Raw genomic sequence first — 144179 nt, 5'->3', positions numbered from 1 at the left:
CCAGGTGAATCTATCCCACGAGAGAATATGAAGGCTACCTCCAATAACAAAAGATAGATTCAAGTGACCAGGTGATCCTGTGCCACACAGAGCATACTAATGATGAGTGAATGTTTTTGTCGGAATGAGTTGTGAATCAATTCCATAACTCTTAAGATGTTCCAAGAAGACTTGGTTTAAAAACTCATTTTCTTTATCACAACAAAAAGTTAATGATGATCTCATTAATGTATATTTCAATCTTCAGTATGAAAAATTTGATCAAATCAAAAGGCTTCATCAACAATTAATAAACGTCGTCAGTGAAATTGATTAAGTATCTATCACCAAATCTATTCATGGATTGAAAAGGATTACATACATCACTTATGTATAACTCTTTGTCAAGCCTTTTATTCTTTAACTACTAATAGTTAAAGAAACTTGTGAATCATCTTCCCATATACATATGATTCACATATATCAAATGAATCAAGCTCATTTGCCTTTAAAAATTCTATCCTTTTGAAGTTGGTATGTGTATTTCTTATTTATATTGTCATGATGATTATGACATAGATAAGTTCCAATCAAATATCATTTGATTATATATGTGTTATGATCAGAACTATTAATTTAATGAAAGATTATAGATTTACTTCATAAATAACATTATGATAATGTATTCTTTAACACAGAATACATCGTTTCAGAACATGAATGTGAACATCCGTTAAACGATAAGTAAATATGGATTTATTCATAAATTAGAATTGTTACATGTCCCTTTAAGGATATGTACAATACATCTATTGTTTAAATAAAAGACTATAACACCACTTATTATATCTTCAACACGAAATATCATTTGTTTGTAATCAGTTGATTATTTCTTCCAATCATCAAGACATAATATCAATTATTAGTGTCACTTAAAGTATAACATACTCAAGTGAATGATGGAAAAATAAATAGCTCTATCATATAGATATCTGAAGTCTTGTCCAAGTCAGACTTCTTTAGCTTGATGAGATGAGAGGAGCAATTCCGCCTTTATTGTACTGTTTCTTCCACAATAGAAACAACACTAATCATTTTGTCCTTTCTTGATTTATGGGTTTATGATGTATTTCCCTTAACTGAACTATAAGTCTATATGAGTGCACAAGCTATTGGACTTCCTTTATTCAATTCTTGAACAAACTTGAAGTTCTTTCTAGTGTTCTGATTGAATATATGCTTTACTTGATGAGACATCTGATATGTTTCATAATTATCCAAGACTTTCTGCAAGTCATGGCTAATTTCTTCAGTATGATGTGAGACACATCAATATCAACACAATAATACTTCTGTCAAAGTATCATGATCAGACTGACTGGCTTGCAGAGGTTATTCAGGTATGGGATCTTTCAGTATATATATAATTTCAATTTATCTTAAAGGTAGAACCTCAAGATATTATACCGGTCATAGAAATTATAACCATCAAATGTTACTGTCTCTTGAAAGTCAACAAGAGAGAGGTTTTGCAGGGCGTAAAAATTATTAACAATTATCAACAGAATTTAACAAAGTTTCATTTAGTATTTTCAGGTATGAGATCCTAAACAACTATTGCTTAGATTGGCATGTTCATCCCATCTATGCCTCTGACCTCTCATGCTTAGGTGACCTTTATCACATAAGATTCCGATCAAGTTATCCAATTTGAAACAACTTGTAGCATTGTAACTAAACAGTAACAAGGTGACCCTTTAGAAACCAGAACTACAAAACTACCCCGAACATCAAAATCCAATCCTAGGCCCAGGTGACCCTGTGGCACTAAAACCCTCAAATGATAACGAGTGTTATTCAAAAGGACGACAATGACTTGCATTTTTAGAAAAGGTTTTATATGTTTTACAATTATAGTTTATAAAACCATGGTCTCATGAATATTACATGCCTCCAACAATTCATGTACCCTTTTGTAAAGTTCATATCATTTGTAATGAGGTTCTTTTGGTGCCAAATAAAATTTCATTTTATTTGCCATTAACCGCGATCAATTATAAACTAAAATCTGGTATTTTAAAGTTTAGTCGTAGATCGGTTTTAAGAAACTGTAGTAGTCTTAATGAAACTTTATTTTATACTTAAGACTTGGAGTTTTGGATGAGTTATAAAATCACTATTTTAAACTTCCTTTTAACAATCAAAAAATTTATGACTTCATGAATTTCTAGAATAAACTCATTTTATTTTATAAATTCAATTTTATGCATCTTATGATAAAAGTCATATTTTGATAAACCAAAACTTGGGTGATGATACTTATGTTTTAAATCTCATTTAGCATGCATAAAACATAATATCAACATGTTGCGTTATGTTTAAAACACCAATATCATATATTAAGTTTCGACGCAAAAAATAATCACTAGTTTTATTATTTGTCGTTATAACGCTATAAACCGATTTTAGTTTTTTAAATAAAAACTCCTTATTTATTATAAAGACATGGAGTTTATATAAAGTTTAAACATCTTTTAAACCATTTTAAATTTTTTAAAGTTGGGTATTTATAAGTTTTAAAATAAAACTATTTTCAATAAAAAAATTAAGTTTTAACCGGTAAACCGGTAACTGGTAAAAACGTTTTTATAAATATCCATTTATAAACATCTTATGTTGTCTTTTAAATATTTTTTTACTCAAACTCCAAGTGATATTATCTTATGTTAAAATGTTGTTTGACATGGAAAACTCATTTTCATACACAAAACATAACATACAATAACATAAAATAAACATCACATGCATGCATTATAATGTGTAAAAACCAAGTCATGTCTAGTAATAATTTTTGTGATCCATCACAAGAATTATTAAGTCTTTCCTATAGGACATAAGGGACACTTCAAAAGGTCTTCAAGCTCCCACTTGCCAAGTCAACTCTTGCTTGCAAAAGGACTTCAAATCTTCATGTCGTGAAAGTTGCAACACTTAAACCATTAAGACTATAATTAAGCCCAAAACCAAAAGTAGAAGTTTATGGTTGGGATTATGGTCTTAAATGGTTAAGTCATCTTCAAGGAGGTCATTTCTTCATCTTGTTACATTTAAAAGGAATCCAACTAGTCTAACTAATTTATTGCAACAAATCAACAAATGAAAAATTACCTATTTATCTATTACATCTTATGAATAAATAAATATCAACCAAACACAACATAAAGGTCCAAATGGCTTGTTTATAAACAAAAACATATCAAATATAATAACAAACAACTCTTTGTTTTTTCTAACGCAACTTTTATATAACCAAAATGCATGAAAAATGGTTATATATAAAAATAAACAATTTTAACTAAGAAGTTGCCAAAGAAGACAAATATGAAATGGATTTTTCTTAACTAAAAGAAATTCATGCTTGTTTTCCTAAAAACCAAAGATTATTAAACATAAAAAATCATTCTACCATATAAAAGATGACTCTGATACCACTGTTGGGTTTTGATACGAAATATAAGTCTGTTTTTCACAAAAACCGGCAACGAAAGACTTTAAAATAACAAGTTTATTTTTAGTTCATAACAAAACCAAACCATCATGGATCCATTTATAGATGTTAGAATGAAATAAAAAAAAACAATCATAGGATATTTAGAGATAAGTTTTGAAGCCTTTGAACCCACTTGGCTTTGGGGTGTTGATGAAGATGTAAAGATCAAAGAATATGATCTTCTCTACAAGTATCCACCATCAAGATTAAGGCACTTGGAATGCTAGTTATTTCTTGTATTGTTGAGTCTCTTAAGCCTTTAAGCACTTAACTAAATTAAGCACTAAAGGAGACAACTCAAGGAAGCTTTAAACACCAAAACTAACTTCAAAAGAGAGCATGTATGTGTAGAGAGAGTTTCGGCCATGGGAAGAAAATGGAGAGACTCACAAGAAAACTACTCTCAAACTCATGCAAGACACCTCTTTAAATACCCATGCAAAAGCAAAAGGAACCCCATATTATAATCTAAACTAATGACCTTATTTTAGAGGCATGGAGGACAAGGGAGGAAGGTTGACAAGCAGCCTCCCACACCATCATCAACTTTCGGCCATACCAAATTAAATAAGAAAGACTCTTTGATTTTTATAAATTCTAAGTTTTTAAAATATAAACATTGTCTTTAGGTAAAAGACAAAAGAATCCAACTAGTCCAAAAGTTTGTACATGACTTATTAATTCATACCATATGAAATGATAACTAGTTATATACTTTCTTATAATTATTATTTTCATAAATCAATAATTATTCCCTAATTATAATACAAGAATTGATATTATTTATTAATAATCATATTAATAACAAATATACAAAATGTGAAAACTTGATAAAGGTGTGACCGTATAGGTTCATATATTATTAGCAATATCACTGCATAATGATTCTTGGGAATATAGATTCAACACTAGATGTCTGTGTGACTCTTACATGTGTATGTGTAATTAGTTGGCGGGGCCCAATGGGTAATTTGTATGTCATCACTTGTTTTACTTGTATGTTTATATGCTGGGCGGGGCTCGTTGTGAGATTTAAGGCGGGGCCCGTTATACTAAGTGGGTGGGGCCCGTTATGCAAGTTAGGGCGGGACCCGTTATACTCAATGGGCGGGGCCCGTTATGCGAGTTAGGACGGGGCCCGTTACACTCTTCGAGTGGGGCCCATTATATGTTTCATATGTGTGGTATGTGGTATTTGGGGGAAACTCACTAAGCTTCGTGCTTACGGTTTTATGTTTATGTTTCAGGTACTTCTGTTGCAAAAGGGAAGATATCGGGGTGATTGTATTGCAACACGATATAGTTATGCATTTTCATAATAACTCTGATAATTTGTGATGTTTTGATATATTTGTTCTTTTTGAGAATTATGTTTATGTTTTGGGATAATGTTTTATTAAATGAAAAATGAAAATTTTTGGTCATATTTTTGGTACGTTTCAAGTTGGTATTAGAGCCATAGTTTGAGGGATTCGGACATACTCTCAAGAGTGTTTGAACTCAAACTGATGATTTGGTAAAAAATTTCAAAAATAAAGGTTTTAAAGAAAAGGGTTTTCTAATACAAGAAAGGTTGTGGTGCATGCAATCGACTGAGCTCAAGTAAGTTTTCCCAAAATACCCATACATATTAGGGCTAAGGATCTGCTCAATATTTGCATGATAGAATGCAAGGAGAGATGATTTTGTATGCCTATTGTATTAGCTTGTAGACTTACATGCTAGTACTGATGAGTCAGTGATAGGTGGCCTGATTATGTTATGTTTGGTTCTAGTTACTCGATACTCGAATGTTGCCTGCTTTGTGCTATTTGATGAATCGTAGAATCAAGTATTAATCAAAATCAGAGTTAAACGAATGCAGATTGAACAAACGATGTAAATAAGATCTGGTTTCTGCTCATTTATGCTTTCAACTTTTACAGATAAAATAGACAGGTTCTGTCAATGTGACAACCCGAAATTTCTATTCTGTAAAACCATATACTTCAATAGAAGTCAAAACTGTTTCTGCTAACTTTGAAGTTTTTAGGAATAAGTTTGAGTGTTTATAGATTAGTACTTCAGGAGATAACAGGAGAGAGGATGCATTAGGGTTTATTGTGCAACAATAAAGTCCCAAAACTTCAAAAGTTTGGAGTTTACAGCCTAAACTTGGTGTTTACGGCCGTAAACCCCAAGGGTATATATATGGCACTTAGCCATTTTATTCATTTTTTCACTTTTCAAGAACAAAACTCAAATCCTCTCAAGTAGCATCCGAGTTTTCCTTCTAGATCTTCAACTTGTAAGTGTTTCTAGCCCTTTTAAGTTGATATATTACTTCATATAGTGATCTAACACACTTCCATCCGTGAAATCATTCCAAAAGGTTAGATCTTCAAGTTTCACCAAGAACACCAAGAACACACACTAGTGTTCTTGGACTTTTAGCACCTTTTCAAGCTTCTAACTAGTAAGTACTTCTATCCTAGAGTAGTGTAAGGCTTGTTACACTTCTAAACATCAAGAAATCACCAAGGAAACACAAGATCAAGGTGTTTACGGTCCAAGGTGTTCTTGGACCGTAAACCCTATAAAGGGTGCCAAAGTGTGCCCTAGCCCCTTCTAAGCCTTGGAAACTTGCATAGATCCTTACCTCATTGTGCTTGGGACTCAAAACAATCAAAATACCATAAACCATTTGGGTTTACGGCCGTAAACCCAAAGGCAATTGGTTCAAGAATCGTAAACTCCATTTAGGAGTGAAATGGTGCCCTAATCACTTCCCTAGGCTTATACTTCAAGTGTAAATGCTTCTAATGGCTTGTAGAGCTTCAAAACAACAAATGGTCAAAGAAACATGAGTTTACGGCCGTAAACTCATGGGTTTACGACTGTAAACTCAAGGAGTTATGGTCACAAAACTGTAAACTCCAAGGGAGTTTACCCTTGAACCCCAAACTCAATAGCAAGGTCCTACAACACTTAGATGCAATCCTTATGACTTATAACACCTAAATAAGGTGTTTTACATGTCCTAAGAGGTCTTAACTTTGTTAATTAGTTGTTTAAAGACTAATTGGATACATATATGTGTTATTATATGTTAACTAGGATGATTGTGTTTGTACAAGTCTTCACTTGACACCTAGCAATCCTATATCATCAATTCATCCAAACCACTCACTACAGGTGAGTTCATACCCCTTAATAAATCTTTTAAATGATTTTAAATGCTTTAATGGGGGGGGGGAATACAAGTAGAAAACAGCATGTTGTAGAATCAATCACATGTGATTTATAACTGTGTTTTCAACCAACTAATTTCACATACTTCAAAATGTGATAAACACAATGGTTTTCAGTCCTGTTATACTTTGTTATCAAATGAATTACTTTTGAAATGTTTTATATAATGACATCAAGTCATCATTATTATTGCTCAAAACCTCTTTCAACTTATTGTTAAAACCATATCTATACACTTATGTTTCATGTATATATGTATTGATATGAGAGCTTTCATTCTTCATTCAGTTCCAACACTCTTGGGTAGCAAGGGTGTATAAACCTACTTGGACACTCAACTTACATTCCAGTAAACTATTATAGGTATAGTTTAGGGGATAAAAAACATAATTCCTATTACAAGGAATTACACCAGAGTCAGTTCATTCATGAGTCTATACTAATACATCAATATGAAGAGATACTAATACATCAATATGAAGAGATACTAATACATCAATATGAAGAGATACTAATACATCAATATGAAGAAATACTAATACATCAATATGAAGAGATACTAATACATCAATATGAAGAGATACTAATACATCAATATGAAGAGATACTATTACATGAATACTGTTACATAGATACTATATGATGAGATACATTTACATATTATATGTGTAGATGCTATTATATATGTAAGGGACTAACCATTCTACACCCAGATGTTAGCTACAGAGGGAAAATGCACATCGACGGATGTCTACGGTTAATACTATTCGGCATCTTCCATGTCGTGTTTATCCTAGTACCAAACGATAATACTTAAATGATTATATAATTTCCCTTTTACTTTTATTTTGTGACACATTCACATAAACGATGAGGTAGACTATATATTTATAATAATAGTCACATGGGAAAAACTTTCATTACACAGAAATGCAAATTTCAAAGCATTCGGGTCTTGGTAGAAGACTACCTTTTATACTAGTAGGAAATATGGGATTTTCTAGGGTTTTCACACTTATATCAAATGTTTCATCAACAATTGCATGTCTTTCATATCAACTTTCCAAATTAATGACACCATAATAATTATGAATTCACCAGCTTTATGCTGATCTACACTTTGAAAATAACTTGTATTCTCAGGTCACCAGTAGACAGGTACGATGACCAGGTTTTAAGAAGACGGAGCACAGACAAGACTCGTCTTTTATTTTGATTACATATTTTGGTGTCTTATTACAATGAAAGAACACGCATGTATTAAAACTTTACTTTTAATGCAATGGATGATGTTGTTGCTTGTTTACTACTTTGCACTGTTATGATACTTTACATGACGTCCTCCACCCCCGAACGTTTCCGCCGTTCTTGGTTTTGGGGTGTGACAGATTGGTATCAGAGCTTTGTTTATAGTGAATTGAGTACATCAACCCATAAAAGATATACTAACTATAAATACATTGGGATTAAAATACTCTGACCAAGAGTTTATACTTTTAAATAATAAAATATTTAACTAAGTATACATGCCTGTATTCATACTAAAATCAGTGTCACAATGACAAAAACAAAAGTATTACGATTGTTGAATATCACAAGTAAGCTCGGGGATGTATGGTCAGTCCTGGGAGTGGCATAGCCTGATCAACTATGCTGGTCCGAGGAGTGATTAGCATATGCCCAAGAATGGTTGTGATGTGGCAACAAGTCTAAAAACTTACCAACATTACCACAATAAAATACCATAGGGGTATTTGGTGTTACTGTAATAACTTATCTGAGAACTAAATAGATCCTTATCAATAGGTCAATAGTTGCTTAGTGGATACACTAAGGTTATATGTACTAGGATGTCGTAGACTTAGAATCTGTGAATCTTTGCTTTACTTCCTGTCCTCGTTTGGTTGTGGGCTTAAAGTTAGGGTCACTTATTCGAAGGTCTATCCTGTCCTAAATACATATAACTAGTATGCACTAAACAAGTATTGGAAGAACTGATAAAGATCATCTTATAATTATCTTAGTTAGTTCGACTATTTAGTTATTTCTTATATCCCTTTTCTCGCGTAGATATCATGGCTGGATTCCATCCCCACGGCGACCCGTACTTCCCAAACCAAGGCAATGCTGGATGGCTAGAGGAAGAACTAGAAGATGATCACCCAATCCCTTTGGATGATCACCATGCTGAAGGCTTTTCTGATAGTTCTGACTCAGAGCCTGAAGTCAACAACCTACCCCAAGCTGCTCAAAACCCAAACCTGAACCCTCGTCCAGCATTTCAAGGACCCACACCCCTGTGGGCCACAAACTTGAATAGATGGAGTCAGGAACAGGGTCAACCCATCCCCTACAATGGAGACAGAAGCTTCTACAACCTCACTGAGGGAGGTTCAGCTGACAGGGTCCTACCCATCATGGTTCGTAGGATTTCCCGGAACACCGAACAGGGTCGAGCTGCTATCGACCGAGTCGTAGAGATTGACGCCAACTCTGGCGTTAACACAGTCCGCATTCGCCAACTAGAGTCTGCTCATGAAAGGACTCTGGTCCACAATGCAGCTCTGCAGAGAGAACTTACTGGAACCCAAGCTGAAGTCAGAGAACTTCGAGCTCAACAAGTAAGATTTGACAGGCGTGTGAGGGACATAGAACGCCTTCTGTCGGAATCAAGAACTCATGCTAGTAGTTCTCGTCGCCGATAGAATCTCATCGACTTCTCTTTTGGATATAACCTAGTTATGTAAAACTCTAGTCTAATTTCCTATCTTAGTAAATCTCAAACCTGTTAGGTCTGGATTAAGACGTAGTCCTGTCAAAATTTTCTCATCTTGGTTGATGTAAGGCCTTCTACTAGGCTATTTTTCCCGAACTTGTTACATCTGTAATTCCAGTAATATTAACAGGTACCTAATCTAATGGGAATTATTATCCAATTACGCATCTGTTGTTGAACTATGGCGATTTAGTTCATGAGACACGTTCATTTTCTATACTATTGAATTCTTATCATTGCCTTTATCTTTTCAACTTATAGTTGAAAAATGCCGCCTCGCAGAAGTACAAGGCATAACAATAATAACGAAACACCGATACCACCACCACCTCCACCACCTGCTCAGTTTGACGCTGCTATGTTCCAAGCGGCTATCACGGCGGCCGTAGCGGCTGCCATGTCACACATCCATACTCCTGTCCCTAGTGGATCGGGAACAGGTGCACCTCCTTCCAACCATGGCGAGAGCCATGGGCATCCCCGGGAATGCACCTACAAGGATTTTACGAATGCCAAACCCCGGAATTTAAATGGAACTGGTGGGGTTATGACCTTAAGGCAGTGGATAGAAAAGACAGAAGCGGTCTTTGAAATCTGCGCCTGCCCAGAGGGCAACAAGGTCAAGTTTGCTACTTGTACCTTTTCTGACAGGGCTTTAACTTGGTGGAATGGCCACGTTAAGTCTCTGACTCTAATAGTAGCAAATTCGATCAGCTGGGAAAACTTGAAAGCCATGCTGATGAGAGAGTACTGTCCTCGAGGGGAAATTCAAAAACTCGAGCAGGAACTCTGGGGTCTAGAAATGGTTGGTTCCGACATATCAACATATATAAATAGATTCTGTGATCTGGCAATTCTTTGCCCTGATATGGTTGCTCTTGAGAGCAAGAGAATAGAGAGATATATCTGGGGACTGTCGCCCCAGATACAGTCAAGTGTGTTAGCATCCAGGCCTGTTACTTTTGACAGCGCCAAAGAGCTGGCATAATCTCTTATAGATCATGGAAACCACCAAAACCCAACAATTCCTACACCCGAGCAACAAAAGGGAAACAACAACAATAAGAAAAAGGGGTGGAACAAGAGGAAAAGCGGGGCTTCGCAAGAATCCTCGAAGAAACAACAGTTAGTTACAGTAAATGCTGCTGTGGTACCTGCTGCTGTCCCTACTTACCCCTACCCAGCGAAGCCGTATGCCGGTAATCTTCCGAGGTGCAACAAATGCACCTTCCATCACAACGGACCTTGCCGGGAAATGCAGTGCAATAACTGCAACAGAAAGGGGCACACTGCCCGTTTCTGCAAGACTCCAGCAAGGCCGACCGCCCAAGTTCCTAACGCCGGTATGGGCCAAGCTTGCTACGGTTGTGGCGAGGTAGGCTACTACAAGAGGAACTACCCTAAGGAGGGGATATCTGGCGGAGTAGGAAGAGTTCTGGCTATAGGCCATGAGGAAGCCGTAGCTGATCCTACAATAGTTACTGGTACGTTTCTCCTCAATAACTCATATGCTTGCATACTTTTCGACAGCGGAGCGGAGAAAAGTTTCGTAAACCAGAAATTTGCACAACTGCTTAAACAAAAACCACGTGCATTAGATAAATCATTCATGTAGAAATGGCAAACGGGAAAACGGAAAGTACTAACTGCACATACGTAGGTTGTACTCTAACTTTAGATGACCATACTTTCGAGATAGACCTCATGCCGGTCCCAATTAAAATTTTCGACGTCATTATCGGCATGGATTGGTTGAGTCTTCATCGCGCCGACATTTTGTGCTTTGAAAAAGCAGTTCGTCTTAACCTTCCTAACAGCGAAACTCTAATTATCTACGGCGACAAACCTAGTTCGAGTTTTCGCATCATTTCGTGCATCCAGGCTCAGAAATGCTTACGAAAAGAATGTCATGCATTTCTCGCTCACATCGTTGATACGAGCCAAGAAGTGAAAGATATTCAGAACATCCCAGAAGTACGCGACTTTCCCGACATTTTTCCAGAAGAACTACCGGGATTACCACCGCAACGCCAAGTCGAGTTCAGAATCGACTTAGTGCCAGGGGCTACTCCAGTAGCCAAATCTCCATATCGTCTGGCACCAGCGGAGATGCAGGAACTTTCCAGTCAGCTTAACGAACTTCTCAAGAAGGGATTCATTAGACCAAGCTTCTCACCATGGGGAGCACCGGTCCTGTTCGTCAAGAAGAAAGACGGATCGTTTCGTATGTGCATCGACTACAGAGAACTCAACAAGCTTACGATTAAAAATCGTTATCCCTTACCCCGAATTGACGATTTATTTGATCAACTTCAAGAAGCCAACTACTTCTCGAAGATAGATCTACGATCCACATACCACCAACTACGACTGTTAGAGGAGGATGTTCCCAAGACAGCCTTCTGAACTCGTTATGGACACTACGAGTTTGTAGTGATGCCGTTCGGATTAACTAACGTGCCCGCAGTATTCATGGATTTAATGAATAGGGTGTGTCGTCCTTACTTGGATCAGTTCGTCATCGTCTTCATCGATGACATACCCATCTACTCTCAAAGTAAGGAGGAGCATAGTCAACAACTCCGAAGAGTCTTAGAAACGTTACGATCGGAGAAGCTCTATGCGAAGTTCTCTAAGTGCGAATTTTGGATTCGAAGAGTCGAATTCTTGGGCCACGTAATTAGTGAAGTGGGAATACACGTGGACCCTTCCAAAATCAAGGCCATTGAGAACTGGTCAGCACCGAAGACACCTACGAAAATTCGTCAATTTCTAGGTCTCGCTGGCTACTATCGCAGGTTCATTCAAAACTTCTCCCGCATTGCGAAACCTCTTACAACACTGACCCAGAAAGGCGTGGCCTTTGACTGGGAAGAGAAACAGGAGAGAGCGTTCCAAATGCTCAAACGAGCCTTGTGCACCGCACCAATACTATCCCTCCCTGAAGGGATAGAAGACTTCGTTGTCTATTGCGATGCTTCAAATCAGGGGCTCGACTGTGTTCTGATGCAATGAGGCAAGGTCATCGCTTATGCCTCGAGACAGCTGAAGACACACGAGGTTAACTACACCACACACGATCTTGAGCTAGGAGCAGTCGTGTTTGCTCTGAAGATCTGGAGACACTACCTGTATGGTACAAAAAGCACGATCTTTACAGACCACAAGAGCCTACAACATATATTCGACCAGAAGGAGCTCAACATGAGATAACGACGGTGGGTCGAGCTACTCAGTGATTACGAATGCGAAATTCGTTATCACCCGGGTAAAGCCAACGTAGTAGCTGACGCCCTAAGTCGGAAAGAATACTCTAGTCGTAGAGTCAAATCTTTGACTCTAACTATCCATTCACACTTGTCCACGCTAATTAAGGAGGCTCAGCTCGACGCTTTGAAACCTGAAAATGTGGCGAGTGAAACCCTAAGAGGGATGGATAAGAACTTAAAAGTCAAGGGTGGCGGAGCCTTATACCTCATTGATCGGATCTGGACACCAAAACGCGGTGGCTTCAGAGACTTGATCATGACCAAGGCACACAACACTCGTTATTCTGTCCACCCAGGTTCAGATAAGATGTATCTGGATCTTAAAAAGCTATACTGGTGGCCTAACATGAAAGCAGATATTGCTACCTTCGTAAGTAAATGCCTAACTTGTGCCAAGGTCAAGGTCGAATACCAGAAACCCTCCGGCCTTCTACAACAACCAGAGATACCGGAATGGAAGTGGGAGCGGATCACTATGGACTTCATAACCAAGTTGCCCAAGACAACGGGTGGACTTGATACCATATGGGTCATCGTCGACAGACTGATCAAGTCCGCACACTTCCTGCCTATCAAGGAAACATACAAGATGGAGAAACTTACAAGAACTTACATTAGGGATATTGTACGACTGCACGGTGTTCCCATATCCATTATCTCGGACAGAGATAGTCGATTCACTTCGAGGTTCTGGCAGTCGCTACAAAGTTCCCTATGAACTAGGCTGGACATGAGTACAGCCTACCATCCACAGACCGACGGACAAAGTGAGAGAACTATCCAAACCTTGGAAGATATGCTGAGAGCCTGTGTGATCGACTTAGGGAAGGCATGGGATACTCATTTACCCCTTATCGAATTCTCATACAACAACAATTATCATACGAGCATAAAGGCTACTCCATTTGAAGCCCTCTATGGCCGAAAGTGCAGATCCCCTCTGTGCTGGGCTGAGGTGGGTGATACCCAGTTAGCTAAAGGACGAGTTCCTGATAGCACTCTCACAGGTCCAGAGATCATTCGGGAAACGACAGAGAAGATCGTTCGGATCCGTGAACGATTGAAAGCCTCTAGAGACCGACAGAAAAGCTACACAGACAAGCGAAGGAAACCTTTGGAATTCCAGGTGGGAGACCGCGTTCTTTTGAAAGTCTCACCCTGGAAGGGCTTGATACGCTTCGGAAAGCGTGGGAAGCTCAATCCAAGATACATAGGGCCTTTCGAGATTCTTTCCAGAATAGGCCCTATAGCTTACAAACTCAATCTACCGCTCGAACTCAGTAACGTACATTCTACTTTCCACGTCTCGAACTTGAAAAAGTGTCTGTCCGACGAGACTCTTGTAATCCCACTCGACGAGATCGAGATCAACGAGAGCCTCAACTTCGTGGAAGAACTAGTAGAGATCATGGACCGAGAGGTCAAGAAAACGAAACAAAACCGTATCCCGATAGTGAATGTTCGCTGGAACGCCAAGCGAGGACCTGAATTCACTTGGGAACGAGACGATCAGATGAAACTGAAATATCCTCGTCTTTTACTTAGTTATTTGTAACTACTTATTTGCTTAAACTCTAATTTCGGGACAAAATTCATTCTAATAGGGGGATGATGTGACAACCCGAAATTTCTATTCTGTAAAACCATACACTTCAATAGAAGTCAAAACTGTTTCTGCTAACTTTCAATTTTTTAGGAATAAGTTTGAGTGTTTATAGATTAGTACTTCAGGAGATAACAGGAGAGAGGATGCATTAGGGTTTATTGTGCAACAATAAAGTCCCAAAACTTCAAAAGTTTGGAGTTTACAGCCTAAACTTGGTGTTTACTGCCGTAAACCCCAAGGGTATATATATGGCACTTAGCCATTTTATTCACTTTTTCACTTTTCAAGAACAAAACTCAAATCCTCTCAAGTAGCATCCGAGTTTTCCTTCTAGATCTTCAACTTGTAAGTGTTTCTAGCCCTTTTAAGTTGATATATTACTTAATATAGTGATCTAACACACTTCCATCCGTGAAATCATTCCAAAAGGTTAGATCTTCAAGTTTCACCAAGAACACCAAGAACACACACTAGTGTTCTTGGACTTTTAGCACCTTTTCAAGCTTCTAACTAGTAAGTACTTCTATCCTAGAGTAGTATAAGGCTTGTTACACTTCTAAACATCAAGAAATCACCAAGGAAACACAAGATCAAGGTGTTTATGGTCCAAGGTGTTCTTGGACCGTAAACCCTATAAAGGGTGCCAAAGTGTGCCCTAGCCCCTTCTAAGCCTTGGAAACTTGCATAGATCCTTACCTCATTGTGCTTGCGACTCAAAACAATCAAAATACCATAAACCATTTGGGGTTACGGCCGTAAACCCAAAGGCAATTGGTTCAAGAACCGTAAACTCCATTTAGGAGTGAAATGGTGCCCTAATCACTTCCCTAGGCTTATACTTCAAGTGGAAATACTTCTAACGGCTTGTAGAGCTTCAAAACAACAAATGGTCAAAGAAACATGAGTTTACGGCCGTAAACTCATGGGTTTACGACCGTAAACTCAAGGAGTTATGGTCACAAAACCGTAAACTCCAAGGGAGTTTACCCTTGAACCCCAAACTCAATAGCAAGGTCCTACAACACTTAGATGCAATCCTTATGACTTATAACACCTAAATAAGGTGTTTTACATGTCCTAAGAGGTCTTAACTTTGTTAATTAGTTGTTTAAAGACTAATTGGATACATATATGTGTTATTATATGTTAACTAGGATCATTGTGTGTGTACAAGTCTTCACTTGACACCTAGCAATCCTATAGGATCATTGTGTGTGTACAAGTCTTCACTTGAGACCTAGCAATCCTATATCATCAATTCATCCAAACCACTCACTACAGGTGAGTTCATACCCCTTAATAAATCTTTTAAATGATTTTAAACGCTTTAATGGGGGGGGGGGAATACTAGTAGAAAACAACATGTTGTAGAATCAATCACGTGTGATTTATAACTGTGTTTTCAACCAACTGATTTCACATACTTCAAAATGTGATAAACACAATGGTTTTCAGTCCTGTTATACTTTGTTATCAAATGAATTACTTTTGAAATGTTTTATAAAATGACATCAAGTCATCATTATTATTGCTCAAAACCTCTTTCAACTTATTGTTAAAACCATATCCATACACTTATGTTTCATGTATATATGTATTGATATGAGAGCTTTCATTCTTCATTCAGTTCCAACAGTCTTGGGTAGCAAGGGTGTATAAACCTACTTGGACACTCAACTTACATTCCAGTAAACTATTATAGGTATAGTTTAGGGGATACAAAACATTATTCCTACTACAAGGAATTACACCAGAGTCAGTTCATTCATGAGTCTATACTAATACATCAATATGAAGAGATACTAATACATCAATATGAAGAGATACTAATACATCAATATGAAGAGATACTAATACATCAATATGAAGAAATACAAATACATCGATAAGAAGAGATACTAATACATCAATATGAAGAGATACTAATACATCAATATGAAGAGATACTATTACATGAATACTGTTACATAGATACTATATGATGAGATACATTTACATATTATATGTGTAGATGCTATTATATATGTAAGGGACTAACCATTCTACACCCAGCTGTTAGCTACAGAGGGAAAATGCACATCGACGGATGTCTACGGTTAATACTATTCGGCATCTTCCATGTCGTGTTTGTCCTAGTACCAAAGGATAATACTTAAATGATTATATAATTTCCCTTTTACTTTTATTTTGTGACACATTCACATAAACGATGAGGTAGACTATATATTTATAATAATAGTCACATGGGAAAAACTTTCATTACACAGAAATGCAAATTTCAAAGCATTCGGGTCTTGGTAGAAGACTACCTTTTATACTAGTAGGAAATATGGGATTTTCTAGGGTTTTCACACTTATATCAAATGTTTCATCAACAATTGCATGTCTTTCATATCAGCTTTCCAAATTAATGACACCATAATAATTATGAATTCACCAGCTTTATGCTGATCTACACATTCAAAATAACTTGTATTCTCAGGTCACCAGTACACAGGTATGATGACCAGGTTTTGAGAAGACGGAGCACAGACAAGACTCGTCTTTTATTTTGATTACATATTTTGGTGTCTTATTACAATGAAAGAACACACATGTATTAAAACTTTACTTTTAATGCAATGGATGATGTTGTTGCTTGTTTACTACTTTACACTGTTATGATACTTTACATGACGTCCTCCACCCCCGAACGTTTCCGCCGTTCTTGGTTTTGGGGTGTGACAGATTGGTATCAGAGCTTTGTTTATAGTGAATTGAGTATATCAACCCATAAAAGATATACTAACTATAAATACATTGGGATTAAAATACTCTGACCAAGAGTTTATACTTTTAAATAATAAAATATTTAACTAAGTATACATGCCTGTATTCATACTAAAATCAGTGTCACAATGACAAGAACAAAAGTATTACGATTGTTGAATATCACAAGTAAGCTCGGGGATGTATGGTCAGTCCTGGGAGTGGCATAGCCTGATCAACTATGCTGGTCCGAGGAGTGATTAGCATATGCCCAAGAATGGTTGTGATGTGGCAACAAGTCTAAAAACTTAACATCATTACCACAATAAAATACCATAGGGGTATTTGGTGTTACTGTAATTACTTATCTGAGAACTAAATAAATCCTTATCAATAGGTCAATAGTTGCTTAGTGGATACACTAAGGTTATATGTGCTAGGATGTCATAGACTTAGAATCTGTGAATCTTTGCTTTACTTCCTGTCCTCGTTTGGTTGTGGGCTTAAAATTAGGGTCACTTATTCGAAGGTCTATCCTGTCCTAAATACATATAACTAGTATGCACTAAACAAGTATTGGAGTAACTGATAAAGATCATCTTATAATTATCTTAGTTAGTTCGACTATTTAGTTATTTCTTATATCCCTTTTCTCGCGTAGATATCATGGCTGGATTCCATCCCCACGGCGACCTGTACTTCCCAAACCAAGGCAATGTTGGATGGCTAGAGGAAGAACCAGAAGATGATCACCCAATCCCTTTGAATGATCACCATGCTGAAGGCTTTTCTGATAGTTCTGACTCGGAGCCTGAAGTCAACAACCTACCCCAAGCTACTCAAAACCCAAACCTGAACCCTCGTCCAGCATTTCAAGGACCCACACCCCTGTGGGCCACAAACTTGAATAGATGGAGTCAGGAACAAGGTCAAGCCATCCCCTACAATGGAGACAGAAGCTTCTACAACCTCACTGAGGGAGGTTCAGCTGACAGGGTCCTACCCATCATGGTTCGTAGGATTTCCCGGAACACCGAACAGGGTCGAGCTGCTATCGACCGAGTCGTGGAGATTGACGCCAACTCTGGCGTTAACACAGTCCGCATTCGCCAACTAGAGTCTGCTCATGAAAGGACTATGGTCCACAATCCAGCTCTGCAGAGAGAACTTACTGGAACCCAAGCTGAAGTCAGAGAACTTCGAGCTCAACAAGTAAGATCTGACAGGCGTGTGAGGGACATAGAACGCCTTCTGTCGGAATCAAGAACTCATGCTAGTAGTTCTCGTCGTCGATAGAATCTCATCGACTTCTCTTTTGGATATAACCTAGTTATGTAAAACTCTAGTCTAATTTCCTATCTTAGTAAATCTCAGACCTGTTAGGTCTGGATTAAGACGTAGTCCTGTCAAAATTTTCCCATCTTGGTTGATATAAGGCCTCCTACTAGGCCATTTTTCCCGAAATTGTTACATCTGTAATTCCAGTAATATTGACAGGTACCTAATCTAATGGGAATTATTATCCAATTACTCATCTGTTGTTGAACTATGGCGATTTAGTTCATGAGACACGTTCATTTTCTATACTATTGAATTCTTATCATTGCCTTTATCTTTTCAACTTATAGTTGAAAAATGCCGCCTCGCAGAAGTACAAGGCGTAACAATAATAACGAAACACCGATACCACCACCACCTCCACCACCTGCTCAGTTTGACGCTGCTATGTTCCAAGCGGCTATCACGGCGGTCGTAGCGGCTGCCATGTCACACATCCATACTCCTGTCCCTAGTGGATCGGGAACAGGTGCACCTCCTTCCAACCATGGCGAGAGCCATGGGCATCCCCGGGAATGCACCTACAAGGATTTTATGAATGCCAAACCCCGGAATTTCAATGGAACTGGTGGGGTTATGACCTTAAGGCAGTGGATAGAAAAGACATAAGCGGTCTTTGAAATCTGCGCCTGCCCAGAGGGCAACAAGGTCAAGTTTGCTACTTGTACCTTTTCTGACAGGGCTTTAACTTGGTAGAATGGCCACGTTAAGTCTCTGACTCTAATAGTAGCAAATTCGATCAGCTGGGAAAACTTGAAAGCCATGCTAATGAGAGAGTACTGTCCTCGAGGGGAAATTCAAAAACTCGAGCAGGAACTCTGGGGTCTAGAAATGGTTGGTTCCGACATATCAACCTATATAAATAGATTCTGTGATCTGGCAATTCTTTGCCCTGATATGGTTGCTCTTGAGAGCAAGAGAATAGAGAGATATATCTGGGGACTGTCGCCCCAGATCCAGTCAAGTGTGTTAGCATCCAGGCCTGTTACTTTTGACAGCGCCAAAGAGCTGGCACAATCTCTTATAGATCACGGAAACCACCAAAACCCAACAATTCCTACGCCCGAGCAACAAAAGGGAAACAACAACAACAAGAAAAAGGGGTGGAACAAGAGGAAAAGCGGGGCTTCGCAAGAATCCTCAAAGAAACAACAGTTAGTTACAGTAAATGCTGCTGTGGTACCTGCTGCTGTCCCTACTAACCCCTACCCAGCGAAGCCGTATGCCGGTAATCTTCCGAGGTGCAAAAAATGCACCTTCCATCACAACGGACCTTTCCGGGAAATGCAGTGCAATAACTGCAACAGAAAGGGGCACACTGCCCGTTTCTGCAAGACTCCAGCAAGGCCGACCGCCCAAGTTCCTAACGCCGGTGTGGGCCAAGCTTGCTACGGTTGTGGCGAGGTAGGCCACTACAAGAGGAACTGCCCTAAGGCGGGGATAGCTGGCGGAGTAGGAAGAGTTCTGGCTATAGGCCACGAGGAAGCCGTAGCTGATCCTACAATAGTTACTGGTACGTTTCTCCTCGATAACTCATATGCTTGCATACTTTTCGACAGCGGAGCGGAGAAAAGTTTCGTAAACCAGAAATTTGCACAACTGCTTAAACAAAAACCACGTGCATTAGATAAATCATTCACTGTAGAAATGGCAAACGGGAAAACGGAAAGTACTAACTGCACATACGTAGGTTGTACTCTAACTTTAGATGACCATACTTTCGAGATAGACCTCATGCCGGTCCCAATTAAAAGTTTCGACGTCATTATCGGCATGGATTGGTTGAGTCTTCATCGCGCCGACATCTTGCGCTTTGAAAAAGTAGTTCGTCTTAACCTTCCTAACAGCGAAACTCTAATTATCTACGTCGACAAACCTAGTTCGAGTTTTCGCATCATTTCGTGCATCCAGGCTCAGAAATGCTTACGAAAGGAATGTCATGCATTTCTCGCTCACATCGTTGATACGAGCCAAGAAGTGAAAGATATTCAGAACATCCTAGAAGTACGCGACTTTCCCGACATCTTTTTAGAAGAACTACCGGGATTACCACCGCAACGCCAAGTCGAGTTCAGAATCGACTTAGTGCCAGGGGCTACTCCAATAGCCAAATCTCCATATCGTCTGGCACCAGCGGAGATGCAGGAACTTTCGAGTCAGCTTAACGAACTTCTCAAGAAGGGATTCATTAGACCAAGCTTCTCACCATGGGGAGCACCGGTCCTGTTCGTCAAGAAGAAAGACGGATCGTTTCGTATGTGCATCGACTACAGAGAACTCAACAAGCTTACCATTAAAAATCGTTATCCCTTACCCCGCATTGACGATTTATTTGATCAACTTCAAGGAGCCAACTACTTCTCGAAGATAGATCTACGATCCGGATACCACCAACTACGACTGTTAGAGGAGGATGTTCCCAAGACAGCCTTCTGAACTCGTTATGGACACTACGAGTTTGTAGTGATGCCGTTCGAATTAACTAACGCGCCCGCAGTATTCATGGATTTAATGAATAGGGTGTGTCGTCCTTACTTGGATCAGTTCGTCATCGTCTTCATCGATGACATACCCATCTACTCTCGAAGTAAGGAGGAGCATAGTCAACACCTCCGAAGAGTCTTAGAAACGTTACGATCGGAGAAGCTCTATGCGAAGTTCTCTAAGTGCGAGTTTTGGATTCGATGAGTCGAATTCTTGGGCCACGTAGTTAGTGAAGAGGGAATACACGTGGACCCTTCCAAAATCAAGGCCATTGAGAACTGGTCAACACCGAAGACACCTACGGAAATTCGTCAATTTCTAGGTCTCGCTGGCTACTATCGCAGGTTCATTCAAAACTTCTCCCGCATTGCGAAACCTCTTACAAATCTGACCCAGAAAGGCGTGGCCTTTGACTGGGAAGAGAAACAGGAGAGAGAGTTCCAAACGCTCAAACGAGCCTTGTGCACCGCACCAATACTATCCCTCCCCGAAGGGATAGAAGACTTCGTTGTCTATTGCGATGCTTCAAATCAGGGGCTCGGCTGTGTTCTGATGCAACGAGGTAAGGTCATCGCTTATGCCTCGAGACAGCTGAAGACACACGAGGTTAACTACACCACACACGATCTTGAGCTAGGAGCAGTCGTGTTTGCTCTGAAGATCTGGAGACACTACCTGTATGGTACAAAAAGCACGATCTTTACAGACCACAAGAGCCTACAACATATATTCGACCAGAAGGAGCTCAACATGAGACAACGACGGTGGGTCGAGCTACTCAGTGATTACGAATTCGAAATTCGTTATCACCCGGGTAAAGCCAACGTAGTAGCTGATGCCCGAAGTCGGAAAGAATACTCTGGTCGTAGAGTCAAATCTTTGACTCTAACTATCCATTCACACTTGTCCACGCTAATTAAGGAGGCTCAGCTCGACGCTTTGAAACCTGAAAATGTGGCGAGTGAAACCCTAAGAGGGATGGATAAGAACTTAGAAGTCAAGGGTGGCGGAGCCTTATACCTCATGGATCGGATCTGGACACCAAAACGCGGTGGCTTCAGAGACTTGGTCATGACCGAGGCACATAACACTCGTTATTCCGTCCACCCAGGTTCAGATAAGATGTATCTGGATCTTAAAAAGCTATACTGGTGGCCTAACATGAAAGCATATATTGCTACCTTCGTAAGTAAATGCCTAACTTGCGCCAAGGTCAAGGTCGAATACCAGAAACCCTCCGGCCTTCTACAACAACCAGAGATACCAGAATGGAAGTGGGAGCGGATCACTATGGACTTCATAACCAAGTTGCCCAAGACAACGGGTGGACTTGATACCATATGGGTCATCGTCGACAGACTGACCAAGTCCGCACACTTCCTGCCTATCAAGGAAACAAACAAGATGGAGAAGATTACAAGAACTTACATTAGGGAGATTGTACGACTGCACGGTGTTCCCATATCCATTATCTCAGACAGAGATAGTCGATTCACTTCGAGGTTCTGGCAGTCGCTACAAAGTTCCCTAGGAACTAGGCTGGACATGAGTACAACCTACCATCCACAGACCGACGGACAAAGTGAGGGAACTATCCAAACCTTGGAAGATATGCTGAGAGCCTATGTGATCGACTTTGGGAAGGCATGGGATACTCATTTACTCCTTGTCGAATTCTCATACAACAACATTTATCATACGAGCATAAAGGCTGCTCCATTTGAAGCCCTCTATGGCCGAAAGTGCAGATCCCCTCTGTGCTGGGCTGAGGTGGGTGATACCCAGTTAGCTAAAGGACGAGTTCCTGACTGCACTCTCACAGGTCCGGAGATCATTCGGGAAACGACAGAGAAGATCGTTCAGATCCGTGAACGATTGAAAGCCTCTAGAGACCGACAGAAAAGCTACGCAGACAAGCGAAGGAAACCTTTGGAATTCCAGGTGGGAGACCGCGTTCTTTTGAAAGTCTCACCCTGGAAGGGTTTGATACGGTTCGGAAAGCGTGGGAAGCTCAATCCAAGATACATAGGGCCTTTCGAGATTCTTGCCAGAATCGGCCCTGTAGCTTACAAACTCAATCTACCGCGCGAATTCAGTAACGTACATTCTACTTTCCTCGTCTCGAACTTGAAAAAGTGTCTGTCCGACAAGACTCTTGTAATCCCACTCGACGAGATCGAGATCAACGAGAGCCTCAACTTCGTGGAAGAACCAGTAGAGATCATGGATCGAGAGGTCAAGCAAACGAAACAAAGTCGTATCCCGATAGTGAAGGTTCGCTGGAACGCCAAGCGAGGACCTGAATTCACTTGGGAACGAGAGGATCAGATGAAACTGAAATATCCTCGTCTTTTTACTTAGTTATTTGTAACTACTTATTTGCTTAAACTCTAATTTCGGGACGAAATTCCTTCTAATGGGGGGATGATGTGACAACCCGAAATTTCTATTCTGTAAAACCATACACTTCAATAGAAGTCAAAACTGTTTCTGCTAACTTTCAAGTTTTTAGGAATAAGTTTGAGTGTTTATAGATTAGTACTTCAGGAGATAACAGGAGAGAGGATGCATTAGGGTTTATTGTGCAACAATAAAGTCCCAAAACTTCAAAAGTTTGGAGTTTACGGCCTAAACTTAGTGTTTACGGCCGTAAACCCCAAGGGTATATATATGGCACTTAGCCATTTTATTCACTTTTTCACTTTTCAAGAACAAAACTCAAATCCTCTCAAGTAGCATCCGAGTTTTCCTTCTAGATCTTCAACTTGTAAGTGTTTCTAGCCCTTTTAAGTTGATATATTAATTAATCTAGTGATCTAACACACTTCCATCCGTGAAATCATTCCAAAAGGTTAGATCTTCAAGTTTCACCAAGAACACCAAGAACACACACTAGTGTTCTTGGACTTTTAGCACCTTTTCAAGCTTCTAACTAGTAAGTACTTCTATCCTAGAGTAGTATAAGGCTTGTTACACTTCTAAACATCAAGAAATCACCAAGGAAACACAAGATCAAGGTGTTTACGGTCCAAGGTGTTCTTGGACCGTAAACCCTATAAAGGGTGCCAAAGTGTGCCCTAGCCCCTTCTAAGCCTTGGAAACTTGCATAGATCCTTACCTCATTGTGCTTGCGACTCAAAACAATCAAAATACCATAAACCATTTGGGTTTACGGCCGTAAACCCAAAGGCAATTGGTTCAAGAACCGTAAACTCCATTTAGGAGTGAAATGGTGCCCTAATCACTTCCCTAGGCTTATACTTCAAGTGGAAATGCTTCTAATGGCTTGTAGAGCTTCAAAACAACAAATGGTCAAAGAAACATGAGTTTACGGCCGTAAACTCATGGGTTTACGACCGTAAACTCAAGGAGTTATGGTCACAAAACCGTAAACTCCAAGGGAGTTTACCCTTGAACCCCAAACTCAATAGCAAGGTCCTACAACACTTAGATGCAATCCTTATGACTTATAACACCTAAATAAGGTGTTTTACATGTCCTAAGAGGTCTTAACTTTGTTAATTAGTTGTTTAAAGACTAATTGGATACATATATGTGTTATTATATGTTAACTAGGATCATTGTGTGTGTACAAGTCTTCACTTGACACCTAGCAATCCTATAGGATCATTGTGTGTGTACAAGTCTTCACTTGAGACCTAGCAATCCTATATCATCAATTCATCCAAACCACTCACTACAGGTGAGTTCATACCCCTTAATAAATCTTTTAAATGATTATAAATGCTTTAATGGGGGGGAATACTAGTAGAAAACAGCATGTTGTAGAATCAATCACGTGTGATTTATAACTGTGTTTTCAACCAACTGATTTCACATACTTCAAAATGTGATAAACACAATGGTTTTCAGTCCTGCTATACTTTGTTATCAAATGAATTACTTTTGAAATGTTTTATAAAATGACATCAAGTCATCATTATTATTGCTCAAAACCTCTTTCAACTTATTGTTAAAACCATATCTATACACTTATGTTTCATGTATATATGTATTGATATGAGAGCATTCATTCTTCATTCAGTTCCAACACTCTTGGGTAGCAAGGGTGTATAAACCTACTTGGACACTCAACTTACATTCCAGTAAACTATTATAGGTATAGTTTAGGGGATACAAAACATTATTCCTATTACAAGGAATTACACCAGAGTCAGTTCATTCATGAGTCTATACTAATACATCAATATGAAGAGATACTAATACATCAATATGAAGAGATACTAATACATCAATATGAAGAGATACTAATACATCAATATGAAGAAATACTAATACATCAATATGAAGAGATACTAATACATCAATATGAAGAGATACTAATACATCAATATGAAGCGATACTATTACATGAATACTGTTACATAGATACTATATGATGAGATACATTTACATATTATATGTGTAGATGCTATTATATATGTAAGGGACTAACCATTCTACACCCAGCTGTTAGCTACAGAGGGAAAATGCACATCGACGGATGTCTACGGTTAATACTATTCGGCATCTTCCATGTCGTGTTTATCCTAGTACCAAAGGATAATACTTAAATGATTATATAATTTCCCTTTTACTTTTATTTTGTGACACATTCACATAAACGATGAGGTAGACTATATATTTATAATAATAGTCACATGGGAAAAACTTTCATTACACAGAAATGCAAATTTCAAAGCATTCGGGTCTTGGTAGAAGACTACCTTTTATACTAGTAGGAAATATGGGATTTTCTAGGGTTTTCACACTTATATCAAATGTTTCATCAACAATTGCATGTCTTTCATATCAGCTTTCCAAATTAATGACACCATAATAATTATGAATTCACCAGCTTTATGCTGATCTACACTTTCAAAATAACTTGTATTCTCAGGTCACCAGTAGACAGTTACGATGACCAGGTTTTGAGAAGACGGAGCATAGACAAGACTCGTCTTTTATTTTGATTACATATTTTGGTGTCTTATTACAATGAAAGAACACACATGTATTAAAACTTTACTTTTAATGCAATGGATGATGTTGTTGCTTGTTTACTACTTTGCACTGTTATGATACTTTACATGACGTCCTCCACCCCCGAACGTGTCCGCCGTTCTTGGTTTTGGGGTTTGACAGTCAAGGACTCTAATCTAACTCTAGTAAAGTTCCATATTTATAGGAACAGTGAAAGCATACAAAAAATACTAAGGCATTGACAATTAAGCTTCGTACGAAATACACCTCAGTAAATAAACTTAAAAAAAACATACGAAGGGTAAAACAGACTTCGACATATTACAACAAAATTCGACCCTAACAATCTCCCCCTTTGTAATAATGTCGACCTTCGGCAGTTCAAGAGTATCTGTATAGCATACAACATAACTCTTTGAATCTCAGTGTACCAGGAGATTATCTTCTTCAGTTCCTTCTTATCTCCTTCATTATTCTTCTTGCAGCTATTCATACGAACAATGAAATTCGTATATTGGGATGTTGTATATCTTTCCACTTCGGAAGCTTGAAACAAGAATCTTTTCGCCTTCCCATTTTTATCTTTCCCAACAAATACCATACCAAATGGTTTCAAACATATTTCTCCGTCAGCATACTTCTTCAACTCAAGTTGAGTTAAAGGAAGTGTTATTGACACTTTACAGTCAATCCCTTTGTTGTAGCTAACTCAACATTAGTAAGTGCTAAACACTCATAATAGTTGTCAATGAAAATCTTGATGTGAGCCAACCCAAGTCGAAAAACTTCAGGATCAGTTTCACGAAGATATGAAGCGTCTTTATCCTTTAGTAACAATGCAACTTGTATCAGATCATACAAGTTCATTAAGGGAAAATCAGCTACTGAAAAATCACATACTTGCCTATTCGCCCTCGAAACAATAAAGTGAAGATTATGCATCATATTTTCAAACAACACATCTCGCTTTATGCTTATCACCTTCTTTATCTTCACCAGAGACCAAATCTCATCTGGAAGTTTTCCAAGTACAGCATGAAATCTGATCTTCATATATGTGTACTCATCATCATTGTCAAATTTCTCAGCAATTTTGTACTGAGCCATGATGAACATCATTTCATTGATGGGAAAATCTAATTCACTCATATCAGTATTGAGAACAACATAGCTTCTCTTTGGCTTTTTTTCGAAAGCATACATATGATTATATGCAACTTTCGACTCTATTGTCTCATAATTGTAATGCTTTGAAGGATCACCCTTGTTCATCCCAGGTGGATCATTTGCACGAAGTCTCATAATGCTTTGTACAATTCGGAGCTTTTCAACCTCAGCCTCCGCTTCAGCTTTCTTTTCTTCCTTTGACTTTTCGACCATAACAGTTTTGCCTTTGTCTTTTATAGAGGAATTATCAACACTTTCTTTAGGCTTCGAACTGCTGCCTCCTTCTCCAATCACAATTCCTTTGGAAATTGATTTTGAATTTGACTTCGTTGTCACTGACATTGTTGTTACAGCAGTCGAAATTATTGTCACTATTTAGGAGTTCTCACAAGTTTCTGCTAACTAGTAAGTGTATATGTTAGGTTACATATTACTGAGACTAGAAAAATTTAGAAGGTTAGGTTTTAACTCTATTGCGCAGCTCTTTTCTGATTCCAAACGTTCTAGTGTGAGACCTTTCATTCGAAGAATTAGCTGGTTTTGGTGATATGTAATTGTAATCATTAGCTAGTTAGAGGAAGTTAGCGGGAGTTCTTTCTACATCTGATGGCAGAGAGTGGTGCAGAGTTTTACCTAGGAAAAACCTAGGAATAGATTTAGTGTTGGGAGCCTTAAGTTGATGAGGGTTAATTGTATGGATATAAAGTGACTTAGCATATTCAAGGCAATCCTTGAGGAAAGTAGGGTGAGATGTGGAAGGTGGGCCCGCACTACTAGAAGCAGAGGATCCATACTCGAGTCAAGGAGAGTTTCGATAAAACCAGGAAGCTTATAGAGTTTTATGATCCCTCGCTATATTTTTTATGTATATTCTAATGGTTTATATGGTCTATTTTTAGTATAGTGACTTTGCAAGGCTGTAACATCCATAAAAATCATGCCAATTTAAAACATTTAAAAAACAATAATTATTACGAATTGTTTCCAAAATGGTTTCATGTCAGAGTATCCAATAATCAAGTCATAAAAACATAAGGAGGTGCACGATCACGCCTTCGCCTTCCCGCGATCGTCTGAAGTACCTGAAACAAAATCAACAATTGTATCCCAAATCTTAGTGAGTTCCCCCAAAATCCCCGTACAACATATAAAACATAAACAATAATAGCATACTATGGGCCCAATCAACCATCGAGTTGGAATGCCCCAGGCCCTCAACCATCGGGTTGGAATGCCAACATACTATGGGTCCAATCATCCTTGGGATGGTATACCCTCAGACCACAACCATCGGGTTGGAATGCCCACATACTAAGAGTCGAATCATCCTCAGGATGAAATACTCTCGGCCTACAACCATCGGGTTGGAATGCCCAGGTCTGTTGGCCCATGCACCAGCAGATGCCTCAACCACCAATCAAACATGTGCACACATATCAAATAACCACATAACAGTCTACAGACAGTCAAGCTGATGTACAGATCACTAAGCATAACAACATCCTATCTACTAGGATACGGATCTAACAGATCATAATCACATAGAAACATCCTATCTACTAGGATACCGATCTAACAGATCATAACAGTAACAAAACAGGATAACAATCCAAAGGGCCGACCTTGGTGCTTTAGACCCTTGAGTATAGTGAGGAAAACTCACCTCACGAGTAGCACTGGATAATGATGTTAAATTCCCCAAATACAGCTCCAAACTCAAACACCTACAATCATCATAGGACCAATTCTATCAAGACTCAAATTACCATAATACCCTTGAAGTCAAACTTGGTCAACACTGGTCATAGTCAACAGTCAACAGTCAAGGTCAAACGTCCTTGTTGATCCAACTCGTCGAGTGCATCTAGCAACTTGTCGAGTTCCTTCAGAACTCAGAGACCAAAAACTCAAGTTGACTTGCCGAGTCTCCAAACAACTCGTCGATTTCATGCAGTGTCCAAAGACGGGAAAACCCTAACCAACTCGTCGGGTTATAACACTAACTCGCCGAGTTCATACAGAATCCAGAAAGGGGGAAACCCTCATTCAGCTCGTTGAGTTGACTATGTAACTCGTCCAGTTCCTTCATTCCATTTCTCATTCAGATGCTTTTAAGTGAAACCAAAGCTCCAAACTGTAGATCTAGCCTCCAAGGGTGTAGTTATCACGTAAAGTTGTTAACTTTACGTGCATGCAAGGCTTTAAGAAGCTAAAACACACAAAACTAGCCTTAGGTAAAGGTTTTAGACATGAAGGAGGGCCCAAGCTTCATAAAGCTTGAGGATTTATGTCCAAAAGGGCCTAGAGGAGTCCAGATCTGAAAACATGCTCTTGTGACAAGCTAAAATCCAAAAGTGACTCCATTTTGCACTAAAATGTCCATATACTAACATAAGAAGAGATCTAAGAAATGGAAGGCCAAGGTAAAGACTTTTTACCTTCAACTGGATGCCAACACGATGTAGATACTAGATCTACAAGCTTCTTCTCGTTCTAAGCCTCTAAATCTTCAAGCCTCTTCAAGGAATGCACCAAATACACACTTTAGTCTCACACATACTCAAAATAGGGTTAGATCTATTAGGGTTTGCTTCTGGACGTCAAAACACTACTACAAAAACAACCTTTTATCACACGCAATGCGTGTCATAAAACGCTCAGATGACACGCAAATGTGTGCCAAGGAAGGCCCTATCATAAAGAAAGATGACACGCTTTTGCGCATCGTCTATTTATGACACGCACTTACGACGCGCATTTACGACACGCATTTACGACACTCATTACGACACACAATGCGTATCAAGGAAGGCCCTGTTATAAAGGAAGACGACACGCATGTGCATGTCATAACCTTACGACGCGCGTTTATGACACGCAATGCATATCAAGGAAGCCCCTGTCATAAATGAAGATGACACGCATTTGCGTGTCATACACTTCAGCTGCCAGTGACGATACACATTTACAATGTGCATTTACGATACACATTTACAATATGAATACACATAATAAAAAGACAAATATATACCAAAACATTCAATTTCATCTAAATGTAAACAAGTTACCTAATATTACATGTCAAACAAGTTACCAAAACATTCAATTTCATCTTCTAAAATACAGAACAAAACTTCATAAAACAACAGTTATACACCCACCCACCCACCAACCATAACAACTCTTATTTTCCTCTCATGTAAGGAAACACTTTAACGAATATTAAGAAAATGGAAAAAAGTTACCCAACAAAAAGATTCTAACAAGCAGCCTGATCATGCTCCAGAAACATGTTGATAGGAAGGATGCCACTGCTTTGATAAGAAAGAACCTACAATAAAGATCAAGACAAGGGTATTTTACGTCTTTTGCACCAACAAGAGAACAAGATCAAGCCATTAAATGGGGCCCACATATATAATTATAACCTGGTTGCCAAACACTGACATTTGAAGCTTTTCTCTTCCGAATGACCTTACCTACATGCTCCAAAAAATAATGTTAATTTGAGATTCAGATTGAAGTTTACCTTTTTGGGTCTTAATGATATATGACAATTAGTAAACTTTATGTCATAGAGGGGTAAAATGTAAAAAGAAATGAGTTGAGAACTCATAGTACGGATGGCAGAAAAAGTTTCAGTGATACAATCGACTATTGAAGCTTGAGTCAACCCATAGGCTTTAAATACTTTCATATTTGATCATTTGTATACAGTTTATCGTTTGTATACAGCTGGATACATACATATATACGTGTATATATTAGTCAACAAGTAAAAATATGAAGAAAGGTTAAAAACATTAGAAGTTCTAGAAATTAAGGGTGGATTAGGGTTCTTACAACCTAAAATGATATCTTCATGACAATTCCATCAAGAACAAAAAACAATAAATTTCTTATTGATAGTTTAGGTAAAATTCTCATTGAAAGTTGAGGTAAAGCATCTATAACCCTATCTTTTCTTTTTCCAACTTCCGCCTCACTAGCCCCTCCAACCTGGATTATATTTTATTTTTAATCAATAAAATTAAAAAAATAACCAAATGGTTTAAAATATACCTTACAGACTATAACACCTCCTAACAACTTTGATAATCTCTGTTGTGCTTTCTCTTTGTCAAACATGGCAGAACTGTTCTCAATGGTTGACCTTAATTCCTCACATCTTTCTTCAATTTTCTTCTTATCACCACCACCATGTAGAATGATTGTATCATCAAGAGAAACAATAACCTAGTACACACAAAAAAATTAAATCCTAAATACAAGGTTTAGTAAAAAAATCACAATAATTAGTTTGGATTTTTTTTGAGGTAGTTATTTGGGAAATTTTCATTTATATCCTTGTCACTCTGAATATTACGTCGATATCTTTATAACCTTTAATATTAGGTCTATATCCCTCTAAAACTATAAAAATTACATCAATATCCAAAATCATATTTTAATTAGGATTATATAAATTTTTTATTAATTTTTTTATCTAGTATTAAAAGTTATATGTTATTTTACCAAATTTACCCTTTCCTAATTTAATTCTAAAATAAATCACTAGGAAGATTACGTATCATATCTCTTAAAAATTAGATTTATTTTTTTCAACAAACTTTACTTTAGAAACATCTTTATAAGTTATAGCAATATGTTCACAACAGAAACCATTTCATAAAAGCCTGCCCAACCTCACTTTTCATCAAGAATGATAACATTAGGGCTCCAACGGTAACAGAAAGATCAACCTTCCTTGTTTTGATGAGAAGCTCCACAAACTACCACCACCAGATCAGGAGGAGGATTTATCAGCACCACTAATAGCCATCACATTGCTCATCTACACCAGAACTACCAATAGGATCCTTGAATCAGACATGTATTTAACCTTTGAATTCTTATTTCGATTTATTTCTTCACTCACACACCCATCACCACCAGCTGCCAACCACAAGGCAATCCCAATATTAAGATCCTATAACACCAAAAATAACATGAACCCTTACAATAATATTAAACTTTAAAAAAAATGTGCAATTAACAGATCTATGTACCATTCACAAACAGACTGAATTTTCATGTAGAAAAAAAAAACATTTTCAAACTATGAGAGATACCCATGTAGATCTGAATACCTTCTAAACTCTGTGATCATTTAAGAAAGCTATCTCTATCTCATTGCACATTGATTCATAAAGAAATTGGAAGGGTGCTAATATAAAGGAATTTACCTAGAGTGGAGAAAGAAAATAATGCACAGCAATGGAAGCCCTTGACTGAGGTGAAAGAGAGACAATAACAGTTTTGCCAGTGTTTATATTAGATAGAAACTCATCCAAGCTTTGCTTCTCTAACATAACAGTCTCTGCAGAAGTAATGCACCCACTGCATGATTACATCAATGTTATTGTTACCAATTCAATTCAACAACACTTGATGTATAATGGCTTCTAGGAGTTAGTGATCAGGATGTGTTATCTGTATGCTAAGCAATCCCTGAGTGATATTTTTACTGGATCTGTTTGAATAATTTCTTTAGAAGGTGTTGTTTTACCAGCTTCTATTCAAGAAAAAGCACTTGGTGAATAACAATAGTCATATGTGTATGTATTTAAAGGATAAATAAGTGACACGTCACGTTTTGTCTCCATGGTCAATTTCGACAATTCTGCATCTATCTCTACTAGATTCCATCTGCATTCAAAAGTTGTTTGTATTATGAAAGAACTAAGAAAGTCAAAGTCAGAGGGTGATAGAAAAAATTCAAAACGCCAATTTCCTTCTCAAAGGGGCGATTTTTCTCAGCTCTTTCACACCCATCATAGCAGAGATTCTATCAAGAGCTAATTCACCATCAAAACTTACATTCAACAGATCAATTTCAACTGCCAAAACAGGTATGATAAGATATTAAGAATGGTGCATAAAAAATAAAACTAAAATCCCTAAACCAGTTTTTATTATACTGAACATAAAGCTAATCACACCTACATTTTGAATCTAGGCACTCATCTAATAAAGCTGCAAGTATCATAAAATCTAATCCACCAGAAAAAAGCACAGCAACTGGTGTCATACCTTAGTGTTAAAAGTTGAACTGTTATTGGATTTATTGTTATAATCTTTGAGTGTTGAACTGTTATTGGATTTAATGTTTTGAAGACGCATCAAGCCTTATTTTCCCTCGACACATGTAGCTTCCATTATTGGAATTAGCCAGGTTAACTACTTGAAGCTCCATCATATGCATACACTTTGTTGTTGAATCATTTAAAATATTGAATGACAAATACATTCAAAATCAAAAACATCTTCTTCACCATAAAAATGTCAAACCAGCTTTAAGATCTTTACAACTTCTATCTCCAAACTTCAACACTTCATATTGTACACGAATTCCCGCTACTTTAACACTAACTTCAACCTCTAATCATCAAGTTACAGATTACAATGCTGATATTTTCAGATTCTGTGAAATGGGTAATCTTAAAAAGGCCATGGATTTGGTTTGTAAGTCTGAAGAAATTGATTCCAAGACGTACTGTCACATCCTACAGCTTTGCACGGAGTCAAAGGCTCCGCACCATGGAAAGACAGTTCATTATTTGATATGTTCGAGGGGTATTGAACTAGATTCGGTTTTGGGTTCAAAGCTCGTGTTTATGCATGTGAGTTGTGGGGTTATGAGAGAAGGGAGGCGGATTTTCGATAAAATTGAGAAACATAATGTTTTTCTTTGGAACTTTATGATGAACGTGTATGCAAAGATGGGTGATTATGAGGAGACTGTATCTTTGTTCAGAATAATGCAGGAAGTGGGTGTCAAACCTGATTCTTACACATTTTCTTGTTTATTTAAATGCTTCACAGCTCCTGGGAATGAAAATTTCAGGGAAAATATCCATGGTTATGTTCTAAAGCTTGGGTTTGGACTTAATTGTACTGTCGTGAACTCCATGATTGCTTTTTACTTCAAGCTTGGAAACATTGATAATGCACACAAGCTGTTTGATCATTTTGTTGAACGAGATGTGATTACTTGGGACATGATATCATAGAGTTGATTCTTTGACATTCCGGGGATATTCACCGATAGACCATCACCAATGACCTGATTTACGATGAACTTATGTCAATGTTGATGGGTTTTGAGCACCATAACATCCCTATGGTGCACATACAATCCTAATGCTTTAGATCTAACTTTCTCTAGTTATACATGCAATTTTTCATTTTCCAAAGCATGAAGCCTAACTAGCATACAACATTGATATTTGAAACATAAAAACGAGTTAGATGATTACCTCTTGGTTGTAGCTTGTAGAAGTTGGCCTTACAAGAGCTTAGCACCTCAAATGTGATGCCTCAAATAAGTCACAAAACACCAAGAAAAAATGGAGGATTATGAGAGAGTTTTAGGAGGCACCAAAATCGTCTATACTCTTCTTATAATACTTGTGTTCCGATTTTAGGGGCTTAGGGGTTACATATATAGTGTAGAATTCCAAGGGTCACTTGTAAACCCTAATCCATTCACTTAGGATTTTGATCCAATAATTCATTTGGGCTAACACTTCATGGACTCTCACATAAGCTTAGTCCATCACTAATCAATCATGGATCATTAACCCAAACTATATGTATCACTGATTTACATAATCAGCCCCTGTTAATTTAATCGATCTCTTTTGATCACTAAATTAACTCCAAATTAATTCTTGATCAATACCAATTCAATAATATGATTTCTCAATTAATATATTATTCTTATAATATATTAATAAACCAAAAATAACCTCTTTCTCAAATATCCTTCCTATCAAATTTCTCTGGTGAATGCAACCCAAATGGACCATGCTACTATCAGGTCAAGTACATACCAATTATAGTTATGGGCTTAGACACCTAATCCAACAGTCTCCCACTTGGATGAGTGTAGTAACTATAACTGCAAGTACGACTTCAAAAACCGACTAGCAATCATAGCTCTCAAAGTCGCTGTCAACTCTGATCAATAACGCATCCTTTAGATAAGGGATCATATAATCCTCTGTTCTTCAAGATATCGTGTGGACAAATACATGGAATAAAGTCATACTCATTGTCCAACAGTTTGTTTCCCGATTTCTGATTTGTTTGACATAGAACTTAATTGAACACATCAATTGAGCCCTGACCGGGCCCGACACATAAGTCAAAACAAAATCATCGAGGGGCCCAAGATATCGCTTTTATTCCTCTTAGGATAAAAGGAACAGATAAACTTCGACTTATATGTTTGTACAAATTACTTGTTAAATTATGCACAACAGCACGTTTATAACATCAAGTTATTGTTGCGTTTACGCACTATCAATATACAACCAACTTGTAATCAACAACTCATATATCTTGGTTTCAAGATTATATGATATTATCGTCTCACAAGCACTCGTGATAAAATTCCATGAAGTGATTCGTGTGAGCGTGGGTTTAATCCAATACTCAAATCTTATTTCAGGAGCACTCATGAACGTTGTAGCAAACTTTTGCTATGTCTAAACACTTTAGACAATCTACAATCTAATTCATGACAGTTTAACCTCATAGCCTACTTCCAAAGTATGATCGACTGTGGATGGTTTGAATAATCTTATTATTCTGGAAGTCAAAACATGCAAATTGAAACAATAGTAAACAATTGACACAAGAGTAACTTTACTCATAAATAAAACTCCTTTTATTCAATCATCAAATGTCAATTACATTTTATCTATTACAAGTTTCTAAACAACTATCTAATCACTAAAACTAATATCGTCCTTCAACCCAATACTCCTAGCATGCTGCAAATGCTTAACACTACTCAGTCACTTCGAAAGGGGATCTATTGGGTTCTCCTCTGACGATACCCTATTTACTACGAGGAGTCCTTCTTCTATCTGATGTCTTATGAAGTGATATTTTCTGTCGATGCGTCTGGATCTGCCATTATCCTTTGGTTCCTTGGTTAAGGCGACCGCACTCTCACTATCACAGAAAATCTCCATAGGATCCTTTATAGCTGGTACAACTCCAAGGTCTCCGATGAAGTTCTTTAGCCATATCAACTCCTTCGACGCTTCACTTGCTGCTATGTACTCTGTTTTGCACGTTGAATCCGCTACAGTCTCTTGTTTGGAACTTTTCCAAGATACTGCTCCTCCAATTAGGGTAAATACCCAGCCCGACTGAGAGCGGAAATTATCTTTGTCGGTCTGAAAGTTTGCGTCACTATACCCTGTCACTCTCAAGTCATTACTCCCACCGAGGGTAAGGACCCAGTCCTTTGTCCTTCGGAGGTACTTGAGAATGTTCTTTACCACAGTGCAGTGAGATCTACCAGGATTCCCTTGATATCTACTGACCATGCTTAAAGAAAAGGCCACATCAGGGCGAGTACATGTCATAGCATACATGATCGAGCCAACTGCAGAAGCATATGGTAACTATACTCCCACTAGCATTGACATGGAGAATTACCTATTCTTTCTTGGAATTCTCCATGTTGAAACGTTTCAACACCTTGTCCAAGTAGATACTTTGACTAAGTCCTATTAGTCTTTTACTCATATTTCTCAATATCCTTATCCCTAGAATGTAAGCAGCTTCTCCAAGGTTCTTCATAGCAAAACACTTTCCAAGCCAGGACTTAACCTCCTGCAAGGTTGGAACGTCGTTTCCTATTAGAAGTATGTCCTCTACATACAATACCAGAAAACTAACTATACTCCCACTAGCATTGACATATACGCAGAACTCATCCTCGCTTCTTGAAAAGCCAAATTCTTTGACTTTCTCATCGAAACAAAGATTCCATCTACGAGATGCTTGTTTCAATCCATAAATGGATTTCTCAAGCTTACACACTCTATTTAGGTACTTCGCATCGACAAAACCCTCCGGCTGACTCATGTAAACATCTTCAGCCAACTTCCCATTTAGGAAAGCGGTTTTGACATCCATTTGCCATATTTCATAATCATGAAATGCAGCTATGGCTAGCATAACCCTTATAGACTTGATTTTGGCCACTGGCGAGAATGTCTCGTCATAGTCAACTCCAGGAGTTTGAGTAAATCCCTTTGCAACCAATCGCGCCTTATATGTGTGTACTTTCCCATCCATGTCAGTCTTTTTATTGAAGATCAATTTGCACTCGACCGTGTTACGACCAGGTACATTGTCAACCAAGTTCCAAACTTGATTGTCATACATGGACTGAATCTCACTGCCCACAACCTCTTTCTATTTTGCAGACTCGGGGCCCGCCATTGCTTCCTTGTACTTATTAGGCTCGTCTAATTTTACTACTGTACTATCACTGATAAACGTATCACCATCTGTAGTGATATGGAAACCATAAACTTAGGCACCATTCTAACTCTACTGGAACGTCTCAGAGGTAAGGACTCGTCAACTGGTTCAACAAGAGTTTCCTCCTCGGGTTGAGTGCTAGTGTTTGAGGTTCTTTCATCACTTAACTCTTGAAGGTATTCAAGGTCATTTTGCCTCCCACTGTCCTCTTAGGATATGAGTTCTCTTTCGCGGAAAACCCCTCTCCTCACAATGAAGATAACATTGTCACTCGGTCTATAGAAGAGATATCCAAAGGACTTTTGTGGGTAGCCGATGAAAATACAACGCTCACTACGAGGTTCGAGCATGTCGTGAGTCTCTCGTCAAACGAAAGCCTCTCAACCCTAAACCTTGTTATGTGCCAACGATGGAACCTTCCCTGTCCACATTTCGTGAGGTGTTTTGGCAACCTTCTTAGTTGGGACTAGATTAAGAATATGGGCGGTAGTCTCTAAGGCATACCCCAAGAATGAGACAGGTAACGAAGCTCTACTCATCCTGGAACGAACCATATCCAACAAGGTTCGATTGCGCCTCTCAGCCACACCATTTAGCTGTGGTGTCCTAGGTGGCGTCAATTGTGAAACAATTCCACATTCCTTAAGATAGTCGTGGAACTCGATACTAAGATACTCACCACCTCGATCGGATCGAAGGATCTTTATCTTCTTGCCCAATTGATTCTCCACTTCTTGCTTAAACTCTTTGAACTTTTCAAAGATTTCTGACTTATGTTTGATTAAGTAGATATACCCATATCTGTTATAATCATCGGTAAGAGTCACATAGAAGCGGTTAGAATCCCTTGTGGCGAATCTGAAGGGCCTACATACATCGGTGTGTATAAGATCCAACAAACCCTCACGTCTTTCACAAGTACCAGTGAAAGGTGACTTGGTCATATTTCCAAGCAAACAAGATTCGCATGTATCATCCGACCTTAAGTCAAATGACTCCAACACTCCATCCTTTTGGAGTTTTGCTATGTGCTTCTTGATGACAAGTCCAAGACGACAATGCCACAAGTATGCCTTGTCCAAACCACTGGACAAATCAATATGCAATACATTATTTCCTAAGTTGTCTACAACCATCACAATTTCATATATACCATTACAAGGCAATGCTTCAAAATAAAATTTACCATCATAAAAAGCATTAATAGAACCAATTTCATTATTAAATGAAAATCTAAAACCTTGTTTATACAAACCATGAAAAGAAATAATGTTTCTCGCCATATCTGACGAGTAGCAACAATTATTCAATTCAAATTCTAACCCACTACTAAGCAATAAAGAATAAACTCCAATCTTGGTGACAGGCGACGCTTTCCTATTCCCCATGATCAGGTTCATCTTCCTGTGCTCTACATCCCTACTTCCTTTTAGACCATGCAAATCAGAACAAATGTGAAAGCTACATCCTGTATCAAGGACCCAAGAATTATCATGTGATGAGTTATTAGATAGAATAGTGTAAATACCTATGAAGTTGGGCTTTATCTTCCCATCCTTGATGTCCTGCAAGTATTTGGGGCAACTTTGTTTCCAGTCCCCTTTTTCATGACAATGGAAGCACTCTGATTCCTTTGGATTGGATGAGGGAGCAGCAGAACCACCTTTGGACCCACTATAAAAGGATCCATCACAAGAAGTTCCCTTGTGATTCTTTGAAGAGGCTTTCCTTTTCTTTCCCTTCCCATGTCCAATTGCCAGGACTGGGGCAGCAATAGGAGTGGGTACAACAGACTTGGCTTTTAAACTACTTTTAGCAGTTCTCAATAGGCCTTAAAGCTTGCTTAGAGTTACTTCCTCCTTGTTCATATGATAAGTCATTCTGAACTGATCATAACATGGAGGCAAAGAGTGTAGGATAATGTCAATGGCCAACTCCTCATCGAAGTTGACATTGAACTTCAGCAAGCGGTCAACAAACCTTTGCATCTTTTGTAAGTGGGTCGTGATGGAATCTCCATCCTTCATTTTTGTTGTTATCATGGAGGCAATGATTTCATACATTTCTTGTCGAGCACTTTGATGGTACATTTCCATCAAGTCTTGGTGCATCTCGAAAGGCCAGAAGTCCTCATATGACTTCTGAAGCTCAGGAGTCATAGTGGCTATAATAATGCACGACACCTTTGTCGCGTCCTTCTTATGAGCCCTATACTCAACTATCTGTTCAGGAGTGGAAGTAGATTCATCAATCTCCTTAAGCTCTTTGTCGAGGACATACTCTTTTTCCTCGGATCGAATGGCCATGCGGATGTTTTGAATCCAATCATTGAAATTCGATCCATCAAAAATGACCCTCCCACATAAGTTGATAAGGGAGAAAGAGTCGGAAGAATTTGAGTTTGAAGCAGTGTTTGAAGTAGACATATGAAAAGAAAGACAAAGTTTAGATTAGATAAGGATCCTTAATATAACACCCAAATGAAATATTAAGGCTATGACCCAACACAATATTCTACAATTCGGAAGAGGGATGTCGTAATCCAATTACAAAATATTTGAAGGTCGGTAAATGACGATTTACCAGTTTCCACCATGAAAAACGAAAATGAAGATTAGGTTTTAAATGAATTGAAATTCCTAGATTCTTTGAGATTCAATGAACTTTTCAATGGCATGTTTAAATCTCGATTATGCCCTTCAAGTTTGTGACTGGGATACCGAGGATCACAAACAAGGTGTGAATAACCATGCAAATTTGCTTGGTACTGTCGATGTCATTTATCACCTAATCAATGTGTCGGTTAACCACACAAGCTCTATTGATCTATGACAAACATCAAGCTACCCTTTGCCACCCTTGCTAGTCCAAGTTCGTGTTCCGGTTAACCACACACGCTCCACTAACGACTTGGCAAGGTGCAAAGTGCAATTTCATGGAATAGCACCAATTTCACATTTTTCCTAAAGTAACTAAGATTGAGAATTTATAAAAATATTTAGTTACTTTTATAATCATCATTATACTTTTAACGAGAATTAATGTCCTATCATACTCGTTCGGCTAACGACCCTCCACTAGTCAATGAAGTAGTGGGTGAGAGTGGACACCCTCTTTAATCGTCATTTTATAGGCAATTTCCTTATACCCCCCTTATAGACTAGCTTCGTGAATGAGGCCTACTAACGGTAAGACTGACTTGTCTTGTACATATATAGAAGTATTAATCCTTTAATATTATAATAGTATAAGGGTTGAATTTTAAACTTTTAAAATTCTAGGGTTTAGAATTTAATGTTTCATAAGTGAGACTTTTCAAATCCCAAAACTTGAGGGCAAGTTTTGAAACTCTTCAAAACCTTTGGATTCTAAAACTTGATGGCAAGTTTTGTAACTCTTCAAGACCTTTTGAATTCCAAAACTTGATGGAAAGTTTTGTAACTCTTCAAAGCCATTTAGATCAAACTTTAAACAAGTAAAATAATCACATATTTTTATCATTTACCAATTTGATCTAATTCAACTCATATAGCAAGATAATTTCAAATCAAATAATACAAATAATTAGCTTATCATATAATCTAGTAATTATCTTAAAATTTGACAAATTATCTTTTAATTGGATGAGGATAGTCACTACCATATCAGAAACAACAGGTTTTATGATATAAAACAGTTTATGGTAATGAACCTAATCCAATTCTGGCCAAAAAAACCCGAAAATCTGCCAACAGACTATCCAACTCGTCGAGTCTGGCTATGGACTCGTCGAGTTCATCATGAACTCATCAAGTTCTTCATAGGACTTGTCGAGTCCAGTAGTCAGAGTGCAGTTTTCAATTTGCTTCAACTTTGAACAATTAACAAATGCATCAATATAACAGAAAACAGCCTAGGCTCTGATACCACTCATGGGTTTTGAGTACTATAACATCCCTACAGTGCACATACAACCCTAATGCTTTGGATCAAAGTTTTCTCTAGTTATACATGCAAATTTTCATTTTCCAAAGCATGAAGCCTAACTAGCATACAACATTGATATTTGAAACATAAAAACGAGTTAGATGATTACCTCTTGGTTGTAGCTTGTAGAAGTTGGCCTTACAAGAGCTTAACACCTCAAATGTGATGCCTCAAATAAGTCACAAAAAACCAAAAACAAATGGAGGATTATGAGAGAGGTTTAGGAGGCACCAAAATCGTCTATACTCTTCTTAGAATACTTGTGTTCCGATTTTAGGGGCTTAGGGGTTACATATATAGTGTAGAATTCCAAGGGTCACTTGTAAACCCTAATCCATTCACTTAGGCTTTTGATCCAATAGTTCATTTGGGCTAACACTTCATGGACTCTCATATAAGCTTAGTCCATCACTAATCAATCATGGATCATTAGTCCAAACTATATGTATCACTGATTTACATAATCAGCCCCTGTTAATTTAATCAGTCTCTTTTGATCACTAAATTAACTCCAAATTAATTCTTGATCAATACCAATTAAATAATATGATTTCTCAATTAATATATTATTCTTATAATATATTAATAAATCACAAATAACCTCTTTCTCAAATATCATTCATATCAAATTGCATCGGTGAATGCAACCCAAATGGACCATGCTACTATCGGGTCAAGTACATACCAATTATAGTTATGGGCTTAGACACCTAATCCAACAAATGTTTGTATCTTGAAGTAGAGATGGGATATCTTGAAGTGGAGATGTACAGCACCCCGATACGGCGGGGATACTTTACTCATTCGGCACAACCGGACGAATCAAGGGTGTCGAGCTAACCCACAGGAGTTTCATCGCCATATCATCAGCCCCACACAATAACAGATTCATGAAAGACGAGATTGAACCTCATGAACACCTCGTCTCGTTGTTTCCATTGCCTCAGTTTCACATTTTCTGATTCTTTATGCTGATCAGGGCGGCATCGGTTGGAAAGACGCTGGTTCTCATGGAGAGATTTGATTTTGAGAAAATGTTAAAGGCGGTGGAGAAATATAAGGTCATGTACATGCCTTGAAGCAGATATGGTATCGTGATTAAGGTTTGTTAATAGAAGGGAAGAAGAGAATGAAGGGATATCTTGAACCCGGGTATTTCAAAATTAGAATTTCAGAGGATTTCATTTTCCCCCTATAAGAACGCGCGTTTTGAGTAAAAAATTATAAAGAAACATTCACATAGGACACACATTTAAAATAAGCACCCTCCGTGTTTGTAATTTTTTTGTGGGACAATAATTTTAGGGCACGCACAAATGCATGTCCTTTATCCTTCAAAATTTGGAAGGATGACATTATTTTTAAGGACACACAAAAATGTGTATCGTAAATCATCGCATGTCATTGTTCGCGTATCATTAAAGGGTATTTTTCTTGTAGTGAAAGTGGCAAGGGTGATTGGGGAAAAGGACTTAAGGTCCTTTAAATAGGGTGCAAACCCTAAAAATTAGGGTTTTCATGCACAGCCTCTACTCTTCGAGTTGGGGTCCACCAACTCGTCGTGTAAGTTCCATAAACCACGCGGCCATAACCGATTCTACACGACGAGTCGGGGCAGCCAACTCGTCGAGTAGGTCTCTAATAATGAATATAAAACTTTAAAAATTTATACCTGGGAGTCGAGACGTTACAATTCTCCCTCACTTGAACTAGACTTCGTACTTGAAGTCTGTCGTGGTGAACAACTCCGGATAATGCTCCTGCATCTCTGCCTCCGGCTCCTAAGTCCACTCGGATCCCCTCCGATGCTCCCATTGTAACTTTACCAAAGACACTTCCTTGTTCCGTAGAACCTTCACTTTCCTCTCCATAACGGTCATTGGCCTCTCCACGTAATTCAGGCACTCATCGACTTGTGTATCATCCAATGACACCACTGCCTCCTCATCTGATATGCTCTTCCGCAACTGCGAAGCATGGAAAGTTATGTAGATTTGACTAAGCTCCTCCGGGATATCTAGTCGATATGCCACCTTCCCAACCCTGGCGATGATCCTGAATTGCCTAATGTATCGGGGACCGAACTTCCCATCTTCCTGAAGCGAATCACACCCTTCCAGGGTGATACCTTCAGGGGTACCATGTCACCAACCTGAAACTCTAACTCAGATCGGCGCCGGTCGGCGTAACTCTTCTGCCGACTCTGTGCGGTCTGCAAATGCTGTCTGATCTGATGTATCATCCCGGTAGTCTGCAGGACTACCTCGGTCCGACCCATCACCCTGTGACTAACCTCGCCCTAGCAGACTGGGGTACGACATCTCTGTCTATACAACAGCTCATAAGGTGGAGCAACAATGCTGGAGTGATAGCTGTTGTTGTAGGAAAACTCTACAAGGGGTAGGTAGGAGTCCCAGCTCCCACCGAAGTCAATGACGCAGACCCTCAACATATCCTCGAGAGTCTGAATGGTCCGCTCGCTCTGGCCGTCTGTCTACGGATGGTATGCGGTACTAAAATGCAACCGCGTGCCCAATTCCTCGTCGAACTTCTGCCAGAAACGGGAGGTGAACCGAACATCACGGACTGAAACGATAGAGACCGGAACCCCATGGCGAGCGACAAACTCGCGTATATACACATCGGCCAGCTTCTCGGCCGATGAGCTCTCTCGAATGGGCACAAAGTGGGCACTCTTGGTCAATCGATCCACGGTGACCCATATAGCGTCGAAACCATTTTTCGTTCTCGTAAATTTGGTGATGAAGTCCATCGTGATGTGATCCCAATTCCACATGGGATCTCTAGAGGCTGCAGCTTGCCATGCGGCCTCTAGTGCTCGGCCTTGACCATCCTGCAGGTCAAGCACCTCTCGACATACCAAGCGATCTCTCGCTTCATGCACGACCACCAGTAAATCAAACTCAGATCCCAGACTGTCCTGCACAAATTGGGTGATGTCGCCTCGAATCCTCTCAAGCTTCCAGATCTCCTGTCGTACACCCTCAGCCTGAGCTTCCCTGATCAAGCTCACAAGTGGATAATCCACTGATATCCTCATACATGTTGCTTGAGTAGAAGATTCCGCCGACTTACAGCTCAGGGCGTCCACCACAACGTTTTTACCCAGATGGTAAAGGATCTTGCAGTCATAATCCTTGACTACGTCCAGCCACCTGTGCTGCCTCATGTTCAGGTTCGGTTGATCCATGATGTGTCTCAAACTCTTGTGGTCAGTGTATATGGTACAGCGGACCCCGTAGAGATAATGTCTCCAAATCTTGAGAGCAAATTCCACCGCTCCCAACTCCAAATCGTGCGTGGGGTATCTCGTCTCATGCGGCTTCAACTGCCACGATGCGTAAGCTATCACTGGTCCTCTCTGCATGAGGAAAGCTCCCAGTCTCATGATGGATGCATCACAAAACACGACAAAATCCTCAACTCCGTCCGGGAGAGTCAAGACTGGAGCCTCGCAAATTTGCTGTCTGAGGGTCTCAAATGCCCTCTGCTCCTCGGGCCCCCACCGGAAATCCACCCCTTTCCTTGTCAGATGAGTGAGGGGTACTGCAATCTTGGATAAATCTTGTACGAATATCTGGAGAACTGCTCGGACGAATGAACTGTTTGCCTATCAGCTCCTACAGCTGAGATGATAGCTCCTGCATCTCCGATGGTGCCAATCGGTACGACACTTTGGCGATAGGGGACACACCTAGAACAAGGTCGATCCTGAACTCGACCTTCCTCTCCGGAGGCACTCCGGGTAACTCCTCCGGAAACACGTCGGTGAACTCCCTGACGACTGGAACCTTTGAAACCGAGACCTGATCTCTGACCCACGTATCTACCACATATGCTAAATAACCCGCACACCCGTGCTGAATATACTGTCGTGCCCTGGCGGCTGAACAAAATCCTGAACCCACCCTGGTGCCCTCGCCAAAGATAAGCAGTTCTCCCCCACTTGGGGTTCGAACCACTACATGCTGACCCTCGCAGTCGATCATGGCACTGAATCGACTCATCCAGTCCATACCCACTATCACACATACTTCCCCCATGGGAATCATAATCAAATCAATCGGGAAGGATACCCCAAAGATCTCCAAAACACAGCCTTGATAGACTGAAGAAGCAGAAATCCCGTGTTCGTTGGCGATGAGACTCGCAACGGACACTCTAGCTCCCCTACAGACAAACCAAACTCCCTATTGAACGATTGAGAACAAACGACCGACTCACGCCGGAGTCAAATAATACCAAAGCAGGCAAGGGGTTCACTAAAAATGTACCTAATCATAGATACAAACGTGTAAGCATAAAACAAATATAATCAACAAGATAAGGGATAGAAACATACCAACAACCACATCCAGTGCTGTCCTGACCTCCTCGGCCGTAAGCTGAAAATCACGTCCCCGAGCCTTCGAGGGCTCTGCTCTACCCTGACCCCCGCCAGTAATCCTCAGTGTAGCCGGCGCTGGAGCCTGCGCCGGCCTGGCTGCTAGTAGGGGACACTGGTCCTTCATATGGCCCACTTGCTCACAATGATAACAAAGTCTGACCCCAGAAGCTAGATTATGCTACCTATAATCCCTAGCAATGTGGCCCTGCTTGCCACACTTGTGGCACCCACTACCAGATCGGCAAACCCCCGAATGAGCCTTCCCGCACTTCCCACAAGTACGGCCATGCTGACCTGCAGACCTAGAATCAACGGTCTTGGACCGCTTTGGCGCCGACTGTGACTGTGTCGGGGCCTGCCGCTGCTCTCTCTACTGCAGCTCAATCTCAAGCTCAAGCCGCCTAGCGGCCTCCTGTAACTCCAAAAGTGTGTCACAATGTTGGTTAGCCACAAACTATTGCATGTCAGTCTTGATCATGCTCAGATAACGTGTCATCTGAGCCTGCTCGGAAGCAAACTTCGTGCAAAACATCGCCCTCTCAGTGAACATACGGGTGATCTCCGTCACCGATTCTGAATCCTGTATCAAATCCAAAAACTCCTGAGCTAGCCGCTCACGCTCAACCCGTGGAATGTAGCGAGCGTGGAACATATCCCTGAACTGCTCCCAAGTAACCGCAACTCTCTGCTCATCAGTATATGACCCTGTCATCAATCTCCACAAGTCCTTTTCTCCGCACCTCAGCAGGTTCAGAGCACACCTGACCCTCTGGTCAGTAGGACATGAGCATGTAAAGAAGCATCCCTCCACGTCAAATAGCCACATCATGGCTACAATCGTGTCCTGAGTCCCATCAAAAGTCGGGGGCTTCGTGTTATCGAAGTCCCGGTATTGAAAAGCCCAACCTGCCCCCACACCTGCAGCCGCCATGGCTACAGAGGCTGCAACAACCGCATTCTCAGCAATGGTTGCGTATCTGTCATCAAAATACTCCATCATGGCGGTCTTGATAGACCCAAACATCTCCGGAATCTAACCCCGGACAATCTCGACCACCTCCTCGCAGATGATCTTCCTGACACGATCCTCTGTCAACACTGGCCTATCCTGGATGATAGTCTCGGGCACTGCTGGGGCACCCTGACTACCCTGTCCTGATCCCGATCCGGATCAAGTCACAAATTGTCTCGTAACCACCATACTAAAAATATACCAGGAAGATATCAGATACTCCATATAATAACGGGGAACCATCTCCCAACAAAGCCCTAGGGTTTGTGACTTCCTTGCTACACATATGGGTCATGTGCTTTCAGTAGTACGGGCCCATACTACCTTCCACACCTACCCATATTTTTCTCAAGTATCACCACAACATTCTAACAATATACATAAGCATATGCGAACGCTCGATCCTCACTCCTAGAGGAAGGCTAAATGTATCATATCTGGCCAACTGACCCCGTACAACTCACCCATGAAACTTCCACCAACCCTGCAGCACTCGTGTATGCTAGCTATACATAACGTTGGACCCTATAGACTTTCGAATACCTGATCCTACCCTAATCCCTTCATCAAACAAGAACAAGAAATAAGGCTAAACCAAACATTCTCAGGCTATAAGATCTTAATTATATACAGTCGTGATGCATACACTAAGCAACTACAGTAATGATGTCAATTTCATATAAGGAAACATCCTATGCTATCAGGCATCATATAGTCAGGCAATTTTTTCATGCAATTCCTGAAGATCCCTAGCCTATCACTAGCATGCTGTTCTAACAAATCACAATATCAAACAACAGTATGATATTTTGGGGTCTACTTACTGGCTCTGACTGATCGTACACATCGCATCTTCCATTCGTATTTTGAAAACCATTTGAAAAATCATTTTGGGAATCTTTTCCTTGGTTTGAGACTGGATTCACACGAGTGTTCCTCCAATTTACTCAAACCAAGGCTCTGATACCAACTTGTAACATCCATAAAAATCATGCCAATTAAGAACTTTTTAAAACATTTAAAAACCAATAATTATTACAAATTGTTTCCAAAATGTTTTCATGTCAGGGTATCCCAAAAATCAAATCATAAAAACATAAGGAGGTGCACAATCATGCCTTCGCCTTCCCGCGACCGTCTGAAGTACATGAAACAAAATCAACAACTGTAAGCCCAAATCTTAGTGAGTTCCCCCAAAATACCCGCACAACATATAACACATATATAATAACAGCATACTATGGGTCCAATCAACCATCGGGTTGGAATGCCCCAGGCCCTCAACCAGTGGGTTGGAATGCCAACATACAATGGGTCCACTCATCCTCGAGATGGTATACCCTCGGCCTACAACCATCAGGTTGGAATGCCCACATACTAAGAGTCCAATCATCCTCAGGATGGTATACTCTCAGCCCACAACCATCGGGTTGGAATGCCCAAGTCTGTTGGCCCGTGCACCAGCAGATGCCTCAACCATCAATCAAACATGTGCACACATATCAAATAACCACATAACAGTCTACAGACAGTCAAGATGATCTATAGATCACTAAGCATAGCAACATCCTATCTACCAGGATACCGATCTAACAAATCATAATCACATAGAAACATCCAATCTACTAGGATACCGATCTAACAGATCATAATAGTAACGAAACAGGATAACAATCCAAAGGGTCGGCCTTGGTGCCTTAGACCCTTGTGTATAGTGAGGAAAACTCACTTCACGAGTAGCACTGGATGACGATGTTAAATTCCCCAAACACAGCTCCAAACTCAAACACCTACAATCATCGTAGGACCAATTCTATCAAGACTCAAATTACCATAATACCCTTGAAGTCAAACTTGGTCAACCCTGGTCAAAGTACACAGTCAACAGTCAAGGTCATGAGTCCTTGTTGATCCAACTCGTCGAGTGCATCTAGCAACTTGTCGAGTTCCTTCAGAACTCAGAGACCAAAAACTCGAGTCGACTCGCCGAGTTTCCAAACAACTCATCTAGTTCATGCAGTGTCCAAAGACGGGAAAACCCTAACCAACTCGTCGAATTATAACACTAACTCGCCGAGCTCATACAGAATCCAGAAAGCGGGAAACCCTCATCCAACTCGTCGAGTTGACTATGCTACTCGTCGAGTTCCTTCAGTCCATTTCTCATTCAGACACGTTTAAGCGAAACCAAAGCTCCAAACTGTAGATCTAGCCTCCTAGTGTGTAGTTATCACGTAAAGTTGCTAACTTAACGTGCATGCAAGGCTTCAAGAAGCTAAAACACTCAAAACTAGCCTTAGGAAAAGGTTTTGGACATGAAGGAGGGCCAAAGCTTCATAAAGCTTGAGGATTTATGTCCAAATTGGCCTAGAGGAGTCCAGATCTGAAACCATGCCCTTATGACAAGCTCAAATCCAAAAGTGACTCCATTTTGCACCAAAATCCCCATATACTAACATAATAAGAGATCTAAGAACTGGAAGGCCAAGGTAAAGACTTTTTACCTTCAACTGGATGCCAACACGATGTAGATACTGAATCTACAAGCTTTTTCTCGTTCCAAGCCTCTTCAAGGAATGCACCAAATACACGCTTTAGTCTCAAACATACTCAAAATAGGGTTAGATCTATTAGGGTTTGCTTCTGGACGTTAAAAGTGGGAAGGGTGGCTGGGGGAAAGGAGTTAAGGTCCTTTAAATAGGGTGCAACCCCTAAAAATTAGGGTTTTCGTGAACAACATCTACTCGTCAGGTTTGGGTCCACCAACTCGTCGAGTAGGTTCCATAAAACATGTGACCATAACCGATTCTACACGACGAGTTGGGGCAGCCAAATCGTCGAGTAGGTCTCTAATAATGAATATAAAACTTTTAAAATTTATACCTGGGAGTCGGGATGTTACAGAGGCAGGTCGGATGGCAGTTCTGGTGTTGGGGAGGTCTCAGGCCCAGTTTCCAGAGCCGGGCAGTTGAGCTTTTGGATGACCGTTTGAGCTCCTTTCATTCTGAGATTGTGGCCTTGGTGGGGGCGCGTTCTTTGACCTTCAAGGAATTTCGGGCATGTGGAGCTCCAGACTATCGCGGGGCGAAGCACCCGATAGTGAGCAGGAGGTGGTTAGCGGATGTTGCTAACGCCTTCCGCACCAGTAGTTGTCCCTAGGGGGCAAACGTCAGACTTGTTTCCTTTCTTCTGAAGGACAGGGCACAAGATTGGTGGTAGGAGGTTGGGCATGCAGTTTGTGAGCAATAGTTAGCACGAGAGTTTCCGGATCTTCGCCAGACTACTGAGACGGTGGTTGAGATCACCGCGATGTTCCATGAGAGGGCATTGTTGGTTCCAAATTATGTGGCAAATGAGGAGATGAATAAGGAGAGGTATCATGAGATGTTGAGGAGTAATATTCGGCAGTTTGTGAGCCGATCCAGTTGCAAGACGCTGGAGGATATGATAGCGAGGGATAGATAGAGAGATAGATAATGATCTGGAGCTGGAAAAGAAGAGGAAGCCAGATTATGTGCCAAGTGTAGAGGGTTCAGTAAAGATGCCCAAGGTTATTGATACAAGAGAGAAGGGCGAGCAGGGCAGGGGCCGTTGTGGCAAGTATGGCAGGTCGCACGATGGGGCGTGCGGGGTGGGTTGTTCTGGTTGCTTCAAGTTCGGCTAGACAGGTCATATCAACAGGGATTGTACTACTACAACCACCACCACCCCAGTATTTGATATGATTTGCTTTCATTGCAATTAGAGGGGCTACAAAAGGCCCATTGTCCTAGTTTGACTGCAGCAGGACCGGTGTCAGCACCTACTCCTACAACTCTGCAGATTATTGACTACTTCCTGGGCAAGTCAGATGCGCCTGTGACGAAGAGCAGGGCTTTATAGTTGATAGCCGAGGAGGCTCGTGCAGCTCCTGACGTGGTGACGGGTATGTATCTTCTTCTTATCTCTTTATATATATTGAATTGTTTGCTTATATTTTTTTGTTATGTTTTAGGATCGTTCCTTGTGAACGGTATTTCTGCATTGGTATTGTTTTAAGTGGGGGCTACCCGATCCTTTGTGTCACTTGTGCTTAGCAAGAGGTTTGCCGGAGATCCACGGGAGCTGGATTGTCCTTTAGATGTCGAGATTGAAGACGATCGATCTTTCCGGATAGCGAGGGTTCACCGGGATTGTGTCCTTTACATGTTTAGCAAGTAGTAGTATCCGATTGATTTGGTTCTCATCCCTTTGCGTGGGAATAAGGTTATTGTGGGTATGGATTGGCAGACCCCCAATGGGGCGGTGCTCAACTGTGAGCAGCAGTTAGTTCGGATTCGAACCCCAAGTGGGGAAGAGTTATTGGTTCAGGGAGAGAGAGCTCAGAGTGGGTCGTATTTGTGTTTATCAGGGAGGGCCATGCGTTATATTAAGCAGGATTGTTCAGGATTTTTCGCCTATGTTATGGATACCGGTGATAAGGTTAAGGCGATCGTGGATGATGTACCTATTGTGCGGGATTATCCGGATGTGTTTCCAGAGGATTTGCTCGAGGTGCCTCCGGAGAGGCAGGTTGAGTACAGGATTGATTTGGTTCTAGGTGCGGCTCCGATAGCCAAAGCACTGTATCATTTGGCTCCTCCCGAGATGCAGGAGTTGTCTACACAACTACAGGAACTGTTAGACAAGGGATTCATTCAACCGAGCAGTTCTCCATGGGGAGCACCGATTTTGTTTGTGAAGAAGAAAGATGGCTCTCATTGTATGTGCATTGACTACCATGAGTTGAATAAGGTAACGGTGAAGAAACGTTATATACTCACGAGCATTGATGATCTGTTTTACCAGCTTCAGGGTGCAACTTGGTTCTCCAAGATTGATTTGGGGTCGAGTTATCATCATATGAGGGTTAGGGATGAGGATGTGCAGAAGACAGGTGTCCAGACTCGCTATGGTCATTACCAGTTTGTGGTGATGCCTTTTGGGCTCATCAATGCTCCATCCGCGTTCATGGATCTCATGAACCACGTGTTCAGGTTGATGTTGGATTGGTCTGTAATTGTATTCATTGATGATATCTTGGTCTATTCCAAGACCCACGAGCAGCACGATGAGCACTTGAGGGAAGTTTTGGATACATTGAGGAGGGAGATACTTTTCGAAAAGTTCTCCAAGTGTGAGTTCTGGTTGCGCAAGGTGCAGTTTCTAGGGCACCTTGTCAATCAAAGTGGTATTCTGGTCGATCTGGCCAAGTTCGAGGCTGTGATGCGGTGGGAGATTCCGAGGTCTCCATCGAAGATTTAGAGTTTCCTTGGTCTAGCAGGTTATTATCGGAGATTCATCAAGGATTTCTCCAAGATAGTTGTTCCTTTGACTCGGTTGACAAAGAAGACGATTACGTTTCACTGGGGGCCTGAGCAGCAGGCATCTTTTGAGACCTTGAGACAGAGATTATGCGAGGCACCGATTTTGACCCTACCGGAGGGTGTTGAGGATTTTGTGGTTTATTGTGATGCGTCGATCATGGGTTTGGGAGCAATATTGATGTAGAGGGGTCGCGTGATCGCTTACGTTTCCAGGAAGCTGAAGCCTCATGTGGCTAATTACCGACTCATGATTTGGAGCTGGGGGCTGTGGTTTTCTCCCTCAAGATTTGGCGGCATTACCTCTATGGGGTCCGTTGTACTATTTACACAAATCACAAGAGCCTGAGGTACCTGATGGATTAGCCAAATCTAAATATGAGGCGGTGCAGATGGTTGGATGTGGTGAAGGATTATGATTGTGAGATCATTTATCACCTGGGGAAGGCCAATGTATTGGTCGATGCTCTAAACTGCAAGGCGGTCGCGGCACCGGTCAGGGATATATGTTTGAGGATGACCGTGATTACTCCGCTATTGGAGTGGATTCGTGAGGCTCAGGTCGAGGCTATGAAGGAAGAGCACTAAAAGAGTGAGCGAATTGTGGGTCAGGTGGCTTCTTTTTCGATTATGATAGTCGTAGGTTGTTGACTCTTCACCGACGGGTTTAGGTTCCATACTGGGGTGGTGTGAGTCAATTTTTGATGGAGGAAGCGGACCTTGACTTGAGGACAACTCTAGGTTCTCCATTCATCCCGGTGCAACGAAGATGTATAGGGATCTTCGTCCTTATTATTGGTGGCCTTGCATGAAGCGGGATGTGGCTTGGTATGTGGAGCGGTCCTTGACTTGCTGGAAAATCAAGGCCGAACACCAGAGACCTCACAGAAAGATGCAACCGTTGGAGATTCTCGTATGGAAATAGGAGGATATTACCTTGGATTTCAACACGAAGTTACCCCGGACTGCGGGCGGAGTGGATTCGATTTGGGTCATCGTGTATCGTTTGACAAAGAGCGCGCATTTTATTCCGATCCAGGAGAGTATTTCTAAAGAGAAATTGGCTGAGGTTTATATCAGGGAGGTTGTGGCACGACATGGGGTGCCGGTTTCCGTGGTTTCGACAGGGATGTCAGGTTTACTTCTAGGTTTTGGAAGAGGTTCCATGACGAGTTAGGTACTCATCTTCATTGCAACACAACTTTCCATCCGCAGACCGATGGTGAGAGGGAGTAGACGATTTGGACATTAGAGGATATTCTTCGAGCGTTTGTTTTGGATTTTGGTGGGAGTTGGGATACGTATCTTCTGTTAGCGGAATTTTCGTATAACGACAGCTATCATGCTAGCATTGATCTACCTCCTTTCGAGATTCTCCATGAGAGGAAATGTAGGACCCTGATTTGTTGGGGCGAGGTCGGTCAGCGGGTTATAGGGAGTACTGAGGTGGTACTCAAGACCACTGAGTTGATTCAGCAGGTTCGCAGTAGGCTCCAGACAGCTCAAAGTTGGCAGAAGATTTATGCCGCCAGACGCCGATCAGACTTAGAGTTCTAGGTGGGGAATATGGTTCTACTGAAGGTGTCACCTTAGAAAGGTGTCATCCGATTCAGGAAGAGGGGCAAGTTGGTCCCCCAGGTATATTGGTCCTTTCATGGTTTTGGCTTGGGTGGGCCGGATTGCATATCACCTGGATCTTCCCGATGAGCTATGCACTATTCATAGCACGTTCCATGTCTCCCAGCTGCGGAAGTGCTTAGTGGATGATCCCACAATGGTACGATTGAAGGATATTCAGGTGGATGACCTCCTGAAGTGTATTGAGAAACCGGTGGTGTTCTTGATTGGAATATGAAAACCTTGAGGAACAAGGCTGTTGAGTTGGTGAAGGTCCAGTGGCAGCATTGCAAGGATTCTGAATGGACGTGTGAGCTGGAAGATGAGATGAGGGAGCACTTTCCAGAGTTATCCGGTGTAGAGGATTTCAAAGACGAAGTCTGATTCAAGTGGGGGAGAATTGTAACACTTGAAAATTTGTAAGTTTCATGTGTAACCCTTCATATTAAAAAGCATTGCATTTTGGCCCTTTTGGTTAGTACGTGGGGCGTACCATAGTGTACGGTTGGCGTACTAGCCTGTTATGGTTTCGGAGCTCATCCACGTACGTTGGGCGTACGTGGAGTACGTTGGGTGTACGTAAGCAGATAGGAAAACTTAATTTTAGGGCATGTACCCTATATAAACCATATTATAGCCTCATTTGGCCTTGTTTGACCAGCCTCGATACCTTTAAAAACCCCTAATTCGTCCCTTTGCCTTGTGTGGTGCTCTTGAGCCTTGGTTTTGATCTATGGTGGATTTTATGCATCTTGAAGTTGTTGGGTTTTGAGCATTCTAACACTTCCTAAGTGTACATGCAACCCTATTAAACCTTGGATCTATGTTTGTCTAAGATACATGCAAAATATTATTTTCCAAGGTTTATAACCTATCTAGCATGGCATGGGGTACTTTTAACCATAAAAGAACTAGATGAATTACATACCTTTTGTTGATTGTTGATTCCTTGGAGTTTGAGAGCCAAGCACCAATAATGTGAATGCCTCAAATGGAAATCACAAATCACCACAAACTTGGAAAATGTATGAGAGAGTATACTAACTCTTGATTTTGGCCACCACACTTACACACACATAAGGGTGTTTTTCATGCAACATAAGCTTGTTTATATAGTGTACATGGTTAGGGTGAAACCCTAATAACCCATGTCTTTTCCTCTTCCAAGGATCCATGGGTAAAAGCTCCATGGATCATCCATGGACTTCCATATAAGCTTAGCCCATTCCCAAATGAGTGTTAGCCCACACCATATAAATATAATAGCCCATGATTTAATTAGTCTTCCTTTTAATCACTAAATTAATTCATAATTAATTCAAGATTAAAACTAATTAAGTAACATGACTTTATATTAATATATTATAACTTATAATATATTAATAAATCGTAAGTATACAACTCTCATAAAATTATCCATAACTAGTTTGGGTGAAGTGCAACCCAAATGGACCATGCCGGGTCGGGTCAAGTATATGTTGGGTTTTGAGCATTCTAACACTTCCTAAGTGTACATGCAACCCTAATAAACCTTGGATCTATGTTTGTCTAATGTACATGCAAAATATTAATTTCCAAGGTTTATAACCTATCTAGCATGGCATGGGGTACTTTTAAACATAAAAGGACTAGATGAATTACATACCTTTTGTTGATTGTTGATTCCTTGGAGTTTGAGAGCTAAGCACCAATAATGTGAATGCCTCAAATGGAAATCACAAATCACCACAAACTTGGAAAATGTATGAGAGAGTATACTAACACTTAGAAATCGGCCACCACTATTACACACACACTAGGGTAGTATTTCATGCAACATGAGCTTGTTTATATAGTGTGCATGGTTAGGGTGAAACCCTAATAACCCATGTCTTTTCCTTTCCAAGGATCCATGGGTTAAAAGCTCCATGGATCATCCATGGACTTCCATATAAGCTTAGCCCATTAAAAAATAAGTATTAGCCCACACCATATAAATATAATAGCCCATGATTTAATTAGTCTTCCTTTTAATCACTAAATTAATTCATAATTAATTCAAGATTAAAACTAATTAAATAACATGACTTTATATTAATATATTATAACTTATAACATATTAATAAACCATAAGTATACAATTCTCATAATATTATCCATAAATCGTTTGGGTGAAGTGCAACCCAAATGGACCATGCCGGGTCGGGTCAAGTATATGCCAAATAAGTTATGGACTTAGACACCTTATCCAACAGTCTCCCACTTGGATAAGTCTAATAACTGTATTTGCGTATGTTACTTCAGGAACCAACCAACAATCGTAGCTCTCAAAAACTCTGTTGAACTATGAAGCGCCATTTTAGATAAGTGATCATATAATCCTCTGTTCTCATGATATCAGCCGGACAAATACATGGAACAACGTCGTACTTATTGTCCAACACTTTGTTTCTCGATTTCCGATTTGTTTGACAAAGAACTAAATTGAACACATCAATTAGGTTCTGACCGGGCCCGGTACATAGGTCAAAACAAAATCATCGAGGGGCCCAGATATCGCTTCTAATCCTCCAAGGACTAGAAGGAACAGATAAACTTCGACTCATATACTTGTTTCTACTACTTGTTGAATTATACACAAAGGCACGTTTTTTAACATCAAGTTACTGATGCGTTTACGTGCAATCAATGCACAACCAACTCATAGGTAACAACTCATATCTCTAGGTTTGAAGACTTATATGATATTACCGTCTCACGATCACTCGAGATAAATTCCATGAAGTGATACAAGTGAGCGTGGGTTAATTCCAATACTCATAACTTATGAGTACTCATGAATGTTGTAGCAACCATTGCTATGTCTAAACACGTTTAGCCATCTACAAACCCGATTCATGACAGTCTTAATTCATACCTACTTCCAACATATGAACGACTGTGGAGTGTTTAAATAACTTAGTCATTCGGAAAGAATAACCTAGCTATTCTGGAAGTCAAAACATGCAAAGTGAAACACAATAATAATCGAATCCAATATGGTCTCAGAACCCTTTTGAATATAAATAAAACCACCTTTTATTTATCACCATATTGATTACACATTATTCATTGTATAATGTTTCAAATAATCAACTTAATACTTGAACAAAAACAACAGTCGTCCCATGCTCCTAGCATGTACACTTTGTTTTTCTAAACAATAGTTATGCCATACTCCAAGTATGGACACTATGTTTGTCTATGATCTTTACTTTGTGAAATAGATCAATTGAACATGATTCCAATGATGCTCATTTCACAATCCCAAATCCTTATTGTAAATGTAAGAATTCCTAATTCCTACCATTTACCAAAAAACTGTTAGATTTTAAACTTATATGCACTGATCCTCTCGTAATGATTATGCACAAGGTCACCAAAACCTTGTCATCAGTCATTACAGAGGATTCCAAAGGAGATCAACTCTATGGAAACGAACTCTCATATTCAAGGTACATTGCTTTGAACATCCTTCTTGCATAAAAGTTTCTAACTTTCTCATAGATTCTTAATATCCAACTCCCAATATGGAAAATTTCCATATTCCTATTTTGATTATCATATCTGAACAAGAGCTACCTCTTTTCAGAATATATCCATATGGTCCTTCCAAAATTTAACACTATACTTCCAACTGTCCCTGAGCAACCAATCTTTGGTGAGCCTTAGATAGTCCTCGACAATTGCTTAATCATTTTAGTCTTATCCAATTCTAGACTTTTCCCTTCTTAATGCTCTGAGCATTTGGAAAATTTTGAAAGGATGAATATTATAGCACATGTGACCGATCCTATACCCGAAGCATATGGGACACGATTCACGATGTCTCACATAAAGACCTGATACTGGATCAGTCTTTTGCTACAATATTTTTTTATTTTTCATGTTTTCAAAAATCGACTATGAAGAGGGATGTCGTGATCATAATCGAATTTGAGAACGCAATATATATAGAATTTCCTTATGTTGAACCATTCCAACATAAAATTCATATATATATATCCTTGACTAAAGATGATTAAAAACTAAATCTAAGCTTTTACAATTGAAATGAAGTATAATTTCCTCTCCCTTAATTATAGCAAAACAACTTTTTCAACCCCTACAACTTTACGAATTGAAACTTTTGTTTTTCTATAATTAACATTGCTAACTTGCAACACTAAACATAATAATCATGCTCCCACTAACATGATGATTATCAGCATAACACTTATGCTCCCACTAGCTCTGACATATTTCCAGAAATTAGCTGGACTTCTGAAATTTAGATTCGTACACCCTTTCTTAGATAGCTCACATGTGTGTCTAAACAATTTCCAGAACTATGAAAAGGGATGCCGTAATCATAGTCTTAATTGTTTAGACCTTTGCCATTTCTCACAAGTCCATGTTAGTGTGCCGGTTAACCACACACGCTCCACTAACGACTTTGAGAATGCAAACATCACAATTGCTATCTACTTAAAATCTTCTTAGTGAAAGCATTTCCTCACCATCATTTTCATGAATCGGAGAGAAACCTTATGACACTTAGATTTTATGGTGTATGAGTTCCTATCCATATGAATTTGTCAAAACCATAATCACAAGACAAGGTTAGTAACAAATTCAGCCTTACATGGATTGAACTTGTTCAATCTTAATTTCTTGTCATCTGGTAGCACAAGGCCCACCAATGCTTCCAAGCTGTTATGCACACAGTTTAGAACTAACAGAACTCATATGCATAGTTAACTCAATAGGAACAGACACAGAAACAAGAATTATGTCAACTTAATAGGTTGCAAACCTTAAGTCGTGTGCTAGTGATAAAACTCAGGTTTTACTCTTGATTAAATCTTGAAATCCTTTCAGGATCTTTAAGACTCCCACTGTCCTCTTGACATATACGTTTCCCTAGTCAAGAACCATTCCTTGACAAAACAAATATTCAAGGGATAGTGCAGATTCTTATTAAGATAAACACTTCACACAATTGGTCTTAGTTGGTCTTTGTCTTATCCAAGACATCACAACTTACCAATTTCAAATGTACAAGAGTAGAAAACATTTTACACTACATTTGATAAGTGTTTTAAACCTTACTTTATGTCACTCAATGTTACAATCTTGGAGTATGACTCTAAGAGTTGTTTTGGAACGAAGTATGATCCATCTTCTTGATTTTAACCATTCCAACAATTCATGACCCCTCATCTTAGTCATAACAATGCACTAAGATGTCCTTAGAGTATGAATTTGTGATATGGTTTCATAATCATTAAGATGATCATAAAAACATGTATGATCCATCTTCTTGATTTTAACCATTCCAACAATTCATGACCTCTCATCTTAGTCATAACAATGCACTAAGATGTCCTTAGAGTATGAATTTGTGATATGGTTTCATAATCATTAAGATGATCATAAAAACATGATACTAAAGTACTCTCCCATCTTTTCAGATTTGAGAAACTTTTATCTTTCTGCCAAATTTGATTCATCTCATCCGTTATGACATACATTGAAACTTTTCCAATGTTACAGAATTATACTTAACCTTATAAGTATAACCATATTTACTAATCTCTAGTAAATCATGACGAATTGATCTTTGTGGTGGACCTTGACCAGCACACACCCAGTGTACCTAATTCCTTAGTCCTTCAATTGACTCACATATGCATGTGATCAATGAATTAGTCTCAATTTTACAAAGATGAAAATTCTCATTCATCATACAATACAACTTGTATGATTCCAAGTTTCTGTTCTAACTGAAGCTTGGGTGATGAGAACCTTTCCTCATTTGGTAAATTCAGACACTACCACATATGAGAGAATCAAACTCATATTTCCAATATTGCTAGAAACATACAAACATCAATTTCCATAAATGCCATTGTAAGGGGATATAATATAAAATAAACCAAACAAAACTTTTATTTCTTTATTAAAATGCGGAAAAATATTCCTTACAATGCATCTTCAAATGAAAACTATGATATTACATATTTCCTAGCAATCTATCATAACTTTTAAGTAGTAGCTCAAAAATTCGATCCTCGAACCATGCGATAGAAATCCATCTTCGTGATCAGATTCAGCTTTTAACCTTCCTTTTGCTCGATCCTGCTAAACATCAAGATGCAACCTAGTCACATCATGTAATAAGAATCAACAATTAGGAACTTTAACAAAGTTAGATAGTGGACTTACCTGAAGCCGAGTCAAACATTTTGTCTCTACTTGCTTTCAAATATTTCAGGTATTCAGGGCAGCTTCGCTTCCAATGTCCCTTCTCATGACAATAAAAACATATAGACTCTTTGGGAATGGTACACGAGACAATCACAGACTTAGCCTTTCCCTTTACCTTTTGGTCAACCGGGTTGACCAAGGCCGATCCCCTTCCATTGGGACGAGAAAGCTTTTCTGGACTTCCAATGTTACCATTGTCCATGTCCATGGAAGTTTGAGAAATAGATTTTCCATCAATATTTGCTCGACCATTGCGCCAAATCATTGTTGATTCAGCAGCAACAAGCAAATAAGAAAGATCTATTAGGGTTATGTTGGGATCTGTCATATTGTAGTCTTTAATAAACTCACTATATGACTCAAGAAGTGACTGAAGAACCCAGTCAACAGCGAACTTCCTTGAAATAACAGCACCCAACATTCTCAACCTGTCTATGTGTGACTTCATTCCTAAGACATGAGTGCACACAGGTCTTCCATCTTTATGTTTCATTTCTAGTAGAGCTTGATTGATCTTGAACCTTTCAAGTCTTCGGGCTTGTGGGTCAGGGAGAATAAATGGAAGAGGTGGGGGGAGTGAAGCATGATGTTGAGGGACATCATCTTCAAGAGGAAAGCTTGTTTCAAGCGATTTGGGAAGATCATAGTTGTCTGAACCAGACATCTACAATGGGAGAAAATCAAGTTAGTTGATTCAAGTCCTTAATATAACACCCAATTTGAAATATTAAGGCTAGGACCCAACACAATATTTTATAACTTGGAAGAGGGATGCCGTAATCCAAGCTATAAAATATTTGAAGGTAGGTGAATGACGATTCACCAATTTCCACCATGAAAAACGAAATAATTTATTAGGTTTTAATTGGATTTGAAACTCCTAGATCTTTTGAGATTCATTGAACTTTTCAATGGCATGTTTCAATCTCGATTGTGCCCTTCAGGTTTTGTGACTGGGATGCCGAGGATCACAAAACAAGGTGTGAATAACCATGCAAACTCACTTGGTACCCTTAATATTATCACCTAATCGATGTGCCGGTTAACCACACACGCTCCACCGATCTATGATAAACATTAAGTCACCCTTCGTGATCCTTACTAGTCCAAGTTAGTGTGCCGGTTAACCACACACGCTCCACCAACGACTTGGTAAGGTACAAAGTGTGAATTTCATGGGTTAGCACCATATTCACATTTTCCTAAAGTAACTAAGATTGGGAATTTATAACAGGTTTAGTTACTTTATAATATTCATTATACTTTTAATGAGAATTTAAAGTCATTCTCCTACCCGTTCGGCTAACGACCCTCCACCGATCAAGGAAGCGGTGGGTGATAATGGACACCCATTAAGTTGCCATTTTATAGGCAACAACCTTATACCCCCCTTATACATCGGCTTCGTGAATGAGGCCTACTAACGGTAAAACGACTTGATCTTATACATATATATAATAATTAACCATTAATGTTATAAATAGTATAAGGGTTGAATTTTAACTTTTAAAACTCTAAGGGTTTGGAATTAAAGTTTATTAAAGTGTGTGAAACTTTACAAATTCCAAAACTTGAGGGCAAGTTTTGTAACTATCCAAAACTTTTCATTTCATAACTTATGAATTAAAGGTTCATAAAAATGAAGACTCTTCATTTTATGTAACTTATGTGTTTTAAGTGTGTGTTTAAAAGAAGTGACCTTTGGATATCCATAACTTGAGGACAAATTATGGACTCCATTAAAACACATAAATGATCAAGAATTAATCCTAAACAATTCAGCAAATAATTCCTATCATCTTCTAAATTCATAAGAACATGAACATGATCATCAAAGTTTCAAGAATTATATGAACACATACAAAGCATGAAATTTTGATATAAGCTATTGTAAATGGATTAGAACTACCATTACACCAACTAAAACAAGTTTTAAAACACCAAAACAGTTTAGGGTAATGTTTCTAGTCCATTTCCAGCAGCAAAAGTCGAAAATCTGCATTCTGAGGCTCCTACTCGCCACGTGCACGAACCTACTCGGCGAGTAGGATGATTTTACACATGAACTCGGCGAGTCCCCCCATGGACTCGGCGAGTTCATCAGTCACACAGCAAAAAATCGACTTTTTATCACTATTTTGCATCAAGTATCAAACAAACAAGCCTAGGCTCTGATACCACTGTTGGGTTTTGAGCATTCTAACACTTCCTAAGTGTACATGCAACCCTAATAAACCTTAGATCTATGTTTGTCTAAGGTACATGCAAAATATTAATTTCCAAGGTTTATAACCTATCTAGCATGGCATGGGGTACTTTTAAACATAAAAGGACTAGATGAATTACATACCTTTTGTTGATTGTTGATTCCTTGGAGTTTGAGAGCCAAGCACCAATAATGTGAATGCCTCAAATGGAAATCACAAATCACCACAAACTTGGAAAATGTATGAGAGAGTATACTAACACTTAGAAATCGGCCACCACTATTACACACACACTAGGGTAGTATTTCATGCAACATGAGCTTGTTTATATAGTGTGCATGGTTAGGGTGAAACCCTAATAACCCATGTCTTTTCCTTTCCAAGGATCCATGGGTTAAAAGCTCCATGGATCATCCATGGACTTCCATATAAGCTTAGCCCATTAACAAATGAGTATTAGCCCACACCATATAAATATAATAGCCCATGATTTAATTAGTCTTCCTTTTAATCACTAAATTAATTCATAATTAATTCAAGATTAAAACTAATTAAATAACATGACTTTATATTAATATATTATAACTTATAACATATTAATAAACCATAAGTATACAATTCTCATAATATTATCCATAAATCGTTTGGGTGAAGTTCAACCCAAATGGACCATGCCGGGTCGGGTCAAGTATATACCATATAAGTTATGGACTTAGACACCTTATCCAACAATATATACCAAATAAGTTATGGACTTAGACATCTTATCCAACAGACTCCCACTTGGATAAGTCTAATAACTGTATTTGCCTATATTACTTCAGGAACCAACAGGCAATCGTAGCTCTCGAAAACTCTTGTGAACTATGAAGCGCCAATTTATATAAGTGATCATATAATCCTCTGCCCTCATGATATCAGCCGGACAAATACATGGAACAATGTGTTACTTATTGTCTAGCAGTTGTTTCTCGATTTCCGATTTGTTTGACAAAGAACTTAACTGAACACATCAATTTAGTTCTGACCGGGCCCGGTACATGGGTCAACACAAAATCATCGAGGGGCCCAGATATCGCTTCTATTTCTAGAAGGAACAGATAAACTTCGACTCATATGCTTGTTCTACTACTTATTGAATTGCACACAAAGGCACGTTTTATAACATCAAGTTACTGATGCGTTTACGTGCAATCAATGCACAACCAACTCATAGGTAACAACTCATATCTCTAGGTTTGAAGACTTATATGATATTATCGTCTCACGATCACTCGAGATAAATTCCATGAAGTGATACAAGTGAGCGTGGGTTTATTCCAATACTCATAACTTATGAGTACTCATGAATGTTGTAGCAACCATTGCTATGGCTAAACACCTTTAGTCATCTACAATCCCAATTCATGACAGTCTTGATTCATACCTACTTCCGACATATGACCGACTGTGGAGAGTTTGAATAAATTAATTATTCTGGAAGTCAAAACATGCAAAACTGAAACAATAGTAAATAATTGACAATGATAGCAACACTTTACTCATAAATAAATCACAAATTTTATTCATCATCAAACGTCGATTACATTTTACAAGTTTCAGAAAAGGCTATCTAATCTGTAAAACTAATATCGTCCCTCAGCCCGATGTGCCTCGCATGCTGCAAATGCTTCACCCTCGTCAGTCCCTTCGTAAGGGGATCCGCAGGGTTCTCATCTGACGATACCCTCTTTGCCACGAGGAGTCCCTCTTCTATCTTGTGTCTTATGAAGTGATATTTTCTGTCAATGTGTCGGGATCTGCTATGATCTCTTGGTTCCTTGGCTAAGGCAACCACACTATTGCTATCACAGAAAATCTCCATAGGCTTCTTAATAGCTGCTACAACTCCAAGGTCTCCGATGAAGTTCCTCAGCCATATCGCCTCCTTTGCCGCTTCACTCGCTGCTATGTACTCTGATTCACAAGTCGAATTGGCTACAGTCTCCTGTTTGGAACTCTTCCAAGTGATTGCCCCTCCATTTAAGGTAAAGACCCAGCCCGACTGAGAGCGGAAGTTATCCCTATCAGTCTGAAAGCTAGCATCACTATACCCTACTACTCTCAAGTCATCACTCCCACCAAGGGTAAGGATCCAATCCTTAGTCCTCCGCAGGTACTTGAGAATATTCTTTACCGCAGTCCAATGAGCCTTGCCAGGGTTCCCCTGATATCTGCTGACCATGCTCAAAGCGAAGGCCACATCAGGACGGGTACAAGTCATAGCATACATGATCGAACCAACAGCGGAAGCATAAGGTAATCGACTCATCTCAACTATCTCATCTTCTGTACTCGGGCTCTGAGCCTTGCTCAGTTTGGCATTGCTTTGGATCGGTAATTCTCCTTTCTTGGAATTCTGCATGTTGAACCTTTTCAACACCTTATCCAAGTAGATACTCTGACTAAGTCCAATTAGTCTTTTACTCCTTTCTCTTAATATCCTTATCCCTAGGATATAGGTAGCTTCTCCAAGGTCCTTCATAGCAAAACACTTCCCAAGCCAGGACTTAACCTCTTGCAAGGTTGGGATGTCATTTCCTATGAGTAGTATGTCATCTACATACAGTACCAAAAAGCTAACTATACTCCCACTAGCTCTGACATATACGCAGGACTCATCTTCACTTCTTGAGAAACCAAACTCTTTGACCTTCTCATCGAAACAAAGATTCCAACTTCGAGATGCTTGTTTCAATCCATAAATGAATTTCTCAAGCTTGCACACTCTATTGGGGTACTCTGCACTGACAAAACCTTCTGGTTGATTCATGTAAACATCCTCAGCCAACTTTCCGTTAAGGAAAGCGGTTTTGACATCCATTTGCCATATTTCATAATCACGAAATGCAGCAATGGCTAGCATAACCCTAATAGACTTAATCTTTGCTACTGGTGAAAAGGTTTCATCATAATCAATACCCTGAGTCTGAGTAAACCCCTTCGCAACCAGTCGAGCCTTATAAGTGTTAACCTTCCCATCCATGTCGGTCTTCTTCTTGAAGATCCATTTGCACCCGACTGTCTTACGGCCTGGTACATTGTCAACCAAGTTCCAAACTTGATTGTCATACATGGACTGTATCTCGCTGTCCATAGCCTCCTTCCATTTAGCAGACTCTAGGCCTACCATGGCTTCCTTAACACTGTTAGGTTCATCCAGATTTACCAGTGTACTGTCACTGATAAATGTATCACCTTCCGTAGTAATATGAAATCTATAATAAAACTCAGGTGTGTTCCTAACCCTTGTGGAACGCCTCGGAAGTATAGACTCGTCAGCTGGATCAACAGGAATTTCCTCCTCAAGTTGATTGCTAGTGTCTGAGGTTCCTTCACCAATTGAGTCTTGAATTTCTTCAAGGTCAATTTGCCTCCCACTGTCTCCTTGGTTTATAAATTCTCTCTCTCGAAAGACCCCTCTCCTAGCCACAAAGACCACATTCTCACTGGGTCTGTAGAAGAGGTAACCAAAGGATTTTTGTGGGTAGCCGATGAAAATACACCTTTCACTTCGAGGTTCGAGCTTGTCATGAGTTTCGCGCCTCACGAAAGCCTCGCAACCCCAAATCTTGATATGGTCTAGATTGGGAACTTTCCCAGTCCACATTTCATGAGGTGTTTTGGCAACCTTCTTTGTAGGGACTAGATTAAGGATGTGGGCGGCAGTCTCTAAGGCATACCCCCAAAAAGAGATTGGTAGCGAAGCTCGACTCATCATAGAGCGAACCATGTCCAACAAAGTTCGATTGCGCCTCTCAGCTACACCATTCAGCTGTGGTGTCTTGGGAGGTGTCAATTGTGAGACAATCCCACACTCCTTAAGATAGTCGAGGAACTCAGTACTAAGATACTCACCACCTCGATCGGATCGAAGCATCTTAATGTTCCTGCCCAATTGATTTTCTACTTCATGTTTAAACTCTTTAAACCTTTCAAAAGTTTCTGACTTATGTTTGATTAAGTAGACATAACCATATCTACTAAAATCATCAATAAAAGTCACATAATAGTGATTAGCATCCCTTGTGGCGGTTTTGAATGGTCCACATACATCAGTATGTATAAGGTCCAACAAATCCTCACCCCTTGCACAAGTACCAGTGAAGGGTGATTTTGTCATTTTTCCAAGTAGACAAGACTCACAACTATCATCCGACTTGAGGTCGAACGACTCCAAGACTCCATCCTTTTGGAGCTGGCCTATGCGTTTCTTGCTTACATGTCCAAGACGACAATGCCACAAAGATGCTTTATCCAAGCTAGTAGAAGAATCAATACATAATACATTATTTCCTAAATTATCTACAACCAATACAGCTTCATACACACCATCACAAGGTAATGCTTTAAAATAAAGAACATTATTAAAGAAAGCATTAATACTACCAACTTCATTATCAAAAGAAAAGGTAAAACCTTGTTTGTACAAAGCATGAAAGGAAATAGTACTCCTCGCCATTTCAGACGAGTACACACATTTATTTAAATCTAACTTTAACCCACTATCTAGCAACAAAGTATAAACTCCAATCTTGGTAACAGGTGCAACCTTCTTGTTCCCCATGATTAAGTTTATCTTTCCGTGCTCCACATCCTCACTTCTTCTTAGGCCCTGCAAGTCACAACAGATGTGAATACCACAACCTGTATCAAGAACCCAAGAATTAGAATATGGTGAGTTATTAGACAATATAGTGTAAATACCTGCATGGGATGGTTTCACTTTCCCATCCTTGACATCCTGCAAGTACTTTGGGCAGTTTCGCTTCCAGTGCCCCTTATTTTGACAGTAGAAGCATTCAGCATCCTTAGGGATGGCATAAGGAGTGATAGAACCACCTTTAGTTCCAGATGAGGAGCCTTCAAGGGACTTTCCTTTGGTACCCTTCGAAGGGTGCTTCCTCTTCTTCCCTTTGCCTTGCCCGATAGCCAAAACAGGGGTAGTAGTAGGAGTAGGAGTAGCAACCGACTTACTCTTAAGACCACTTTCGGCAGTCTTCAGAAGTCCTTGAAGCTTACTGAGTGTGACTTCCTCCTTGTTCATGTGGTATGTCATACGAAATTGATCATAACGATGGCAAGGAGTGCAAAATGATATCAATTGCCAACTCCTCAGGGAAGTTCACATTCAGTTTCATTAGACGGTCCACATACCTTTGCATTTTCTGCATGTGGCTCGTGATTGGTTCGCTATCCTTCATACGGGTAGTGATCATGGAGGAGATTATTTCATACCGCTCTTGACGAGCACTCTGATGGTACCTTTCCATCAGATCCTGATGCATCTCAAAAGGGTAATAGTCCTCATAGGACTTTTGGAGTTCAGCTGTCATGGTAGCCATCATGATGCATGCCACCTTGGTGGCATCTCTTTCATGTGCCTGATACTCAGCGACCTCCTCAGGAGTAGCAGTGGACTCATCAAGCTCCTTTAGCTCCTTATCGAGGACATATTCCTTGTCCTCGTAACGAGTAACCATCCTGATGTTCCGGATCCAATCCATGAAGTTGGAACCATCAAAGATGACCCTCCCACAAAGGTTCATGAGGGAAAAGGAGCCAGTAGGGTTAGAGCCCGAAGCTTTGTTGTTGGAAGACATCTGAAAAGAAGAAAACAAGTTTAGATTAGATATATCGAATCCTTAATAATACACCCAAATGTAATATTAAGGCTAGGATCCAACACAATATATTATAACTTAGAAGAGGGATGCCGTAATCTAAGCTATAATATATTTGAAGGTAGGTGAATGACGATTCACCAATTTCCACCATGAAAAACGAAATGAATTATTAGGTTTAATTGGTTTTTTGAAATTCCTAGATTCTTTTGAGATTCATTGAACTTTTCAATGGCATGTTTCAATCTCGATTGTGCCCTTCGAGTTTTGTGACCGGGATGCCGAGGATCACAAAACAAGGTGTGAATAACCATGCAAATTCACTTGGTACCCTTGATATTATCACCTAATCAATGTGCCGGTTAACCACACACGCTCCACTAACGACTTGGTAAGGTACAAAGTGTGAATTTCATGGGTTAGCACCATATTCACATTTTCCTAAAGTAACTAAGATTTGGAATTTATATAAGGTTTAGTTACTTTATAATATTCATCATACTTTTAATGAGAATTTATAAGTCCTTGTCCTACCCGTTCGGCTAACGACCCTCCACCAGTCAAGCAAGCGGTGGGTGAGAGTGGACACCCATTAAGTTGCCATTTTATAGGAAACAACCTTATACCCACCTTATAGACTGGCTTCGTGAATGAGGCGTACTAGCGGTAAGACGACTTTGATCTTATACATATATATAATAATTAACCATTAATGTTATAAATAGTATAAGGGTTGAATTTTAACTTTTAAAACTCTAAGGGTTTGGAATTAAAGTATATTAAAGTGTGTGTAACTTTACAAATTCCAAAACTTGAGGACATGTTTTGAAACTATTCAAAACCTTTCATTTCATAACTTATGAATTAAAGGTTCATAAAAATGAAGACTCTTCATTTCCATGTAACTTATGTGTTTTAAGTGTGTGTTTAAAAGAAGTGTCCTTTGGATATCCATAACTTGAGGACAAATTATGGACTCCATTAAAACACATAAATGATCAAGAATTAATCCTAAACAATTCAGCAAATAATTCCTATCATCTTCTAAATTCATAAGAACATGAACATGATTATCAAAGTTTCAAAAATTATATGAACACATACAAAGCATGAAATTTTGATATATGCTATTGTAAATGGATTAGAACAACCATTACACCAACCAAAAACAAGTTTTAAAACACCAAAACAGTTTAGGGTAATGTTTCTAGTCCATTTCCAACAGCAAAAGTCAAAAATCTGCATTCTGAGGCTCCTACTCGCCGAGTGCACGAACCTACTCACCGAGTAGGATGAGTTTACTCATGAACTCGGCGAGTCCCCCCATGGACTCGGTGAGTTCATCAGGCAGACAACAAAAAATTCGACTTTTTTCACTATTTTGCATCAAGTATCAAACAAACAAGCCTAGGCTCTGATACCACTGTTGGGTTTTAAGCATTCTAACACTTCCTAAGTGTACATGCAACCCTATTAAACCTTGGATCTATGTTTGTCTAAGATACATGCAAAATATTATTTTCCAAGGTTTATAACCTATCTAGCATGGCATGGGGTACTTTTAACCATAAAAGAACTAGATGAATTACATACCTTTTGTTGATTGTTGATTCCTTGGAGTTTGAGAAACAAGCACCAATAATGTGAATGCCTCAAATGGAAATCACAAATCACCACAAACTTGGAAAATGTATGAGAGAGTATACTAACTCTTGATTTTGGCCACCACACTTACACACACATAAGGGTGTTTTTCATGCAACATAAGCTTGTTTATATAGTGTACATGGTTAGGGTGAAACCTTAATAACCCATGTCTTTTCCTCTTCCAAGGATCCATGGGTAAAAGCTCCATGGACTTCCATATAAGCTTAGCCCATTCCCAAATGAGTGTTAGCCCACACCATATAAATATAATAGCCCATGATTTAATTAGTCTTCCTTTTAATCACTAAATTAATTCATAATTAATTCAAGATTAAAACTAATTAAGTAACATGACTTTATATTAATATATTATAACTTATAATATATTAATAAATCGTAAGTATACAACTCTCATAAAATTATCTATAACTAGTTTGGGTGAAGTGCAACCCAAATGGACCATGCCGGGTCGGGTCGAGTATATACCAAATAAGTTATGGACTTAGACATCTTATCCAACAGAAGTGGCAGAAGAAGAAGCTTGAAGACTCATTCCTTGGAAGAGAGCTTAGATATCCAAATTGAGCTCCATATTTTGGTGACTTTTGATATATAAAGTCCATACCTAGTCTACTCTTTGCATTGATCTACTCTTTAGCTTGTTTATGGTCATTTCGGTCCCTTTTGGTTGGTCTAGTTGAGCTTAGGCCGTTGTAGAAGTTAAACCTTGTAGATCTGGACGTTTTGAGGGTCCCTTATGCATAAAAATGCAAAATTTATGTCACTTGTTAAGCTCTTTTGAGCTCTAAGAGCCCCATTAAGCCATGCATGCCCGTAAAGTTGCCAACTTTACGTGATAAATCACCTTAAGGAAGTCAGATCTGAGTTTGGGTTGAAGTCTTAATCGATTAAGAAGTGAATAATGGAAGTTGGCCATGTTCGGTGTGTACGTTGGGCGTATAAGCAGGTACGCTGCGCGTACAAGCCCTAAAGAGAGTACGCTAAGCGTACCAGCTGAGTACACCCTGCGTACTCAGCAGTGGGCTTTGAAATTGTGGGCTTCTCGGAAATGGGCCCATGTTGGACCTTAGTAGTCTTGGGCCTTGTTGGGCCATCATAACTCTATTGTTGGGCTGTTGATATTTTATTGGACTCTTTCGGTTGAAGGCTCATGAAAGGATTTAGGCCCAATTTGGAAAATTGGGCCATATTTGGGCTTTGGGTGATTATTTTGGAAATTTTTTTTTTAACAGTTGGATTGGGCCTTGGCCTTGGTTCAAGTTAGGGAAAGGGTAAAAAGGTCTTTTACTAGAGTTTAGACTCTTAATGTGAGTCGGGATCCAATTATTAAATGGATTTTATTTTGTGATTGATCGCGTGGGGATTTTAGCGGGCCAACAACCAGAGATTTATCAGTGTGATTCAGCAGTTCGAGGTGAGTCTTCCCTACTATGTTTAGCAGGTCGAAGACACCAATGCCGACCCATGATTTGTAATGCTAGGGTGCTAGATGTCTGCATGACTCTTGCATGTGTATGTATGCTTAGTGGGCGGGGCCAAATGGGTAATATGTATGTCATTACTTGTTTTACTTGTATGTTTGTATGTTGGGCGGGGCTCGTTGTAAGAGTTAGGGCGGGGCCCGTATACTCGGTGGGAGGGGTCCGTTATGCGAGTTAGGGCGGGGCCCGTTATACTCATCGGGCGGGGCCCATTATATGTTTGATATGTGTGGTATGTGGTATTTGGGGGAAACTCACTAAGCTTCATGCTTACGGTTTTCAGTTTATGTTTCAGGTATTTCCTGTGTAAAAGGGAAGAGCTCGGGGTGAGTGCAGTGCACACACAATATAGTTCCGCATTTTCATGATAACTCTAATAATTTGTGATGTTTTGATACATTTGATCTTTTTTAGAATTATGTTGATGTTTTGGTATAATGTTTTATTAATTGAAAAATGAAATTTTTGGTTCTTATTTTTGTGACGTTTCAATATATATATATATATATATATATATATATATATATATATATATATATATATATATATATATATATATATATATATATATATATATAGGGTCCGGTTTTAACGTTTTTAATTTATTTTGCTTTAAGTGGGTTTTTTGGTTTTTTTATTTTTTTCATTAAAAAAATTCATTTTTTTAAATAGATATATGCACGGTTTTAACGTTTTTAATTTTTTTTCATTTTTTTTAAATATCTTACTACATACTTGAAAATACTAGTTTTTTTCTATATTTCTTAATTTTTCTTTGTTTTTTTTATTTTTTTTAAGTAAATATCTGTTTGAGTTTTTAATGTTTAACAATTATAAAATTTTAAATAAAAATAATATTAAAGATCATAATATTTTTCTTTCATACTTTTTTTGAATCGTATTATTTTTAGATTATAAAATTTTGAAACAAATTATCTTGAATCGTAGTATTTTGAATTAAATCATTTTTGACTTATATGATTTTGGAAATCAACTCGGGAGGGTTTTTTTTCCTCTTTCCTTTTACCCATTTAACCTCCAAACAATTAACATTTACCGAAAAATATCAAAATGTCACACATAATTACAAAAACGTATATCATTTCGCGAAATATTGACAATTTTCAATCCTGCGGCAAAAGATCTCTCTCTCTCTCTCTATATATATATATCTATATATATATATATATATATATATATATATATATATATATATATATATATATATATATATATATATATATAACACAACAAAAATCTGAAAGAATTCAATTGTGTGTATTGCATCACTAAGTTTATTGTATCAACGACAAATCGTTATCTAGAATTTACTTTCTAAAAAATTCTTTTACCTAACAATAGTGATATCATGTAAAAAGTTTTGACGGATTAGCCGCACACAATCATTCGCCGCTAGTCGGTCATAAAATTTATCTAAACACCTAAAATAATATGTGGGAAATCCCTACCTAAGCAATGGATCCTTCTGTCATTAATTTCCAGTAAAAGTTTTTTTCTCTTAGGACATATTTTGGGTTTGGATTGGCGGGTCACGAGTTGATGAATTGACATGTCAGAATACATTGATCCAATCCAAGTCATATAATATATGGGTTGGCGGATTAATGAGTCAAGACTTTGCAGGGTGTATATATCAACCCAACCAATCCACATAACCCATTTAAATGTATACAACAATGTTTGGTCTTTTTTACTATGTTTTTTCCTAAAAAAAATTCATCTGTACAACTTTAAGAATTTCAATATATGTTCACACATAGCAGATGCTTACAATTATAAAACATCATTTCTTATATTCTATAAAAAAATACATTGTTGCGTCAATTGGAAAAAATACTAAATGTTATTTTATAAATAAATTATTGTATTCTTAATTAATATTTAATTTTTATAAATATAATATATATAGTCGGGTTGGTGGGTTGACCCGCAAACCCAAACATGTAATCCAACCCAACCCATGAAATAAACGGGTTAGCGGGTTCAATGGTCAGAAATCTCAACCCTACGTATTCTATTATGCTTAATTATGTCGGTCCTTCTACCTTTTCAAAAGAAACACCATTATTCACAAGAGTTGTGCAAATCTTTATTAGCAACATCGTTACATTCCCATTTAATATACAACTAGAAGGATACCCTCGCTTCGTGAGGAGCAGTAAAAGTTCAAATGATGACATTGTAGAAGGATAGACGCACTTGACACATAGTCAACAAATACACAAACTGAGTGCAAATAGTACGTTGCAATAAATGTAATATCATATTGAAAATGTGGACATTTGTTTTTGCTAAATTGGCTGAACTTTATAATCACGGATTGAAGTACAGCTAGGTAGTACATTGCCTTAATAAAAAAAATGCGGATGCTATAACAGGTCTGTCAAAATCATTATTTAGCAAAAAATTAAGTAAGATGCATGGCGTCAATGTCTATAAATTCTGGTCCATGTTCGTTTATGACTTTCATTTCTATAGATATATATATTCTGAAAAGAATAAACAATGTAAATAGCTCATATAATACCAACCCAATTACAAACTTCATCTTCTTATTCTGAATATGTATGAGTGACATGAGAACTCTTTATACAAACCATATTTGGCTTATTGCTTTTATTAACTTACAATTAAAAAAAAACATAAAGTACAATGCTATATATGTGTAGTTTTTTTTCAAGTACAATGTGTTGAGAAGAATTTTTTTTAGAGTAATAAAATGTTACAGTAGAACGAAATGATTTGTTTATTAGAGCGTCTTACTTGCACTTTTCTATTACGACAAATTTTTTTTTTTTTGAAAAATTGAACAATAGAAAGATGTTATAATATAAAAATAAACAAATGTACATTGCTATTTCTGATGCAACATACATTGATTTTCAAAGGTTATTGTGTTTCATATTTAGTAAAGGGTAACTCATGTAATTCATATGTTCCAAAAGAGCAATTCTACTTGCATTCTTGATGACATTGATCATAAGGAACATTTCAAACGAATACTATTTCTTTTAAACCATTAATCCCCCTGAAAAAATGACTATTTTGTCCTTACTTTTACATTTATAATTGAGCCCATTTTACATGGGATCAATGGATGAGGAGGGATATACCTTGTTCAAGTTTGAATAGTACACTACCAAAGAGAAGTGGTTTCTTCCCTTGTCTCGTTTTAACAATATCACCATTAAACTCATTAATTGTTTGATTTTCTCTGTCGTTGCTGATGACCCGATTCCACTTGGAACTATTTTGCCGGTATACACGTCAATCAAGGTTACTGTTAAGGTATTCCAATCTCCTGCTTCAATACGAAAGTGGGATTTTAGAAACTGTAATTAAAGCTTTCTAGGGACAGAAGACTCTTTTTTGTTGTCAATATCCCTATGGAGACACCATACAAAGGCTTTAGTTATGGCTATTATCAACTGCATGAGGAAAATAATGTACATATCAAGCAGAATCATACGCCTTACCAGTTCATGGCAGGCACATGTTATTCCATGGTTGATTCCACTTCCTGTTTCATCTACAAAGTCAATACCATCAACAAAAGTATTATAATTTTTCAAAGTATTCACCTAACAGAAAATAGAATGGACAATACACAAAACATATTCAACTTTTATTTTCTTTTTTTCCAAAAGGTCACATTTTAGAATCTTAAAATACAAGAAAAAAACTTATGTGCCTAAAATACCCTTCATCCTTATGGCATGGCAAAATATGTGTTAATAGATCTTCAAATCGATACCGAAATCAGAACCCAAATCATAGCACTCAAGACTTAAAAAGAAGAATTAAATGAACCTTTTGATCATCTACCAACTTCAACATCTTATCATCTGACTTTTGCTGCTCCAAAGTTGCCAATTCATTCTGCAAAAAAAAAGAAGCTTTCTTTAATGATTAATACTTTGTGTAAATTGGGAACCAAACAATACTTACCTGTGAATTTTATAAATCCACTTTCACCGGGCTTTCTAAATCACTAAAAAGGAGAATCAAAGGAATCAGCAGTAGATACGGAAGAAGGTGAACTAAAAGATATGTAGGTTTTCTGATGCTTATTAGGCATGTTATCTAGTCAACTTACAAACCCTCAATAAATTTGCTCAAATCTGAAAAAGTCACTGACTATTCAGACAATGAAGTCAATCTACATGATTGTATCTACTGAATTACTACAATTTCAAGGCCAAACCTATAAGAAGACATCAAAATCAACCATGCTTACATGTGATATAATATAACCTATCTATTGTTTGGCATGATAACAATCTGAAGAGTGAAGCTTCCCAATGACAGATAGCAGTTCCACATCAAACAACTATCTACAATATCAAAACTCACCCTCATTAAAAAATTTAAAACTAGTTTTGTGAGAAGTCAATCCATAAGATATTAGCAACGCCCAAATCAAATAAAAAATTATAAATCAAAATAGTTCTTTGTAGGGGATTCCAATGAATCAGTAGATTCATGTGAATAATTATGACTATCTTCATCATATTTTCTTACAAGGTTAAATAGTCCATGGAAGAACTCTTTGAACTTACTTTAAATCAGTCTAGGATTACGAGTCTCTGCAGGGTGCTGAAACATAAATATCACAAAAAAAACCTCAAATTTTAGGAGAAGAAGAAGATGGAAGTGTAAAAAGAAAATCATATATAAATTTTTATTCCTTTAATAACTTACTAATTGAAGTCAGTTACATTCGACAAACCATTTCCATCAGCATCAGATGCATTGAAGTGCTCCTCTTTTCCGACAAAGGGTAATCTCACTAAAATACGAAAATTTGAAATAGAATCAGTGTCGGGTGTAATCAAATTGAATGAGAAAAAAAGCATATGAAATTTAGGGTTTAAACATTAATGGAGAGAATGAAAGCCCAAAATAGAAACGAAATGGGCCAATACATATGCGTCAAAACCTAACGCGATATGCTCTCCTTCATCTGTTTATCTAAAAATCAAATGAAATTAAAAGTAAATACGAATGTGGGTGCGTAGGAAGAAACGAAATTAGAAATTGAAGCCCTTTACCTAAACTGATTCAAGATGCGAGAGAAGTCCCGATCGTCGTTTGTACTTTGAAGGTAAAGGGAGACAGCGATGTGTTACCGCCGTCCTCCGTCCATCATTGATCTGGTAGGAGAATAAAAGAGTAAACAGGAGATTGAGAGAGGTGGGTGGTGATAATCCGTCTTTGTTGAAAGGTAGAAAGAACAAAACCTCGACGATGCCTGTGAGTGGCGGAGAAGAAGGTAAATATTCTTTTGTTTTCTCTTTTTACGAATTAAACATCCGCATCAAATTTTCGGTTTATGAATTTAGGGATGCATCGAAAATAGGAAAGGATTAGCTGGAAGAAGCATATTCGTAAGTAAAACGATGGATGAAACGTGGAAGGGGCAATCGATGAAGGATTAGAACAGTGGATAAGATATTAGAAGCGAGAGTCGGTGGGAGAGGAGGCGACCCGACCAAGTACCTGATGGTGGGTGGTTACTACAAATTTGGACGAAACTATAATTCAATAAAAGAAGCAAACCACTTTTGACACATATGTAAACATGTGGACTAAATATGCCAAAATCACACGAAGTATACTGTTCCTAACTTGAGACATTTTTAATATATATATATATATATATATATATATATATATATATATATATATATATATATATATATATATATATATATATATATATTAATTACATATTTTTTTAATAAAGCTTATTACATTTTTATTTTTAACGTATGTGTTCTATAAGATTAAATGTATAAGCATCCTATGTGCATAAAGTTACATCTTAAATTTCACAATTGTTGAAACCAAATCTCATGAAAACACGAATATCCAATTGACCATCGATGTGAAGATTGATTGAGGTTCTATACCTTGGTATCCTGTTTACGCCACTTAACTTGAACACAAAGCAACCTAACAAGATAGAAGAAAATATTTTCATCTGCATATATGCAAAATCTCGACCCAAACAAGTCCGTGGTCCAGCCTGTGTATGAAAAATATGAAAAAAATATATGATGATTAGTTATACAATGAAAATATACATCACATGTACTAAATACAAACTGTTTAAAAAAATACTACATTACAAGAGATGTTCATACATGGGATCAAAACAATAGAATTTAGCATTTTCAAATAACATGAAAAAATAAAAGAAAAGACATGTGATGTGTGACGTAACCTTACTATAATAAACATATCTTTTTATATTATTATTTGTAATTTCTTATCTACAATTCAATGGCATAATGTAATGATGAGATTCAAAATTATTCTCTTCTTATTTTGAGAACATATTAGACAATATCGATTGGAATAATTTTTGTTTGCTTTAATACATATGAAAATAATTGGAAAGATACAAAAGGGGCCATAGACATAAGGTATTGCCTCGACATAAGGTACGTGGTTCCTAATCCAAGGTCTACAGTGCTCAATAAAAAAACTAAAATATAGTATGTAATGCTCTAGTGGAAGGTATGTGGTACTCAACTATTGTTTGTGGTGTGTATCCAGAAAGCTTATTCAAATATTGGTATCTATGGTTTGTTGACACTGACTCACAAGTAGTTTTTAGGTCAATTTGTCATTACACATAAAATCTACATCTACATCTATAACCCTAAACATAATGTATGTATGACGGTTGTGTGTTTCCTATAACTCTAATAAAATATCTTTCTGCTTCGTTTGTGGATTAGTTGATCATTTTGATCCTGTGAACAATGTAATTTCCTTGTGTTATTGGTTTTTTTCACTTATTTATCGTGTGAGTTGTGCGTTCATTGATTCTTGATCTTAACAATTTTATTAGTGCTATGACCGGTGTGGAAAAGGTTAAAGATCAATATATTTTAATTTTACAATGTTGGCATTTGGCATATATGGACCGAAGATTATATCTATTAGAAGAAGTAATATATGATGGGTTTTTGAGCATTCTAACACTCCTATGGTGTACATGCAACCCTAGAAACCTTGGATCTATGTTTGACTATGATACATGCAAATAATTATTTTTCCAAGGTTCTTATCCTATCTAGCATGGCATGGGGAACTTGAATCAAATAAAGCTAGTAGAATTACTTACCTTGTAGTTGTAGTTGATTGCTTGGAGTTTTAGAGCCTAGCACCAATAGTGTGGATGCCTCAAATGGAAATCACAAATCACCACAAACTTGGAACTTTGAGAGAATAGTAATCACCTTCTTGAAATCGGCCCTCTTAGTTTACACACATCAACTAGTGCAATTTCAAGAACCAAAGCCTCCTTTATATAGTGTGGTGGATTAGGGTTACATCCATGTAAACCCTAATACCCATGTCTTTTCATTTCCATGAGATCCATGGGTTAAAGCTCCATGGAGTATCCATGGACTTTCCATGCAAGCCTAGCCCATTCCAAATAAGCATTAGCCCACACTATATAAATAAAAGAGCCCATATTTAATTAGTCATACTTTTAATCTCTAAATTAATTCTAAATTAATTATAGATCAATACTAATTAAATAATATGATTTTATATTAATATATTAGGACTTATAATACATTAATAAATCATAACTTATACTATTCTCAAACGATTATCCATAAATTGTTCGGGTGAAGTGCAACCCAAATGGACCATGCCGGGTCGGGTAAAGTACATACCAAATATAGTTATGGACTTAGACACTATATCCAACAGTCTCCCACTTGGATAAGTCTAAAAACTATAGTTGCAAGTATGACTTCAGGAACCGATCAGCAATCGTAGCTCTTAAAACTCTGTTGAACTATGAAGCGCCATTTTGGATAAGTGATCATATAATCCTCTGTTCTAGATATCAGCCGGACAAATACATGGAACATGGTCTTGCTTATTGTCCAACATTTGTTTCCCGATTTCCGATTTGTTTGACATAGAACTTAACTGAACACATCAATTTAGTTATGACCGGGCCCGGTACATAGGTCAAAACAAAATCATCGAGGGGCCCAGATATCGCTTCTAATCCTAGAAGGAATAGATAAACTTCGACTCATATGTTTGCTCTACTACTTGTTGAATTACACACAAAAGCACAGTTTATAACATCGAGTTACCAATGCGTTTTCGTGCAATCAATGCATAACCAACTTATAGGCAACAAATCATATCTCTAGGTTTGAAGACTTATATGATATTACCGTCTCACGATCACTCGAGATAAATTCCATGAAGTGATACAAGTGAGCGTGGGTTGAATCCAATACTCAAAACTTATGAACACTCATGAGTGCTGTAGCCCCGCTTTGTCTAACATCTTAGACCTCTACAAGCCAACCCATGACAGTCTTGATTCATATCTACTTCCAACATATGACCGACTGTGGAGAGTTTGAATAATATGATATAAACCATAACATAATTATTCTGGAAGTCAAAACATGCAAAAAGAAATAATAGTAAACGATTGACAAGAGATAGCAATACTTTACTCATAAATAACAGCTTTTATTTATCATCAAATGTCAATTACATTTTACAAATTTCAAGATTATCTAACTACTAAAACTAATATCATCCTTCAGCCCTATGCTCCGAGCATGCTGGAGATGCTTAGCCCGAGTCAGTCCCTTCGTGAGGGGATCTGCTGGGTTCTCATCCGATGATACCCTCTTTGCCACGAGGATTCCTTCTTCTATTCGATGTCTGATGAAGTGATATTTTCTGTCAATGTGTCTGGATCTCCCATGATCTCTTGGTTCCTTGGCTAAGGCAACCGCACTATTGCTGTCACAGAAAATCTCCATTGGCTCCTTTATAGCTGGTAGAACTCCAAGGTCTCCGATGAAGTTCTTTAGCCATATAGCCTCCTTTGCTGCCTCGCTTGCTGCTATATACTCTGATTCACAAGTGGAATCAGCCACTGTCTCCTGCTTGGAACTTTTCCAAGTAATTGCCCCTCCGTTTCGAGTAAAGACCCAGCCCAACTGAGAGCGGAAATTATCCCTGTCAGTCTGAAAGCTAGCATCACTATACCCTACAACTCTCAAGTCCTCACTGCCACCGAGGGTAAGGACCCAGTCCTTAGTCCTTCGTAGGTACTTGAGGATATTCTTTACCGTAGTCCAGTGTGCCTTGCCAGGGTTCCCCTGATACCTGCTAACCATGCTCAAAGCAAAGGCTACATCAGGTCGAGTACACGTCATAGCATACATGATCGATCCTACAGCTGAAGCATAAGGTATTCGACTCATTTCTGCTATCTCAGCCTCAGTACTAGGGCTTTGTGTCTTACTCAATCTGGCGTTACGCTGGATGGGTAACTCTCCTTTCTTGGAGTTATGCATGTTGAACCTTTTCAACACTTTGTCCACATAGGTGCTTTGACTAAGTCTAATTAGTCTTTTACTCCTGTTTCTCAAAATCCTTATCCCTAGGATATAGGCAGCTTCTCCAAGGTCCTTCATAGCGAAACACTTCCCAAGCCAGGACTTTACTTCCTGCAGGGTTGGGATGTCATTTCCTATGAGTAGTATGTCATCCACATACAGTACCAAAAAGCTGACTATACTCCCACTAGCCTTGATATAGAAACAAGATTCATCTTCACTCCTTGAAAAGCCAAATTCTTTGATTTTCTCATCAAAGCAAAGATTCCATCTGCGAGGTGCCTGTTTTAATCCATAAATGGATTTCTCGAGCTTACACACTCTACTGAGGTACTCTGTACTGACAAAACCCTCTGACTGAACCATGTAAACATCTTCAGCCAACTTCCCATTAAGGGAAGCGGTTTTGACATCCATTTGCCATATTTCATAATCATGAAATGCAACAATGGCTAACAGAACCCTAATAGACTTAATCTTGGCCACTGGTGAAAATGTCTCATCATAATCAACTCCCGGAGTTTGAGAATAACCCTTTGCAACCAGTCGTGCCTTATAAGTGTGTACATTACCATCCATGTCGGTCTTCTTATTGAAGATCCATTTGCACCCAATTATCTTACGATCAGGTACATTGTCAACCAAGTTCCAAACTTGATTGTCATACATGGACTGTATCTCGCTATCCATAGCCTCTTTCCATTTAGCAGCCTCAGGGCCTGCCATGGCTTCCGTGTAGCTGTTAGGCTCATCCAGATTTACCAGTGTGTTATCACTGATAAGTGTCTCACCTTCTGCAGTAATATGAAAACCATAATAATGCTCAGGTGCATTCCTAACTCTGGTGGAACGCCTCAGAGGTATAGATTCTTCAGTCGGCTCAACAGGAGTTTCCTCCTCAGGTTGAGGGCTAGGGTTTGAGGTTCCTTCACCACTTGACTCTTGAATTTCCTCAAGGTCAATTTGCCTCCCACTGTCTCCTTGGCTCATGAATTCTCTCTCTCAAAAGAATCCTCTTCTTGCTACAAAGACCACATTATCACTGGGTCTATAGAAGATGTAACCAAAGGATTTCTGTGGGTAGCCGATGAAAATACACCTTTCGCTTTGGGGTTCGAGCTTATCGTGAGTCTCGCGTCTCACGAAAGCCTCGCAACCCCAAATCTTGATGTGGTCAAGATTGGGAACTTTTCCAGTCCACGCCTCGTGAGGTGTTTTGGCAACCTTCTTTGTAGGGACTAGATTTAGGATATGGGCGGCAGTCTCTAAGGCATACCCCCAAAATGAGATTGGTAGCGAAGCTCGACTCATCATGGAACGAACCATGTCCAACAAGGTCCGATTGCGCCTCTCTGCTACACCATTCAGCTGTGGTGTCCTAAGAGGTGTCAATTGTGAGACAATCCCACATTCCTTAAGATAGTCAAGGAACTCAGTACTAAGATACTCACCACCACGATCGGATCGAAGCATCTTAATGTTCCTGCCCAACTGATTCTCCACTTCTTGCTTAAACTCTTTGAATTTCTCAAAGGTTTCTGACTTATGCTTGATTAGGTAGACATATCCATATCTACTAAAATCATCAGTAAAAGTCACATAGAACCGATTAGCATCTCTTGTGGCTGTTCTGAAGGGTCTACACACATCCGTGTGTATGAGGTCCAACAAACCTTCACCCCTAGCACAAGTGCCAGTAAAAGGTGACTTTGTCATTTTACCAAGCAAACAAGATTCACAACTATCATCTGACTTTAGGTCAAATGACTCCAAGACTCCATCCTTTTGGAGTTGGCCTATGCGTTTCTTGCTTACATGTCCAAGACGACAATGCCATAAGGATGCTTTATCTAAGCTAGTGGAAGACTTCATACACAATACATTATTTCCTAGATTATCTACAACAGATACAGTTTCATACACGCCATCACAAGGTAATGCTTTAAAATAAAGAACATTATTAAAGAAAGCATCAATACTACCATTATTATTATCAAAATAAAAGGTAAAACCTTGTTTATACAATGCATGAAAGGAAATAACATTTCTTGCCATTTCTGGCGAATAATAACATTTATTCAAATCTAATGTAAACCCACTATTTAGCACTAAGGAATAAACTCCTATCTTGGTGACAGTGAAGCTTTCCTGTTTCCCATGATCAAGTTTATCTTTCCCTGCTTCACATTCTCACTTCTTTTTAGTCCCTGCAAATCACAACATATGTGAATACCACAACCTGTATCAAGGACCCAAGACTTAGAATGAGGTGAGTTATTAGACAATATAGTGTATATACCTGCATGGTTGGGTTTTACTTTCCCATCCTTCAAATCTTGCTGGCACTTTGGGCAGTTTCGCTTCCAGTGCGACTTTTCATGGCAATAGAAGCATTCAGCCTCATTAGGGTTAGCAGAAGGAGTGACAAAACCTTTCTTGGTTTTGCTTGAAGAGGAGCCTTCAAGGGTCTTACCCTTGGTACCCTTAGAAGGGTTCTTTCTCTTCTTCCCTTTGCCATGCCCGATTGCCAAGACATTGGCCGCAGTTGGAGTAGGAGTAGGAGTAGTAACAACCGACTTACCCTTTAGACCACTTTCGGCGGTCTTCAAGAGTCCTTGAAGTTTGCTGAGGGTGACTTCTTCCTTGTTCATGTGATATGTCATGCGGAATTGATCATAACACGATGGCAAGGAGTGCAAAATGATGTCTATTGCTAACTCCTCAGGGAAGTTCACATTCAGCTTCAGTAAACGGTCCACATACCTTTGCATTTTCTGCATGTGGATGGTGATGGGTTCACCATCCTTCATTCGGGTTGTTATCAAGGAGGAGATTATTTCATATCGCTCTTGACGAGCACTTTGATGGTAGCGGTCCATCAAGTCCTGGTGCATCTCAAAAGGATAATAGTCCTCATAGGACTTTTGGAGCTCGGTTGTCATGGTGGCCATCATGATGCATGCCACTTTTGTAGCATCTCTTTCATGTACCTCATATTCAGCAAGCTCTTCAGGAATAGCAGTTGGCTTGGGTACCTTCAGCTCCTTGTCGAGAACATATTCTTTGTTCTCATACCGAGTGACCATCCTGATGTTTCTGATCCAATCTGTAAAGTTGGACCCATCAAATATGACTCTTCCACAAAGATTCATGAGAGAGAAGGAGCTAGTAGGGTTTGAGCCAGAAGCATTGTTATTGGAAGACATCTGAAAAGAAGAGGGAATAGATTAGATTAGATATAGAGATAGTCCTTAACAAAACACCCAAATGTAATATTAAGGCTAGGACCCAACACAATATTTTATAACTTAGAAGAGGGATGCCGTAATCTAAGCTATAAGATATTTGAAGGTAGGTGAATGACGATTCACCAATTTCCACCATGAAAAACGAAATGTTTAATTAGGTTTTAATTGGTTTAGAAACTCCTAGATTCTTTGAGATTCATTGAACTTTCTTCAATGGCATGTTTCAATCTCGAGTATGCCCTTCAAGTTTTGTGACTGGGATGCCGAGGATCACAAAATAAGGTGTGAAGTAACCATGCAAATTACTTGGTACCCTTAATGTATTACCCCTCAATCGATGTGCTGGTTAACCACACACGCTCCATCGATACTATGATAAACATTAAGTCACCCTTTACCTACCTTGTTAAGTTCAAGTTAGTGTGCCGGTTAACCACACAAGCTCCACTAACGACTTAAACAAAGTGTAAAGTGTAATTTCATGGATTAGCACCTTATTCACATTTTCCTAAAATAACTAAGATTGGGAATTCAATAAAGTTTAGTTACTTTAGTATTATCATTATACTTTTAGTGAGAATTTATAAGTCCTTGTCCTACCCGTTCGGCTAACGACCCTCCACCGATCAAGGAAGCGGTGGGTGAGAGTGGACACCCATTAAGTTGCCATTTTATAGGCAACAACCTTATACCCCCCTTATAGACCGGCTCCGTGAATGAGGCGTACTAGCGGTAAGACGACTTGATCTTATACATATATATATATATATATATATATATATATATATATATATATATATATATATATATATATATATTATAAACTTATAATATTATAAAGTATGAGGGTTGAATTTTAACTTTTAAAATTCTAAGAGTTGGAACTAAAGTTTTAATCTTGACTTTACTTGTTCCAAAACTTGAGGGCAAGTTTTGTAAACTTTCAAAACTTTTCATTTCTCATAACTTATGAGTTAATGGTTATTAAAAATGAAGACTCTTCATTTTTTGTAACCTATGTCTTCTTTTAATGGTTATTTATAAATGTGACTTTTGGTTATCCATAACTTAAGAACTAGTTATGGACTCCATTAAAACACACAAAGATCAAGAATTAATCTAATCAATTATTAGCACATAATTTCTATGATCTTCTAAACTCATATGTTTATGAATGTTCATATCAAAAAATTTCAAGAATCGTAAGTACATATACAAAACTTGAAATTTTGATACGAGCTTTTGAACAAAACTTCGATTTTCAAGTTTTTTTTTTTTTTTTTTTGCATCAAGTATCAAATAAACAAACCAGGCTCTGATACCACTGATGGGTTTTTGAGCATTCTAACACTCCTATGGTGTACATGCAACCCTAGAAACCTTGGATCTATGTTTGACTATGATACATGCAAATAATTATTTTTCCAAGGTTCTTATCCTATCTAGCATGGCATGGGGAACTTGAATCAAATAAAGCTAGTAGAATTACTTACCTTGTAGTTGTAGTTGATTGCTTGGAGTTTTAGAGTCTAGCACCAATAGTGTGGATGCCTCAAATGGAAATCACAAATCACCACAAACTTGGAACTTTGAGAGAATAGTAATCACCTTCTTGAAATCGTCCCTCTTAGTTTACACACATCAACTAGTGCAATTTCAAGAACCAAAGCCTCCTTTATATAGTGTGGTGGATTAGGGTTACATCCATGTAAACCCTAATACCCATGTCTTTTCATTTCCATGAGATCCATGGGTTAAAGCTCCATGGAGTATCCATGGACTTTCCATGCAAGCCTAGCCCATTCCAAATAAGCATTAGCCCACACTATATAAATACAAGAGCCCATATTTAATTAGGCATACTTTTGATCTCTAAATTAATTCTAAATTAATTATAGATCAATACTAATTAAATAATATGATTTTATATTAATATATTAGGACTTATAATATATTAATAAATCATAACTTATACTATTCTCAAACGATTATCCATAAATTGTTCGGGTGAAGTGCAACCCAAATGGACCATGCCGGGTCGGGTCAAGTACATACCAAATATAGTTATGGACTTAGACACTATATCCAACAATATAAACCTTTGGCCAAATACAAACATGAAGAGATGAATAAGGAGGATCGGAACCTGTTTTTTATCAATAGGATCTTGGTCTTCTTAGGTTGTCATTAGCGAACAATGTTGTGTATAACATTGTGAACAGAAAGACAATGTTTGGACTGATCAATGTGTTGTCAAATATGTACAAAAAGCGCTTGGTTGTGAATATCATTTTCTTGGTTCAACGGTTGATAAATATAAATGTGAGGAAGGTCAATCGATTACAAATCATGTAAATAAATATAATGTGTTCCTATCTAGGTTAGTATCAATTGAGTTTCAGTTTGAACTACAAAGATTACTTTTGAAGAAATTTTCAATTTAATCCTTGGCGAGTATATCTGTATAAAGAATTCAGGTCATCTTCCAACAATCCATTAAGTACAAAGGACTAAGGAATTAAAATCCAATAGAGGGGTTAATGATAGAGGAAGAGAAAAGGTAATGAAGAGAGGTCGGTCTAACAATAAGAAGTATATTGCATTTTGGAATTGTATAGAGAATAGTTACTCCAAAAACCAATGCCAAATTTCTATAGATAAAGGCGAGAGGGAGATGAATATGGCAACAAATTATGAGGATCCTTAATTTTTTGGTGTAGACAGCTTTATTTAATCCGAAATTATGAATTTGCATGCTTTGTTTCATGTTGTCCATTGAAGAGTAATGATGTATAATTTTAGGCTTTATAATGGGAATTTGAGGCTAGTATATAACAAGCACATTTATGTGACAAATGTTAGGGATATAGTCCTTTACACTAATCTAGGTACGAATTAGACAATAAAGAATTCCACATATATTCAAGTCATAAAGATTATTTTGAGATCAGTAGAGTACTTGCATGATAATGTGCATAATGTTGATTTTAGTGACCAATAGTAGATAGTAACGAAGAAAAACCTAGTGGTTACTCAAGGACACAAACAAAAGAAGGTTAGATTTGCGAAAACGGGACAAACACCCTAGGAAGGGAATTTCAGGAAGTAGTGGGTGATTGTGAAGGATCTATATACACATGGATCATAAAGGATAGTGGGAGTTTAGACAGTGAAGCAACAAATAAGGTAGAGACCAAAACTCCCACCACCATAAGATATAGTAGAGAAAGAAGATATTAGTCACATATTCTATTTCATCAAATTAATTGTATATGAAAGAGAATAGGGATTCAAAATATTATCTAGAGACTTTGAGGATAAAAGAGTTCGTATAGTGGAAGAACACAATGGAGGGTGAGTTGTGCTTATTTGTCAAGAATCAAAATTAGTCCTTTTTCAATTTACCATTCGGGGTGAAAGAACTACTAAACAAGTAGTTATTTAGGGTAAAAGGTGAAATATATGGATATATGTAAAGCCCGATTCCTGGTATGCATTTAATTATAATTTAGTCATTTCTGAAGAGCTACTCGACAAGTTGGGAACCCCATACTCGTCGAGTAGAAACGAGATTGGACGCGGGATTTAAGTCGCATACTCAACGAGTTGAGGGCCTCGACTCGACGAGTAGGGCTGTCAGGATGAAACCCTAATTTCGGGGTTTTGCACCCTATTTAAGCATCTCAATCCCCACTTTAGGGCCTCATTTCCAGCCTTCAAGTCCCAAACCTTAATCCATGAAACCCTAGAGTCTTGTGTGATCCTGTGAGCCATTTTTCAGTGAACTTTGTGTGATTAGAAGCTTGTAGAAGAAGAAGAAGCTAGAGGATTCCAGAAGAAGATTGTAGATCCAGAAGCAACATCTCATCCTCTTCATTTTCTAGTAAGCAAGCCTCAACCTTGCTTAGTAGATTGTTAGATCTCTTTCTTGTCATTTCATGGGGTTTTTGGTCCAAGAAGCTTAGTCCTTGGGATATGGACGTCCCAAGTGATCTACCATTCAGATCTGGGGTCTAGAAGGGGTTTCATGGCATAAAGGTGCAAACTTTATGACCATGAAATCCCCATGCAAGCGTTAAGGTGTTATTATGGCCTTTTAAGCCCCAAAAGGCCATGCATAGAAGGAAAGTTAGGACCTAATGATGTTTAAGGCCTAAATCTATGTTAGTATGCTTTAGTTTGGAGTATTATGGCTTTTGGACCAAGATCTATGTCCTAGAGAACTAGGGTTTTTAGCTAAACCCATTACGAAGGACTAATAACGGGTAAAGTTCGAACTTTACCATTAAAAGGGCATTTCTAGTATGTAGATGAAGTAGGGAGTTTGGATTTGAAGGATAGGAGCGTAATCTGTTAAGATGGCTCAATCAGATTGGGAAATCGGCGAGTTCAGAGAGGGACTCGACGAGTTGAGTCGTTTTTGTCCCGATTCAGTTTAACGTAGAACTTGACGAGTCTGTGGAGGGACTCGATGAGTTGATTCGCCAAATCACGACTATGAGTAGCCAGGAAACTTGGCGAGTCGGGGGGATAAATCGATGAGTTAAATCGCGATTTCAGGGATTTTGATTTATAGAACTCGGCGAGTTGATGAGTCAACTCGGTGAGTTGATTCAACCCAAAGCGTTGACTTTGACTAGAATGTTGTCTTTAACCAGGGGTAAAATTGTCATTTTACCCTAAGAAGGATTATCATATTTTGACTAAGTGTTATTGTAATAATGATAGTGGGGAGTCGTTGGAGCAGCCGTTAGAGATTCCTCAGCGCGAGATTTCACAGTCAGCTTTGCGAGGTGAGTTTACTTCAGTAGGAATGGGTCGAAGGAACCAATGTCGGCCCGTGTAGAGTAGCTAAGTGTGGGTTGGGTCTGTATCTTAGAATTGTTTATGATTAGTAACTAAGTGTGGGTTGGGCCCGTATCTTAGTGTCATCTAAGTATGTTTATGAATTAGTAGATTATAGTATACTTGTTGTCTGCGTGATACCTGTATGTATGTTTAGGTACCGGGGTGTGGGCATGGGTCAGTATCCTCCGGATAGGAGAGTGTGGGCGAGGCCCGTATCTCCTAGTTAGCAGAGTGTGGGCGAGGCCCGTATCTCTGATATAGCTGAGTGTGGGCGAGGCCAGTATCTCATAGTTAGCCGAGTGTGGGCGGGGGCCCGTATCTCCTTGAGTGTGGGCGAGGCTCGTATCTCCTAGTTGTATGTTATCTAATATGTGTATGGTATGTGGTAGTTTGGGGAGACTCACTAAGCTTCATGCTTACAGTTTTTAGTTTTCGTTTTAGGTACTTCCGGTAGCAAAGGGAAGAGCTCAGGATGACTGCATTACACATACACCACAACATTTTAGCCTGGGAGGATTTACTCTGATGCTTTGATATATGATTTGGATACAATGTTTTGACATGATGTTTTGAGATAATACCACTTACGTTTTTATGTGATGATTGGATTACTATGATTTTCTAATGATTTAAAACGAAATTTTTTGACTGTATTTTTGGGATGTTTCAAGTTGGTATCAGAGCCTTGGTTTGAGGGATTCGGGCACACCCTTGGGAGTGTCTGAACTCAAACTAAGGACTTTGTATGAAAATTTTCAAAAGAAAATCATTTTTATAAAACGAACTTTGAAAAGAGAAAAGTATTTTAAAAAAGGAAAAAAAAAGGTGTGGTGAATGCAATCAGCCGAGCTCAAGTAAGTACTCCCAAATTACCCATACAATTTTATGTTATATTATGCTTATGAACTACATGCTAGTATAGATTAGTCAGTGATATGATGACGTGCTTAGAATATGCTTGATTATGTTACTCGAACCTCGAAAGATGCTTGCTTTGTGCTTTTAGGAGTTCTAGTTATCTTTTACTAGCTAGTAAACGAATATGCTAAGTTACATATTGCGGCGACTAAATAATTTCAGAAGATTAGGTCTAGCTTTATTTCGCAGCTCTTGTTTGAGTCCAACCGTTGTAGGGTAGGATCTCTCATTCGAAGAATTATCTAGTCTTAGTGATATGTAATGGTATTCGCGAGCTAGTTAGGGGGAGATAGCAGGGACTTCTTATGCAGCTGATGACAGAGAGTGGGATGGTGATTACCCTAGGGAAAGCCTAGGATGAGATTAGTGTGAGAACATCGGTAGCAGTAGAAGGGACTTGGTGGAGTCAAGGCAGTTCTTGAGGAAAGTACGGATAGATGTGGAAGGTAGTATGGGTGCGTACTACTGATAGCAGAGGATCCGTAATCGAATCAAGGAAGGTTGAGATGAACCCAAGAAAATTGTCGTATGTGAGATCCCTCGAGTTATGATGTGTATACTGATGTTATGGTGTATTTTCAGTATGGTGACGCTACGCACTAGACCGGTCGGCACTTCGGGAGCCCGTTAGGGATCAGGCTCAGGCTCTGGAGCCAGGCAGCTCGATGAGCAGATGAGAGATTTCATTTCGTCTGAGATCACGCGCAGTATTTTAGACCAGACTCCTATGATCTTCGGTACGATCAAGGAGGGCATCATGGAGCTTTTGGATGAGAGATTGAGTGCATTCCGCACTGAGGTGGCGGCCATGATGGGGTCGTACACACTGACGTTCAGGGAGTTCCGAGCATGCGGAGCTCCAGCCTATCATGGGGCTCGGGACCCCATTGCTAGCACTAGATGGTTGGCTGATGTCGTCAACGCTTTCCGTACGATCTGATGTCACGAGGGGGACAAGGTCCAACTTGCGTTCTGTCTTCTGAAGGACAGGGAACGTGACTGGTGGGAGGAGGTCGGACATGCCATTGGTGATGATGCAGCTCTTGATGCTATGACTTGAAGTGATTTTTCGGCCAGGTCCAGGGCCGAGTTTGTACATGTGATTGAGGTGCAACAGCTTGCTAGGGAGTTCCAAGATCTCCAGCAGACGACTGAGACGGTGACCGAGATCACTGCTATGTTCAGGGAGAGGGCCATTCTCATTCCGCAATACGTGGCGGACGAGGAGATGAAAAAGGCCCGATATCATGAGACGTTGCAGAGTGACATTCGGCAGTTTGTGAGCCGATCCAGCTGCAAGACGCTGGAGGATATGATAGTGAGAGCTAGGGAGAGGGAGATTGATTTAGAGATGGAAAGGAAGAGGAAACCAGATGCTACGTCTGGTGTAGAGGGTTCGGGCAAGAAGCCCAAGGTAGATTCCCGAGGGAAGGGCCAGCAGGGCCAAGACCGTTGTGGCAAGCGTGGCAGGACACATAATGGGGCGTCCAGGGCAGGTAGTTCGAGTTTCTTTAACTGCAGCCGAACTAGATATGTTAGCAGGGATTGTACTGCTACCACCACCACCACTGCAATATCTGATCCGATTTTCTTCCGTTGCAATCAGAGGAGCCACAAGAAGGCCCAATGTTTGAGTTCAGCAGCATCAGCAGGACGAGTGATGGCACCCGCTCCTGCTACATTGAGGATTACTGACGGCGGCCAGGGCCAGGCGGATGCGCCAGTGGCGAAGAGCAGAGCCTTCCAGTTGACAGGTAACGGGTATGTATCTTCTCCTTATCTCTTTACTTATATTGATTATTCCTTATGTTTATGTGTTTCATTATAGGATCGTACTTTATGAACGATATATCTGGTCTGGTATTGTTTAACTCGGGGGCTATCCGATCATTTGTATCGCTCACGCTTAGCAGACGATTTGTTGGAGCTCCATGGGAGCTAGACTGTCCACTGGATGTAGAGATAGCAGGTGATAGGACCGTTAGGGTTGCGAGGGCCCAACAAGTATGTACACTGCAGTTGTTTGATGAGCAGTTTTCTATGGATCTAGTCCCTATTCCCCTTCGAAGGAATAAGGTTATAGTTAGTATGGACTGGTTGAGCCCTAATGGGGCAGTGATCGATTGTGAGCAACAGTTAGTGAGGGTTCGGACTCCCAGTGGAGGAGGGTTAGTGATTCAGGGCGAGAGGCCGCAACAAGGACCGACTTTATGTTCAGCAGCGACAGCGAGATGCTACCTTCAGCAGGGTTGGACAGGGTATGTCGCCTATGTTATGGATACCCGGGGTAAGGGTAAGGCGACAGTGGATGATGTACCGGTCGTGCGAGACTACCCGAATGTATTCCCGGAGGATTTGCCTGGGATACCTCCGGAGAGACAGGTTGAGTTCAAGATTGACCTAGTCCCTGGTGCGGCTCCGATAGCCAAGGCACCATATCGGCTGGCTCCTCCCGAGATGCAGGAGTTGTCTACGCAGCTGCAAGAGCTGCTAGACAAGGGATTTATCAGGCCGAGTAGTTCGCCATGGGGAGCCCCGATCTTGTTTCTGAAGAAGAAGGACGTGTCACATCGGATGTGCATAGACTATCGGGAGCTGAATAAGGTAACGGTGAAGAATCGTTATCCCCTCCCGAGGATCGATGATTTGTTTGACCAGCTACAGGGTGCATATTGGTTCTCCAAGATTTATTTACGATCGGATTATCACCATATACGAGTCAGGGACGAGGATGTGCAGAAGACAGCTTTTACGACTCACTATGGTCACTATGATTTTGTGGTGATGCCGTTTGGGCTCACCAATGCTACAGTCACGTTCATGAACCTCATGAACCGCGTGTGCAGACCGATGTTGGATTGGTCTGTGATAGTCTTCATCGATGACATCTTGGTTTACTCCAAGACTCAGGAGCAACATGAGGAGCACCTGAGGGAGGTGCTGGAGACACTGGGGAGGGAGAGACTTTTCGCAAAGTTCTACAAGTGTGAGTTCTGGTTGCACGAGGTGCAGTTTCTAGGGAACCTTGTCAACTAGAAGGGTATTCTGGTTGATCCGGCCAAGATAGAGGCCGTAATGCAATGGGAGGTTTTGAGGTCTCTAACTGATATTCAGAGTTTTCTTGGTCTAGAGGGTTATTACCGGATTTTCATCCAGGACTTTTCCAAGATCGTTGTTTCTTTGACCCGACTGACCAAGAAGTCGGTGACATTCCACTAGGGGCCTGAGCAACAGGCAACCTTCGAGACTCTCAAACAGCGGTTATGCGAGGCACCGATCTTGAATTTGCCAGAGGGAGTCGATGACTTCGTGGTTTACTATGACGCTTCAATCACATGCATGGGAGAGGTATTGATGCAGTGGGGTCACATGATAGCTTATGCTTCGAGGCAGTTGAAGCCTCACGAGGCTAACTATCCGACACATGACTTAGAGTTGGGGGCTGTGGTTTTCGCCCTCAAGATTTGGCGGCATTATCTCTATGGGGTCCGTTGTACCATTTACACGAACTACAACAGTTTGATCTACCTCATGGATCAGCCGACTCTGAACATAAGCCAGCGCCGGTGATTAGATGTGGTGAAGGACTACGACTGTGAGATCCTTTACCACCCGGGTAAGGCCAATATGGTGGCCGATGCCCTGAGCCGCAAGATAGTGGCGGCTCCAATTCGAGACATATGTCTGAGGATGACAGTGATTACCCCGTTGTTGGAGCAGATTAGAGAGTCGCATGTTGAGGGCCTAATAGAGGAGCACCGGAAGCGCGAGCGGATCATAGGCCAGGTGGCCTCATTCAATTATGACAGCCGTGGGTTGTTGACCCTACATGGGAGGGTCTGGATTCCATATTGGGGCAAACTACGACAGGTTCTGATGGATAAGGCCCATAATTCGAGGTTCTCCATCCATCCCAGGGCGACGAAGATGTATCGGGATCTTTTCTTTGATTACTGGTGGCCCTTCATGAAGCGGGACGTAGCGTGGTATGTGGAGAGGTGTTTGACCTGCAGGAAGGTCAAGGCCGAGCACCAGTGACCCCATGGCAAGATGCAGCCGTTGGATATTCCCGTTTGGAAATAGGAAGATATCACCATGGATTTCATCACCAAGCTTCCCAGGACCGCACGTGGAGTAGATTCGATATGGGTCATGGTGGATCGGTTGAACAAGAGTCCTCACTTTATCCCGATTCAGGAGAGTATATCGACTAAGAAGTTGGCCGAGATTTACGTGCGTGAGATAGTGGCACGACATGGAGTGCCTGTTTCAGTGGTGTCAAACCGAGATGTCCGTTTCACATCCAAATTTTGGAAGCGATTTCACGACAAGATGGGTACTCGTCTCAACTTCAGCACCGCTTTCCACCCTCAGACGGACGGACAAAGCGAGAGGATGATACAGACTCTCGAGGACATCCTACGCGCATGTGTCTTGGATTTTGGTGGCAGTTGGGATACGTATCTTCTGTTAGCGGAGTTTTCCTATAACAATAGTTACCAAACCAGCATAGACCGACCTCCCTTCGAGATGCTCTACGGAAGGAAGTGTAGGACCCCAATCTGTTAGGGTGAGGTCGGTCAGAGAGTCATGGGGGGGTACTGAGGTAGTACTCAAGACTACGGAGAGGATCCAGCACGTTTGGAGCAGGCTCTAGACTGCTCAGAGTCGACAGAAGAGCTATGCTGACAAGTGGCATTCAGATACATCGGCCCTTTCAGGGTTATGGGTGACATGGTCCTCCTGAAGGTGTCACCTTGGAAAGGTGTCATCCGGTTCAGGAAGCGGGGCAAGCTGGGCCCCAGATACATCGGTCCTTTCAGGGTTATGGCCCGGGTAGGCAAGGTGGCGTACCAATTGGATCTTCCAGCAGAGCTCAGTCAGATCCACAACACTTTCCATGTTTCTCAGCTACGGAGGTGCTTAGTGGATGACTCAGCGGGTGTGCCTCTAGAGGACATTCAGGTTGATGGCATCTTGAATTACATCGAGAGACCAGTAGCTATACTCAACAAGAAGACGAAGGAGCTGAGGAACAAGAGGGTTGAGCTGGTGAAGGTGCAGTGGTAGCACCGCAAGGGTTCAGAGTGGACTTGGGAGCCCGAGGAGGAGATGAGGGAGCACTACCTAGAGTTGTTTTCCGATGCAGCGGACTTCGAGGACGAAGTCTAAGACAAGTGGGAGAGAATTGTAACGCCCGATTCCTGGTACGCATTTATCTATAATTTAGTCATTTTTGAAGAGCTACTCGACGAGTTGGGAGCCCCAGACTCGTCGAGTAGAAACGAGATTGGACCCAGGATTTAAGTCGCCTACTCGACGAGATGAGGGACTCGACTCGACGAGTAGGGCTCTAAGGATGAAACCCTAATTTCTGGGTTTTGCACCCTATTTAAGCATCTTAATCCCACTTTAGGGCCTCATTTCCAGCCTTCAAGTCCCAAACCTTAATCCATGAAATCCTAGAGTCTTGTGTGATCCTGTGAGCCGTTTTTTAGTGAACTTTATGTGATTTGAAGCTTGTAAAAGAAGAAGAAGATAGAGGATTCCAGGAGAAGATTGTAGATCCAGAAGCAACATCGCATCCTCTTCATTTTCTAGTAAGCAAGCCTCAACCTTGCTTAGTAGCTTGTTAGATCTCTTTCTTGTCATTTCATGGGGTTTTTGGTCCAAGAAGCTTAGTCCTTGGGATATGGACGTCCCAAGTGATCTACCATTCAGATATGGGGTCTAGAAGGGGTTTCATGGCATAAAGGTGCAAACTTTATGACCATGAAAGCCCCATGCAAGCTTTAAGGTGTTATTATGGCCTTTTAAGCCCTAAAAGGCCATGCATAGAGGGAAAGTTAGGAGCTTTACGTGTTCAAATGATGTCTAAGGCCTAGATCTATGTTAGTATGCTTTAGTTTGGAGTATTATGGGTTTTGGACCAAGATCTATGTCCTAGAGAACTAGGGTTTTTAGCTAAACCCCTTAAGAAGGACTAATAACGGGTAAAGTTGGAAACTTTACCCATAAAAGGGCATTTCCAATACGTAGATGAAGTAGGGAGTTTGGATTTGAAGGATAGGAGCTCAATCTGTTAAGATGGATCAATCAGACTGGGGAACCCGACGAGTTCAGAGAGGGAATCGACGAGTTGAGTCATTTTTTTCCTGATTCAGTTTACGGTAGAACTTGACGAGTCTGTGAAGGGACTCGATGAGTTGATTCGCCAAATCGCGACTATGAGTAGCCAGGGAACTTGGCGAGTCAGGGGGATAAATCGACAAGTTGAATAGCGATTTCAGGGTTTTTGATTTATAGAACTCGGCGAGTTGATGAGTCAACTCGGCGAGTTGAGTCAACCCAAAGCGTTGACTTTGACCAGAATGTTGTCTTTGACCAGGGGTAAAATTGTCATTTTACCCTAAGAAGGATTATCATATTTTCACTAAGTGTTATTGTGATAATGATAGTCGGGGAGTCGTTGGAGCAACCGTAAGAGATTCCTCACCGCGAGATTTCACAGTTAGCTTTGCGAGGTGAGTTTCCTTCAGTAGGAACGGGTCGAAGGAACCAATGACGGCCCGTGTAGAGTATCTAAGTGTGGGTTGGGCTCGTATCTTAGAATTGTTTATGATTAGTAACTAAGTGTGGGACGGGCCCGTATCTTAGTGTCATCGGAGTATGTTTAGGAATTGGCAGATTATGGTATATTTGTTGTCTACATGATACCTGTATATATGTTTAGGTAGCGGGCTGTGGGTGTGGGCCCCTATCCTTCGGATAGCAGAGTGTGGGCGAGGCCCGTATCTCCTAGTTAACAGAGTGTGGGTGACGCCCGTATCTTTGAGATAGCTGAGTGTGGGCGAGGCCCATATCTCATAGTTAGCCGAGTGTGGGCGGGGGCCCGTATTTCCTTGAGTGTGGGCGAGGCCCGTATCTCCTAGTTGTATGTTATCTGATATGTGTATAGTATGTGGTAGTTTGGGGAGACTCACTAAGCTTCGTGCTTATAGTTTTTAGTTTTGGTTTCAAGTACTTCCGATAGCAAAGGGAAGAGCTCGAGATGACTACATTACACACACACCACAACATTTTAGCCTGGGAGGATTTACTCTGATGTTTTGATATATGATTTGGATACAGTGTTTTGACATGATGTTTTGAGATAATACCACTTATGTTTTTATGTGATGATTGGATTACTATGATTTTCTAATGATTTAAAATGCAATTTTTGGACCGTATTTTTGGGATGCTTCAAAATAAGAGTTACAAGGCCATATTTGTATTCAAATGGTGTGAACAGAAGATGAGATTTTACTACAACAAGATATTCTCTCCAATTGTAAGGATCGCCATAATTATATAGGTTCTAGGTATTATAGATGCATATTGTTTACATAAGGAGCTAATAGACATAAATAACCTATATTGTACTGAGTCATTGATGAAGATATCTCCATGGAACAACTAGAAGGCTTTCAGATAACTAGAAAACAAAATACGATATCTAGGTTGAAGATATGTTCGTGGAAGAAAACTCCATGACAGTTTTAACTGAATGATATTAGTTATGATATCATAACGAAGGATACTTACCCATAATGAAATATAGTGCCTATTGAGAAACAAACAAGGTATAAACGAGAAAGTACGAAAGAGAAAAAGAGTGAGGGGTAGAGAGAGAAAGAGAGAAAAATCCATCCGTTAGTTCTATTATCATATTGAAGGATATTTTCCCATAATGGAATATATATATATATATATATATATATATATATATATATATATATATATATATATATATATATATATATATATATATATATACACACACATTTTGGGTTTTCCATCACACTCTTTTATATATACTTAGGAATAGTTTTATGTCTCTCTTTCTATTTATGTGTGTGTGTGTGTGTGTATATATATATATATATATATATATATATATATATATATATATTTACACACACACATACACACACACACACATATATATATATATATATATATATATATATATATATATATATATATATATATATATATATATATATATATATATATGTGTGTGTGTGTGTGTGTGTGTGTGTGTTTTCTGTGTGCAAGATAAAGAGAGAAGTAATTATGAAATATAATTAATATAAATTTTTTTTCGTGAAGATTTTTTTTTAATTTCAAAGGTTAGACCTTTTATGCTTTGAAATTCCAATAACCTGAAAAGCTGTAAATTTAAAGGGTTTCTCTGGATGGAAATGGCCATTTTCATCGAGCCATATTTTTGGTTTATACTCATGTGCATCATCTCCCCATATGAATTCCATCCTTCCCATTGCATATGGCAAATACGCTACTACATCCCTTTTCTTCACATGATAACCATCAGGCAGAACATCGTCTAATATAAAATATCGATTTCATTAACAAATACAAGCTTAAATAAATAACATGACGATACATGGAGAGACATATTCAGCCTGACAGTGTCGTGTGTGGCTGTACAACCTTTAACAAAAAAAAATAAAGTGCCTTTATACAATTGGTTTATGAGATTATTTTTTTTTCTTGCAAGAAAAATATTGTTTCACAACTTAACACATGACAAATTAAGATACTGGTTCCGGAAGGATTGTACTGATTAGAACTCAAAATATGATAATTTAAACATGTGTTGACAAACATCCCATACCAATGGTAAAGCAGGATAGAGTCTGACAGTTTTTGTCAAAGTTGCATGAATATATTGCATTTTGTTTAGCGCAACCTCACTCACATAAGCCTCAAAATCTACAAAGTTTTTTATTTCCTCTTTCACTTTGGTTGCTTCTTTTATATCCTTTGCAACCTTCTCTTGAACTTCTGGATGTTTGCAAAGAAAGTAAATAAATCAAGACATAGTAATCCCTATAGGATCCTTACCGGCAAGTACATAGTTAAGTATTATATCTCGTAGATACTTTGCATATTTCAACTGCAAAAACCTCGATAGGATGTCTTCATTCCTCGATGCGGTCTTTTGTAACTCAATAGCAAGATGAAATAATTGAAATTAGATGAGTAGTAAAATTATACATGTATAATCCTAGGGTATTTCTCAATGGGTGTTAACATAATTATTTTAATTTAATTCAATGCCTTCTTTCATTAATGTCAAGTGTATATATGCGATATAGTAATTTTAGTTGTCATTATATATATATATATATATATATATATATATATATATATATATATATATATATATTGAAAACTATGAAAAATATAAAATTAATGGTCCTTTAAAGTCTTAGGGGGGTGCTCGGATGCTAAGGATGTCTCAAATATCATCAAATAGAAGATGAGGAAATCCTTTGGTGAAGATGTTTGCTATCTGAAAATGGGAGAACATACGATATACTCACACGTCATCACGAGAAATATTTGTCTGGAGAAACTAGTTCTCCATTTAAATGTTTTTCATGAGTTGATGTTGAAAAGTATTTATATAGATACAAATTGCACTAAAATTGTTATAAAAAATAATGGTTGTTAGCGTGAGTAGTGAATGAAGTTCAAGAATCATATTACTTTACAATTAAGACTCAGAGACAATATTTGCAAAGCCTCAACATTTAGCTTTTACGATGAAGCATGATAGTGTCAGTTGTGTTTTGGATGACTATGAGATAAGATTGTCACTAAAAATGCATAGTACCCGGAAGTCGATTTTCGAGTATCTAGACACTCACTTAGTTGGCATCATTGTAAAAAACAATTTGAGTGGATATATATTTGTTGAGATATAACCCAAAAGAGATGGTGTCTTGAAAATACCAAATAATTTGTTTCAAAGCATTAGAGTGATCGGTTCATGGATCATATGTGTAATCAGACATGCGTTGACAAGCATAAGTGTTGTCATGACGGGTAAAGGTAATGTATTGAAAGATCCCCGAAGCGACTTCTACATTGTGATGAATCCGTCATAGGGATACCATTGCTTGAACCAAAGTTAGAGGTTGTATCAACCGAAGTTTGAAATGGTTTTATGAGGGCATGTCAGTCTACCAAATGTTATCCTTGGCATAATGGGCCTTGCTAAGAAAAAGTCTATGAGGCGTATGTGTAACTGAGATGCCTAAATAGAAGCTGTAACATCGTAAATTTTCAAACAAATTTTTCGTTTTAAAACCACATAATTCTCATAACACATTTTAAAAAAACTTAAAGTTTCAAATTATCAAAAACACAAATCCGTAATTGTTTGAATAAAAATCCAGGATCCTCAAAACATAACTCCATCCTGTATGTACAATCAAGCCGGCGCCTTCCCGTGATCCTGAGAAGTACCTGAAACACATATCATATAACACGGTAAGCACGAAGCTTAGTGAGTTCCCCAAAATGCCACACATATCTCATTAGCCTCTCATGGATATATCTCGATAAAGACCCTCCAGTCGATGTGTCTCAATGGAGACCCTCCGGTCCCACAACTCGGGTTGGACCCTCCGGTCCTAACTTAATGAAGCTCAGAATAATACACAACATAAATCACAAAGACATAATGCAGAATATCACAATACTCAATAATAGCATACAAGACCCTCCGGTCACACAATGTTACCACTCATGGTAAGTATAGTGAGAAGACTCACCTCGTAAGTAAGAAAGTAAACATCATACCCCTCGAACAGTCTAATCTCTGCCTACATGTCATAATCATCTGTACTTAACACTTATAACCATCATTCTTAATACATTAAGCTAGCCCCTCTCTCTATCTCCCGAAATAGGTAAAATACCATTTTACCCCTCCATGGTCTCCATAATCCAAGCCTTGACCAACCCTAAAAGTCAACAGAAGTCAACACTCGAGTCAACATTCCCTGTTGACCCAACTTGTTGAGTGCATCTATGTGACTCGTTAAGTCCCTTTGTTCCTCAGAAGTGTCGTAAATGTTCATCTTAACTCGTCGAGTTGTCTCATCAACTCGTCGAGTCACACGTGTCCAGAATCGTCGGGGAAAACCCTAGCCGACTCGTCGAGTCTGCTTATCGACTCGTCGAGTCTCTTCAGTCCCTTTTCTCATTCAGACAATTTTGGACAGAAATGGTGTCTCATACTTTGGATCTAGCCTTCCAAGGCTCATTTATCACGTAAAGCTAAGAGCTTTACGTTCATGCATGACATTTATATCTCAAAATGCCAAAACAAGCTCCATAACAGGTCTCATGCATGGAAACTTGTCCAAAGATTGATAAAGCTTGGATATTTGGGCGCATGGGACCTCAATATGTCCAGATCTGGAGTATCATCTCCATGACAAGCTCATAACACTCTAGATCTCAAAGAAGAATGGGGGGAAAAGCCCTAAACTCCCTAAAACGAGATCTAACTAATCAATGAACAAGATAGTTACTTTTTACCTTCTAACAGTAGCTAAGATTGAGTGAACACCAGATCCAAAATATCCCTCTCGTCCAAGGTCTCTTGCTTTTCAACTCTCCTCCAAGAATGCACTAAAACCCACAAAATTACCCTCTCTTTCCCTCACACAAGGTCACAGCTCGATTAGGGTTTCTCACAGTGTAGTAGGGTGACAAGGGTGGCGGAAATGAGGGCTTATGGTCCTTTAAATAGGACACAAACCCTAGAAAATTAGGGTTTCCTCACATAGCTCCTACTCGTCGAGTCGAGGTCCTCCGAATCATCGAGTAGACTCTAAAGTCACGCGGCCAATTACTCCTTTACTCGACGAGTTTGGGCATCCAACTCGTCGAGTTGCTCTGCCAAAATGAATGAAATTGATTAAATAATATACCTGAGCTCGGGATGTTACAATTCTCCCCCACTGGAATCAGACTTCTCCCTCGAAGTCGTTTCCCGAGAATAATTCTAGGTACTGCTCTCGCATCTCGGACTCCGGCTCCCAAGTCCACTCGGATCCCTTCCGATGTTGCCACTGAACTTGAACCAAAGGCACTTCTTTATTCCTCAAGACCTTCACCTTCCTATCCAAGATCGCTATCGGCCTCTCTATGTAGTTCAGGCTCGCATCCACCTGAATGTCCTCTAAAGGGACCACTGCCATCTCATCGGCTACACACTTCCTCAACTGGGACACGTGGAAGGTGTTATTGTGACATCCCCATTTTCATGGCCAGAAAATACCGATTTTGTTTATGCTTTATAAAAATCAGAGTAACATTTTAAATAAAAGTGTTGCGGAATTTGTTCCCAGAAAAACATGATAAATACGTTATCAAAGCATTTCTGAAGAAATGTATTTTTGTTCATTTTAAAACATTTGGGATGTCATCATCAATACAGAAACATAAGCATAAACAGAACTTACATTCATTTACACTAGTGATCTACATCTCCTTAATCTCTCAGTGTAATGTAACTTCATATCGACACATGTGATACAAATAAGCTTGAGTGGGTCAGGTTGGGAAACCTGGTGAGTACATAGGGTTTTCAACCCACAATAATTTAATTATTATGTTTAAACATCAAACAATCAACCCAATTACCCATCCCCATTATCTTCCTTACTCTTAAGGTCTACCCTAAGAGTCATTTATCCTGCATTCGTTCATTTCCGAAGTCTATTGCTTCCTGGGTTTATATGACAGACACTAAGTCCATAGCTGCCAATGCTCATTCGTAAATCACTAATTCCATAGCTGCTAAAGTTCATTCATCGGGTACTAAATCCATAGCTACCAGTGTTTATCTAATAGGTACTAAGTCCATAGCTACCAACGTTTATCTAACAGGTACTAAGTCCATAGCTACCAATGTTTATTCAATAGGCACTAAGTCCATAGCTGCCGATGTTATTTGTTAGGCATTAAGTCTATAGCTGCCAATGTTCACTCATATCATCTTTCATCTCTCGTCATTTATCTACCCATGTTTTACCCAACATATTCGTAGATATAAAATACATATACAGTTTAAATTATTTAAAACATGTATAAAATCATTCATCCAGCATAGATAACAAGTATACAGATAATATGCACACCTATCACGTAATTTGTGTAAAATACTTCATATCTATGTGTAAGATGAAAGTAACTATGCATTCACTTGTTAAAGTGATGATTCCAAACTCGGGCAGCGCTTCACTTTTAACGATTCTATTTTCCTTCGACGAAACCTAGCATTATTATCGCTAAATTTTAGTCTAATATTTACCGTGACTAATTATTAGTCTTAGCATTATTATTATTATATAAGCGTTTAAACAATATTTTCCAATCACTATGTACAGACAGGGGCCAGACATAAAACACCGGAGGGCATGGCCATTTTAGCATATAGCACTTCTGAAATCCAACAACCCTATGCGGCCCTTTAAACCAGATTCTCCATACCGCGAGTAGTTAAAAATATATTATAACGACGCTTATATAACCCATAATAATAGCTCAAATAATTATTATAAGGTCCTAATAACGTTACTATATTTAAATAAAAGCTATATTAAAAATTAGGTAGGCGTATCTTACCTACGAGGGGGTTTGGCTAGAAGCCGGGCTCTGCAGGGGCAGGACTTCCAAGCCGAAATCTCTTCTTCTCGGAGCCGTCGAGCACTGCGGGGCTTTCTTCTAGCGCTAGGGGAGTTTTTGGGAGGTTTAGAGAGAGTGTACAGAGAAGAAAGAATGGGAAAGGTGTGAAGAAAATGAGGGTGAGAGAGGTTCTATTTATAGGGTGAAATATGGCTGAACTTGGTGGCACATGTCACCATCTGGTGGCAAGACTTGGGGAGAAAGCAATGGCCAAGATTGTGCCACATCACCCATTTTCGCACAACACACTTCGGACTTCTAAAATCCGTAACTTTCGCATACGAGCTCCGTTTTTGACGTTCTTTATATCCATGCATAGGTAAAAATAAGATCTACAACTTTTCTTTGGACTCCGTCGGCTAGTTCTCGACCGATCTTAAATTTAACAGTAGAAGGTGACTACACTGTTAAATGTCCGCGTAAAATTCGTAACTTCTACATACAGACTCCGTTTTCGTCTGTTTTTTTGTTGTTGAGTTCCTATTAATGAGATCTTCAATTCTCATTTAAGTCGCGTTGGCCAAAAACCGTTCGATCTAAAATTCGAGTTTCGGGTCGTGCACTGCTAGGCCAAATCTTAGAAAAATCATAACTTCCTCATACGAAGTCAGATTTGGGCGTTCTTTTTATGCAAGCTATCGGTTTAACGTATACTACAACTTTTGTTTAGATCACTAAGTCCAAAAAGTCCTCTATCGTAAATTCACTATTTACGTAGCGTAGTGTCGTGTCGGTTTTGTCGCGAAACTTCGACGGGCCATAACTTCTTCGTTATAACTCGGATTTCGGCATTCTTTATATGTACGGAACCCTTGTGACCTATTCTACAACTTGGTTAAGATTACTCCTTCTAAATGATCTTCCATCAAAAAATCATTTTTGATGCTCATTATCTCTAAATTGACTAGCCCATATGTACGTGTGTTACAGTTATGAATCTGACTCAACTCCCCAGGCAGCTCCAACCGATAAGCTACCTTACCCACTCATGCGATCACTCCGAATGGACTGATGTACCTAGAGCCCAGCTTACCCCGCTTCCGGAATCGAATCATCCCTTTCCATGGGTACACCTTCAGGAGGACAAAATCTCTGACTTGGAACTCTAATTCGGAACATCAATCGTCTTGGGTACTATCTCAGTGCTCCCCATCACTCTCTTCCGTATCTCTCATCAACAAATTGGAGTTAGGCATCTCCTCCCGTACAAAAGCTCGAAGGGAGGCATACCAATGCTGGAATGGTGGTTGTTGTTGTATGAAAACCCAGCCAAGGGCAAATAAGCGTCCCAACTTCCACTGAAGTCCATAATACATGCACGTAGCATGTCCTCGAGCGTCTGAATTGTCCGCTCACTCTGCCCGTCTGTCTGTGGGTGATAGGTTGTACTGAAATGCAGCCGGGTACCCAACACCTCATGAAATTTCTTCCAGAACGTGGAAGTAAATCGTACATCCTGATCTGACACTATGGATGTTGGCACACCATGCCGTGCCACCACCTCTCGAACGTAGACTTCGGCCAATTTCTCAGCAGAAGAGCTTTCACTAATCACCAGAAAGTGCACACTCTTCGTCAACCGGTCTACAATCACCCATATCGCGTCAACTCCTCACGCGGTCCTTGATAACTTAGTGATAAAATCCATATAAATTTGCTCCCACTTCCACTGGGGAATCTCCATGGGCTGTAACTTGCCATGAGGACGCTGATGCTCTGCCTTGACCTGACGACAGGTCAAGCACCTCTCGACCACCCAAGCCACATCTCTCTTCATACAGGGCCACCAATAATCCATTTTCAAGTCCAAATACATCTTGGTGGCTCCCAGATGGATCGAAAATCTCGACCGATGGGCCTCCTCCATCAAAATACGCCGAGCTCCACCAGTATACGACACCCATATCTGCCCATGATAGGTCATAAGCCCACGACTATCGGTCTCAAACTCAGAAATCTGCCCAATTAATTGGTCTCTCTTACGGTTCTTTGGTATCACGGCCTCCACATGGGCCTCTCGGATGGTATCTAAGACTGGAGTCATCACCGTCATCCTCATGCACACGTCTCAGATCGGAGCACTCACTGCTCGGCGACTCAGGGCGTTGGCTACCACATTAGCCTTGCCAGGGTGATACAAAATATCACAGTCTTAGTCTTGCACTACATCCAACCATCTCCTCTATCTCATATTCAGGTTGGGCTGATCCATAAGGTACTTTATGCTCTTATGGTCCGTGTATATGATACACCGAACGCCGTATAGATAGTGGCGCCAAATCTTGAGGGAAAACACCACCGCCCCCAACTCCAAATCATGGGTGGGATACCTCGTCTCATGAGGCTTCAACTGCCTCGATGCATATGCAATCACGTGTCCCCTCTGCATCAACACGGTACCCATCCATGATATAGATGCAGCATAGTAAACTACGAAGTCCCCCATTCCCTCAGGAAGGGCTTACACTGGAGCTTCGCACAATCTCTGGCGAAGAGTCTCGAATGAGGCCTGCTGCTCGGGCCCCCAAGAAAAAGTAACACCTTTCCTGGTCAATCTCGTAAGAGGAACGACAATCTTGGAGAAATCCCCGATAAATCTCCGGTAGTAACCTGTCAGGCCAAGAAAACTCCTAATCTCGGATGGGGACCTCGGCACCTCCCGTCTCATAACAGCCTCAATCTTGGCCGGGTCGACCAAAATCCCATCCTGGTTAATGAGACGCCCTGAGAACTGGACCTCTCGTAACCAGAAATCACACTTGGAGAATTTGGCATAAAGCTTCTCCGTCCTCAATACTCCGAGAATCTCCCGAAGATGCTCCTCGTGTTGCTCTCTAGTCCTCGAGTATACCAAGATGTCATTGATGAACATAATCACCAACCTGTCCAACATAGGCCTGCACACCTGATTCATGAGATCCATGAACGCTGCCAGGGCGTTGATGAGCCCAAAAGGCATCACCACAAACTCATACTGCCCATAACAAGTTCTAAAGGCTGTCTTCTGGATATCCTCCTTGCAAACTCTCATCTGATGATATCCAGATCTCAAGTCAATCTTGGAAAACCAAGACGCCCCCTGCAACTGATCGAATAAATCGTCGATCCTCGGTAGAGGATAACGGTTCTTGATCGTCAACTTGTTCAACTCCCGGTAATCAATACACATACGGTGTGCACCATCCTTCTACTTGACAAAAAGGATCGGCGCTCCCCACAGTGAGCTACTCGGTCTAATAAATCCCTTCCCCAACAGCTCCTGAAGCTGCGAGGATAACTCCTGCATCTCGGGCGGCGCAAGGCGATAAGGTGCCTTGGCAATAGGCGCCGCACCTGGAATCAAATCGATCCAGAACTCCACCTTCCTCTCGGGAGGTACACCCGACAATTCCTCATGGAAAACATCCGGGAACTCGCACACTATCGGGACCTCAGAAATAGAACTCGGCCTCTCAGTGGCAACTCCCGTATCCGTCACATAAGCTAAAAATCCCATGCATCCCTGTTGTAGACTCTGTCTTGCTCTGGCGGCAGAGCAGAGAGATGATCCAGATCTGGTCCCCTCGCCATACACAGTAAGCACTCCCCCACTAGGGTCTCGTATGGTCACCAACTGATGCTCACAGTTAATCACATCTCCAAACCGGCTCAACCAATCCATGCCTACTATGACACAGACATCACCCATCGCTATCAGCACCAGATCTATAGGGAACTCAACATCGAAAATCTCTAACACACATCCCCAAAACACATCAGTGGTAGAAACTGCGGGCTCGTCGGCTATAGAAACCCTCAGAGGTCGATTCAACGTCTCACGTCTAACATTAATGTGTCGGGTAAAGGATAAGGACACAAAGGATCGACTCGCACCCGAGTCAAATAACACCAAAGCAGGCACAAAACTCACAAAAAAAAGTACATATATACAACACAGTATAAGCATAAACAAATCTCAAATAACAAGAATAAGGAAATACGTACCGGCCACGACATCAGGTGTTGCGCGGACCTCCTCCGATGTTAGCTGAAATGCTCTCCCACTAGCTCTCGGGGTCTCGGCCTTCGCCGGCCGGCTGTCAGTAGTACGCAAGGCGGCGGGAGCGGAAGCCTGAGCTGATCTCTGAGTAAGCTGGGGACAATCGGCCTTTCGATGGCTCGTCTGGTTGCAATGAAAACATACCGAGAATCCCTTGGGGCGTTCCTTCGCCAAATGCCCCTCTTTGCCACATTTGTAGCAAATACCCGCCCGACACGACCCCTCGTGGCTCTTGCTACACTTGCCACAAGTACGACCCTTCTGGCCTGCCGCTCTCGCATCATCGGGCTTAGCCCGCTTTGTCGCAGGCTGCGACTGCACTGGTCTACGGTCTCTCCCTAGAGACTCTCCCTCCTCCCTAGCCTGTAACTCTAGCTCAATCTCCCGCCACCTGGAATTGGTCTGAAGCTCAACCAATGTCCGGTATGTCGAGTTTTCCATGAACTCTCGTATATACCTCCTCAGTATGCTCAGACATTGGCTCACACGTGCCTGCTTAGTAAACACGTGCTTAGGGCAAAACAACGCCCTCTCATGGAACATACTCGTGATCTCGGTCACAGTTTCTGTCTTCTGCTTGAGAGACAGAAACTCATGGGCTAACCGTTCCCTCTCCACCTGGGGAACATACTCACCTCGGAACAACTGTGTAAACCTCTCCCATGTCACTGCAGCATGATCTACAGGAGTAAAGATGGCAGTCACAAACTTCCACCAGTCCTTCGCTCCCAAGAGAAGCTGGTTCAGCGTGAACCGAACCCTCGGGTGCTCTGGGCATGCACACGTATAGAAACACCCTTTGATATCGAAGATCCATCTCATAGCAGTAGCGGTTCATGATTCCCATCAAACTCTGGTGGCTTCGTGTTGCTGAACTCCCGGAACAACAACGAGTCACCCCCTTGTGGCCTCGAAGCAGCTAGGGTTGCGGTGGTTGCGGCATCAGTAGCCTCAATAATAGCAGCATAACACTCATTGAAGGTCTCAATCAACGTTGTCTTAATAGACCCGAACATCTCTGGTATAACCTCTCTGATAGTTGTGCCTACCTCAGCATGGATGATCCTGCGGATCTCCTCGTCACTGGTACCACTGGTCCCAGGGTTGTGGTGTGTACCCACCATAATGTCTCCGAAACACAACACGAAAATCATCATAGACTCGTTCGAGCATACTCACACCCGATTTATCGTCCCTACATGCTCTTTAGTATCCTAAGGATTCTTACTTGGGTCGCATACAGATCCGGTGCTTTCGGTAGTACGGGCCCAATACTACCTTCCACACCAACCTGTAGTCACCCCATGTCCTCCTCCTAGGATCCTAATTCACAAGTACTCTATTTCTCACAATAACAAACTACCTCCTCAGTAGGCTCCTCTTATGCTCATCTAGGTACCTCTCCTAGATTATCCCTTGTCTCAAACTCTTTCTAAGAAATTCCTGTTCGATACTCCTACTCAACATATACTAAGGATAAATAACAGATAGCAACATCTCCAAGGCTAAGGCATCACAACTCAAGCAATTCTAGCCCTAAAATATGAAATACCTAGCCTATCCTCTAGCATGCATCCCTATCATCTCATAATATAAACAAATAAGGGTATTTTGGGAAATCACCGTTTGGGCTCTGGCTGATTGTACACACTGATCCATCTCATTTTTCTCTTAAAACTCTTTACTCGTTTTAGAAAAATCATTTTTCCTTGTAATTTTTTCTCAAATCCTCAGTTTGAGTTCAGACATACCCGAAGGTACATCCGAATCCCTCAAACCAAGGCTCTGATACCAACTTGTAACACCGTAAATTTTCAAATAAATTTTTCGTTTTAAAACCACATAATTATCATAACACATTTCACAAAAACCCAAAGTGTCAAATAAAAAAAGCACAAATCCATAATTGTTTGAATAAAAATCCAGGATCCTCAAAACATAACTCCGTCCTGTGTATACAATCAAGTCGGCGCCTTCCCGCGATCCTGAGAAGTACCTAAAACACATATCACATAACACGGTAAACATTAACCTTAGTGAGTTCCCCAAAATACCACACCTATCTCATTAGCCTCTCATGGATATATCTCGATAAAGACCCTGTTAGGTCATAAATTGTGGTTTATACTTTGCTTTTCATAAGCCTTTAGAGTTTTCAGTCTAGGGCCGAAATCCTCTTGAGTTCCTTGTAAATGGATCAAAATCGTGTGTGATTTTGGTTAGGCTTTGTATTGTTTTGTTTAGGTTTTGGGCTTGGGCTTGGTTATTAGGCCTAGATATATATAGGGTTATTTAGGCTTGAAAAGGAGTAAGAAAGAGTGTTGGGACGTTCTAAGGGCTGCCATATTGCTTAGAACACGTTTTGGAGAGAAACCAAGAGATAACAGTGTGTAATCAACATCTTATGTACCCGGCTTTTCAATCTAATAGTGTGCATTGAAGATTAACTATTTGTGTTCTTATTTCATCTTATTTCTTGCATTATACACTTTGATTGGGATTCCGCACCATCAAAGTGAATCTGATTGATTCGTAGGAGAATTCGGGACTTACAAGTGGTATCAGAGCAAGGATCGGTAGCAATCGGGTCATTGCAAGATATTTTTAAGAGTTTTTCTAGGAAATTCTTAGTGTTTTTAATTTATATTTTATGAATTTTTGGCCAATGTTCTTCGTGTTCTTCATATTTTAGGACTTTAGATCGAGTTTGGCATTAAAATATTGAAAATCCCGTGTTTCTGGAAAGTTTTGGGTGATTTTTGGCCAAAAATTGCGAAATCCCAGCGAAACCCTCGTTCTTGGTCAAAACCTAGGCGGCCAGCAGCAGCTTCGGAAGTTCTCGGTTCGGCCTCAGAAATCTCAGACGCGTCTCGCAGGTTCACGGTGCAAAGCGAAGATCTCGGAGCGAGGGTTTACTGTCAACAGTTCGTTTCCGGTCAGACATTCTCGCATCCGCTTCTCGGTTTCTTCTGTTCTCGGTTCGGATTTCGCCCTCTTTTCTCGGATTCTGATCAGCCCCTCGCAATCTCGGCCTAAATTTCGGAATTTCCACATTTTAGCTTATTTTTGGTCAAATTTCCATATTTTTGATCCAATAATTTCGTTTTTGATCCTTAGGCCTCATATTTGATCAAAAAGTCACGTTTTTGGTCAAATACTCTCGTTTTTAAGTCAAATATTCTCGGTTTTAGTCTAGAAATTTTCGTTTTCGGTTTAGAAATTTTTGTCTTCGGTAAAGGTTATTCTTTTTGGACAAAGAACTTTGACTTTCTAAGTTGACTTTTGACTTTAACTTTGACCTTTGACTTTTAACTTTGACTTTCTCGTTTAAATTTCAAGTTCTTCACTTTTGACTTTCAGATTTTATTTTTAAGTTTGTTTTTTTTATTATTTGACTTTTCAAGTTTTGACTTTTCAAGTTTTGAATTTTCAAGTTTTGACTTTTCAAGGTTGACTTTTAAGTTTGACTTTTCAATTTTGACCTTTCAAATTTGACTTTCAAGCTTGACTTTCGAGTTTTAAATCAAAGGGAACTTAAAACAATTACTATTTTTGGTAAATTATCCTTTTTGGTGAATAATCAGTTCACCAATCACAAAAGAGGTCAATGAAACTTCTTGTTCTCAAGCATGTAGTGATACAATTAAACTTTATCGTGATCAAATTGATATATTAATTAGGGAAGTTGAGTACCTTAAATATGAAGGATACACTCTCAGGAAGGCTCAAAAACCCTTAAAACAACAATTAGAGGCCCAAACAAAAGATTTAAAAAGAATAAAGTAAGAATATAGTAATAATTGTGAAAAATACAACTATGCTCAAGTAGAGATTGCCAATCTAACTGCCAGGCTTGACACATTGAAAAATAAGTTTGAAAATGCAGACTTTAATTTTAAAAAGTTTGATGTGTCAAGTAAGAAAGTAGAGTCCATGATTGAAAAACAGTTAAAATTTAAAGATAATCAGAATAAGGGTCTAGGGTATCACAGTGTTCCACCTCTCTTTAATGACAACTATAACCCACCCCTTGAGACCAACGAGGAAGAAATTCATGCTCAGTATGGCAAAGCCCCTGTCCTAGCTTCAGTTAAGACTGAATCATCTGGGCCTACTGAGGTTATTAAGGGAATGTTTCTGATGCTTCTACTTCTTGTGCAGGTAAAGTAGTGGAAGATGAGAACAAGGAGAACATTATTGAACAAACAAATTACTCCTTGAACTCTGAATATGTTGCTTCTAATCAACCTGTTGTTGATAAATACAGGCCACCAATTCAAGATAAACAGAGTGCCTGTTGCAAGTGTGCTTGTGGGAACAATCAGAGACAAGGCAACGGAACGCCACCAGGGGCAGGAAGAAACAATTCCTATGTGAAGAAACAGACGTGTTTTCACTGTGGAACACCTGGACACATTGCCAGAAATTGTCCAAATCGCGCATACATTCCCTACTACGCACAAGGATGGCAAAATGTGCCAAGAGGGAGATTGTCCAAAGGAAATTCTTCGAGGTCACAATCACGAAATGGTGACTGGAACGCGACAAAGACCAAGAATCAAACTCCCAACAACAAGAAGGGAATGTCGGCCAAGAAGTCCAATCCAAGAGATGCTCCATTGAAACCAAGATTAGTTAGATCAAAGTCATCTCGAAGATCGGCTTCAAGTTCAAAATCAAGTGTCGAGGCACCCATCCGATCGAACAAGAAATGGGTTAAACCCAACTACAGATGGGTACCAAAGGTTTATTCTCCCAAATCTTCTAATGATTCTAATATTTCTACATCTTCTGTTTATGATAAGCAGGATATGTCATGGGAGAGAGTGCCTTGAAAATATGACAAAGGTCAACCCAGTTTCAAAATGGACTGGGTTCTAAAGACCAACTAATCCCGCTCAGTGTCGGAGTAGCTATGGAGGCATATCATCAGATTTCGGTTTGTTGATAGTAGCTGTTCCGGGCACTTGATAGGAGGCATCTCTCAACTGTACAACACTTAGAACTTTAAGTGAGAGTATGTGTCCTTTGCGGGAAAGGAAGAAGGAAGAGGATCATAAATGGGTTTGTGCTTAATGATGTGAAGAATTTTTGGATCTGTTCCGAGATTGAAACACAGCTAAGGCTGAATTCGTTGTTGCTTGCGTCTTCAATTGCTGACTTACGGTTTGAATTCTTTCGATACTCCTGAGTTTTAATCAAATGATTCGTTTTAAAGAAAATTTTAATTTTTGTTTGTTTATATTTGCGCTTTTATTTCCTTTCTCCCTTATGCACAAATTTAAGGGGGAGAAATTAAAAAATTAAAAATTTTACATTTTGTATTTTACTTTTGTTTTTAGTTAAATTTGTTCATATTTTCTTATATGCACAAATTTAGGGGGAGAATTAAAAAAACAAAAAATTTTAAAAATTTTAAAAATACAAAAATATTTTCATTTATGTTTTTATTTCTTTTTCAGAAAAATCAAAAATCCAAAAAATAGTGTTTTTGAGCGTATTTTACTTTTATTTTTATCTCTTAGTGTGCTAAGTTTACTTTTATTTTTATGTTTATCTCAAAAAATTTCATTTGTCTTGAAAAGTGAATTCAGGAGAAGATGAGACTCAAGGAGTATGTATCGAGATATTCTGAGCAAGGAGAAGAAATATGAAAGTAGAAAGGAATTGACGGTCATTACACTTCACACTACTTTCACAAGGAATTGACGGAAAATTCATATGCGAGTGATAGACTCTTTCATATTGAGACATATACCAGTCTTAATAGGAGTCTTCGCATCAAATTTTAATAATCAAATGTCATTTTCACCATGACCAATGTGAAACATCCAACCATTCTTCACCCATATCTAAAATTTTCTCCATCAAATCATTTCCACATACCGGTACCTATTGAGGTTCGAGTATAAAACAACTCGGTTGATGGTTGCCAAAAAGTTTGTGTTGATGATCTTAGATGTCGTTGTCACCATGACTCTAAGTGCAACCCAAAATCCAAAACCATTTAATTCTGAATTGACGGTGAAATTTTTTAATGTTCTAGATTTCACCCATGAATTGACGGATAATGGCTCATATCTGGTGTGACATTGTACAAAATGCGAGTCAGGCAGTTTCTTTTTAAGAACTATCGTATCTAAGGAATTGAAAGTCTGAAACGGTAAAAATTGTCAAATTGGTATTGTCAGCTTTCTTTACCTAAGAATTGTCACGACACTAGGGCGATTCACCCAACGGGGAAACAGGTATCGTTGAACGTCTCGCCAAGGGCCAAGTTAACTTGTTGACTTGATAACTGTATTGAGATCTATGATCAAGGATATACAGGGGCTAACATCAAAACTAGCCAAGAGTAGTTCTCCGATACTCAACAAATCGCAGTGTGTTCCTCCGAGTTCACACTGATACTGCGAGAAGTCTCTTTCTGAGCCAAGGATTCATCCTTGAACAACTGTGGTGAGAAGGGTCTTTATGATTTTCTGTGGTCCAGAGGGACTTTTTAGTCAATGGCTACTTCTCAAGACACATTGTTGATTGTTAAAGAGCATTCATTCGAAGGAAAAAGAAGTGAAGATCATTTTTCAACATATAATCTTTCAACCCCAGAAGCAAGGTGAAGCTGACTTGAAGATTATGTGACAAGTTGCATTGAAGCCTCCTCAATCAATTTGTTGCTATCTATGTACCTGCTGAAGTGATCCAGCAAATTAGTTCTCTCTGTTATTTTCTATGAAGATTCCCAAAGCTGAAAGTGCTGATTTTCAAGAATCTTTACAAGAAGCCTCATAGCCCAATGTGCTTTCAAAGTCAGATCTTAATGGAAGTCCAACTACTAAAGATGATGTTATTCATGAAGATTTATAAGTTCATATTGAAGTTGTGAAGAATTTAAAGATAAAAGTGAAGCTAAGAACAAAGTGAAGATTGAAAAGAAAAAGAGAGATACAATCTCAGGGGGAGTTATGTTAGGTCATAAGAAAAGAAAACTATAAACCAAGGGGAGATTGTTAGGTCATAAATTGTGTTTTATACTTTTCTTTTCATAAGCCTTTAGAGTTTTCAGTCTAGGGCCAAAATCCTCTTGAGTTCCTTGTAATTGGACCGAAATCGTGTGTGATTTTGGTTAGGCTTTGTATTGTTTTGTTTAGGTTTTGGGATTGGGCTTGGTTATTAGGCCTAGGTATATATAGGGTTATTTAGGCTTGAAAAGGAGTAAGAAAGAGTGTTGGGACGTTCTAAGGGCTGCCATATTGCTTAGAACACGTTTTGGAGAGAAACCAAGAGAGAACAGTGTGTAATCAACATCTTATGTACCCGACTTTTCAATCTAATAGTGTGCATTGAAAATTAACTATTTGTGTTCTTATTTCATCTTATTTCTTGCATTATACACTTTGATGGGGATTCCGCACCATCAAAGTGAATCCGATTTATTCGTAGGAGAATTCGGGACTTACAGACCCTCCGGTCGATGTGTCTTGGTAGAGACCCTCCGGTCCCACAACTCGGGTTGGACCCTCCGGTCCTAACTCAATGAAGCTCAGAATAATACACAACATAAATCACAAAGACATAATGCAGAATATCACAATACTCAATAATAGCATACAAGACCCTCTGGTCACACAAAGTTACCACTCATGGTAAGTATAGTGAGAAGACTTACCTTGTAAGTAAGCAAGTACACCTCGTACCCCTCGAACGGTCTAATCTCCGCCTACATGTCATAATCATCTCTAATTAACATTTATAACCACCATTCTTAATATCTTAAGCTAGCCCCTCTCTCTATCTCCCGGAATGGGTAAAAGACCATTTTACCCCTCCATGGTCTCCATAATCCAAGCCTTGACCAACCCAAAAACTCAACAGAAGTCAACACTCGAGTCAACAATCCCTGTTGACCCAACTCGTCGAGTGCATCTATGTGACTCATCGAGTCCCCTAGTTCCTCAGAAGTCTCGTAAATGTTCATCTTAACTCGTCAAGTTATCTCATCAACTTGTCGAGTCACACATGTCCACATTCGTCGGGGAAAACCCTAGCCGACTCGTTGAGTCCTCTTACCGACTCGTCGAGTCTCTTCAGTCCCTTTTCTCATTCAGATGATTTTGGACAGAAATTGTGTCTCATACTCTGGATTTATCCTTCCAAGGCTCACTTATCACGTAAAGTTGCAAGCTTTACGTTCATGCATGGCATTTATGGCTCAAAATGCCAAAACAAGCTCCATAAGAGGTCTCATGCATGGAAACTTGTCCAAAGCTTGATAAAGCTTGGATCCTTGGGCTCATGGAACCTCAATATGTCCAGATATGGAGTCTCATCTCCATGATAATCTCATAACACTCTAGATCTCAAAGAAGGATAGGGGGACAAGCCCTAAACTCCCTAAAACGAGATCTAACTAATCAATGAACAAGATAGTGACTTTTTACCTTCAAACAATAGCTAAGACTGAGTGAACACCAGATCCAGAAGCTCCCTCTCGTCCAAGGTCTCTTGCTCTTCAACTCTCCTCCAAGAATGCACTAAAACCCACAAAATTAGCCTCTCTTTCCTTCACACAAGCTCACAGCTCGATTAGGGTTTCTCATAGTGTAGTAGGGTGACAAGGGTGGCAGAAATGAGGGCTTAAGGTCCTTTAAATAGGACACAAACCCAGAAAATTAGGGTTTCCTCACATAGCTCCTACTTGTCGAGTCGGGGTCCTCCGACTTGTCGAGTAGACTCTAAAGTCACGCAGCCAATTACTCCTCTACTCGGCGAGTTGGGACATCCAACTCGTCGAGTTGCTCTGCCAAAATGAATGAAATTGATTAAATAGTATACATGGGGCTCGGGATGTTACAAAAGCTAAGCACGCCAAGATCATTCATGAAGAATTCAAATGTAATTACTACGACTAAAGATTGTCGGTGTGTGTGGAACAATGTAATGAGGATAATGTCTTCCACTCAAAGTAACAAATAAGCAACATCACGAACATGGCGATAAATGACTAACGATTCATTTCATTTTGTGTGTATGTAATTGTTGGTAGATACATAGTTGGCAAGCCATTAATACCAAGATCGAGGCACTTGTTTGAAACTATATAATGATTTCTTGACAAAGAACAAATAATTTAGATAGGAGTGACCTCGAAATTGCAGAGCTTGATACATATAAATTATCTCATAAAAATGACTATTAAGAAATGTGTTTTTTACATCTAGTTGGTAAGTTGTTAATGATTTGAGATCGATATACTTAACACTATGCCTATTTGTCATAATTTTAAATACATGGTTAATTTTTCATTACAGTCTATTCCAATTTTCTATGATTTCTCATCATCAAAAAATCACACTTTATTCAAATGTGTAACTTGTTGATTACAGTTTATGGAAAGAGGGAGTGACATATGCATCAGTGATTTCATAAGATGGATTTTATTTTTATTGTATTTGTGTCCGTGATTTTAGTGAGAAGTTTAGAGGATATGATCTGATTAAGGAAGGTGGACATTTATAAGATATGGTGCCAAAAATTGGCAGGCACATGAGAATGGGATGATAAAGTATGGATGATGTTTATTGAGGACTCTTATCGTCCGTTCGGATTTACCACTTACGGGGAGATGTGTATGGACAAGAAAAATGGAATTCATGCCATTAGTATAATAAAATTGAGCAAATGAGTGATTATTGTACTTAGTATTATTATCACATTAGAAAGTTTCTATGAATTTTCCAAAATGGTTCTAAAAAAAGTTTCTTAAGGCTAGAAGAGGGGGACATACTTGAGGTTTATGAAAAGCCGAAAATTCCAAAGAAAGTTTGATAAATCGTCAAGGAAAAATATGTAAAAATGATATCCCCTAAACCTAAAGTACGGCATGTAACACTCTAAATCAGATAGACCATTTTAATCCCTTTAGATAATTTAGTTGGCAAAATTGGTCCCTTTTTGGTACGCTGGACGTACCTAAGGGTAGGCTTAGCGTCCCATGGAGGAAGGATCACGGAGGAGTTTAGCGTACGCGGGGCGCACATGTAGGTATGCGGGGCGTATGCGACAGAGGACCAAACCCTAATTCCGGACTTAAGACCTATATAAGCATCCTTATCTCATTTGAGCCTCACCCTAACTAGCCTCTTTCACCCTCAAACGTCCCTGAAAACCCTAAAATCATTAGAGTGTGTGTTCTTGAGCTTGTGAGTGTTTAAAAACCATCCTTTTGGTGTGTTAGGTACAAGGAAGAGGACGAAACAAGCTTGAACGAAGAAGAGCTTCTGGATCTTACATTTTAAGCAGCCTAGGAAGCTTAAGGAGGTAAAAAGCTTTCACCTTGGTCATTATTTTCATTTCTAGAGCTAGGGTTTTCTCTATAGTCCGTTTTTGTGTTCTTGGACCACCTCTTGAGAGTTTGAGAAAATCTAGAGCTTAGGGAGGATAGATCTGAGGTCTTTTGGTCCATTCCTAGCATAAAAATGGAGTCTTGATGGGTGTTTTGACCTCATGCATGGATTAAGACTCTTAGAAAGGTCTTAATGGGTTGTTGGGAGCATATGGAACATGCAAAGGCATAAAGTTTCCAACTTTATGCCGTAGAACGTCTTAATGAACTCAGATCCAAAGATTGGACGTTGGAACATCAACTATTAAGAACTTAATGGAAAAGGTGTTTAATCTGTTTGTACGATGGGCATAGCATAGTGTACGTAGCACATACAACTCAAGGACTCAGTATGCTAAGCGTACAGAAGTGGTACGCAGGGCGTACGCACTCAGATGTACTTGGACTTGTTTTGGGCTTGAAAGCCCTTTGGGCCTTAATCAGTCATTGGTCCTGGACATGTTTTGTGTTAGTGGGTCAATTTATTTGTTTTGGGCCATGGTTGCTAAAGTTGGGCCTTATTGGGCCATGAGGCCCATTAATGATTTTGGACATGGACTTTGGGCCCATTAGCAAAGGAAGACTTTTGGGCCATTATGAAAAAACATGGGGCTTGGATTCTTTAATCGTGTTCAACCCTAACCTTGGGTTAATGGTATTATTGTTCAGCACAGGTGGTTACAGACTGTTAGGAAAGCAGCTTTGGGATTCAGCAGACAGAGGTGAGTTTTCTCACCATACCAATGAGTCTAAGGCACCAAGGCCGACCCATTTTATGATATGTGGATTGTTCTGTGATTTTGTGTTATGTTAGTATGACACTTGTAGGGAAGACCATGGGGGGAGCCCATGACTCTTGGATGTAAGACCATGTGGGGGAGCCCATGGCTTTTCAAGTAAAGACCATGGGAGGAGCCCATGGCACTTGGATGTCAGACCATGTGGGGGAGCCCATGGCTTTCCAGCTAAAGACCATGGGCGGAGCCCATGGCACCTAGGTGTAAGACCATGTGGGGGAGCCCATGGCATCCTGGAGTAAGACCTTAGGAGGATCCCATGGCATCCATATATGTTTGTATGCATGGATTGTATGGTTTATGTAGCTTTTATAGCTAATATGGATTATGTGATTATGTGGATTGTGTGGGGTATGCTCTGCGGGAACTCACTAAGCATTATCTTACAGTTTGTAGATTTTTTTCAGGTACATCTGACCCTAAGGGCAAGGGCAAGGTTTAATGACGCGGCGTGCACTCTCTCTCAGGCGTTTTATGGGACACTCTGATGATTTGAAATAGCATTGTTATTGTGATGAATTCTGAAAACAATTATAATTGCGATTTTATGGTTTATGGAAAGTGTTTTTGGCTATTTAAAAATGAAAATTTTATTTTGAAAATTGGGTCATTACACGACAGGTCCTTAAATTACTACACACAATATCAAATATGTAACACCACAATTTTTCAAACAGATTTTTCATTTCAAAATCGCATACTTTTCATAACATATTGTATAGAAATCTCGCTTATTCAAATTACAAGCACAACTCCATTAATAATCCAGGATCCTCAAAATATAACTCTTTCTCTGGTGTGTACAATCAAGCCGGTGCCGTCCCGCGATCCTGAGAAAACCTAAAACACATAACACATAACACGGTAAGCACAAAGCTTAGTGAGTTCCCCAAAATACCACATATAACACATATTAGCCACTCGAGGCTATAACTCTGTGGGCCCACTGGCCCTAACTCCGTGGACCTTCCGGTCCTAACTCTATGGACCTTCCGGTCCTAACTCAGTAAACTCTGGAATACACACAGCATAAATCACATAGAAATAATGCAGTGCAACACATCACATACATAGCATACAAGATATTCTGCCACATAACTCTTCTTACCACTCAAGGTAAAGTATAGTGAGAAGACTCACCTCGCATGATGTCGGATACCCTATCGTGCTCGATAACCCGACCTAGCCTCCTCCTATTAAAATGATAACATCTCTAATAAAAATCCTCTCATGTTCTCATCCCTAATAATGGGTAGAAGACCATTCTACCCCTCTCTGACCTCTCTTGAATCAGCTTGACCAAAACCCCAAGGTCAACTAAAGTCAAGTCTAGTCAACGGTCAAACTTTGACCAGACTCGTCGAGTGCACATGGGTGACTCGGCGAGTCCAAGTGTGTCCTCTGAATCCTCCTATGGCCTCTCTCGGCTCGTCGAGTTAACCCTTCACTCGACGGGTTACCACGGGTCACGAATCGCGGGGTAACCCGACTCGACTCGTCGAGTCCCCTTATGGACTCGGCGAGTTTCTTCCATGGCAACACTCAAAAGACCTTCTGAGGTCAGATCTGTTTCTCTAACCTATAGATATGAGTTCCCAATGCTCAATAATCCGGTAAAGGTCCAATCTTTACACTCATGCAACACACATAAGGCTTCTTTTGGTGAAATAGCTTCTAAAATGGAAACCTAGACTCATATCTCCAAAGGAACAGCATAAAGCCGAATGATTGGGACTCTCTGGACCTCTTAAGGTCCAGATCTAAGACTTTCTCCACATTGGGACCTCATATGCATCATATACTATCCAAGAAAGGGTAAAGAAAACCCTAGATTCAAGGATTTTACACAAAAACAGAAGGAAGGGGCGAAATACTACCTCAAAATGGAGATCCTTGCTTAGATGTCTCAGAATAACAACCTCCTTTAGTCCTTCTAGCTGAATCCCTTCACTTCATTTGAAAAACCACACCAAAATTACTTTATTTCATCACAAGAACTCTTCCTTGGCTCCAATGGCGATTTAGGGTTTCTCACAGGAGATATGAGGCGCACCCAAGGTCATAAGTTCCTTTAAATAGGCTCCAACCCTGGAACTTAAGGTTTTCTCTGCCCAGTACCTACTCGACAAGTCCATCCTTTGACTCGTCGAGTCCGCTCATTAAATCCACGCGGCAATCTCGACTCGACTCGGCGAGTTGGTCCCTCAACTCGTTGAGTCCCTCCTCAAATCTCAAGATTAACATATACAATAATGTCCCTATAAATCCGGTTGTTACAATTCTCCCCCACTTGAATTAGATTACTCCCTCGAAATCGCTCCTCCACAACATATAGATCTAATCCAATAACCAAACAGCACCATCAAAAGGGTCTCATACCACACAACTCGCTTCCTCTCTGGACACCTGAATCCAAACAGGAACTCCTCCCTGGAAAAGGACAGATCCATTTGCCACTATGCTGCCCCTTCTAACTCTCAAGAATCTGGAACTCTAGTAGCCTAACATACAGCCAGACCGCCCTCTCTTAGATGTCACCATGTTATTCGCTCCACGAATAACAAACCCCGATAGCTCACTGCCCCTCTGATTCTCTAGTAGGAACCGATAAAACAGGTCCATGCCCAAAACTGGATACCGATCACTCATCCCAGACATGATAAACAATCCATATCATATACCAAGGAGTGGAAGGATCACATCACACCAGGGACTCATCTACTGTACTGCAATCACAACCCTTCTAAACAACGAACCCTCAACACCCTGTCCTCAGACATGAGCAATGACCATGCTTGTTTAGGAGCGTCCCCCGACATCTGACAAACATAAACCTCAGCTCCCTTATCAATATCCCTTTCAAGACTGAGCACCAGGTCATCTCCCGACCCAGCAATTGAACCTCAAAGGGTTACCCATTGCATATCTCAACATGTCTCACTGACTTCCTTCCCACACTAGCTATCTCGGCCCAGTGTGACACACAAGTCACGAAGTTCGCTTTTCCCCAAGCGAATACGGAATTTGTTCACCCTCGACCTCTGTCGTCTACTACTCATTATTTCCATGCGTTTCGCGGTTTTCTCATACCTACGAATTGACCCACTCAGGTCTAAGACACCAGATGGAACCAATACCCCCTTCCAAAGGAAATTCATTTCTGAATCCGGAATCTCATTTTTCCTACTCAATACACCACCAGGATCGAACTCAACTCGAGAATCTGGTCCGGCACAGAGTTGGAACCACTCATCCCAACGATCCACTCAACTCATGACTCATGACCCGCAACCCATGCGTTCCTCACTTATCCACTTCCCTTTGGTTGCGACAACCACTACTTATTTCAGAATATAACGACTCTCGACAAATATGGAGACCCCAGTCTCGCCCCTGGTTCGACCCCAGGCTTCCACACACTCACATATTAGGGCTACCCAAGCCTAATACTCTTCTGCGTCAAGCTCTGATCAGAGAGCACTTCATCACAACATTCTCTCGCTGACTAGTGGGTACTACGGCTCCCCGCAGTATCACAATGACCTCTCACTGAATAGTGAGTACTGCGGCTCCCCGTAGCATTACCACACCCCTCACTGAATAGTGAGTACTACGGCTCCCCGTAGCATCACCACAACCTCTCACTGAATAGTGAGTACTAAGGCTCCCCGTAGCATCACCACAACCTCTCATTGAATAGTTAGTACTACGGCTCCCCGTAGCATCACCACACCCCTCACTGAATAGTGAGTACTACGGCTCCCCGTAGCATCACCACAACCTCTCACTGAATAGTGAGTACTATGGCTCCCCGTAGCATCACCACACCTCTCTGCACTTACTCATTGAAGCTGCAGCTCCCCGCAGTCTTACCGCACTTACTCTTACCACTTCACAATCTCATCCTCAGGTTGACACCATACTGCGATCATTAACTCATGCTCTGCGGCCCAGCATAGATAGGTACACACACACCCATCTAGGCTAAGCATCACTACTTCGGACGACCACCGTCGTGACAAAACCTCTTTTTCTCGCTGCAATTCACATTCTCAAATAAATCCATTTGATGACAATTAGCTGAAGGGCCCCCACTGGAACCATAGATACTTGATACACCACTCGTCATCTCAAACTCAAACTCAAAATAATCCGAGATTTTAGGACATGACACTCGGATACCCCGGAATACCATCACAACGCTTCGCAGTGTCTGGACTCTACCACTGATGTCATACTCATGGCATCATACTCAGATACCGCATTGCTTCCTCGGAACCTCGCAACCGGTCTTTCTCTTGTGTCACTTGTAACCCCGGAATACTCCATCTCCCAATTTAAAACATGGAGAAATTGCCAACGACTCAGAACACGAAGATGACAATCCGAAACTTCCTCTTCTATTGCTCAAAACTCGTGCAAGAATACTCATAACGACCCTGAAGTTGGCTGCAAAATCAACTTCTTCCCTTCCATACTGCATATAATAGCCTATACTCTGAACCAGAAATTCTCAACCGCCGAACTAACCTCACAAGCCAACCACCTCGAATTCACCATTTTAACCTTGAAGGATTCCTAACCACCATAAGGTCTCCGACCAACGGCCACTTGCCGTGGAGACACTCATCCTTTCTCAAACACGTACCACATGCACTATCTCACTCTGCACCTCTCATTGACCACCAATAACCCTGGTCTCAGGAATCCGTATCGCAGGCCTCTCTATCCCGTTCTCTAACCGCTCTTGAAAAAATCTCTTATCTCCTCAGAAAGTACTCGGTTCTCCCCCACTCGGGGTTCGAACCATCACCAATTGGTTCGCCAACAATCTATCCCACAGACTGTTTTTACCAATAACATTGCACCTACTCTTGGAAGGTGATACGCAATGCTCGATGATCTCCCCGATGGAGGTCAAGCAATTCCAAATACCCCGAATCTCCGATGAAATCCTCAGAAGCTTCTCATCATGACTACCTCTAATCCTTCAGAATCTCGTACCATCCCACTACCGCCATCTCAACTGTCCATTCGTAGCCCTGACTCTCAGTCTGAAAATAATGAACTATCATATTCCTCATCCTCGACTCTTCAACCAACGTTCCATCACGTGGGTTGTAATAAGAGTGGAGTCCTCATTACCACACTCGATACTCATCATAGACAATAAGAGCCACCGCCCCAATATCCTCTTCTTGATCATCTGCCGCTGCAGCTAATACATGCCCTACTATGCTCAAATAGGGTGTATCATTGTCCTTAACCATCTCAGTCCCCGCTAACGACCTGCTCATGCTCTAACATTACCTCTCGGCAGACATACTGCCCAAATACTCTGATGAAAGATCGTAACCAAAGCTACCCCACAGGGCTCACCCCCAACCTTGGAAACCGAAAATCTCAATACCTCTCCTGTTTTCCACAGGAACAGAAATAGCACCGCTCAGGTCACAGAAAATGACATCTCCACCATCGGCTGATTGCTCAACTCATGTCGTAATCCTCCATAACCGTCATCTCTACTCATTCTTGAGTCTTGCGACTCCAATTGGCATCTCACCAACAATCCCTCAGAGCTAACTCGATTCCCTTTTAAGGGATGCTTTACTAAAACTCGTTCATCATGGCCCTCTGGCCCCATACTCTTTCACCTCTGATCTCGGTCTAACCAATCACCACGAAATAACTGGTAGAACCAATAACACTAACGGCCACGGGTCATGGTACTCGAACCATGTTGCCACCTCTCGATCTGCTATGAATCATGGTACCCGAACCATGTTATCTCTTCTTAATCCGCTACGAATCATGGTACTCGAACCATGACATCACCTCTCGATCTGCTACAAATCAGGGTACTCGAACCATGGAATCACCTCTCGATCTGCTACAAATCATGGTACACGAACCATAAAATCACCTCTCGATCTGCTGCAAATCATGGTACTCGAACCATGGAATCACCTCTCGATCTGCTACAAATCATGGTACACGAACCATGAAATCACCTCTCGATCTGCTACAAATCATGGTACACGAACCATGAAATCACCTCTCGATCTGATACTTATCATGGTACATGAACCATGAAATCACCTCTCGATCTGCTACTTATCATGGTACACGAACCATGAAATCACCTCTCGGTCTGCTACAAATCATGGTACACGAACCATGAAATCACCTCTCGATCTGCTACAAATCATGGTACACAAACCATGAAATCACCTCTCGATCTGCTGCAAATCATGGTACACGAACCATGAAATCACCTCTCGATCTGCTGTAAATCATGGTACACGAACCATGAAATCACCTCTCGATCTGCTACTTAAAACCTCCGGAATGTTCCCTGTATCGAGTATGGGTCCTCTGCTTTCAGTAGTACGGGCCCATACTACCTGCCACATCTACCCATACTTTCCACACGGACCATCCCCGAGTTCCTAAGTAGCTGCTCGACCTTCTCAATAACCAACCCCGTCATGCGTGTTCGCTCCCCTACGAAATATCCTACTCTGTCAGCGTACTCATCTGACTAGGGTCACCCTTTTCTAGGCTCTTCCTAAGTTCTCACACTTCTCCGCCATCAGCTGCTGAAGAACTCCTTATGATGCCAGCCATCTACCTCTTGAATATCGTCATATTCACTTAGTAGCTGACTCTCATCATCAAGAGTTCCTCAAAGCACGAAGCAAGCAGCATTCGGGCATCGAATAATCTCTACCAACATGCAAAACCACTCTAGGTCATTACCCACTTGCTCTCCTCATACTCAAAGGATACCACCGAACCCAAGCGACTATACCCCACGCGGGCATCTGACTACTCCCTCAGTAGACTCCTCAAATGCTTATCTAGGTATCTCTCCTAGATTACTCCTCTACTTAAATCCCTCTCTAGGGGATTCCTGCTGGATACTCTTACTCAGCACATCACAAATAACAGTAACTCATAGGCTAAGGCATCACAAATCAGGCCACTCTAGTCTTAACATGGATTATAATCATTCTCTCTATCCATTTGTTGTTTCCCGATTTTCGATTTATGATGACTGAATGATTGAACGAATCAAATCAGTCCTGGCTTGGCCAAGCACTCACATGTGTCATCGCTAAATCATCGAGGGGCCTACAGATATCGCTTTTATCCTGAAGGTAAAAGGAATGGATAAACTTCGACTCATATGGCTTGTTCTACTACTTGTTGAATCATACACAAAGGCACGTTTTATAACATCGAGTTACCAATGCGATTTCGTGCAATCAATGTATAACCAACTCATAGTAACAACTCATATCTCTAGGTTTTAATAATATAATATATTATCGTCTCATGATCACTCGTGATAAAATCCATGAAGTGATTCAAATGAGTACGGGTTGAATCCAATACTCAGAACTTATGAGCACTCATGAGTGTTGTAGCACCACTTTGTCCACCAACTTGGACCTCTACAAACCAACCCATGACAGTCTTGATTCATATCTACTTCCAACATATGACCGACTGTGGATGGTTTGAATAACTTAATCATTCAGGAAGAGCGACTTAGTTATTCTGGAAGTCAAAACATGCAAAGTGAAACACAAGAATAAATGAATCAAATATGGTATCAAACCATATGAATATAAATAAACACTTTTATTTATCACCATACTGATTACTCATTATTCATTGTTTCGGTTTTATCATTTATACTTGAATTAAAAACACTAGTTGTCCCATGCTCCAAGCATGTACATTATGTTTTTCTTAAACAATAGCTTTGCCATACACCAAGTATGCACTCTATGTTTGTCTATGATCCTTACTTTGTGAAATAAACCAATTGAACATAATTTCAATGATTCGAATTTCACACTCCCAAATCCTTATCGAAAAATGTGAGAATTTCAAATTCCTATCATTTATCGAAATCTGTTTAGATTTTAAACTTATATGCACTGACCCTCCTGTAATGAATATGTACAAAGTCACAAAGACTTTTGAACAGTCATTATAAGGTATTCCAATGGAGATCAACTCCATGGAAACTAAGTCTCATATTCAAAGTACATTGCTTTGGACATGCTTCTTGCATTAAGTTTTCTAATCTTACACAGATAACTTCCACCTATGGAGACAACTCCATATTCTCATTTTGACTATCACTTCTGAATAAGAGATGCCTCTTTTCAGAATATGTCAATATGGTCCTTCCAAAATTAGCACTATACTTCCATTTGTCCCTGAGCAACCAATCTTTGGTAAACCTCAGATTGTCCTCGACAATTGCTTAATCATTTTAGTCATATCCAATTCTAGACCTTTTCCCTTCTTAATGCCTCTGGCCATTTGGAAAAATTTAGAAATGACAAATATTATAGCACATGCAATCGATCCTGTACCCAAAGCAAATGGTACACGATTCATGATGTCTCACATAAAGACATGATTCTAGACCAGTCTTTTGCTACAATATTTTTATTTGCCATGTTTTCAAAATTTGACTATGAAGAGGGATGTCGTAATCATAATCGAATTTTGAGAATGCAATATATAGAATTTCCTTAAGTTGAACCAATCCAACATGAAATTCATATATATATTCTTGACTAAAGATGATTAAGGTCTCAATCTAAGCCTTTAGAACTGAAATGAAGTATATCCTCTCCCTTAATTATAGCAAAACAACTTTTTCAATCCATGCAGCCTCACGAATTGAAACTTTTGTTTTCTATAAATAACATTGCTAACTTGCAACACTAACAATAATTATCATGCTCCCACTAACATGATGATTATTAGCATAACACTTATGCTCCTACTAGCTTTGACATGTACTCAGAAATCAGCTGGACTTCTAGAAATCAATACTCTATTGACTTTCTTACCAAAGTTCAGATTTCTGATACGAGATGCTTTGATAAAACTTTATCAAAATCATACACCTGTCCTTAGATAGCATGCATGTGTGTCTAAACAATTTCAGAACTAGGAAAAGGGATGCCGTAATCATAGTCTCAATTGTTTAGACCTTTTGCCATCTGCTTCAAATCTACTTGGTGGAAGTGTTTCCTCACCATCATTTTCATGAATCGGAGAGAAACCTTATGACCCTTAGATTTTATGGTGTATGTGTTCTTATCCATGTGAATCGTCAAAACCATAGTCATAAGACAAGGATAATGACAAATCCAAACTCATATGGACTGAACTTATGCAATCTTAACTTCTTGCCACCTGGCAGTACAGGGCCTGCCATTGCTTCCAAGTTGTTATGCAACCAATTGAGAACTTTCAGAACTCCTATGCAAAGCCAACTTTAACTGGAATGGGCACAGAATATGTCAACACGATAGGTTATAAACCTCAAGTCGTGTGCTAGTGAAGAACCTCAGGTTTTATTCTTGATTAGTTCTTGAAATTCTTTTTAGGATCTTTAAGACTCCCACTATCCTCTTGACATATAAGACTATCTTGCCAAATATTCAAGAGATAGTGCGGATTCTTTATCAAGACAAACACTTCACATAATTCGCCTTAGTTGGTCTTTGTTTTATCCAAAACATCACAACTTACCAATTTCAAATGTACAAGAGTAGGACACTTTTACTCTTACATTTGACAAGTGTTTTAAACCTTTCTTTAAGATATGTCACTCAAGTTACAATCTTGGAGTATGACTCTAAGAATTGTTTTGGAACGAAGTATGACTCATCTTCCTGATCTAACCATTTCAACAATTCATGACTCCTCTTCTTAGTCATAAGAATGCACTAAGATGACCTTTAGAGGACTAATTGTGATATGATTTCTAAATCATTAAGATGATCACAAACATGATACTAAAGTACTCTCTCATCTTTTCAGATTTGAGAAACTTTTATCTTTCTGCCTAATTTGATTCTTCCCATTCGTTCTGCCATACATTGAGACTTTTCCAATGTTTCAGAATTATACTTAAACTTGTAAGTATAACCATATTTACTAAACTTTAGTAAATCAAATAGTCTTAACGAGCTTTGTGGTGGACATGACCAGTGCACAAGAATGTGTACTCGATCCCTCTAGTCCTTCACTTGACTCACACATCCATGTGAACAAGTAATTAGTCTTGATTTTCCAATGCTTGAAAGTTCTCATTCATCATACTATTCAACTTGCATGATTCCAAGTTTCGGTCCAATTGAAACTTGGGCGATGAGGAACTTTCCTGATTTGGTAAATTTAGACACTACCACAAATGAAAGAATCAAATCCATTTTCCAATATTGCTGTCAGTGGAATCATATAAGCAACAATTTTTCACAAATGCCATTGTAAGGATACTTCAAATAAATAAAATTAAACAATTTTCTTTTATTTTAAAACTTTGCGGAAAAACTTATCCTTACAATCCACATGGAAAATTGTTGTTATCTATTCCTTAGCAATATATCATAACTTCTTAAGCAACTGCTCAAAATTCTGATGCGATCGAAATCCACCTTCGCGATCAGAATCAGCACATACTTCCTTTAAGATTTCTCTCTATTCTTTGATTCTTAAAACATCAACATGTGACTCAGTCACATCATGTAATGAGGATCTCAAAATAGAACTTAAAAGAGTTAGATAATGGGCTCTACCTGATGCAGAGTCAAACTTATTAACTTTAACATCCTTAGGTAAATTTGGCAGCTTTGCAATCAACGCCCCTTCCTTTGGCAAAATAAACATATGGACCCTTTGGTAATGGGACTATCTCAGACTTAGCCTTTCTCTTTACCATTTGGTCAACCGGGTTGACTATGGCCAATCCCTTTCCATTGGGAAGAGAATGCTTTTTCTGGATTTCTAGTGTCACCATTGTTATTGTCCATAAAGTTTTTGGGAAGTTGATCTTCTAATCAAATTTGCTTTACTATCGTTCCAAATCATTGCTGATTTAGCAGCACCAAGCAAATAGATATGATCATTAAGGTTCATGTCATAGTCTGTTTCATAGTAGTCCAAAAGGAACTCACTATGTGACTTAGAAAGTGATTGAACATCCAACTTTCTCAAGACTTTGACACCCAACTCTCCCGGCTTGTCAATATGTGACTTCATCTCTAAGATGTGATCACACATAGACCTTGCTTGCCATTAGGGCTTGAGTGACCTTGAACTTGTGGGTTAGGGAGAATAATTGGAGGAGGTGGAGGAAGAGAAGTATGACTTCCATGAGCCAAACTCGGGAAGTCATATTCATTAGGAAAGCTTGGTTTGGGAAGGTCATTGTTGTCTAAACCAGACATCAACAATGGGAGAAATTCACGTAAAGTTGATTTAAGTCCTTAATATAACACTCAATATGATATATTAAGGCTAGGACCCAACAAACTATTTTATAACTTGGAAGAGGGATGCCGTAATCCAAGCTATAAAATATTTGAAGGTAGGTGAATGACGATTCACCAATTTCCACCGAGATAAACGAAATATATTATTAGGTTTTAATTGGTTTTGAAACTCCTAGATTCTTTTGAGATTCATTGAACTTTTCAATGGCATGTTTCAATCTCGAGTGTGCCCTTCAGGTTTTGTGACTGGGATGCCGAGGATCACAAAACAAGGTGTGAAGTAACCATGCAAATATACTTGGTACCCTTAATATTTACCCCTCAATCGATGTGCCGGTTAACCACACACGCTCCAACGATACTATGATAAACATTAAGTTACCCTTTGCCTACCTTGTTAAGTCCAGGTTAGTGTGCCGGTTAACCACACACGCTCCACTAACAGCTTAAACAAAGTGCAAAGTGTAATTTCATGGATTAGCACCTTATTCACATTTTCCTAAAGTAACTAAGATTGGGAATTATAAAAAACATTTAGTTACTTTATATTTATCATTAATACTTTTAATGAAGGGAGAATTCTAGTCCTTGTCCTACCCGTTCGGCTAACGACCCTCCACCAGTCAAGGAAGCGGTGGGTGAGAGTGGACACCCATTAAACTGCCAACATGCAAAACCACTCTAGGTCATTACCCACTTGCTCTCCTCATACTCAAAGGATACCACCGAACCCAAGCGACTATACCCCACGCGGGCATCTGACTACTCCCTCAGTAGACTCCTCAAATGCTTATCTAGGTATCTCTCCTAGATTACTCCTCTACTCAAATCCCTCTCTAGGGGATTCCTGTTGGATACTCTTACTCAGCACATCACAAATAACAGTAACTCCTAGGCTAAGGCATCACAAATCAGGCCACTCTAGTCCTATCATATGAAATACCTAGCCTATCTCTAGCATGCATAATATCTCATAAATATCTCATAATACAAACGAAAGGGTATTTTGGGAAATCACCGTTCGGGCTCTGGATGATTGTACAAACTGTTCCAACTCGTATTCTTTTAGAAACTCTTGCTCGCTTTAGAAAAATCATTTCTTTGAAAATTTTTCTCAAATCCTCAATTTGAGTCCAGATTTAACCGAAGGCACATCCGAATCCCTCAAACCAAGGCTCTGATACCAACTTGTAACACCACAATTTTGTTGGGTTTTGAGCATTCTAACACTCCTATGGTGTACATGCAACCCTATAAACCTTGGATCTATGTTTTCTCTATTATACATGCAAATATTAACTATTCCAAGGTTTCATCCTAACTAGCATATTATGAAGCACCTATACTACAAAGTTCTAGTTAGATGACATACCTTTTGATGTAGCTTGATGTCTTCAGGCTTTAAGAGCTTAGCCCCAATAGTGTGGAAGCCTCAAATGGAATCACAAATCACCAAAACACCTTGGAAGAACTTGAAAGAATATGTATGCACACTAAAATCGGCCCACTCTTATTTTCACACACTTGTGCCAATTTTGTGAGCCAAGGACCCCTTTATATATTATGGAGGATTAGGGTTACATCCATGTAAACCCTAATACCCATGACCTTTCACTTACATAGGATCCATGGGTTAAAAGCTCCATGGACCATCCATGAAAGCTTAGCCCAACCTAAATGAACTTGGCCCATTCCATATATATAAGAGTCCATATTTAATTAGTTCTTTTTGATCACTTAATTAATTCTAAATTAATTCTTGATCAATACTAATTAAATAATATGATTCCGTATTAATATATTAGAACTTATAATATATTAATATAAATCATAAATATACTATTCTCAAAAGACTATCCATATAAATTGTGCCGGTGAAGTGCAACCCAAATGGACCATGCCGGGTCGGGTCAAGTACATACCAAATATAGTTATGGACTTAGACATTAATCCAACAAATTTTTCAAACAGATTTTTCATTTCAAAATCGCATACTTTTCATAACATATTGTATAGAAATCTCGTTTATTCAAATTACAAGCACAACTCCATTAATAATCCAGGATCCTCAAAATATAACTCTTTCTCTGGTGTGTACAATCAAGTCGGTGCCGTCCCGCGATCCTGAGAAAACCTGAAACACATAACACATAACACGGTAAGCACAAAGCTTAGTGAGTTCCCCAAAATACCACATATAACACATATTAGCCACTCCAGGCTATAACTCTGTGGGCCCACTGGCCCTAACTCCGTGGACCCTCTGGTCCTAACTCTGTGGATCTTCCGGTCCTAACTCTGTAAACTCTGGAATACACACAGCATAAATCACATAGAAATAATGCAGTGCAACACATCACATACATAGCATACAAGATACTCTGCCACATAACTCTTCTTACCACTCAAGGTAAAGTATAGTGAGAAGACTCACCTCGCATGATGTCGGATACCCTCTCGTGCTCGATAACCCGACCTAGCCTCCTCCTATCAAAATGATAACATCTCTAATAAAAATCCTCTCATATTCTCATCCCTAATAATGGGTAGAAGACCATTCTACCCCTCTCTGACCTCTCTTGAATCAGCTTGACCAAAACCCCAAGGTCAACTAAAGTCAAGTCTAGTCAACGGTCAAACTTTGACCAGACTCGTCGAGTGCACATGGGTGACTCGGCGAGTCCAAGCGTGTCCTCTGAATCCTCCTATGGCCTCTCTCGGCTCGTCGAGTTAACCCTTCACTCGACGGGTTACCACGGGTCACGAATCGTGGGGTAACCCGACTCGACTCGTCGAGTCCCCTTATGGACTCGGCGAGTTTCCTCCATGGCAACACTCAAAAGACCTTCTGAGGTCAGATCTGTTTCTCTAACCTATAGATCTGACTTCCCAATGCTCAATAATCACGTAAAGGTCCAATCTTTACACTCATGCAACACACATAAGGCTTCTTTTGGTGAAATAGCTTCTAAAATGGCAACCTAGGCTCATATCTCCAAAGGAACAGCATAAAGCCGAATTATTGGGACTCTCTGGACCTCTTAAGGTCCAGATCTAAGACTTTCTCCACATTGGGACCTCATATGCATCATATACTATCCAAGAAAGGGTAAAGAAAACCCTAGATTCAAGGATTTTACACAAAAATAGAAGGAAGGGGCGAAATACTACCTCAAAATGGAGATCCTTGCTTAGATGTCTCAGAATAACAACCTCTTTTGGTCCTTCTAGCTGAATCCCTTCACTTCATTTGAAAAACCACACCAAAATTTCTTGATTTCATCACAAGAACTCTTCTTTGGCTCCAATGGCGATTTAGGGTTTCTCACAGGAGATATGAGGCGCACCCAAGGTCATAAGTTCCTTTAAATAGGCTCCAACCCCGGAACTTAGTGTTTTCTCTGCCCAGTACCTACTCGGCGAGTCAATCCATTGACTCGTCGAGTCCGCTCATTAAATCCACGCGGCAATCTCGACTCGACTTGGCGAGTTGGTCCCTCAACTCGTCAAGTCCTTCCTCTAATCTCAATATTAACGTATACAATAATGTCCCTGTAAATCCGGTAAATAGAAGGAAGGTAGTGAACTTAAATCATAAAATAGTAATTTGACTTGTGCTCTAGAATTGAAAGATTGATGTATCAGAGAAGGAATAAGTCTTTTCACAATTATAAGAAATAAAATTGTTGTATGTAAGAGAAAAAAACTATTTTAGTAGAGATGGACTAGACGTTGGTGCCACAAATCTTTAAAAAATGGGAAAATATTTGGATTATAATCTTCCTTCTTCATCGCTCCAGGTTTATTTCTGACCAAAGCTCTTGTAAAAAACAATAAATTATTTCTCACATAGAGTAATAAATGAAAACAAAACTAAGAACATAATAAATTTAGGTGGTTCACAAGAGCAGAGTGATCAATTATGTACACGGCATAAATACTAGTTGGTTGACTTAAAATTGCTAATTAGTCCAAGCCCATAAATCTGACGAAAATGGACCATGATGAAAATGAAGGCAAATATAATATAGGATCTAGCACATAATTGGTCTGCCTAGCAGCTATACAGTCAAAGGGTAAATTACTTTCCATAACTTAATAGTTGTTGTTGTGGCCCTGACCTATTATTCTTCTTTTCGGGTACAAGCTAATACATTGTTGGATAGAAACAATATGGCATGCTACAAGTATATTGGGCCCAAGGTAAACGGAGATAATCACTCTATTATTGTTGTTGTCGGTTGTGGTTTTGTTGCGACTAGGGGAAGAGCTACATACACCTTTGGTGGGTCCTAGGACCTACCTAAATTTTAATATTATCCACAAATTATATAGTTTTTTTGGAACCTATCTTGTTCTATTGGGAAAAATTAAGGACCTACCTAATTTTAAATGAGGTAACCACCTTGTTTTCTTTTCAAAATTCACCACTGGTTATGACCTTGTTTTGTCCGCTCTTATTGCTCGCTTAGCCGGTTTTTCCATCACGACAACATCTGATGATATAAGTGGCAACCTCATGATGTTTTCATAGCAAATGGGTGCCCTATTGTGGCAGAGCATAGTTGGTAGCACTATCTTTGTTGTTGTAAAGGACATAGAAGTGAGCAATTTTATATAGGATTTGTACGTTTGTTATATGGTTTGCCTCATTTATATAAGCGCCAATATGGATTGTTATTCATAGAATAGTGGTAGAGGATTTGATTTTTGGATCAAAGTAGAAATTCCATTGTAATTCTTGTTGAGACCATTAATTAATTAAAAAAAGAGACGAAGTTCAGTAATGGTCACATCAATGTTATAGAGTTGGCCGAAAATGAATTTTAGCTTTTGCAAATACGCTAATACATATGGGAAATCATGAAGTCGGATGCTCAAAAATTCATGTTCTGAGTAGATGTCTCTAGAGTTCTTATTTACTTGTCTTGAAATATGTTTGGAAGACAATCCCAAGCTATTGAGCAAAGGAATCAAGAAAAATGATGGTCTGAAGAAGGCTGGTAGATTTGGTACAACAAATCCATTGTAATGCAATGTCGTCTAAGTGGGACTACTGCTCTTTTACGACAACAATGAAGGAAATGAGGTCATTAGTAGTCGTCTAAGCATGACCTCTTCTCATCCCCTCATCACATCAGTAGTTCTTGATCAATGATCAGCGAGAATAAACTCCATGTTGTCTTTACCCTCTTCAAAATTAAAAAAAAAATTGATGTTGGAGAGGGTAACGACAACATGTAATTAATTCTTCATGGACATCAAAAAAGAACAATCAATGTAAATATGGGATGATAAGAGACTGTTAGGGAAATAGGCGTGGAGAGGGTAAATATGAATTACATAATACCATGTAAGTTAACGCCTTACCTTATTTCATTGATATCAATTATGTATATACAATATAGTAACCCTAGCTCTAGGTGCAAGTAAGTTATCTACATGTAACTATGCAAAATAATGGTAACAAGGATAAATACAATGACTAATAAGTACACAGGGCAAAATTCATAGCTACCAAAAGTAAATATTGCTTTTCATTTAGGTAAAAAATATGACATGATACTCTGTACCTGATTAGGTTTTGTCTAAGGTTGTAAACGAACCGAACGTTCGGCGAACCATTCGGAGGGAAGTTTTTTTACGTTCGTTTATTTAATAAATGAACGAACGTGAAAAAAAAATTGTTGTTCGTTTAGTTAAATGAATGAACATTAATAATGGTCTCGTTCGTTCATTTATGTTCACGAGCGTTCGTTTATGTTGCTCGTTTATGTTCGTTTATGTTTGTTCGTTTAAGTTTATTTATGTTCATGAGCATTCAATTGTTTTTTTATTACATTACTATATTATGCATTCGTTAATGTTCACATATTTTCAATTGTATCTATTTATCTTTTTTCATTTATGTTCATTTAACATGTTAACGAATATGAACAAGAAAACTCGTTTGTTTATCTATTTGTGCTCTTTTGTTTGTTTGTCTAACTTAAATAAACGAACATGAACAAACCTTTGTTCATGTTTGTTCGGTTCGTTTACAACCCTACTTCTATCTCTTGACAAATGGTAAAAGTTAGAAGAATGTTGGTAGGTTTTTTGGTTGCTAGTTATTTGTTTTAACATTACATTGAGTAATTTCGATTAATATGAGATAGTCATAATATGTGATATATAGACAAAAATGTTATTACAGCTATAAAACTTCATAGCAGTAACCATATTTTATATGATATGTTGAAAACTTCTTCACAATGATGAAGATAGTCTTAGTATTTTAATCAGAGAACAAAAATATAAGCTTACCGAAAAGTCGGTTGTGTTATGCATTTGTTCAGTCTTGATCTGGATCAAGTTATAAACAAACTCATCAACAACTTTCATATTTTTCTTAAATTCTGCTTCGGACTCAATATTAAAATACTTCTTGATCTTTCAAGACATGTCAATAAATCTTCGACTTGTCAACGTGTTTACGTCATCACATGCACGACTGAATCTTACAGCTTATTTACTTGAACCCCATATTGTAACACCCATAAAATTTGAGCCAATTTAAAACATTTTAAATCATTCAAAAACCATTATGTTCATACAATTCGTTTTCAAAATAGTTTAAACATCAAAGTATCCCCCAGAACCATATCATATAAATCATAAAACATGAGGAGCGGTACGATCACGCATTCGCCTTGCCACGATCTCCTAAAGTACCTGAAACAATACACTGAAACTGTAAGCCCGAAAGCTTAGTGAGTTACCCCCAAAATACCAACCACACATAAACATACTCATAACATATCACAATACAGAACAGCCATGCACATCGGGTCTACTGTGTGACTGGTCCGCCCGCACCGGGCCTTCAGTCCACCTGGTCCACCCTCCGAGTCTAGCCATGTACGTCGAGTCTACAGTGTGATTGGTCCGCCCGCACTGGGCCTTCAATCCACCTGGTCCACTCTCTGAGTCTACAGTATGACTGGTCCGCCCGCACCGGGCCTTCAGTCGGCCTGGTCCACTCTTCGAGCCTCGGCACGTCTGGTCCGCCCTCTTGGGGCCTTCAGCCTATCTGGACCGCTCGTTGGGCCTTCGGAATATCCGGTCCGCCCTGGGTATGTTGGCCTTCAGCACAAAGCAGGACCCGCCTCAACCCAACCCCCGTCAAACAACCATGTGCACATAAAACAATCAATCACATAACAAATCCTTAACCAGACTATCAGTCTAACAGATCACATAGCATATCAACATCCTAACCAGGATTCCGACCTAACCGGTCACTAGCATAACATTACCCTATATACCGGGTACCAACCTTAACCAGGTCACTAACATAACACCATCCTAAATACCAGGATGCAGATCTAGCAAAGCAATAACATAACAAACACTACCCGGATTTCCATCCGATAAAGGGCCGGCCTTGGTGCCGTAGACCCTGTCGATATAGTGAGGATAACTCACCTGCAATTGCCGACTGAAAAGATAAGACCAAGCCGCTCCGACCACCGACACGATCTCCACCACAGAACACTACCAAAGAACCAATTCCATAAATACCAAAATTACCATAATACCCTTGGAAATCAAACTAGTCAACTCTTGGTCAAAGTCAAAGTCCTCAGTCAAAGTCAACCTTCATAACTGACTCTACTCGCTGAGTCAACCCGTTGACTCGTCGAGTCCTTATACTCTGAAAACTCTTAAAACATGACTCAACTCGCCGAGTCACCCCAAGACTCGTCGAGTCCAACGATCTCCGAGTCCCATCCTGCTCATCTCACCGAGTCACCTCCCGACTCACTGCTTCGAGGTTTAACCAGAAAGATTGGGGTTCTGCACCCAGACTCACCGAGTCCAGAACAGACTCGCCGAGTCCAAGGCAATCTTCAACAGACTCACCGAGTTGTTCTTCAACTCGTCGAGTCCATGCACATGTTCATACAACTCGTCGAGTTCACCCATGTGACTCGCCGAGTCTCTTCAGTTCTCAATCCATACAGAGGCTTTTCGAGCCATGCAGGGGTACCAAACTGTAGATCCACCCTTCTAAGGCATAACCCCTACGTAAAGTTGCAAACTTTACGTGAAACCAAGGAGTTAAAGGTCCAAATTACTCTAGGGCTTGGGTTTAAGACAAAGGATCCCCTCAATAATCCCAAAGGATGGTGCTTTATGCTTTCATAGCTCAAAACTAACCTAGATCCGGAATTGCAACCTCAGATCTAGCCTCTAACCCGAAATGGATCACAAACAAGCTAAGGAACCCCAAATCAACCACCATCGATGAATCTAAAAAGGAAATAGCTTAGGATAAGGGCTTCTTACCTCTGAGATGTGCCCAACTAATGTAGATTTTGGATCTACACAAGCCCCTTGATGCTAGCCTCTATCTCCTCAAGCTTTTTACACCAAAATCTTCTTCCAAGCTCCACACTCCTCAATCAATGGTGTTTAACACGAACTAGGGTTTGCTGGAACTCTCAAGGTAGCAAGGGGCTGAGGGAAGGATATAATGTTCTTTATATAGGGTGCAAACCCTAAGATTAGGGTTTTCTCTCTTCAGCACCAACTCGTCGAGTCCTAGCCGCCGACTCGGCGAGTTGGCCACTTAAACCTGCGTCAAAATCCCGCTCCGACTCGGCGAGTAAGCGGACCTACTCGTCGAGTCCCTTCTTTTATTTACACTTTTGGCCCTTCATTGAACTTCTGAAATTTCGGGATGTTACGCATATGTTGTCAAGATCAATTCCAAAAGAAACTTTAAATATTGAATCTAGCGTTGCTTTCATGAACAAATCATGTATAAACGTGTATCATGAATGTATATAATCAATGGGTATCCAGTTAGTGAATTAAATATTAATGACCAAACGAGAAGCTTACATATATATCGATTTTATGGTTGTTATTTGCTGCTCCTATCAATATGTTTTCAAGTTTTATGGCATTCTTCCTGAAAATCACACTGCTAAAATTTCTCAAGACTTTTGTAGAGAATTCATGACTCGATACCTTCCTTTGTTCTCTCCATTTCTCCCCACCAACTGCAAATATTCCATGACCAAGTAGATCCTCTAGAAGGTCGTGGGTATAAGTTTCCTACAATATTTTTTGGAAATATTTTAATTTCTAGGGGAAATGTAACATCAGGGACATGTGCACCAATATCTCAAAACGTAAATCCTACAACTAGGGGTGTTCACGGTCCGGTTTTTTCGGTTTTTAGGTGAAACCGAAGCCAAACCGTTATTTACAGTTTTTGTAAAGCGATAACCGAAGCCGAACCGTTCAAAAATTAAAACCACACAAAACCAAACCGTTATTAACGGTTTGGATCCGGTTTGGTTTCACGGTTTGGGCTTTTTAGACCCATTTTAGTCGAGTCCATTTTAGTCGAGCCCATTTAAAAAAACTGCAAATCTGTCATCATATCATATCATACACAACATCAACATGCTATTACATATATAAGAAAAAAATAATAAATTCAAGAAATAGATTGAATGTTTAATATTGTCCATATCTTGCTTTCATATCCATCACATTTCGTACATTTAACGTCCTCCAACGAAAAACATTAACATAACTAAATGTTATTTCTTTCCAATATTTATACTCTGCATTTTATATATCATTCCTGGATATAAAAGCATCAATTTTTATACTTTGAAGCCCCTATGGATGATGAAGGCGTGATGGCCACACTATAACATTACCTCCATAACCATTTTCAGGTAATTTAGTTATGCATGCCTTCAGTGGGACATACCTACATGATACAACATTGTAAAACACTTGAACATAATATTAATGATGATGATAATAATAATAATAAATCAATGACTCACCAAACATTATCAGGCTCATCTTTTTCTTCACATATTGGAGGTTGTGTGTTTTGATTACGTTATTGAATTTTGTAAATAGAGATGTCATATTGTCATGTCACAATTCTATTTTTCTTGAAGCTTATATTCATGTTTATAAACAGGTTGTGATGCCCACACAAAGTATCCTCCTGCCCTTAGCATCTTGTTCACCTCCAGAAGCAAAATTCCATCTTAAACATAAACAAACAAAAGGTAAAAAGATGTTGACCAAATGCAATATCATCACGAGTTAAACAGTAAATACTAAATACTAAGAAAACCTAAACACAATTGAAAGGGGAATACCATCACAAGTCCACTAAAAAAAGCACCAAAACTTGCTACACCACAACCAACATCCAATGCAACTCGAACATGTTGACCAAATGCAATATCGAGAACCATCTGTACATTTGGTAAAAGGATTGAATCAAAGGCATGGCTACTTAATTTGTGATCTGCAATAATTGAAGATAGAAAACCTTAGAGATTTGATCCAGAAACTGTTAAAAAAGAAATCAAAGGGTCAATCATAACTAGTATCGAGTTCGTAATCTAATCAGTTTTCATACTAGTCAAATAGAAACCTTATCGTTTTACAACAAGTCATTACACATTAAAGAAAAAATATTAGAGAAACGGATATTAGAGAAATTATAAGTTGTTCTCATCATCTAGTAAACCGGTCAAACACATTAAAGATCGAACCTGATATCGAGTTTGGAGTTGTGTTTGGAGAGATGGAGCCTAAGTCGTCGGAGCTTAGCTATGTTTGGAAGCCGGAAACGATAAGCTAATGTCGGAGCTTCGCTATGCTTGGAAGCGAAGATGGAGGCTGAATAAAAACCATAGTAGAGTCACGATTTTGAGTCTGAAGAACAACCACAGCTGGAAGAGGAAGCAGGTTTGCGATTTTGAGAGGTGTACTCTCAGTTGGGCTTTATTTACACTACATTACATGAAAGAATGAAAATAAGTGAAAAACGATGCGTGAGAACAAAAATGAATAAGAATTAGTGAAAATGCATTCAAATAACAATAGTTGAATGATGTTGAATAATGTTGAACGAATTCATATTACTAAAGAACCTATTCTCTTAGTAATTCTCATAGAATAGCATTGTCCACACGTCCGCACAATAGTTGTCCATCCACATTATAACTTAGCCATATATATATATATATATATATATATATATATATATATATATATATATATATATATATATATATATATATAGGGTCCCGTTCTGGTGAAAACACAAAAAACGGTGAGGAATGTGAGGATAATTCTCCACCATCCATTTCGTCAAAGGCACAAAACGTCAAACCCAAGTACTTGGCCATGGTGCATTCGCATGCGACCCACGTCCCTGGTAACTAATACGGATTCGATGATTTAATCACGTATGGCAAACGTCCATGGACAGTCATTTAAGTGAGTTTTATTATTTATTTTCGTTTATTTTGGTCATTTTCGTTGAAAAAATTCATTTTTTTTAAATAGATATATGTACGGTTTTATCGTTTATAATTTTTTACCCTTTTTTTTTATTTTTTACGTTTTTTTTTAATTTTTTCGTTTTTTTTTTTCTAAATTGCTTTTTTTATTTTCTTTTTTCTTTTTTTTTTGTTTTTTTTAAATATCTTTACTACATACTTGAAAATACTAGTTTTTTTCTTTATCTATTTATTTTGCTTTATTATTATTATTATTATTATTTATTTCTTTAAACTAAATATCTGTTTGAGTTTTTATTTTTTAACAATTATAAAATTTTAAATAAGAATAATATTAAAGATCATAATATTTTCCGATCATATTTTTTTTAATCGTATTATTTTTGGATTATAAAGTTTTGAATCAAATTATCTTGAATCGTAGTATTTTAAATCAAATCATTTTTGAATCATATGATTTTGGAAATCAATGTTGGAGGGGTTTTTTTCATCTTTCCTTTTACCCAATTTAACTCCAAACAATGAACATTTACCGAAAAATATCAAAATCTCACACATAATTTCAAAACCGTCATATCATATCGCGAAATATTGACAATTTTCATGCCTGCGGCAAAAGATTTGTCATCTATATATATATATATATATATATATATATATATATATATATATATATATATATAGAGAGAGAGAGAGAGTTATGTTCAAATGTTGATTGACATCTATTGTGCGGACGCGTGGACATTGCAATTCTGTGAGAATAACAAAGAAAATATGTTGTTTGATAATGTGAATGCGTTCAATCTTAAATAACTATTGTCATTATTTTATAAGGTTATTATAGACTTTTTTTTATTATTCTCATTTTGTCATAATGTTGTCACAAAGTTTAGTGAGTCGTATTCTGTGAGATTGAAAACGAGTGAAAAATGATGTGTGAAAACAAAAATGAATAAGAATTAGTGAGAATGCATGAAAATGATAATAGTTGTGTGAGATTGAATGTATTTACATTACTAAACAACATATTCTCTTAGTAATTCTCGTAGAATAACACTGTTCACACGTTCGCATAATAGTTGTCCATCCACATTATAACATAGCCCTATATATATATATATATATATATATATATATATATATATATATATATATATATCTTTACTATCTTATAAAAGAAATCTCACTATTTCTATAAATAGATTGAATATAATAATATTATTTTTTTAAGACGTCCAAACTATTAAGCTTGAAGTACAACACATCTATAATATAATAATATTACACCTTTAACCCTATCCTTTATCCCCTTAAAATCTCATATCAAATTTCATTTGCAAATTGAATCCGTCAATGTCAACACTTCAGCCATTTGAAGCGGTCAATGTCAACAATTTATATAGTATCTCTTCTCTCACTTTGGTAACAAGTCATCTCACAATATCTATCTTCGTAATCCCTTCAAAGTAAGAAATATATGCACACTCTCTCAAAGAACCCTAACCAGTAACCTCGACAGTATGACCACCACCACCACAGTCGCTCTGCCTCCTTCTGCCTTTAACCAACCACTATCACGGCTACCATCCCTCCTCTCACCCACTACCTTCACCACCATCGATTTGTCATCTTTACTGTCACGTTAGTAATGTTGACGCAACTTCTCTGATTGTTAATGTTGAATTTTGATCGAGTCTTGTTGATAATATGCTGAGATATCGGACAAATATTTGTAGATTACCCCTCCCCTTCATTCATATCTCGCCCATACACCTCCTGGGAAAACTGATTGTAGAACAGTATATTAGATATCTGATCGAGTTGCTTCCGGTCAAATACTATCCATCTTCTCCATTCTTCTCTCTCTCTCTCTCTCTCACTCACTCTCTCTTTCTCTCTCTATCTCTCCCTCTTTCTCTCACTCTCTCTCTCTCTCTCCATGATCGCTAACGCCACAGTCAATCACCTCTCTGCATAAAAGAATCCTTCCCCAATCTCTTTATCACCAAATCAGATGTTTTTTCAATTAAACATATGTTCTGTTGTTTTTTTGGTTATAAGATAATTGTTTGTTTTCTTATTTTTGTCGTTGTGATTAAGGTTTTCGGAGATCCGGAGAAGTCGGGTGGATGATTTCAAGATTCCAGCGAGTCTGGTATGTGTTTTAAAGCATGGTAGGTTCACGGATTTTAATTTATTTTTCTTTTTTGTTGCAATGATTTCAAGACTCCAGCGAGTCTGGTATGTATTTTGAAGCAAGGCAGGTTCACGAATTTTGATTTCTTTTTCTTTTTTGTTGCAGGTTACCTGGTAAAAATTGAGTATTTTTTGCAGGTTATTAACAAACCCCTTTTTGGTGTCGTATCCCTTCCATAGCTTCTAATTATTCTCGAATTGTTGTGGTACCCTCATGCTAGCAATAGGTAAATGATATTCTTGCCCATCTTCATCTTTCCAACATCGACCACATCTATCTCTCAACAAACCCTAAACACACCGCCCTAAACAGTCGCCATCTCTAACTGAGACGCTCTAGGAAGATAAGTCCTATGTTGGTCACCATCTCCATCTCACCAAGTCACCATCACTATAAAAAAAAATTGATTTTTTTTAAATTGATTATATTTTTAAAACCTCCCATCTCAATCGATCTTCTTTTCTCCGTAGGTCAAGAATTTTGTAGATTTTGTTTTTTCTGCTTGATAGAGAGCACTCCCCTGATCAATTGTCGAGGTTATGGTGATATGTTGTTGAACATGAAGAAAAGGTACGTATATTTGGTAGTTTTTATAGATTGTAATTATGATTTTCAAGCAATCAAATATACACATATTAAATTCGTACTGAAACTCCGGTCATATACGACAATAGTTAATCAATGCTTATGCCATTTATATTATCAAGAACAAATTGTTGTGCTGGATAGAACAGAGTCAAAAGAAATTCTGACTAAGGTTCCTTTGAGGGCGAGATTCCTACCAGAAATGGTTGAGTAAGGACGGTGAATAAGAACCCAAAAGGTATTCTCTTTTTATTTAGATATCTAGATATCATGATATGTATATTTTATTTTTCAGTGTATTTGGGAGGGGTTGGAGATGGTCTTCCTTGTATGCTATGTTCAATGGTTAAAAGAATAGAAAAGAACATACACAAATGTTTTTCATTTCTAAAGTTATAGTAAGATCCAAAGGTGGGTGGAATGTCCTGATTTTTGGTAAGTGCTC

At 39.3% G+C, this 144179-nt stretch overlaps 2 pseudogenes; one reads left to right on the top strand and one right to left on the bottom strand.

Moving 5' to 3' along the window:
- Positions 1–33601: 33601 nt before the first annotated feature.
- On the top strand, positions 33602–34183 carry LOC145127732 (pentatricopeptide repeat-containing protein DOT4, chloroplastic pseudogene; annotated as a pseudogene).
- A 40267-nt stretch (positions 34184–74450) lies between these two features.
- Positions 74451–139896, bottom strand: LOC145127731 (cytochrome P450 704C1-like; annotated as a pseudogene).
- Positions 139897–144179: the final 4283 nt, after the last annotated feature.

Source organism: Lactuca virosa, chromosome 7, assembly GCF_052849685.1.
Source record: "Lactuca virosa cultivar CGN04683 chromosome 7, Lactuca_virosa_CGN04683_v6, whole genome shotgun sequence".
Lineage (NCBI taxonomy): Eukaryota > Viridiplantae > Streptophyta > Magnoliopsida > Asterales > Asteraceae > Lactuca > Lactuca virosa.
This window is presented reverse-complemented; position numbering and strand designations above follow the sequence as displayed.